General features: G+C 60.2%; 3 protein-coding genes and 1 non-coding gene across 8 annotated transcripts; 2 read left to right on the top strand and 2 right to left on the bottom strand.

Moving 5' to 3' along the window:
- The first annotated feature begins 5,819 nt into the window (after window positions 1–5,819).
- On the top strand, window positions 5,820–6,382 carry BRD3OS (BRD3 opposite strand). The gene has a single exon (XM_036260424.1). The coding sequence runs from the start codon at window positions 5,820–5,822 to the stop codon at window positions 6,072–6,074; it is 255 nt and encodes an 84-aa protein (XP_036116317.1). The 3' UTR covers window positions 6,075–6,382.
- Window positions 6,383–11,012: 4,630 nt separating this feature from the next.
- BRD3 (bromodomain containing 3) lies at window positions 11,013–41,812 on the bottom strand. 3 transcript variants are annotated; one of them, XM_036260402.1, is made up of 12 exons: window positions 41,772–41,812; window positions 29,821–30,144; window positions 28,892–29,029; window positions 27,883–28,030; window positions 26,805–27,019; window positions 24,636–25,007; window positions 22,687–22,815; window positions 21,018–21,209; window positions 19,874–20,097; window positions 14,412–14,704; window positions 13,219–13,344; window positions 11,013–11,846 (listed from the first exon to the last, which is right to left on the bottom strand). In XM_036260402.1, the coding sequence occupies exons 2-12, from the start codon at window positions 30,031–30,033 to the stop codon at window positions 11,731–11,733; spliced, it is 2,166 nt and encodes a 721-aa protein (XP_036116295.1). In that variant the 5' UTR covers window positions 30,034–30,144; window positions 41,772–41,812; the 3' UTR covers window positions 11,013–11,730. The 3 variants fall into 3 exon arrangements, with proteins under 3 accessions (XP_036116295.1, XP_036116296.1, XP_036116297.1); XM_036260403.1 differs by lacking the exon at window positions 41,772–41,812 and having other exon boundaries at window positions 27,883–27,976; XM_036260404.1 differs by lacking the exons at window positions 26,805–27,019; window positions 27,883–28,030; window positions 41,772–41,812.
- A 17,509-nt stretch (window positions 41,813–59,321) lies between these two features.
- WDR5 (WD repeat domain 5) lies at window positions 59,322–77,544 on the top strand. 3 transcript variants are annotated; one of them, XM_036260416.1, is made up of 14 exons: window positions 59,325–59,362; window positions 62,183–62,388; window positions 63,035–63,143; window positions 63,445–63,518; window positions 64,144–64,233; window positions 64,423–64,512; window positions 64,626–64,709; window positions 68,616–68,671; window positions 69,957–70,003; window positions 73,512–73,587; window positions 74,099–74,132; window positions 74,556–74,630; window positions 75,158–75,245; window positions 76,847–77,542. In XM_036260416.1, the coding sequence occupies exons 2-14, from the start codon at window positions 62,308–62,310 to the stop codon at window positions 76,945–76,947; spliced, it is 1,005 nt and encodes a 334-aa protein (XP_036116309.1). In that variant the 5' UTR covers window positions 59,325–59,362; window positions 62,183–62,307; the 3' UTR covers window positions 76,948–77,542. The 3 variants fall into 3 exon arrangements, with proteins under 3 accessions (XP_036116307.1, XP_036116309.1, XP_036116308.1); XM_036260415.1 differs by having other exon boundaries at window positions 59,331–59,362; window positions 63,035–63,147; window positions 76,847–77,541; XM_036260414.1 differs by lacking the exon at window positions 64,626–64,709 and having other exon boundaries at window positions 59,322–59,362; window positions 76,847–77,544.
- Window positions 77,545–81,564: 4,020 nt separating this feature from the next.
- Window positions 81,565–81,690, bottom strand: LOC118630370. Its single transcript, XR_004959608.1, has one exon. It is a non-coding gene; the product is annotated as a U6atac minor spliceosomal RNA (small nuclear RNA).
- Window positions 81,691–121,896: the final 40,206 nt, after the last annotated feature.

The raw sequence follows: 121,896 nt of genomic DNA, 5'->3' as shown, positions 1-121,896 counted from the left end.
TCGTATGCACGTGCCCTGGCACTGTGCCATGGTTCCATACTGCAGTGCCTTGGTGCGCCCGAGGCTCCAGGGAGGCAGACCCTCACACTGATTTTTTTCTTCAAGATCCTCGCTGTTTTAACCCTTCACTTTCCTCCTGGAGTTTGGAGTTGGCTTGCCAGGGTTCGAGCAAACAAATCCATGGTGGTTTGGTAAGTCCATGGTGGTTTGGTTGGGAAGAACTGACATCTTTTTTTTTTTTAATCCTCACCCGAGGACACTTTTCTATTTTTTGTTCAGATAGAGTGGGAGGGAGAGAGAGGAAGAGAGAGAAACATCGACGTGAAAGGGACACATCGAGTGGTCGCCACCCGCACGACCCAACCAGGGCCAGGGACAAACTGCAACCGAGGTACGTGCCCTTAGCGGGAACCGAACCCAGGTCTCTCTGGACTGCAGACCGACGCTCTAACCACTGAGCAAAAACGACCAGGGTAAGAATTGACATCTTTAAATGCTGAGTTGTTCAATCCATGAAATGCCTCCTTTTAAGTTGTTGGTTTTTTTGTTTGTTTGTTTTTGCATAGAAGTCTTGGACATTTTTAACTAGATTTTTAGTATGATATATTTTGATATTATTGTATAAGTTAACTTTACATTTTTTTAATTTATTTTTTCTTGCTGGCATATAGAACTGCAGTTGACTTTGTATATTCATTTTCCATCTAGCAACCTTGCAAATCTCTCTTGCTAATTTTAATGATTTATCTGAGATTCTCCTGGGTTTATACATAACCACAACATTGACCAGTTTTTTTTTTTTCATTTTTTTTTTTTTATCCTCACCCGAGGACATTTTTCCATTTTTTTGTTGTTGTTGTTCAGGTAGAGTGGGAGGGAGAGAGAGGAACAGAGAGAGAGAGAGAGAAACATCGACGTGAAAGGAACACATCGAGTGGCTGCCACCCGCACAACCGACCAGGGCCGGGGACAAACTGCAGCCGAGGTATGTGCCCTTAGCGGGAACCGAACCCGGGTCTCTCAGGACCGCAGGCCGACGCTCTAACCGCTGAGCCAAACCGGCCAGGGCATTGACCAGTTTTATTTCTTCTTTTCCAATCTCTCTTTCACCATATGTGTGTGTGTGTGTGTGTGTGTATGTGTGTGTGTGTGTATATGTTTGTTACATCACTATACTGGGTAGAACTTTCAGTTCATATCAATAAAATTCAATTCTCATTCCTACTTTTCTAAGGATTTTGTGAACCATGAAAGTTACATGGAATCAAATGCAGATGTTGCAATGGTTATGTGCTTTTTTTCTTCTTTAATATGTTACTGTAGTGAGATACATTGAATTCATTTTTAAAATATTAAGTCAACCTAGTACTTCTGGAATGATCCAACCTGGTCATGATGTTGTGTGTGTGTTTACATCTCTGCTACACAGACCCACTGTTTGTTTAGGCTGCTCACATATATGTTTATGATTGAGACTGGCCAACAATGGCCCTTTCCTGTAAAGTCCTAGTGAGTTTTGGTGTCAAGTCAGGCTAGTTCATAAAACAAATTTTATGGAGATTATGAAATTTTATGGAGATTATTTTCTCATTGACTATTTCCAGAAATCGCTGTGTAAGAATGGTTTTATTACTTCCTCACATTTTTTTTAAATCTTCACCTGAGAATATTTTTCTGTTTATCTTCAGATAGTGTGGGACCAGGGCCGGGGGATACGGTGAGGTGACGGGAAATGAACCCGTGACTCATTGGTCCGCAGGCCGACGCTCTAACCGCTGAGCCAAACCGGCCAGGGCACTTCCTTAAATGTTTATAGATTCTCCACTGTCACCTGCCTAACCCTAACCCTACAGGGCCTAGTGCTGCCTTGGGGAAGGCTTTAACTGGCAGACGCCATTTCTTTAATAAGACTACTCGCGCTATTTCTTGTGTCCATATCGATAAACTGTGTTTTTCTAGGGATTTGTCCACTTAGTAAAATTAACAAATTTACGAACATCTAGTTGTTCATGGTATTATTTTATTATCTTTTTAATGTGTACGGCTTCTGTTCTAAGTCCTCTTTAATTTTTTTTTGTTTTTGGTACATGCCCCTAGCGGGAACCGAACCCGGGTCTCTCTGGTCTGCAGGCTGACACTCCAACCGCTGAGCCAAACCGGCCAGGGCAGTCCTCTTTAATTCTTAATATTAGTTTTGTATACTTTCTGTTTTCTTAATAAGAGCTTTAGTACTTTTATTAGTCTGTTCAATAAACCAATGTTGGCTTTGTGATTTTTTTTTTAAACAAATTTCTTCTTTCATCCTTATTCCATGTACTTTATTTAGGTTAATTTTTGCTGGTTTTTTTTTTTTTTTTTACCGCTTGAGATGGATGTTTAGCTCTTTAATTCTTAACCTTCTTACTTTTCTAATATATGCATTTAAGGCGATAAATTTCCCTTTAGGCATGATTTTGGCTGCTTCACACGATTTTGATATGCTGTATTCTTATCATCACTCATTTAAAATATTTTAAAATTTGGGGGGATCCACTTTCAGTTTGGATTCCAATCATGAAGTTGCTCTTCTAAAAGAAGCAAAAACAAACCAAAAAAATCACCCTTTCCATCTGTTGGTCAGAAAACAAAGGGCCTTCATGATTGACCAGTAATTCCTGAGAGACTATGCAACTTGTAGAAGGTATTTCCAGGGAATCTTTAAGTTTAAACCTTTTTTTTTTTTATCCTCACCCGAGGACATTCTTCCATTTTTTGTTCAGGTAGAGTGGTGGGGAGAGAGAGGAACAGAGAGAGAGAGAAACATCAATGTGAAAGGGACACATCGAGTGGCTGCCACCCGCACAACCGACCAGGGCCGGGGACAAACTGCAACCGAGGTACGCGCCCTTAGCGGGAACCGAACCCGGGTCTCTCAGGAACCGCAGGCCGACGCTCCAACCGCTGAGCCAAACCGGCCAGGGCTGAGTTTAAACCTTTTTAAAATATATATGTAAGGGGGGAGGGAAGAGATAAACCACAGAACTCATATGCATGTACGCATAACCAATGGACAGGGTGGGGGAGAGGGGGAGGAGGGTGTCAATGGGGAAAAAAGGAGAAACATCTGTAACAAAAATAAAATAATAAAAAATAAATAAATAAATAAAATATAACATCCAAAAAATATATATATATGTAAATGTTTAAATCCAATACATAAAATCAATTTGGCACAACTGCAGATGGAAACCGAACTTCATGCAAAAAGGAGAAAAAAATTTTCATGAATAAATACATGAAATATTTAAAAATGTGTACTGTGAGCTCCTCTTTGACCCATGAGAAGTTTAGAAATAGATTTCTTGACCAAGGAGATGGGCTTCCTTCTAGTTATGTTGTTACGGATGTTCTATAGACTGTTTTCCCTCTGAGCCTGCTTATGCGGGATTCCCATGCTTTGAAATGTGTTGAAAGCGCTGCGTGGCCTGGCATGTGGTCAGTTTTTGTAAATGTCCTGTGTCCTTGTAAAGAACGCAGTGGACAGTTGTGGGCTCAGTGTTCTGTGCCTGTCCCTACGTCATTTTCCTCACTGGAACTGGGGGGAAGCGTTCAAATAAAACTTGGGTCGGAAACAGGGCAGACCCTAAGGAGAACCTTACTGGAGCATGCCTGGAGGTGGGGTGGGCAGGGTGGGGACCTGAGGCCCGAGTGCATTCGAGACCCCTTTCCGACAGTGGCCCGGGACAGCATTACATCATTTGAAAATCAGCGGCATCGGTTATCAGGAGTGAGAATGATAGGAGCAGCTGTGACGCACCCAGGCAGCCGCGCCAAAGCATCCTCAGGACACGCTGGGACCAGCCAAGGCGGGAGGACAATGAAGCCGCACGGCTCCCCAAGCCACACCCCACGCACGACAGGCCACGCCCACGAAGGCCCCGCCCACGCGGCCCGGGCCCCGCCCCGCCCCCGGGGCGATCGATGGCTCCGGCGCATCACGCGGCCTGCGGGCCTCGGCGCTCAGCTCCGCATGCCTGCGGCGCTGCCATGGAGACGCGGCTCTGCGCCGACTGCGCCCCTGGGTCGCAGGCGCCTCGCCCCGCGGCCCCACCCCGGAGGTGACAGCGGAGGGGGCGAGCGGTGAGAGGAGGGGACCCGGGACGCGGGGAGGCGACGGGGACGTGCCATGGGGGGTGCGGGGCGAGGGGTGACCCGGGATGCGGGGAGGCGACGGGGACGTGCCATGGGGGGTGCGCGGCGAGGGGTGACCCGGGACGCGGGGAGGCGACGGGGATGTGCCATGGGGGGTGCGGGGCGAGGGGTGACCCGGGACGCGGGGAGGCGACGGGGATGTGCCATGGGGGGTGCGCGGCGAGGGGTGACCCGGGACGCGGGGAGGCGACGGGGACGTGCCATGGGGGGTGCGGGGCGAGGGGTGACCCGGGATGCGGGGAGGCGTCGGGGACGTGCCATGGGGGGTGCGCGGCGAGGGGTGACCCGGGATGCGGGGAGGCGTCGGGGACGTGCCATGGGGGGTGCGCGGCGAGGGGTGACCCGGGATGCGGGGAGGCGTCGGGGACGTGCCATGGGGGGTGCGCGGCGAGGGGTGACCCGGGACGCAGGGAGGCGACGGGGATGTGCCATGGGGGGTGCGGGGCGAGGGGTGACCCGCGATGCGGGGAGGCGAAGGGGACGTGCCATGGGGGGGGTCCAGGGCACAGGCGGGGTGAGGGGTGACCCGGGTTGTGGGGAGGCGAAGGGGCCGTGCCATGGAGGGGCCCGGGTGCAGGCAGACGAGGGGACACTCAGCAGCAGCCCACAGTGAGGCCGGACTGGGCGCGGTGGGGTGTAGGGAGCAAGGCCCCACGGAAGGTTAGAGGAGTTTGCATGGGGGGGGGAGCATTTCCGGGGGAGGCCGGCTGTGGATGCTTCCGTTCGGTTTTCACCTGACATCATTTTTCTTTCCAGGAGCAGAAACGGGGCGCTGGTGGCTGGGCAGCCAGGCTGGTCTGGGGGCCCTCCCTGGGCACCTGTGCCTTCCAGGTTCTGGGGCGTGCTTCACCGATGGGGACATGAACGCGCCAAGGAGCCGCTTGCCGGGATGCCCCCCTCCTTAGTTCATAAAAACTAGGACTAGGCTCAGTCTGGTCACCGAGAGGGGCTGGGATAGTGCGATGTGCCGGCCTGACACCCATCCAGAGTGCGACTCTGGGGCACAAAACCTGCCACTGCACCGGAGCCCTCGCTCCCCACACCGGACTGCGTGTTCATCTCCGGTAGTACCACCCCGGGGAAGGGCTGCGGACTAGCCAGACAGAAGGCACGGAGCAGACGCTGCCCCCACCCCCCAGTTCCAGCTCACCCAGCTGCGCGGTGGGCCATCCGGGCACTGCCGCGGACGTCTGTGCCGCTGTACGGACGTCCTTTCAGTCAGGACACCGATACGTCTTGTCAAGTTAAGTGGTCTGAGCTGTGGTGTCAAAATCACAGCAGGCACCTGACAAATCCCCCGAGGTAGGTGCCTGGTCCCAGGCAACTCCACACCTAATAAAGTGCACACAGCTGTCCCCAGAGAAGGCTGTGGCCAGGGACCCACGCTGACCTGCTTGCCGTCTCACAGAGGCTCGTCTTCAGAATGCTCACAGGCTCCTCTTAAGTCTCCCTGCAACACCACCCCCTTAAGGGTGCCGCCTGTGAACCCTGGTCTCTACCATTGTTAAGTAAGGAACCCTCAGACCCAACAGCTGGAAAGCGTGCTCATTGGCGCACTCAGCGCAGAGCCGTGGGGAGGGCTGGCCGAGGCCGCAGGCTCAGGGCCCAGGGCCGGGCTCTGGCCAGGGATGAGCGGCCGCATCCCCCTGGCAGAGAAAGCCCTGTCCGAAGGCTACGCCCGGCGGCGGTACAGGGACACCTCCCTGACCATCTGGCAGCAGCAGCAGCAGCAGCTGGAGTCTGTGCCGCCCGGGACCTACCTGAGCAGGAGCCGAAGCATGTGGTACTCCCAGTACGGAAACGAGGCCATCTTAGTCCGAGACAGAAACAAGCTTGGGGTCCCCCGGGACACAGGCCAGTCCAAGTTTTGCACAATTATGTGATCACGGTGTGAAAACCGGGGCTCAGGCGCCACACTGAGAACAGGCCACGTCTTTGCCGTCTGTGGATCACCGGGCCTCACAGGGAGACTTGAACTGGGGTGTAAGAACCTGAGGACCCTAGAAGCGGCTCTAAGCCCCTGGGCAAGTGTTGGCGTGACTGGTCGGCTGGCCGCTGAGCTGTCCAGGCTCTCCGCTTGGCTTCCCATAAATCAATCAAGAGGGACACCTTGTTTACAACCAACTTTCCCCAGCTAGGCGGGATGTTTTTATTTATTCATTTTTTTCAATTATTAGTTTTTTTGTTTTACGGGAGGGGGTTGGAGGGAGAGAGAGAGAGAGAGAGAAACATCGCCATGAGAGAGAGACATTGACTGGTTGCCTCCTGCACAACTCCAACCAGGGCCAGGGACAAACAGCAACCGAGGTATGTGCCCTTGACTGGAATTGAACCCATGACTCTGGTCCGCGGGCCGACGCTCTAACCACTGAGTCAAACTGGCCAGGACTGTAGATTTTTTCAATGCTCACTTTGCCGGGTGAAGAATGGAAAAAGGGGAAGGAGCAGGCACCTCATGGGGTTGAAAACCAGGTGCAGGACGGGCGATGTTCCCTATCGGCTGGCGCTCGTGCCTGCAAGAACTCTGGTGCACCTGCGTGTGAACTAGTCCCTGAAACGACCGTCAGGTGTGACGCACCTCAGTGGCTTCCACACTGGCTTCCAAATACCTGAGGAATGCGGGCAAATGCATCAAGAAACAGTACAGAAACCAAAAATGACCTTGAAGTTCCACGCCATTCTTACAGGGATTTCCGACTTGACAACAGGGCTGGAAGAGGCAGGGTCTCCAGGTGGCGAAGGCCCACTGTCCGCAGCGCCTGGGACTCGCTGTCTGCTGTAACCACGGTCCGCGCGGAAGTCCCTTCTGTCAAAGCTGATTCTTTTCTAAATAAATATTCTCTAGGGCTCTCCTCACGCTCTTATTTTTGTCAGTTTATAACGTGTTCACTCGGCTTTCGTTTTCCATATTTAACGATTGCTAAAAACCCAACACAGAAATGTAGAAGGCAAAGCAACGGTGCCCTCCCCAGCGCCGCTGGTCGCAGTCTCGCAGTCACGTCCCCAGGCGGTGGCCCGCACCCTGCACTGTTGTGGATCTTCTTCTTGCTCAGTTGCTCAGATGGCATTAACGCTGTGCTCCGACTGGCTGCCGGGCAGCGCTCCTGGGAGCCCGCGGGCCGGCAGGTGCCGGACGGGCTTGTGAGTGAACAGCATCCCAGAAGCAGCACTGTGCGGTCACACTGCGTTCCCAGAGGCTCACCTCCAGCCGGGGCCTGGTCCTTGCGGAGGGGGAGGCTGGAAGTCAGACGGCCTTCACCTCCCGCAGCTAGACGCGAGCCTCTGCAGTCAGTCAGGGCACGCCTGCCCAGAAGTCCCGCCCTAGACTCCCCCGGCAGACGGGTTCTTTGCTTTAAGGCCTGCTTGGGAAGAAAGCCAACCTCAGAGACGCGTCTGGAACGCCTCTGCTCACACCGCAGACTAACCTGAGGCTGGGCCGTGGGTGGGCTGACCCAGAGCACGGAGGCAGCTTCTGGGAGGGGTGCTGGCCTCGGCCGGCGTGTACACGCGTCGGGGTGTGCAGGTGACCACGCCCTGGGACACTCGGAGGACAGGTGCTTAGAGAGAAGGATGCTGCCTGCCCAAGGGAAGCCTGGGACACAGCCCCTGGCCCTCAGGGAGGTGCTGGGGGAGAGGGCGAGGTCTGGACAAGGTGACAGGTGCTGAGGGAACACAGGCAGGGTGCCCACCAGCTGCCTGTACGTGGGATGTCACGAAGCTGGGACTTGAGCCGACAAGAACCTCCTCCCAGGGATGGCAACGTTTGGAAGGTGACGTCAGGACCCTTGTTTGCCGTGTCGCCTCATTTGTTCTCCACCAAAGCCGGGTGGAGCCGTGGCACGCAGACCCGCTTGCCGTGGTTCCGGGGAGAGGTCCACTGAGCCAGCTGGGCAAGTGCGTGATGGCTGAAGCCCGGGAAACCACCTGAGTGCAGACTGCGGCGCCAGAGGGGGGCACGCCGGGGGGGGGGCATGCTGGAGTGGGGGGTACTCTGGAGGGAGGGCACGCCGGAGGGGAGGGCACGTGGGGGGGCACGCCGGAGGGGGGGTACGCTGGAGGGAGGGCACGCCGAGGGGGGGCACGCTGGAGCGGGGGGTACGCTGGAGGGAGGGCACGCGGGGGGGGCACACCGGAGGGGGGGGGGGCACGCCGGAGGGGGGGTACGCTGGAGGGAGGGCACGCGGGGGGGGCACACCGGAGGGGGGGGGGGCACGCCGGCGAGGGCTGGAAGACAGGAATCCGCACTACTGAGGGCAGGCGATCCACAGAGCCAAGTAGCTGGAAAGACGGGATGTGAACTTTCTCAGGCAGCAATGCTGCTCCCTAAATCCTGGTGCCTCCCTGCCCAGGCCGAGGGGCAGAGCCACAGGCCACAGGCCACCAGGGCGGGCAGGCAGGGGCGTCGGCAGGGGAGGGGAGGGGAGGGGAGCACCGGAAGTGCAGGAAAAGGCACACAGGGCACCTTGTTTTTGTTTGCTTTTATTATGAAAACAAAACAAATGCCCCAGGAGAAGGGTCCAGGATTACCAGCAACATCAAAGAGTACTTTCTACCATTTTTATTCTGTTGTGTTGAGGCCAGCATTGCAATAAACAAGCTAAAACTACTTACATTGGACTCATTTTCAGTAACTGACATTTACAGGGATATACTAGAAACGGCACTAAAAAGTTTAAGAAAAGTTACGGTAAACATGCATGAACATCATACAGAAAAGTAACACTTTAAATATAAAAAAGGAAAACTTCCGGGAAGTGTTAAGCGGCATAAAGGAGCAGCCTGCTCTGGACGTGACGAATCCGTGTCGCGGGGGCTGGTTTTCCCAGAACGGCTGTAAAAAGACGTGAATTTGCAAAAGAACCAACCAAAACCAAGAAAACGTATCTTACAGTGCGCAAGCGCGATGGCACCCGGCTGCCCGCCCGGCCGCAGCCGCGGTCACGCTCGCCCAGGGGGTGTCCACAGCCACTGCCCGCGCGTGGCCACCCCCGTCACACACCGTCCCCGCCCCTCGGCCGAGCCCAGGACCGCTGCCCGGCGGTTCTCGTCGCTGGGGCCAGCTTGTCCGGCTGCAGTCTCCCCAGCAGACACGGAAATGACCAACGCCCACGGGTGAGCTCAAGGGCGGAGGCGCCCCCAGACAGAGAGAAATCAGGCGTGAAGTCTGGACAGAAAGCCTTAAAACTGCAGCACCAGTGAGCCACACCTGCTCAGTAGGGACAGCAGCCCCCGGAGCTGTGGAAGCCAGCTGCTTCCGCACGGGCGGGGGGAGCAGAGGAGGTCCGCGAATCCACCATCTCGCGTGGCACCAGTGGCTAAGGAAGTACTCCGAAATATTCCCGTGCTCAACTCTAGGGCCAGATGCTTCTCCCGCTAGCGGCTCACACGGGTGACCCTCCGGTCCCCAGGCTGGACGGGCACTCCACGGGAGCCCCCCAGGCACCACGCTGGGGCACACCTGTTACCCGGTGCACACGGGCCGCGTGCGCCAGGGAGCCCCTGCTGTAAGACATGCCGAGCTGTCGTGTACGGGCTCCTCAGAGCCGTAGCTAAAATATGCCACTAAAGACCTGTTTAGAAAACACCTTTGAAAAAACAAGGGTAACTTTAAAAAATGGCAAGTTTAAAATCCACTTATACTTTTATTATAAACAAAACTTAAAAGTTTAACAAGCTGGCTCAAAACTCACCAAGTGTCAGGGTCACCAGCAGTAAGAAAAATGGTACTCCGTCACTGACTCCTCATGTTTCAGACCCATCGCGGCTACCCACAGCCACGAGGGGTGATGCAATCTGAATCAATGTTATGATTTTTTAAAAATCGCCACCTGTCAGGATACTGCTGACTAGCCCCCCTATCCATACAGATCAGCACCCACAGCCCACCTCCGGCACCACCTCAGTGAGGTGCTTGCTCACGGGGAGATCTGGGAGAAAGCCCTGTCTCGGCCAGTGCTGCTCAACAGAAAACGCTTGAGCAGGGAGCCCTGTGCAGTCCTCGGGGAGGCCCTCCTGGGCCAGAGGCTCCTCCAGCCCCGGCGAGCGGCCAGGCCACTGCTGGAAGACTGCATAGGGCAGTGGGGGCCGCAGCGCCTCGAGGGGAGGGGCCCCGCCCGGGGCCTGGGCCGGCAAGGCTGCCTGTGCATTCTTGGCGGAAGCCACAATGCTCAGAACCCGGGCGGCCGTGGGGGCGCCTCTAAAAAAAACAAAACCAGAACATAACCTTCTGTTAAACTCTGTATATTATTATTATTTTCTTTACAATAGAAAGTTAAAAATCAAGACTTAGATTTACTATACATTTTTTTTTTCCTCTCAGATTACAAAGTTTATATCATATAACTGGGGTTCCCTAGATCAGTTTCTTTAAAACAGTCCTAAAGAGACCAGAGAGCGTACAAAACAACTAAACACACCCGACGGACAGAGCGCGCTGCGGCGGGAAGCGGCCCGTGGCTGGAAGTCTCCAGATGTCACACACACACACAGAGGACACCACCACGGCCCGGAGCAGCGCGAGGGGACTGAGCACCAGCACAGGGACGGGGCAGCACCTGGAGGACCTGGCTCTCCCGCGAACCGAGGGAGACCTGCCTCTCTGCTACTTTTAATGCATTTCGTTTGTTCTGTTTTTCTTTTCTTTTTTTTCTTTTTCTTTTTTTAAAAAACGACCAATGGTGTTAATAAATAAAGTATCATATATACATGAAGTCGGGGAGATGGTTCCGGAGTGTGCGGCCGTGGCAGCGCTGGCGACGAGGTGGGGACACACACGGGGCTGGACTTTCGTAGAAAATTGCTGAACCTTACAAAAAGTCTCCTTTTTTTTTTTTTTTTTTTAATCTTTTCTTTTTTTTTTTTTTTAAGTTGAGGTAAAAGTTTCAGTGTATAGAAACCTGCACACGCAGCCACTAGAACCCCTCCCAGAAGCTCCTGACGTCACCGAGCTCAGAAGAACCCCGCACGCCCCCTTCCACGCACGCCCACACCTGCAGAGCTCTGCTCGGAGCCACGATGACCCCCTCGCCTAGCCCAGGGCAGCTTCTCACAGCAGGCTCGTCCGTCCTCGGCCCCTGCAGGAGGAGGTGGCCCTCGGACCCGAGGGTCAGAGCTCAAGGGACAAAGCCAACAGCTTCCAAACACAGAACCACCTCAGAGAAACTGCCTTTGGAGAAATTCTTTCTGGACCAGGTCGGGCCCAAGGAAAGGGGGTTCGCAGGGACGTTCGGGCGACATCGTCCGTGTCTTTCTGTGGTTACCAGGTTAGCGTCGGAAGTTGTCGTCCCCAAGCGATCGCGTTCAGTGGCGAAGGAAAGACAACGCGGACTCACACCTTCTCCTAAAGTCTAGTGTACACACACAAAAAAGACCTTTGACCTATTAAAGCAAAAACGGGAAGAGACCGTAACACTGGATGAAAAGGAAACCTGCACACCATGAACAGAAGCAGTATATTAACTGTGAGAGGGACACTGCGGAGGTCGGCGTGTGCGGCGGCCGCCGGCGGAGCTGCGTGCTGGCCGAGCCCGACGGGGTTCCTTACTCTGAGTCACTGCTGTCGGAGCTGGATCCGCTGGAGCTGCTGCTCCCAGAGTCCGAGGAGCTGCTGCTGCTGAGCCGGGAAGGCCCTCCAGGGGGCGCCGCGCCCGATTTCTCTGGGGGAGACGCAGCAGGTGAGGGGGGCGCTCCAGCTCACCTGGCCACCCCGCGCACCCGCGCGTGTCCCACCACACCTTCATCTGCAGAACACCCCCCGCTTCGCTACAAGCCACGACCCACCCACGTCTTGACCTGGTCCCTTCAACGCGAGCACGCATGTGTTGGGGTGGACTGATGCACCGCCGAGCGGGAGGCACTGGGAGACACAGTTCGTATCCGTCCCGGTTCCTGGCGCTGGCGTGGGGCATAAGACCCTTGGAATTCCCGGAGGGGTAAGAACGTTGTTCATAAGGAGCTGCTTTGGGTCATGCCAGAGTTTATGCTAGTAAGTGACTCTGGCTGGGGCCCCCAGATAGCCACAGGGTGGGGCTGGTCACCAGGGAGACCAAGCCATTAGGAGGTGGGAACTTTGAGCTCCCAGCCCATCTCCAGCAGGAAGGGGTGCTGAGAGGGGCGCATGGAGGAGAGGGGAGGCAGCACCTCATGGCCACTCCGGCTGCCACTCCTGAGTTAGAACCTTCACGATCAACCCGAACAGGAAGTAACGCGCGCTCCTGAGTTCTGGGAGCCACTGTGGCACGCCCCAGCTGCGGAGGGGTCGTGGGAACCCGAGGTGCAGCCAGTCAGTGGGTCAGCGGTGCGGGAGGCCCAGGACGTGCCCCTGGAGTCTGAGGTGGGAGCGGTCTGGAGGGGCAGAGCCTCTACTCTGCGGGGTCTGCTCCAAGTCTGAGCAGACGGTGTCAGAATTGAACTGAATTTCTGGACAGCCAGCTGGCGTCAGAGACGGACCCACTGGCGTGAGGAAAAGCCCACACGTCTGGTGTCAGAAGTGTGTGAGCAAATACAGCTCAGAGGTCAACACAACCGCTAATACACCAGAGACAGGACAAATGAACGCAGTCAACGAGGAACTGATGGGACCTGGGTGCGGGCTGAGCGTCCCACCTACTGATAGAGAAAGGGACCCACCCATCAGACAGGGGGCGCCAGGCAGTAGCAATGAGCCTCCACTCTGCCCTTCCCAGGGGTGGTCAAGGGGAGCCTCCCAGCCTCTGGTGGAGCAGGCAGGGCTACAAGCGTTTCGGCACTGGGCAAGGGCCTGGCAAGGCTGCAGCCCCGGCTGCTACATGATCCTGGAGGTGAGACCAGACGCTGACCACCACCACCTGGCCCCATTGTCCCCGGGCCGGGGAAAAGTCTTTGTCCTGCTCCTCACTGGCTCCAGGGACAGGAGGCAAGAAGCCAAACCACCTGCTCCCCTAAAATAAGACCTGACAGTCCACAGCCCTGCCGGGACCCTCCCCTCCGGACAGAGCGGCCGTGCGGCCACAGGAGAGGCCGCGCCGGGGCAGCCCGGCCCGCGGGTACCTTTCTTGGAGGGCTTCCTGTTGCTCAGCTGCCCGCTGACGTCCTGCAGCCGCTTCTCCAGCTCCTTCTTCTTTTCCTGAGCTAGCTCCTCCTTCGACTTGGCTGCCTGCTTCTTCCCGCCTGTCGCTGTGGGAGACAACCAGGCTGACACGGCCGGGCGCGGGGGACGGGCCGCCAGCTCCCAGTGCGCCCTCGGCCTCCTGGCTGCCCTCACCCCACCTGGCCCCGGGCCAGCTGACGTCCCGAGCTCCCTCATGGGCAGTCTTCTCTTTAATAAAACCACGTGGGTCCTCCCGATGTGGCTCAGCGGTTGAGCCATGCACTAAGAGGTCACCAGTTCGATTCCCGGTCAGGGCACATGCCCAGGTTGTGGGCCCGATCCCCAGTGGGAGTCACGCAGGAGGCAGCCAGTCGCTGTTCTCTCTCATCGATGTTTCTCTCTCTCTCTAAAATCAATAAAGGGGGGGAGGGCCCCGAGGTGGAAAGACCACGCCCACTCCAGACAAAAACCAACAGGCCGTGTGTGGCTTGGTGACCCCTCTGTGTGAAGGCAGAACCACGACTTCAAGGCCTGACCACCTGACCCTCTCGCTGCGGCCACAGCAATGCCCCAGCCTCAGCAGTGAACCCGACCAGTGCCTCAGGCCACGCGTGACTTCCCAAGGGTCACAGATCACCCCATCCATGAGTAGGCAGCTGCCCCCTCAGAGCAAGTAAGGACCAAGTGCCCCAAGGGGGCCACACTCAGGCTCAGGGGTGCTGGGTGGTCCTCGGCCACCACCCTGTTCTCCTGCCACCTCGGGGCTGCCGCAAACCTGCCCTTTCCTCTCACTCCCCAGGACCCTCATTCCCATCCGGTGAGCCTGAGCCAGTACTGCGTCCATCCTGGGAGGCCTCCGGACCCTTAACTCCAGCCAAGAGCCACCTTCCTGGCAGGGGACCATCGGAAGTCACCGGCAACCCAGGTCCCAAACGCAGACTCGGGAAAACTTGTGAATTGCCCGGGGGCTGAACAGGGTCCTGGCTGCCCACCGGGCTGGGGAGGGTCGCTCTCAGCCAAGCCCATGTCCCCAGCTGAGCACCGACAGGCAGAACAAGGGTCAAGGGGCTGCGCGGCGTCCCCCCCGGATGCAGAGGGCGGGAGGCAGGGAGGGGTGCTGCGGGGGCCAGCTCCGCCCCACCCCCGGACTTACAGAACGGCTTCCTTTGCTTCTTCTGTAAACAAGACTTGACGTATCTCTCAAGCTCCCGCAGCGTGGTGGGTTTCAGAGTCTCAAAGTCGATCTCGATCTCGTCGGGGTTGGAGTCCCGCAGTGAGGGCTCCCGGGACTGGATGATGTGCACCACCCGGCCCAGCTTCTCCCCGGGCAGCCGGTTGATGTCCAGGCTCAGCTGCCGCTTCTCGTCGTAGCTCATGGGCAGGCCCTCCTCCTCCTCCTCCGAGTCATAGGAGGCCGACGCCTGCTTGCCGCCTTTCTTCGGCTGTCTGAGGCGGGAGGCGGGGAGTCAGGGCGTCAGGGCGTAGGGTGCCTGCCCTTGGCCCCGCTCCCTTCCGCCTGGCCCCTGCTCCAGGACCAGTCTGTCCTGCCAAGGGCCCTAAGTGGCGCCCCAGGCAGAGAAGCCAGGCGGCCGCCTGCTGAGGGCTGCAGGGGTGTCTCCAGGGATGTGGAAGCCCTGGCCCCCGAGGTCAGCGCAGAGGCTGCTCCCAGCTGGGCGGTTTCCAGGCCTCACCCAGGACACAACTACCCTCAGTGCCCCAAAGGCATCCCCAACTCAACAGGTCAAACACTGACCTCTGTATTCAATGATCCACAAGGAGGCAGGCAAGGGGACAGAGGAATCAAAACAGACAGAACGTGATGAACTGACTAGGAAACCAAAGCCCAGGTGTACCAAGAATTACACTACATATAAACGGTCTAATCGCACCAATTAAAAGACAGAGATGAGCAGGCTGATGAGAAACAAGACCTGACTTGCTTGCTATCCACATGAAACCCACTTTAAACATAACGACAGAAGTAGGTTAAAAGGAAAAGGGTGGAGGAAAGAATCAAACATGCAAACAAGAATCAAAGGAACTGATTACCCCAGAGCTACGTGAATTTCAGACAAAGCAGACTTCAAAGACAGGAACGTTATCAGGAAAGAGAGACACTGCACCATGATAAAAGGGTCCCTTGACCAAGAGGACGCCACAGTCCTAAACGTGTGTGCATCTAAAGACCAAGCTTTGAGACAGAAGCGGCAAAGACCAACAGAACTAAAGGGAAAAGGAAGAAATCCACAACTCGACTTGGAGAATTCAGTAGTTTTCTCTTGGAAATTGACAGAACCAGCCAGTCAGCAAGAACAGCAAAGACCTCACCAAACGTCAACCAAGGTGGCCTGACCGGCAGGTGTTCGCCTGTGGGTTGCTTTGTCTCTTTGACTCCCCACCCGGTGTTCACACCGGCAGCAGAACACTCTCTTCTCAGGTGCACATGGTCTTCCAACTCTGGCCACACAACACATCTTAAATGCAAAAGTGTTGGTCATGCCCGGCCGGTGCGGCTCAGTGATTGAGCGTCAACCCTACACCAGGAAATCACTGGTTCGATTCCCAGTTGGGGCACATGCCCAGGTTGCGGGCAGATCCCCAGTAGCGGGCATGCAGGAGGCAGCCAATCAATGTTCTCTCTCATCGATGTTTCTCTCTCCCTCCCTTTCCCTTTCTCTTTCTAAAGTCGATAAATAAAAAATTTTTTAAATAAAAGTGTTGCCCTGGCCAGTTTGGCTCAGCGGTTAGAGCATTGGCCTGTGGTCCAGAGAGACCCGGGTTCGGTTCCCACTAAGGGCACATTCCTCCGTTGCAGTTTGTCCCCGGCCATGGTTGGGTCGTGTGGGTGGCAGCCACTCGATGTGTCCCTTTCACGTTGATGTTTCTCTCTCTCTCTCTCTCCCCCTCCCACTCTATCTGAACAAAATATCAAAAAATGTCCTTAGGTGAGAATAAAAAAATAAAATAAAATAAATAAAAGTGTTGGTCATTGCCTGGCCAGTGTAGCTCAGTGGACAGAGCGTTGTCCCATGGACTGAGCGGTCCGGGTTCGATTCCCAGTCAGGCATGTGCCCATGTTGTGGGCTCGATCCCCAGCAGGGGGCGTGCAGGAGGCAGCCGACTGCTATTTCCTTTTCACATTAATGTTGTCTCTCTCTCTCTCTAAGATAAAAAATAAAAAATCAATAAAAATATATATATATATAAAAAAAAGTGTTGATCACTGATCCTAATGGAATTAAACTAGAAACCCGTAACTGAGAAATATCTAGAAAAATCCTCAAATGTTTAGAAAGTAGAGTCACCCTGAAGACCCACAGAGAGGAAGTCTGTAGGGCAAGGGGAAGACACCCTGAACGGAATGAAGTCACCAGCTACCAAATTTGCGGGGTACCATTAAGAGAGTTTCGATGGACATGTATAGCAGTAAATACTCTGTAAGGAAAGGTCTCGCCCTGGCCAGTTTGGCTCAATGGTTAGAGAGTCAGCCCTTGGACCAGAGTCCCGGGTCGGTTCCCGCTAAGGGCACGCACCTCGGTTGTAGTTAGTCCCCGGCCCTGGTTGGGGTTGTGTGGGTGGCAACCACTTGATGTGTCCCTTTCACATCGATGTTTCTCCCTCTCTCTTCCCCCCTCTCCTCCTCCCATTCTATCTGAAGATAAATGCAAACATGTCCTTGAGTGAGAACAGAAAAATTAAAAAATAAATAAAGGTATGTTGTTTAAAAAAAAAAAAAGGTCTGGTGCCTGGCCGGTGTGGCTCAGTGGTTGAGCGTCGACCCTGTACCAAGAGGTCGCCAGTTCAATTCCCGGTCAGGGCACATGCCCAGGTTGTGGGCCAAATCCCCAGAGGGGGGCATGCAGGAGGCAGCCAATCGATGTTCTCTCTCATCCATGTTTCTATCTCTCTTTCTCTCCTTTCCTCTCTCTCTAAAATCAATAAAGAAAAAAAAAAGTGAAAGAAAAAAAAAAGGTTTCAAATCAATCTTCTAAGCTTCTACATAGCGCAGCTGGCTAGAAAGAGGAGAGTAAGTCAAGTCCACAGCAAGCAAAAGGAAATGGTAAAAATAAGACCGGAAGGAAAAAGTGCAAATGGAAAGAAGTCAATGAGCAACCAATAAAGCCAATCAATCTGTCTCCAGGTTCACCAAGAAAACGACCACAAACGACCACAGTCAGAAATGAAAGGCCCTGACCGGTGTGACTTGGTTGGTTGGGCATCGTCCCGCTACCGAAAAGCTACCGGCCCGACGTCTGGCCTGGGATGCAGGCCCCCCAGCAGGAGCGGTGAAAAGGAAGCATAATCACTACAGGCTCTATGGACGTCTTAAGGGGCCCTGGTTGATTTGGTTCAGTGATGTGAGCCAGCGGACCAAAGGGTCTCAGGTTCGATTCCCGCTCAAGGGCTGCTGGTTTGATCCCCGGCCCCAGTTGGAGTCATGTGGAGGCGACCAATGTGTCTCTCTTACACGGTTTCTCTCTCTCTCCCCCTTCCTTCCTCCCTATCTAAAAATCAGTGGAAAAATATCTTCAGGTAAGGATTAACAACCACCAAAAAAAGATATGAGGACACTGCCCACAAATTCTATAACTTAGGTGAAATGGAGCAACATCTTGAAAGGCAGAAACCCCCAAAACTCACTCAAGAACAAACTGCTAACATGACTAGGAATCTATTAAGAGAACTGAATTCACGGTTAAAAACCTCCCAACAATGAACCCTCTAGGCCCAGACCTCTCCACTGGGGAGTTCTACCAACATTTAAGAATCAAAACCAGGGCTACGCCCTGGCCGGTTTGGCTCAGCAGTTAGAGCGTCGGCCTGCGGTCCAGAGAGACCCGGGTTCGGTTCCCGCTAAGGGCACATACCTCGGTTGCAGTTTGTCCCCTGCCCTGGTTGGGTCATGCGGGTGGCAGCCACTCGATGTGTCCCTTTCACGTCGATGTTTCTCTCTCTCCCTCCCTCCCACTCTGAACAAAAAATGGAAAAATGTCCTCGGGTGAGGATAAAAAAAAAAAAGACTCAAAACCAGTTCTATAAATCTACCCCAGAAAACGGAAGAGGAAGAACAGTTCCCAAAGCATTTTTTAGGCCAGCATTATACTAATATCAAAACTGGACAGACAGGCCCCGGCCAGTTTGGCTCAGTGGTGAGCATCAGCCCGAGGACCGATGAGTCGCAGGTTCGATTCCAGCCAAGGGCACACACCTTGGTTGCGGTTTGTCCCGGGCCCTGGTCAGGGTCATGCGAAAGGCAACCAGTCAATGTGTCCCTCCCACTTCCACATCGGTGTTTTTCTGTCTCTCTCTTTCCCTCCCTCACACTCTATCTGAAGATAAACTAAACAATATCCTGGGGCGAGGATGAAAAACAAAGAAGACGGGCAGACAAGTATAAGGAAACCTGACTTCCCTTCCCCCTCCGGCAGGAAGAGGGAGGAACACTGGCCTTTCCCGCCACCTACCTGGCCACCGAGGCCCCTCTCCCCCCACTGCCTGAACCCTAACCCTCCCAGACAGCTCTCCTCGAGGGCACACCGACCTCGCCCACCTGCAGACCAGTCAGTCACCTCCAAAGGGCGACCTTCCTTCACCCTCGCTCCCACTAGGAGGTCAGGGTCTGACCACGTTTTTCTTGTTGTTGTTAACTGTCACCTGAAGATATTTTTCCATTTAAACTTTAGATAGACTGGGAGGGACGGAGAAAGGGAGAGAAACATCGACGTGAAAGAGACACACCGATTGGTTGCCTCCCACACGACCACAAGCAGGGCCGGGGATTGAACCTGCAACCCCAGTATAGGCCCTTGTCCAGGAATCAAACCTGAGGCCCTTTGGTCCTTGGGCCGATGCTCAGACTGCTGAGCCACACCGGCCAGGGCAACCTGACCACTCACGGCCCCCCCTCACACCCTCAGGACAAAAAGCCACCCCCCCCCCCCCCCCCCCCGAGCTAGCCAAGCTCGGCCACCTCACCCCGCCCCTCCCAACCCCGCAGGGCCAACTTGCCCCAGTTCTCAGAGAGAACAAGTGTTGCTGGCCCCACGGCGGACTCGCCACTCCTGATGCTCTGCGGGTGAACTTCCTCCAGGGGTACAGCTTCCTCCAGGGGTGCAGCTGCCACCCTTCCTCCAGGAAGCCTCCCTCCACCCACAGGCAGGCACCCCGGCCCCGAGGGCCCTCCCTGCCGTCCGCGCCCCCGTCATCCCTGCCTGTCTGTGGCACCGTGAGACTCTGCCTACCAGGCTGGGGGAAGTGAAGGGCCAAGAGCCCAAGTCACTGAGCCCAATGTCCCCAAATTAAACTCTTGGGCCCAGACCAGGAAAGCATCCCCTAAGCCTCAAGATGCTGCGGTCTCCACCAGGCGGCTGTCACGGCCGCAATGTCCGCGATGGACAGCAGCCCCGAGACCTGGCAGCAGCCCCCAGGGCAGAGCCCATCACCGGCCCAGCCTCCCCTCCAGAGGGACAAGACAAGGACCACTGGTCCCGACCCTGTTATCTGGGCAAGGACCTGGACTCTGGGTCACCAGGACGTGTAGCCAGGGGCCAGGCCCAGAGCCACACCCAGCACCCCCTGCGTCACAGCCCCAGGGCACGGGCGCCGGGGACCCACCTGCTGGCCGCGGTCGTGCTGTTGGCCTTCTTGGCCGGGGCCTTCTTCTGCGGGGCCTGCTTGGCCGGCGGGGCGGCCTTGGCCTTCTTCTCGTCCTCGGACCTGGCCTTGTGCCGCTCCCTGTCCTTCCTCCGCTTCTCCTTCTCCTTCTTCTCCTTCTTCCTCTTTGGCTTGTTCACGGGGGCCTGAGACAAGGCGGCCAGTTGCTCGTGCACGGCCTTCAGCTGGAAAACAGCAGGCGGCTGAGCGGTCCCGGGCGCAGGTGCCCCTGGAGCGGCCTCGACGGTGTGGACGGCGCCCCGGGAGCCCGCCTCTGCCCGGGCCCACGGGCCCACCGCCGGCCTGGTTTCCTCGGGTAAACTGTGGGCGAGCCGCCCGGTCACAGGTGGCCCAGTCGCAGCGAGATTGGCCCGAGGGGATGACCCTTCGCCGGGGCAGGTGGCACAGTAACTCGGGAAGTGGCAGATGTTTTTCTCATCGGTTTTTATTTTTCACGTGAGGACGACAGAGCCTGATCGGCCCCGTGCACGGAGGCGTCCACACAGCAGGTCTGGGGTCTGGGGTCTGGGGTCTGGGGTCAGAGCGGTCGGTCTGGTGCCCACAGGCTGCGCCAGGCAGGGGAGCAGACCAGCTCCAGCCTCCGGCCGGGTCAGGGCTGAGACAGCAACGTGGGCCACCAGGCACCTCTGGGCCGGCGCCGGCAGGGTCACCTCTCCCGAGGCTCAGGTCTAAGCCCGATGCCCACCCCACTCTGGTGACCGCAGGGCCACTCCAGTCTGCTCTTCTCCCTGCCAGGCCCCAGAACCACACCTGCAGCTGCCCCATGCCCGGGAACAGGGCAACCTTTCCAACTGTCGTCACAACCACCCCAGCAGGAGGAGCATCAGTCCCGCTTTGCAAATGAGAGGAGCAAAGCAGGCATCTGGGGGGTCAGAGACCAGGGCAGGACAGCCTCCCCGCGAGGGAGCCTGCACCCCACCTCCCCACAGCAACAGGCTGCTGGACCACACCAGGGGCTCCGGCCGGCGCCTGCCTCCCAGCCCCTCCGGAGCAGCTCAAGGCACCCGGCCCGCAGGCCCCGCCCAGGGGGCCCTGGGAGCTGACAGCCCCGCCCCCACCCAGGGAAGGACCGGGCGAGGCTCACCTGCTCCTGCAGCTCCGCCAGCCTGGTGGCCCGCTCCTCCTCCGAGTCGGAGCTGCCTGAGTCTGAGGAGCTCTCCTCGCTGCTGCGGCCGCTCTCCGCGCCCTTGCTCACCACCGGGGCCGCCGGGGCCGGCAGCGTGGGCGCTTCGGCCGGCTCGTCCGGCATCTTGGCAAAGCGCATCTCAAACACGTCCTGTGGGAGAGCAGGGACTGCCTGAGGTCCTGGGCGCCCCCGGGGTGGCCCTCTAGCATCCCCGAGACGCCCCTGGAGCTCCACGAGGCTGCTGGGCAGGTCAGCCCAGCTGGCTGCCCCTCCCTCGCTGGGCACTGCCGCAGGGCCAACAGCCGCAAAGGCAGCGGCCCACCAGCTCCCTTCGTAACCACGAGCCCTCTGCGGGCCCGTGAATCCTCCGCGGCAGGTGCGGGACCCTGGGCGGCGGCCACCTGCAGCCACACAGCCGGAGTGTGAGCTTGGCCTGTGTGCGGGATCCGGGTCACATGTTCTCACCTCTACCCTGTGACAGAACCGGATCATCACAGCTCACCCGCAGGTCCAACAGCTCAGGGAGCAAAAGCCTCGTCCTATCAAAACTGGCCTCAGAAAGCCCCCTGCAGCCCCTAGGCAGCAGGACCTGGGCCCTTGGGACACGGTCAGGGGAGGTGCCTCCCCCTGCTCTCCCGGGTGGCCCAGGGTGCCATCAGCCGGGGACGGGCAGCCACAAGGCCGGGAGCGGAGACTTCCCTTTGCTGAGTCCGCGTGCCTGAATCCACCGGGGTTTGCACACACAAGCCGCAACCCCACTGACGAGGCATCACCTGTCGGCGCTGACCCTGGCCTGCGAGGCTCAGCTGCCAGAGGGTTCGCTTCCGGGTCAAGGGCATGTATCCTAGGTGTAGGTTCGATCCCCAGCCCCGGTCGGGCTTGTGCAGGAAGCAACCATCAATGTGTCTCTTACACATCGACGTCTCTCTCTCTCTCTCCCCCCAACCTAACCTGCCACTCTATCTAAAAACCAATGGAAAAGTATCCTCAGAAGAGGATTAACCAAATAAGTAAATAAAGACCAGTGCTGTTGTTACCAAAGCACCAGCCCGCACGATCCAAAGTGAAGAGAAGAAAGAAGAGACTCTGAGCACTGAAATACGTGGGCAGCAGCCAGACTGACGGGAAGGCACCTTCACGGGTGCACACGCATGTCTGTGCGTGAGGCTGGTGTGCCCGGATGCATGGTTCCCTCCCCCACGCTGTCTATCTGAAGTGGTCAGGAGAGCATGAGGCTGCACAGGTCACTGGCACCTGACATAATGCCCACCAGCCTCTCTGACGGGCTCAGGACGCAGTCCCCATCCCAGCGCAGGAACTCGCCGGCACCTTCAGTAGGTGAGGCTGCAGCAGAGTGGACGCCAGCCTCTGTCCCTCCCCGTCTGGCCGGCTGCCTGCCCCGACCCGAGCCTGCAGCTCCTGTTTGTCACCAAGGCCCCGGGAGCAGGCCAGGGCCTGGCTGGCACTCGGCCACCGTCAGGACGAACGTGCTGCATAGACGAGGCTCCTGGCTACCTGCCCACTGGACGTCCGGGAGACGCCTGCGTCCTTCCTAAGATCCGCCCGGAGCTGCCGCTGATCCCGACTGTGCCCAGAAGGACCGTCCCCCGAGCGCGCCTCGGGTTACCTGCAGCTTCCGGGCCATGGCCACCACTTCGTGGTCTGGCGGGTTGTACTTGTAGCAGTTGGAGAACATCAACCGGATGTCAGCGGCAAAGCCCTGTGCGTCTGGGTACTCGCGGCTGTCCATCTTCTTCTGTAACACACAAGCCACAGGGCTGAGAGGCGCCGCCCGCTCCCCGGCCACAGCCGGACCCGCCCGCACAGTCCCAGGACCCTCCGCACGGCACTGCCCGCCGAGACCTGGCACAGGAGACCTCGCACACGGGCAGACGCCCTGCTCGACGGGGAGTCCGGCTCCCGCAGCCGCCACTAACCCCTTCCTCTCCAGAAGCCCACGGCTCGGCACACGGGGTCACCTGTCCTACACTGAGCTCCCTGCCGGCACAGGCTCCTGGGAACAAGGACCTTCCGGGCGGTCTCTCCACCAACGTCGGGGCCCACTTGACCATGAAACGAGACCCTCGGTATTTCTCCATGGACACCCCGGTTGCCAGCCAGCCCGGCCCTCACAGAAGCACCAGCCTGCGCGCTGCGGGGGCATCACCACTCCCCACTACTGCGGACGCCCCTCCGGGGGACCAGAGCCCTGCTGCTGAGCTCACGGCTTGAGGAGCCAAGGCCTGGGTCTCAGCACCGCCTCTGGCGGGGCCCCCACAGCTCCAGACGCGGGGCCCCTGTAACCAGCAGGGGTGGAAGAAGACGCCCCTTTGTGAGAGACCCCGTCCTCCAACCCCCCACTCCCCAGGTCCAGGCCAGGTCTTCTCTGGGGCGGCGTGGGCCTGTGTGGGGACCCAGGACCAGGAGCACCGCCCTGTGTGGCGCTGATGGCCAACCGACAGCTGTTCACCCTGAGCTAAGACCCCACACCCCCACAGGGAGACTGCCTCAGAGGCAGTACCCGTGGAAGCCCCCTTCCCGCTGCCCGTGGTCAACACCGGTCTGGAGAGAGCCGGGTGGAGCTGGGAGCTACTGCAGAAGGGCATGGCCCACGCACTCTCCCGGGAGAGAGAGTCGGTGACAGAGAAGGTGAAGTCCACCCTCCACCTGCCTCTGCTGGGCTTAAACTTACGCGGTGGCCGTCTATGTTTTACTCGCGTGGGCAAAGAACTGCCGGACAATAGCAGCGGATGCCGCTGGGCTCCCCGGAGGAGCAGGGGCCCCAGCACTGACCCCGTCCCTGTCCGAGGGAGCAGGCGCCCTGCCCTCGAGGTCAGGAAAAGGCCGAGAGGCTGCTTGGCCACCCAGCTGGGGAGGCGGAGCTGATGCCCACCCAGGCCTGCCAGACTGGAGTGAGGGCAACCAGCACCGCTGCCCAGGACGGCCAGGTCCGTCCTGCCTCTGAATCCACCACTGCCCCGGGGAAAGTGACAGAAGTAACCCCAGGCTGGTGTCACTGCCCCGTGAGGAGTGACCGGGACCAGCCGTCCAAGGCCCAGGCCTCGTCGATGGAAAAACAACTGCCCCTTTAAACGAGGGCCCCTGCCCAGGCCATGTGGATGGCTCATGGAGGACACGGCATCACATGGCCAACTACCAGGGCTCCTCAGGGCGCCAGTGACCAGCTGGCTCGCGCTCCCCCGGGGGAGGGCCCATGTGCGGGGCTGAGCCAGCCAGGGGCTCAGGGAAGACCCCTCGGGAGGTATCCCAGCCCTCAGGACGCCGCCCACCCAACACTTTCCCCGCCACGCGGGGCACAGCCTGCTCTCTGCTGGTCGGCACCAGCCTGACCGGGAGCAAAACGCACCCCAGCCCGGGAGCAGCGCCCTGGGCAGGCCGACTGCCTGGTGGGGGTGAGTCACCTGGAAGGGCCTCCTTGCCTGACCCCCCGTCACAGAAATCTGCCAAGGCTCCAGGGTGGGCAGCGGAAGCAGAGAGAGAGGAACAGTAAGCCGGGGACTGGGGCCCGAGGGCAGGAAGCTGCAAACTCAGCAGAATACGCCCCGCCGCGCCCACCTTGACGGTGCTGAGGTCCATGGGGTGCTTGATGATGTCGTGGTAGTCGTGCAGCTCCAGGGCCTCGGCGTCCACCGGCTTGTAGAAGGGCCAGGCGTAGGCCGCGTGCTTCTTGGACAGCAGCTCCTTGAGGATGCTGTCGCAGTGCCGCAGGTGCTCCGACAGCTTGCCTTTCTTGCCCGCGTGCTGGGGCACCTCGCCGTCCTCCAGGTCCTTCTTGGGCGGCTTGATGGGCCGGCCCCCGCTCTCCCGCCGCGCCACCACCTTGGCCTGCTTGGGGTCCGACAGCGGCGGGGGCGACTCGCTGCGGCTGGCGGTGATGGCGGACGTCGTGGGCGTGGTCGTGTCGGCTTTCCGCTTCACGCCCTTTTTCTGTGACGGCAAAACCAACGGTGAGCGCCAGGGCCGCAGACCGAGCGCGATCGTCCGGGCACCGGGCTCAGCCACGTGGGCTCAGCCGTGCCCATCCTCCCAGCTGCCCCGCGCGACGGGCGACGGAGGCTCAGAGGGCCACGTGGCCGGCCCACGGTCACAAAGCTGGTAGTGCTGAGGCTGGATGTGGAACCTACCCGGCGCTACCCTCTCCCCTGGCCCCCAGGGCTCACGGTCCCCTGGGCAGTCACCCCGAGCCCTGAGGTGCAGCATGCAGTCCGCCCGCACCTAACCAGCACCCAGGCCGCGCCGCGCCAGGGGCTCCAGGGTCAGGCGTGACCGATGGCACCACGCCGTGGTCGCCACCACGCGGGACTCGGGCTCGGGGACAGAGGGAAAGTCCTCGACAAGGGGCCTCGAAACCGATGCTCCGAGGACAACTGTCTGGAGCAGGAGAGGGAGGCGTGCGGGTGGGGGGGGGGACGCAGGCAGCGGCAGCAGACTTGGGCCGAGTGGGCGGATCTGGACGTACCCTGAAGGCAGTGGGAGCCAGCTAGTGTTCCTCTAGGGGAGGAAGCCTCCACGCACCCACAGAGCCCTTAGCGGGCGTGTCCGGGGCAGACATGTTTAACGCCCGGGCACCCCTGGCCTGCAGGTCTCTCCAGACACTAACGACCGGCCGTGTTCCAAAGCCAGGGCTGTGTGTCCCTAAGGCCATCGCAGCGGCCCCCGCATCTCAGCTCAGGCAGGCAGGGAAGCCCCTCAGAGCCACAAGCACCTGGGGGACGGCCTCGCAGGGGGCTGCTGTCCAGAGCACCACCAGGGCCGCTGCCCCAGCCAAGCCGCCACCCCCAGGCTGCCAGGGGCACGAGCCAGCTCTCCACAAACACTTAACGGGCACCCACGGGGTGCCAAGCGCGGGCCGCAGAGGCCCAGCGGGCTCCTCTGGCAAACAGGACATGCTCCGAAAACAGCCGGGCACTGTGGGCGGCCTGGCCAGGTGCCCCCCGGAACTGCAGGCAGCGAAGGCCAGGGGGAGGGGAAGCCACGGAGGGGGCGTTACCTTCGGGGAGCCATTAACCCCTCTGAGCGCCTGCTTCCTCATCTGTAAGATGGGGGAATACTGCCTGCCCCAGAGGGTCGCTGTGAGGGTCAAATCGGAGAAGATGACAGGTCAGTGCCTGCCCGGGGCCTGCCCAGGGGGCAGTGGGAGAGGGCGGGACTCACCAGCCCCGGACTGGCGGGCGGCCCCCACTCCTGCCCAGACCGTCCAGGACTGTCCCTGAGTGAAAAGATCCCAGGCGAGCGGGGAGGCGGACACACGGGTGTCACAAGAATGAGGGGTACAAGACGCAGGTGGAGGCAATCGACGGGGCCGCCCCTCAGGACGCAGCCAGGCCACCGCCCTCGCCACGCCGACGGCCGGAAATCCACGGGGGAGCCGGGGCACTGTGAGCTGGACACCCCGCCCCGCCCCCTCCCCGCGCACACCTTCCCCACCTGGACCCATCGCTGCGACAGCAGGGTTTCAGGGCCCAGGAAGCTGGCTCCAGCGCAGCCTGCCCTCACCAGCTGTGTGACCGCAGCTCCCCGAGCCTCAGTCTCCTCGTCCGCGTCGGGAGTGGCCGCCTGTCCCCACAGGCACAGCGAGAACCATTCCAAAGCCCCATGCTCCGGGCTCCGGACACCGGACAAGCGGTCGGCGGCCCGGGGAAGGTGGCCGAGCCCCTCCTGCCCGTCCCACGCCTGCCCAAATCCAGGAACCCCGACCGGCGCTCAGACCCCAGGGACGCTCACCTTGATGACGGGAGGCGTGGGAGGGACCACGGGGATGATGGGTGTCGTGGGAGGAGGAGGGGCGGCAGCCGGGGGGACAGGGACCGACGTGACGTTTGCAGTGATAGTTGGCACGGGGGTGGCAGCAATGATGGGCGTCTGGGAGACAGTGGGGGGGACGTTCTGAAAGGGGGTCACTGGGGAGACAGAGGACACGGCTGCCACTTGCTGCGTACCTTGAGGACAAGGAGAGGAGGTTAAAGAGAGCTCGGTCAGGCAGGCAGAACAAACTCCATGCTTCCAGAAGCTTCCTGGATGATCCCACGGAAGGCCCAGATGCCAGAGGAGCCCCTCCTCCCAAGGGGCTCTACCTCTTGGCCGCCTCCACGGAACCCACCCACACCAAAGGCTCCACTCTGGCCAGGACCCAAGTCTGAGGAGGGGCCAGGACAAGTCATGCATCCTGGCAGGTAAGAGCCAGGCCTGCACCCGAAAAATCGGGGTTAAGTCGGACTCCACCAGTAACCACCTCAGTGACCCGGACGGAGCTACTACACCACACACAGGCCCCATCTGCAAATCGGCACAGCCAGCCGTGCTGCTGGGCCACCCCCGGGCAGCCTCTCCATCGGGGACGACCTCCGTGCCAGGTTTCAGGACCAGGTAAGACCCCAGGGCTCCCAGTGCTAACCCTCAGCCCCGCCCTGCTCCCCGACAGGTGACACAGCCCCTCTCCTGTCATAGAAAGGACAAGTGCTACAGAGGCCAAGTCCTAGGAGGGGACGGGACAGCTGTGACTTCTGTCCAGGCTTCCAGAACAGGAGGCCTCAGAGCCAGGGCCGAGGGAGCAGCGTGGTGACCGGCGGCTGGCCCATCTCCTCCCCAGAGTGCTTACAGGCAGACCGTACCACCACAGGCCACCACAACTCGGACAGCCTACGGGCCACACAGCCGGGTCCGGGCCCCTGGAGTTCATGTCATCACTGCCTGGACCTCAGACGGGGAACCGAGCCCAGAGGCGCCAAGGGACACCAGAGAATCTGCCCGGGGCCTCGGGACAGAATGACCACACCTGTCCACACACCTGTCCACCCTTTACCTGCACTCTGGGCTCCCGCAGCCGGTTTCCGGCCTTTGCCCTTCGGAGCAGGGGGTAGTAATTCAACTTCCTCCTGGGGCATCTGGGCCACTTTCTGCAGAAAAATTTTCTCTAAGGCTTGGGCCATTAGCACTATGTCATCTGTGGGCTGAAGACACGAGGAGAGCTGAGGTTACAAGCCGGGGAAGGAGCCGCGCCTGCAGGACTCGGCCGGCGGGGCTCAGACACCTTCCCTTTGAAGTCGCCCAGCGGCCGAGGCTGGGCAGCGCCGCCGGTTAGAGCGCTGCCCCCCACGTGCCACGGTAGCGGGTTCAATCCCGTCGGCACGAATGAGAATCCACCAGCGAATGCACAAGTAAGTGGAACAAAAACCGATGCTTCTCTCTCCCTCCCTCTCTCTAAAACCGGCGAGTACAACGTAAGAGGTTCCGGTGGGCGGGAAGGAGGGGGGCGGAATCAATTGTAACGTGGAAACTCCTGAGGGGGTTCAGAAAACCATGGAGACGAAAGTGCACCCTTCACGAGCCACAGGGACGAAAGGGGAGTCGTCCCCTCGCACGCTGGCCGTCCACCCGCATGTCACCATTAAAACAGAGACCCCGCACAGCTGAGGTCACAGGGGATTTCCCTCCTCTGGACACCCCCCTTGGACGTGCTCCCTGCCAGGTGGTGGCCACCGGGGGACGCGACAATGCGCTCAGCCAGCCCGACTGCTTGCATGCAGGGGGCACCTTCCACCTACGGGCCCACACACTCCTCCCGTGTCTACAGGGGTTTCCAAGGGCTCGGCTGGCACCTCCCTGGGGAAAGGCTCACTTCCTCCAGCCGGGACGCAGCCCACGAGGTAACAGCTCCGGGCACGGCCAGCGCACGGGGAGTGCCCGTAGGGAGCCCAGGCGTGACGGCGTGACACACAGCGCCCCGGCCAGCCCCACGTCACCCCCCGCCAGGTCTCCCGGGGCTGGTGGGCAGCTCACACGTGCCGGGCCCGCCACGAGCATCCTCTTACCTTGTTATAAATATAACAATTTGTAAACATGGTGTTGAAGTCCTGCATACATTCACTTGCGCTCCAATAATAGTTATTCTCTAGTCTCTTCTTGATGGTTCCCATATCCATCGGGTTTTTTATGATTTTATGGTAATCCTAGGAGAGAGATTTTCAGAGGTGTCACTGACAGGTGCAGCATGATGATCCCCACGGGCAATGTGCCCACGGAACAGTCTCCTCAGCTGGGCTGGGTCACGGCTGGGCCACAGGCAGCCTCTGTTCCCCCGAGGGCAGGTGGCGTGCAGCCTGGGGGAGCCCCCTGGGGAGGGCGTGCAGCCTGGGGGGGCACCCGGCCAGCTCGGAACCTCGCACCTCACAAGGGTTCTACGCGGAGGGCAGGTCCCTAGAGACGCACAGAGCGGGGCGCTGGAAGGGGTCTCCACCCTGGAGGTGGGGGCCCAGCCCCTGCCTGGCTTCCACACCTCACTCAAGGGCCTGCAGGAGGCCGGGGCTGAGCGGGGTCCAGAACCCAGCTACCAAGTGCTATCCAGGGGGTCCCCTTAAGCACTCCGGGTATCTGGGTCCAGGGAGGAGAGCCATCGGACGGCAGGTCGGTACTGAGCATCGGCGGGGGTGGCGTGCCCGGGGAAATGGGCCTGGACCTGCTCTGGGGACACAGCCTCACGCGGGGACAGAGCACACACACGGGTGAGCCTGGGCTCCTGCTCCCCTCTCCCCGCCCCCGGGGACAGCCGCCCGCCATTCCCACACCCCGGAGTCGTCCCTCTTGCTCCTTGGGCACTGTGGGCTCTGAGCTGCTCCCCGCTGGAGACACGGGCTGTGCCGGGCTCCCCAGCACCGGCCACAACTCGGGTACCACCTCTGCCGGGGCCGGAGGACACCCCTCCAGCGGGCGGGCGACAGAGGGCGGGGGTGGCAGGACTCACGGGCAGGTTCAGCTTGATGGCGTCCACGGGCTGGTAGAAGGGCCAGGCAAACTGGTGTTTCCACAGCGTCTTCACCACCACGTTCTGCATGTACTGCAGCTGGTTGGTCTTGCGGCCGGGCTTGGCGGGGTTGGCCACCTCCGGCGGGGGCGGGTTCACAGGGCCCGGGGCCAGCGGCACGCCCGCGGGGGCGACCGTGGTGGAGGCGGACATCCTCCGGGGCTCCTCACTGGCCGTCACAGCAGCCACTCAGGGAGGCCCTCGCTCCCTCGGTGCCCCCCGCAGAAGCGCAGCATCCCATTTCCAGGCCCGACCAGGCAGCACCTGTGGGAGAAGGGACAGCGGAGGGAGGCGGTCACCCCGGGCCCCCGGCTCACCCACGGCCCCACGGCAAAGCCAAGTAACTGCCTCAGTCAAGCGAACCCTTTCCTGCCGCAGAACCGCCCTCCACGGGTCTGGAGCAGCGGGACGGAGAGACACTGGGCAGGTGGGCACACGCAAGGGTAGGAAGGCGGCTGGTGTCCAGGTGGGGACCAGGGACCCGGCTCGGCTCGCGACCCGCTCGCCACCTGCCTGCTAGGGCTGACTCGACACTGCTGTTGGCCGTGGCAGTTTTTTAGGGAATGATTCACAGGCACAGAGCTACGTGGACCCCGCAGAGCCGAGCCTGACAGGCAGACCCCGAGCGAGGCCGCCCACCCAGTGAGCGAGGTTCTACGGTAACCGCGAGAACGGCTCTGGGTTTGTGATGGCGGCTGGGCTGTGACCCTGGCGGCCCGCAGCCAATCGGGAGGGTGGGAGAGGGCGCTCGAACCCTGCACGCTCCGGAAACGGGTGGGGGGCAGCTGCGGGCCTCGCCGGGCCCCTGGCTCTCAGGAACGCACAGAGCGAGCACGCGCAGAGCTGGGAAGCACCACCACAGCTTGGGTGGCACCAGGAGACCAACCAGAGCGCGGAGGGACACGCACAGTGAGAGAGGCACAGGGCACCCCGTCATCTCTCAGGAGAGAGCCAGCGCCCCAGGTTTGTCTGCAGGGCAGGCAGACGGGGGGCACACAGGAGCCTGGGCACCAGAGATGCCCCTGTACACTGCCACGCTTCAGCTTTTCTCGAGTGCTCGTCTCCATTTAGACAGGTGGCGACACCCACCACGAGGGGCCAGATGGCCTTTGGGGAGACAGAGCGGCATGTGTACGGCCGCTGGAACCAGCCCTCTGCAACTCACTAAAGAGATCGGTAAACCGTAAGATTTCTGGAGCCGGGGAGCAAGCACCCCATTGGTAGCCTGCAACCTGCCATGGGGTGTGTGTGCCCCCATGACCTGTGATCGCTGGCACAGGCCACGGCCGAGGCTCCCCCTGGGGGGCTGCTGGGGAAACTGACGAGCACCACACTGTCTCCCCACTGCACACCTGTCCTGAACACCCACCAGGCACCGCCTGTCACCTGGGGAGCCCAGCTCCTCCCCTCCACGCCCTCCCAAGGTGAGCTGGTGCCGCTCCCGCCCCTCGATCCACCACCCTGGGCCGTGACCAGGCAGCTCGGTGGCTGGTGCTCATGACAATGAGGCTGCGTCTTCTCACCAGGCAGAAAGCCGCTGAGCCTGGCACAAGCCCGGGTCATCCACACCTCGCTGACCCACGCCCACTGCCCACTGGTCAGCAGTCCACACTCCCTCAGAGCCCGACCACTCCTGGTCCAAGTCCTAGCACCGTGACCTCCTGCTGGGATCGCCCTGAGTCGACCCCCTGGTGGCTCCACAGCTCAGCACTAACGCACCGACCTGCTCTGGCCTGCAGGGCCCAATGGGACCAGTGACTCACCTCCCCGTCCAGGCCCAGCTCTCGCAGCCTCGCCTCCTTCAGGCCTTCCTGCTCCACCACCACCGCCTGCCGGGGTCTGCCGGGGCCTCCCAGGGCCAACCCAGTTCTGTCCCCTGCCGGCCACAGAATCCAGCCCCCCAGTGTCCCCATCAGGCTGGAGAGTAAAAGGCCAGCTGGATAAGCAGCAAGGCCCCCCGGCTCTGCTCTGCCGGCTGCGCGGGGCCCGGGAGCTCTGGCGGGGAGGACAAGGGTCCTCCTACCTGCCCCCCGTGCGGTCAGCCCCCGACGTCAGGAGGGTGCCTGGTGCTGCCACTCAGCCAGGGAGCAGGGATGGGCAGGACGCAGGGCCCACAGGAAGGCCCGAGGCTCCCCTCCAAGCTCAAGGACAGCCGGGGACAGCTCCCTGCAGGGATGAGCATGCCCAGCCCTCAGCCGCCCTCCCTCTGCCAACCACGCCTCACCTGTGGCTGAGCAGGAAACCAGCTCCGGCCACCACCAGGGGCTCACCACACCTGGGGACAGGCCCAGCGGGAGCCAGGCAGACAAGGGACCTCCAGGGTTCTGCCGCACACCAGCCCGGCAGGCGCCCTCGGCACTGCCAGGGGGCTCCCAACCAACAGTCTGAGCTCAGAGCCGGGTGCCCGGCCCCACACACGCTCACAGGACACCAGTGGTCAGTCCTGACAGGCCACAGGGAGCCCTTCCACAGGCCAGAAGGGAACCTGCCTCCATCTCTCCTTCGAGGGGCGGAAACTGGCCCGGCAGGGTCTGTGCGGCTCGGAGGGGCACAAGCGAAAAGGGAAGCTGGGTACCCTAGTCCGCGGGGACTGCACATGCGATGGGGGCTCCCCTCTTCCACAAGGTGGAGACTACCCCCAACACCTCCACTGAAGCGGGGGCGGCACCCTATACCCTCAGACACGTCTGGGTGACAGGGCTGCCTTCTTCACCTCCCACCGTGCCCCCCCAGCTTGTCCTCTGTCCCCAGCACCAGCTCGGCAGGAAGGGCAGCAGAGCATACGCTGGGTCCCCCCAAACCCCTGCCATCCCAGGTACCAGGACCCACCCCCCTGGAATGGCCACACTGGCTAAAGAGGTGACTTGGCAAGGGTGCAGCCGGAGACCTCAGGCAGGACCCGTCCCCAGCAGGAAAATGTCCCCAAGAGGGAGGAAGACGGGCCATAAAACTGTACAAGCCCCCGCCCCCCCGGGGCAGCGGACAGAGCAAAGAGGCCGTGTTCCTGCAGCAGCGCACACAGCTCACCCCTTCAGAGGGGCCCAGGACCGTCCCCTCCAGTCGTCCCTCCCGGAAGCCAAGGCGGACGCAGCGAAAACCTGGCCTAGCCTTTCCCCTGGGGGCTCCTCCAGGCCAAACGGTGACGCCGCAGGTCCAGCCGAGGGCAAGGGAGACCCACAGGCCAGCGGGAATCCCACACAGTGCCCGCCGGCCCCAGGGGCTGCCTACTCTCTGCTTCATTTCCGAAAGGACACGTTTTGTTTTTCGAACACATTAACTTTGAAAAAAAAAAATTGTGAAGGAATCTATTTTGGAAAATGCGCGAAGAGCCTGGCCGGTTTGGCTGAGTGGTCGGAGCGCCGGCGTGGGGACCAAAGGGTGGTGGGCTGGATTCCCAGTCAAGGGCACCTACCTGGGCTGCAGGTTCGGTCGCCAGCCTCGGTCAGGGTCACGCGGGAGGCAACCAGTCGAGTCTTTCTCACATCGAAGTTTCTCTCTTTCCCTCTCCCTCTTAAAAAAAAAAAGAAAAACGGGAAAACATCCATGAGAATTAATAAGAAAAAAAACACTCAAACACAAACCAACCAGTTGAGCACAGGGTTGGGGCCTCCATGACTGCTCCTGGTCAACAGTCCAGCGTCTCGGGGCTCTGTCTCCTCCTCGGAGGTCCGGGGACAGGCCCAGCAGCCCAGTGTGTTCCCGAAAGGGGCACCTTGTCCGAGAGGAGACGCTCAGCCACACCGCCCGTCTGGGCTCAGCCTCAGCAGGGCTGCCAGCCCCCGGGGTCCGGCCGGCCTGACATCCCAGCAGGGCCCACTTGTCAGCGCAAAGCCAGGGCGCGCAGCAGCTGTCCCCTCGGCCGCCGCCGGAGACTGGGTGGGGGTCAGGGCCACACCCCGAGCCCGGGACTGCAAGTGTGCTTCCGGGGAAATGAAAACTCAGGCCAGCAGCTGACCCTCCCTCAGGGTGTGGCCCCGAACTGAGAATCAGGCAGGAATGAACGGGTCTAAAAGCCACCAAGGTGAGACCACTGTGGAGTCACCGCAGGGTGGCTGTCCACCCGCGCGGTCGCGTCTCCGCCCGTCCTCCGGCGTTCTCGGCGACAGCCGCTCTCTGTGACGTCGCCCTGACACCCAGCTAGGCCCCACCCGCACAGCTCACCCCACCACCCTCGGCCCAAACCTCGGCTGGGGGAGGCCAGGGAGCAGCCAGTAACGAAAACATCAAGCAATACACGAGTGGTCGACGCCCCGAGGCCTCCAGCCCTGCTGAGGGGGAGGCCCACGCTGTCCCGAGGGCAGGACCCCGTGCCTCCTGGACCTGGCTCCTACCAGCAGAGGTCTGCAGTTTGCTTTTCGATAATGGGGGGGTGTGAAAAAGAGGGGGGCCTGGGGGGGGCAGTACATCTCCGTAACGACCCACCTCCCTCTGTGTCTACATTTGAAAACTGCTACCCCACCAAAAGGAAGAGGGTGAACCCCCATTTTCCTTGGGTGCTCTGGACCCTGCATCCCTCACCCCCACAGCAACTGCGAGATCTGGGGGGACACGACCTTGCTCCCCGTTGCCCCCCTGCCTGGCAGGGAAGAGGACCTCAGTGTGTGGGGGACGCGGGACAGAGCAGCCGGGCCAGGCGAGGAAGCGAGTGTAGAGACCCTGGCGCCCGCAGACCAGACACGCGTGAAGTGTCGGCTGCAGATGTGCCCTGAGCCCACCTGCCCCAGGTGGACAGGGCGTCCCCCGGCGGGCAACACGCAGGGGCAGCCTGCGGGCATCAGGGCCCGCGAACCCGCCAGGCTGGACGGTGGGCAGGCAGTGTGCAAGTTCGCCGCGGGCCTCCCCACGCACGGGCAGCGGTTCCGGAACCCGCACCCGCTGTCCGCTGTGACGCTCGCCGCACACCCTCTGGCCTCCCCTTCGCCCCAGAAAGCTCCTTACTGCACAGACAGCACGCCCCTCGTGTGACCAGCGGTCACGGTCACGGCGCCGGGACGCTGCAGTGCACAGCCGAGCACCCCCTCTGCACTGGGCACAGCAGGGCAGAGATGGGGCCCAGTTTCTAAGAGGGAAACTGAGGCCCAGTAACCGCCCATTTCCCCAGGCCCCCACCGACGACGGGGGGCAGCACCTGCAAATCTGGGGAAAGACAGACAACCTGCCTCTGACTCGGGAGGATCCGAAACTGCCCAGAGCGGAAACTCACCCGACCACAAAGCCCTCAAACAGCCAGCAGAGCCCAGCTACAGGGTTCCGGCGGGATCCTGCCCCCCCGAGCGCCACACGGAGGTTCCAAAGTGGGCGGCGTGCAGAGAGGGGGCGCATGGACGGGCCACCCCGCCCTTCGGTCACACACACTGCACGCCGGAGGGGCCTTGCGACAGCAGTGGGGAGCAGCCAGCTCTCGGGGAGGCGCCCCACAATACCTGGCCCAACCCCCACGCACAAACGGACTGGGGAGGCCGCGGAAGTCATCTCCCGCCCCTTCCCAAGGTGCCTGGACCTGGCCTCTGGGACCTGCCTCCTCCCTCCTGGAGAACCGGGACCCCACACACAGCGCAAGAATCCAGCCCCTTGTGGCCTCGCTCAGCCCAGAGGGTCGGTCAGTGTCCCGGAGGAGCAGGGCAGCGGGTGGGGACCTCTGGCCAGTGGCCACACCAGCCCTCCTGCCACAACGCCAAGCCTCAGCCCGCCGCGGGCAGAGCTGGTGTCCTCACGCAGCTGACCCCAAGGGGTGGCGGGTGCTGGCCTCCGGGCACCAGACAGAGGGGGCATTTCCAGACTGGCCCAGCCTGGAGCCCGGCGCCCGGCGCCCGGCGCCCGGCACCCTTACTTGGGCCTGGGGTTGGGGGCAGGACATGAAGGGGCCGGGCTCTCTGACACCACAGGAGCCTGGACCACAGGAGGGCGGAGGAGGACGCAAAGCAAAGGGTCCTCGGGAGCCTCCTAGCGTGGGGACATCTGAGGGCCTGAGGGGGAGAATCTGTGAAGGCCAGCGCCAATGGGGGTGGCAGAGGTAGAGAAAGCCGGGGAGTGAGCCACCACCCCAGTAGGATGGTCCAGGGAGGGGACAAGGGCAGGGCCGCACTCGCCTTGGCCTGCCCTGCTCAGATGCCCCGAGCCCACCAGCCAGAGTGGCCTTCAAACACAGGCTCCTGGGGGTGGGGCTCCCTCTCTGCGCCCAAGGAGCTCCCCCCTGGTCCCTCCAGCCCCGTCTCCTTGTGCCCGTCCTGGCCCAGTGCAGCTGGGGGGGTCACGTGAGCTCCATTTTCCAGGTGGGGACTCAGAGGTGAAGGGCACGAGGTCACCAGCTAGAAAAAGGCAGAGCCGGGGCCTGTAAGAGGCAACGCACCCCACACCAGACCCCCTCCCCACCGCCCCTCGACAATCCCGCTGGGACAGAGCTGAGGCCGCAGGAAGGGCCAGTCTGGGCACAGGCATGCCGACCAGCGGCCGCCCCAGCGCCTCGGGAAACAGGATCCGTGAGGACAGGCCGGCGGCTTCAGTGACAGCCGGAGCCAACTGCCTCCTCGGTGGGGCCAGGGGAGGGGGCCCCAGGGCAGCCACGCGAGGGGCCCCAGGGGAGAGCAGGCAGGCAGGCCAGGACCCACCTCCCCTCCATGGAGCACCCCAGCCTGGGCAGAAAACAGTGCCACTGCGCTGTCACCCGGGGGCCTCTGCCCACAGCAACGGGGCCCTGACCAGGGCCCCAAGCTCACCCTGGGCCTAGATCACACCTGCTCTCCATCAGCAAGGCCCCGACCCCAGCGAGCCCAGGCCTGTCCAAGGTGAAAGCCACTACGAAACACCCAGAAAACCCGGCGGCAGCCACGCCGGCTCTCCCGCCACGCCGCCAGGCAGAGCTGGAGTTCTCGCCCAGCCGACCCGAGGGTGGCGGGGTGCTGGCCTCCAGGCACCGGACGGAGGGGCTTCCAGCCACGGAGGGTGGGCAGGGGCCGGAACAAGGGGGCATCTCCTCCAGGCCTGGAGGGCTGTCCTTAGGTCCCGGGCCAGGCCGCAGATGGACTGGCAGGGGAGTGTCCCTTCCCAACACGGCCCGCGTCCCCTCGGTTCTGCACCCACAGCTCCTGCAGGACCCGGCACCTGGCACTGCCGCCTCAGAAGGCTTCCTTCCTCTCTTGCCAGAATGTCGACCTCACAGGGACACCTGCTACAACGGCGTCTCCAGGCGCCGAGCAGGGCTCACTGCTCCCCTGTGGGGGCCCGGGCTGGCACTCAACGCACCTCTGCAACCTGGTGCTGCTCCTCTGGGGAGCCCTGGCAGCCCCACACGCACCCCTGCGGGGCACCTCCTCGAGGCTAGGCCACCGCCGCACCCAAGGACCCCTCCACAGGCCTGGGAGGGGGCAACAGGCCCACAGCTCGAAGGGTAACGCCTTCAGGGCACGACCAGTGCCCCAACCATGTCCTGGAGGAGGGAGAGGACCGTCCTCCCTGGGCCACGCAGTCCCAGAGGACCCTACAGGTCAGGCGGTCCTGCTTTGGGGGGCCTGGCCCTGTAGGCACCACGGCTCAGCGTGTCTGAGGCTCCACCAACCCCTGCACTTGCTAGAACAAAGCCTCGGCCAGGCCCGCCTGGTACCCGGCCTGTTCGGTCACAGGAAGGGATCCGGGAGCTCCAGGCCCCTCTCCTCCAGGCCCAGAAGCAGACCCGTGTCCTCAAGGTGTACCGCTTTATAAACCGTCAGCACCCTGGCCTGCGCACAAAACCGGAGCCCGGGAAAGTCACTGCTGCACGCACCGGGGCCCTGAACCCGCTGGCCCCACCAAGCCTAGATGCCCCCACTCCAAACCGGTCCCCCAGATCGCGAGGGTGAGGGGCAGGAACTTCCAGAGCGTCTGGCCGCACCACAGAGAACAGGGACCCAAGGCATCCAGACACCCTCCACCTGCTCAGGGGCGGGGTGCAGACTTGCACCCAGGCTCAGCCCTCGCCCATCCAAACGCCTGCCACTCACCGCCCGATGCAGGGGTCAGCAAACCTGAACTGGGGAAAACCCCCAGGTGTCCCGAACTGCTTGAGGAAATGGTTGTCCCTCTGCCCGGAGTCATCCTCGGACCCCTGGCAGCGACCCCCCGAGAAAGACCTCTTAACCTTATCATCCCACCTACGAGATGGCACATGAGGCCAAGAGCCGGGTCCCAGGTCTGGGAGGCCTCGGAGCCAAGATGCACGGTGACAGGAATGGGGGCCGGGAGGCCAGGGCCACTGTCCCATCCTGTCATCCAGGAAGGTGGCCCTGCCCGCCCCTCATTCAGCCACCTCTCAGCACAATGGGCAGCCAGCTGGTGGGCCCAGAGCAGGACCTGGGATGGCGCAGCCCTCGGTAAAGCAGGGTCTTTGGTAGTCTGCCATGCCCCCCCCCCACACACAGCCAGGCTCCCCAGGTGTCCCCATCTTTCCAGAAAATCCCCTCGTGCCCACAGAGAAGGCTGTCCAGAACCTGGTGCCCTGGAGAGGGGACAGCACAGCCCGAACACACCACGAGCCCATGTGCCGCCCACACCAGGGCTGCAGACTTCACTCATGCCCGGGGCTCCCTCATCCCAGGCTACAGTGCCAGCCTGTGCCTCCCCACCCCAGACCGACAAACGGCCTGGCCGAGACGACAGCACAGAGGGGGTGTGCGTCTTATCTGGAGTCCACAGCCAGCCGAGCCCCAGCATGTCACCCAGCACCTGGCTCTGGGCTGGCACCAGAAGGTGCCCAGTCAACGTTCTCAGAACAGACGCTGCCAAGCCCAGCTGCTCACAACAGTTTAGCGCCTGTGACACAGGCACCCCGAGGCTGGCCCGGCCATCCCCCGCCACCAAACGTCACTTCTAGAAATGCTGCCACACGGGTCACCAAGCCCGGCTTCCCATCACCTGGACATACCAGACTAGGGGACGCCAAGACATCGCTGCCCCAAGGGACAGTCCCCGAACACCTCACTGACTCCTGACGGCCGGCCCAACACTTCAGGGGCCTGCGGTAAGGAGAGGGTCCCCAACAAGACATCTTTCAGCCGGCTCCCACTCGAGGTTAGAAAGACCCTCGAGGAGAGGTAGCTGGAGAGCTGGTTCCCTCAGGGAATCGTTAAGAAACGGCGGAAGAGGAATACCCATCCCACAGCCCTACAACAGCACACCCCAAGCCTGTTCCGTTGTCCCTGCTCTAAACCACCCACTGGTGACCCAAACGTGACCCTTTGCCTTTAAGAGCCCCAAGCCTCTCTGCCGGCGAGAGCACAGGTATCCAGGTGTCCGAGGGCTTCGTGACCATAGGAACACTGAGAAAGTGTGAGGCGCCAGTCCCCACCTGGGCAGTGACCAGAAGCCCTGACCCAAACACCTGTTGATCTCCTGGAGCAGGGGGCGGAGCCTTGAGTGGGTGGGATGGAGGGTCCCCAACCCCAAGTTCCCAGAAGGCAGTACGCCCCACGCAAGGTGCTGCTTTCTGCCACAATTCACTCAAGTTACCTTTCGAAGCAAGGAGCGCGTCAACCAGACACCTGCCTCCGGACGCAAGGTATCCGGGCCTGCGGGTGTGTGGGATGCAGCCTGATTGGTCGGGGAGACAAAAGAGAGACCAGGCCACTCACCACCCAAACACTTGAGCTCAACACCAAAACTGCCCCCCAAACCAAGACACGTGCAGAACGGCCTGAGCCCAGTTCCCAGCAGAAGCTGTGCTGGGGCGGAGTGGGCTTTGGGTCTGGGGGGCCCCACCAGGCCTCCCCGTGAACCCCCGGAGGAATGCTGCTTTCTCAGAGCGAACAGGGCCCACCAGCAGTGGACAGAAAGCCAGCCAGGACGCTGGGCACCGAGGTGGAGACCTGGCACTCCAATCCACTCTGGGGGTCTCCAACCAGCGTTCCAACGCTCTGCCACCAAGAACCAGGAAGTGGCCAGGCACCTCGCCACTGTCGGCTGGCACCTGGCCAACCTGAAGGACGGGCGCAGGAAGGAGGTGAGCGGGGCGGTTCACTGTTTCACCCACCCCCACTTTCACTTTCTGCCCAAGGCTGCTGGCTCCCCAAGTCAAAGGCAGGAGCAGTGTTTACAAACTGCTTTATGCAAAGCTCACTTTCCAAGCTGCCAGAGCTGTTGTCGAAGAAAAGCAATGACTCCATTTCCCAAAAACAAAACAAACATCACCTCCGCGCCCCCCCCAAAGCACTTTAAATCCCTCCTCCCTGGACCCCCGTAGTGCGGCTGGGGCTGCACCTAAGCCACTGAGGACGTGCTTGGGTCGGGTTCCCAGGGCCCAGGCACCGGGCCCCCAGGTTATCAGAAAGGTCAGAGAGAAATGCCCCCACCTCCTGGCGTGGCCTCCCGTCCAGTCACCCTGCGTGCCCAATCTTTCCTGATCTGTAACCACCAGCACACATCAAGGCCTCCAGACAGAAAAGGGCAAACACAGACCTTTATTTGCAAATGAAAGGCCCGCATTCAGAGCTCCGGGGGAGGGGCGGGGAAGGAGTCCCTAACTCCGGAGGGCTCACCCGTGCAGGGATTCAGACCTTTTCTTGACCCCCCCCCCCAGAAAGCCGACAGTGCTCCCCCGGGGAGAAGGCCACAGCAGGCAACTCTGCAGAGGTTTCAGGCTCTCCACGGGCCCGGGCACAGCCCGTTTTACAGGAAAGAACAAGGGAGAAAAAACTTTCCTCCTGGTCCTCCCTGCGGGGCGGGGGGAGGGGCAGGGACTGAAGAAGAGGGGCCTCTCCGGCCGGGTACTTAGCCCACGGACACACACCACCCCTAACTCTGCGGTCAATGACCCAGTTAACACGGGGGACGAGGCTGGGGCCACCAGTTAGGAACTTCTGGGCAGAATGCTTTCGGCCACAAATAAGGGTCTGGGACGCTCAGGGGTTGGGCCCAAGGAAGAGACCTCAAGATGAACCACGGGGCCGCCCAGGGGGGTCTCGTGGCGGACCCTGCTCAGTGCCCCCACTTTCATCTTTCCAAAACACCCCCTGCCCCAGGGAAAGGAAGCCTAGAAAGGCCTCCCCCCTCCCCCCAAGCCCCCAGCTTTATTCACGGGGATCCCACTAGAACATGTAGACACTCGAGGTTTGGGGTGAGCACTTCTCCCCGATGGGTCTGTAACATGTGCACCCCGAGTGGGAAACTGAGGAAGCACCCCCGCTCCTCCCGCTCCAACTCGACCTCGCCCGGGTTAAGCGCTTTTCGAGCTGATTTCAAAATGGGAACCGCGTCTCCGCCTGGCCTGGCTGCAACGACCCGCGCAGGGGCGCCAAGTCTGCGCTGGGCCCCCAACTCGGGGAGGGCGCTGCCCGGGCCACGCCGCGGCTCCCGGGCGGCCGCGCGGAGCGGGCACTCGGCCCGCTCGCCCCCCGCCCGGCCGCCGCCGGCCCAGCGCGAGCCTCGGCGGCGGCAGGGAGCCGCGGAGGGCGGGGCGGGCGCACGGAAAGTGGCGCCGGAACGCGCGGCGGCCCGGGACGCGCCGCGCACCTTCCCCGCCGCGTCCTCCCCGATCTCCCCTCCAAAAGATGGCGGGCAGAGGAAAGGGGGGAAAATCCCTTCCGTGAGGCCGGCGCACGGGAGGCCGGAGGGGCGCGCGGGCCGTGCCAACTCCAGGCTGCGCGCCCCGGCCGCGGCGACGCCCCCGAGCCCGGGACGCCGGCGGCCGGGAGGGAGCGGGCGGAGGGCGGAGGAGAGGGGCCCGGGCGGTCGCCGCGCTTTGTTGCATCGTGGCCGCGCACAAAGGCGGCGGCGGCGGCGGCGGCCCGGGCGCCCGGCTCCCCGGACGCGCCGGCGGCCTACGCCGGGAGCTCGGGGCCGCGCTGCCCGGCCCGCCCGGCCCGCCGCCGCCGCCCGCGCCGCCCGCCGCCCCGCGCGCGCAAGGAAGCAAGAGAAAGGCGTACTTGGCCTCGGCGGCTCCGGCGGCCGTCCCCTCCCGGCCCGCGCGGCCGGCTCCTCTTTGGCTCGCCGGCCCCGGCAGCATAATAGACGCGCCGGAGCCGAGCAGGGCTCATGCGCTGCGCCGCGGCGCCTGGCGGGAGTCGTAGTCCGTGGCCCGGCCCGCGCCCAGGCTGCCCAAGGGAGGCCCCGGCGCGCGGACTACATGTCCCGGCCCCGCCGGCGCCGCGCCCCACCCCGCGCGCCCCCGCCCGCCCCCCGCCCCGCGGACCCGGCCCGGGGGGCGCGCTGGGGCGGGGCGCCCGCCCACCCGTCCGACCCCGGCGACGAGGCGGAGACCCCGGGCGGCCCTCCTTCTGGCGCGGGGGACGTGCGCCTCGAGCGAATTTCCTGGTGTCCCCGGGAGGCGTGGAAAAAGGTGGGAGCACGGCCATAGCCCGCCAGCCCGCCGCCCCACGCACCCGGGGTCTCCAGGCCAGGGCTGGGGGCCCCCTGGAACTGGGCCGCGCACGGCTGGGGCGGCGCGCACCTGCCGAGCGCCCTTGTTTGTAAACAAACCGCGCTGCTAATTAGCCTGGCGGGGGCGCGCGGGGGGGCGGGGCGTCGGGGCACGCGCAGGGGCGGCCCTGCCGGGGAGGAGCTGCGCTCGGCCGCACCCCCGTCTACCCACCTCCCGCCACCCATCCACCCCACCCATCTTTCGAATCCACAACGCCTGGGGGGCGGGGAGCCCAAGTACCCGGACTCTGGAGGTGTAGGGGGTGTTCCCTCCTCTGCCTGGAGAGCCCGCCCCCAGCCTCAGTTTCCCCATCTGCCCAGCGAGGGCAGGCATGAAATCAAAGGTCCCTAGCCTGAGATTCCAGTAGTGGGGTACAAAGGTAAAAAGCAAGAACCCCGGGCCCTTTTCCCTTCCTTTGAAAGGCTCAGCCCGTGGACGTGTTTAGGATCTTGTTTTAGGTGGCAATTACTCAGCTGTATACATAAGTACATTTTTATCCAGCTATAAATTAGGGTAGCTGCACACTGTGTATATTAGATCCTCCCATAAAAATGTCAGAAACAACAAATTTTCCTCGGTGCTCACTGAACCTGCCAACTGCAAGGTGGAGTTTCCTCCTGTGGGCTGGACCCATCCCAAGCCCCGGGGGGTCACCGGGAGTGTTTGAGGTTGAGCAAGAGCCCCACTGCCCAGAATGCACACGTCTTTATGATGGGTGCCAAAAAAATGAGTGCAGACGCCATGGAACCTCGGTGGCCCGCACCCACCCAGGACAGATGGTCTGCCCCAGGCTTACAGGACAGAAAACCGGGCTCTGGGAGGTGAAGCGACTTGCTCTGGGTCACAGAACCAATATGGAGGAGAGGAGACACCCAAGCCCAGAGTCCTGGGAAACAGTTTGCTGGAGAGGCCGGAACTTCTCCAGCCTCCCCACGGTCCCCTGCAGGGTGTCCTGGACATCTTACAGCCCCTGGCATGGCTCCAGAGTAGGGCTCTGGCTGGGGAAGACCTATGTCTTCTTAAATTACAAGGGGGAGAGGTCAGGGAAGATGAGGGTCTGCAGAGTGGTTCCTTAGACCATTGTCCTGGCTTTAACTCTCTCCATGCCTCGGTTTGGTACCTCCGCTTACAGACTTGTTTCACCTCCAAGGCCTTGTGCCCGTCCTGCCATCTGGGTCTCATTCTCTTGGACACCTGGGCACGCTGGCCATCAGGATGGTCCACTTAATTACTATAAAAGATCCCACCTCACTTCCCCCCGCCCCCGGCCAAAACAAAGAGCCTCTCCACCTGGTCTTGACCTTGCAGAAGCTGCCCCCGACCAGCCAGGCTGTCAAGGCTGCAGACCGAATGCCCTGGATGCTGATGACCCTCCTTGGGCCTCCCATTGACCGCAGGAGTCCCCCCTGGGAACATAGGAACCTGGGTCCTCCCTGGGGAACTGGCTCTGAAGGAAGGACCCAGGCCCCACTCTCCCTGCCCCGTGCCCACCAGCCTGGTTTGCCCACTTGTGTGTTCCAGCGGACTTAGCAGAGTGAACTTCCCTGCGGCTGGAGAGGTCTGGAGAGCAGAATCGGGAAGAGCGATGTGACAGACACTTGAACTTGGGCATCTTGGCTCTGGGGCTCAGCCCCCCAGGCCCAGTGTAGGTGCCCCTCTATGGAACCTCTTGGGAAGCCGGGCTGCCTTAGGAAGAGACTTGGGTGACCCTGACTGTCCCTACCAGCCACTGCACTGTCCCTTCCCAGGCTCTTGGGCCACCAGCAAATGCTGAGTGCCTGACCGCAGCCACTTAATCTTCCCAACCCTGTTTCCTCATCCGTCAAGGGGGACAAAAATAGGACCTGATCCTCCCCTGGGGGAGGGGAGGGGCTGGTGCAAAAGGTGGGGCTGGGGCCTCCCTGGGTCGTGGCTCCCTGCTGGCCTGCTCTCCTACTTCGGGCCTCTTTCCTGGCTCCCCCTCCATGGTGGCAGCCCCGTGAGGGTGGAGCTCTGTATCTGCAGGGCCTACAACAGGTCTGGTACCTCGTGGATGCTCGAGAAACATTTGCTGCCCTGGACGGTTAGGCTCAGCGGTTAGAATACCGGTCCACGGACCAAAGGGTCTCAGGTTCAATTCCAGTCAAGGGCGCATACCTGGCTTGTAGGTTCAATCCCTGGCAAGGAGGCAACCAATCAATGTGTGTGTGTGTGTGTGTCTCTCTCTCTCTCCCTCCCTTCTATTGTATTAATTAAAAAAAAAAAAAATCAATGGGAAAAATATCCCTGTGTGAAGAAAAAGAAAGATTTGCTGAATGAATAAATTTTCTCTTCACGCATCTGTCTCACCCTCCAGCCTTCATCTGCAAACCTCACTATAGCCAGACCTCCACCAGCGAAGGCAGCTGCCCTCCTTACCCCTCAACACCCTGCAGGAGGCCTTACAGCCATGGGCTTAACTTGCATTTGGCTTTAAAGCCATGCTTGGGCCAAGACAGGGCGTGGGGCCTCAGGTGCCTCCTCATCCTTCATGCAGCCTTCATCCACTAGGCCCCAGAAGGCACAGAGCAGTTATTGTATCATCAGTCTCTTAAAAGTTTAGTTATTGTGAATCTTTTTCCAGGACACTGATCTGCTCTCAGAACTAAAGAAAAAAAGGAGTTTCTGTTTTCAAGCAAAGACTAAGCTACAGAGAGTTCTGGAAAGTAGGGTGCAGAGGTTTGTAATTGTGCAATCAGTTACTGACCACTTGCAGGGGTAGGGAAACTTTTTTCTGCCAAGGGCCATTTGGATAGTTATAATATCATTCGAGGACCAAACAAAATTATCAATTTAAAAATCAAGCCTGCTGCCCTGGCTGGTTTGGCTTAGCGGTTAGAGCGTTGGCCTGTGGTCCAGAGAGACCCGAGTTCGGCTCCCACTAAGGGCGCGTGCCTCGGTTGCGGTTTGTCCCCGGCCCTGGTTGGTCGTGCGGGTGGCAGCCACTAGATGTGTCCCTTTCACATCAATGTTTCTCTCTCTCTTCCTCTCACTTTATCTGAACAAAAAATGAAAAAATGTCCTCGGGTGAGAATAAAAAAAAAAAAAATTAAGCCTGCTGACTGACAAACCTCAGAGGAGGGGGTCAGGGGGAGGGACGAGATAAACCAAAGAACTTATATGCATGTATGCGTAACCAATGGACATAGACAATAATGCTGGGGGGGGAATGGGGAGGAGGGTGTCTAGGAGAAGAAAAGGAGAAACATCTGTAACAAAAATAAATTAATAAAAATTGAAAAAAAAAATTAGTCTGCTCTATTTGGTCAGGCTAATTTGGTGATGTGTGTGACGTTAGTTGGTACTGATTTTGCAGGCCTTATACGGCCGGACATCCCCCACCCCTGAACTGGGCGCAGGCACCGTGCCAAGAGCTTTACATACATAATTTCACTGAATTTCCAAACAATTCTATGAGGTAGGGATTATTAGACCTACTTTCCGACAGAAAGGGAGGCGCAGCGAGGTTCAGTTGCTAGCCTGAGCCATGTTTTGGACCCAGATAGGGGCTTACATTTTACCTGCAAAATACATTCCAGGAGCCTGCGTCTGGTAGGGGAGAAGGGGCGTATCTGAGGGAGCAAATGACCGAGTCTGAGTTCATCAGCTGGTTCCCTTAGAAAGGCGTGGGGAGCCCGAGTGAGGGGATGGAACTTGGAGCTAAGCCTTCTCACTTCCCCCTTTCCTACTCCAAAAGTAGGTCATTTGCACAAAAGTAATAGTAAGATCCTTGAAAGCACAGAGTGGAAAGGTCTTGGGTATGAACCGAAAACGCTGGCTGTGCTACATTGGCCGCAGAGGCAAGAAGACGGGGGGTAGCCCGCCAGAGCCTCAGCCTACTCACCTGTAAAACAGGGGTAATGCGTACCTGCCTCTTAGGGTTGTTCCAGGGACAAATGAGGTGTGAGTTCTCATTCATAGGCGAGTGCGAGGATTCGCTCCTTCATCCACTCCAGAGGTGCCGATGAAGGGTGTGGTGCCCTACACTCCTGCTGGCACAGCAGGTACAACAGGGAGCAAGACAAAAGCACCAGCTGCCGTGGGGGTGGACATGCTGGAGGGACACACAGACCATCATCAAATATGCAGCGTGCCCGACAGTACCCAGTGCTATGGAGAAAAATCAAACAGGGAGCTGAGCTTTGTGGTCATGGCAGCTAAGTCTAGGACCTAAGATTGTTGCCCTGGCCAGTTTGGCTCAGCGGTTAGAGCGTTGGCCTGTGGTCCTGAGAGACCCGGGTTCGGTTCCCGCTAAGGGCATGTACCTCGGTTGCAGTTTGTCCCCGGCCCTGGTTGGTCGTGCGGGTGGCAGCCACTCGATGTGTCCCTTTCACATCGATGTTTCTCTCTCTCTTCCTCTCTCTCCCTCCCACTTTATCTGTACAAAAAATGGAAAAATGTCCTCAGGTGAGGATAAAAAAAATAAAATTAAAAAAAAAAAAAAAAAAAAGATTGTGGGTGATTTTAGTCTCTTTTTCTTCTTGATCATTTGTTGTTGTTTTTTTCCCCATGGCAAACAGGTAAATATTATGCAACAAAGTTGAGCGTTGGTTGAAGAAGCAATCAGTCGTTGTGGTATAGTAGAGAGGGCTGGCCTGGGGGGTGCTTCAGTCTGAGTCTCCTGGGGTCCCTGCTCAAATGTTAGGTGCTCCTGGCATTCCTGGGGCGCTGATGGTTCAAAGGATGATGGTGGCAGTCCCTCTTGGCTTTGCCACCCCCGGGAAAGCTTTCTGCATTGATGGTCTGTGTTCCCTCCCCATATCACCTGCTTCTGAGAAGGAGCCCTGAAGGAACTCCAAACTACATAATAATGTGTTTTAAATGATTGAAAACACAAAAGAAATAGATTTTTTTAAAAAGACTTAAAAATGGATTTTTTTTTTAATCTTAGGCTCTGGCAGGTATGGCTCAGTTGGGTGTCAAAATCAAATGTCGCCAGTTCAATTCCCAATCAGGGCACGTACCCAAGTTGTGGGCTTGATCCCTGGTAGGGGGTGTGCAGGAGGCAGCTGATCAATGTTTCTCTCTCGCTCCTCCCTTTCTCTCTTTCTAAAAATCAATAAAAAAATTTTTTTAACTTTTTTTCTTTCTCCATTTTTTGTTCAGATAGAGCGGGAGGGAGAGAAAGAGAGAAACATCGACATGAAAGGGACACATCGAATGGTTGCCACCTGCACAACCCAGCCAGGGCCGGGGACAAATTGCAACCGAGGTACGTGCCCTTAGCGGGAACCGAACCCGGGTCTCTCTGGACCACGGGCTGACGCTCTAACCGCTGAGCCAAACCGGCCAGGGCAAAAATATATATATATATATATTTTTTAATCTTTGAACTTATAGAAATAAAATATATAGGCCATCCGGGGGTTTCAAATTCAGAGGAAGGGATAAACAGCAGTTTAGACAAAGCCAAAGAGAGAATTCGTTCCTCAAAAGCTAGATTTTAGGAAATCAACTGGAACGCAGCTTAGAGAAACAGAGATGAAAAAAAAATTGGAAAATTCAGTTAAGAAACGGAAGAGGTGTTACATAATCTTTTAAAAAATCTTATTTGGGCCCTGGCCAGTTTGGCACATAATCTTTTAAAAAATCTTATTTGGGCCCTGGCCAGTTTGGCTCAGCGGTTGGAGTGTTGGCCTGCGGACCAGAGAGTCCCGGGTTCGGTTCCCTCTAGGGGCAGGTACCAAAAAAAAAATTTTATTTGGTTATTATTTTGTTGTTGTTGTTGTTAATCCTCGCCTGAGGATATTTTCCCATTGATTTTTAGATAGAGTAGAAAGGGAGGGAGGGAGAAAGAGACATAATCCTTATAATAGGAAGCTCAGACAGAGAGAATTAGGTAAAGGGGGAGAAGAAATATTTGAATGGATAACAGGTAACACTTTAACAGAAAGATGGAAGAAATGAATCGATAAGCACAAGTCACAAGTGTAAACAAAAGGCAATCCCCACCTAAAGGTATCAGAGAAACTGGAAAATGTACCAGAGACAGAGATCTGCAGAGCGGTGGGCTGAGGTGACGTCAGCAAAATGAGCAGAGTAGAGAAGCCCAAGAGGTGGCCTGTGACACCACAGAAATAACAGATACACTGGGGAAAACTCTCGGAATAAACTTCATCTGAACTCTAGACGCTAGTCAAAGGTTTACAGAAAACAGTCAAGAAGAACATGACACTCCGCGCGATTTGGCTCAGCAGTTAGTGTGTCAGCCCTAGGAACAAAGGGTCCTGGGTTTGATTCCCAGTCCAGGGCACATGGCTGGGTTGTAGGTTCCATCCCCAGCTCTGGTCATGCAGGGGGCAATTGATCGATGTGACTCTCACATCAATGTCTCTCTCTCTCTCTCTCTCTTTTCCTCCCTTCCACTCTATCTAAAAATTAATGGAAAAATATCCTCATCTGAGGATTAAAAGAAAGAAGAAGAAAAGAAATAAAGGCCCAAAACTTCTCAAATTTGATTAAAGATATGAATCTGTATGTCCAAGAAGCCCCCAAAGTTTATTCAAGGTATGATAAACTCAAAGAGATCCTACCCACATTATAATCAAAATGTTGAAAAACAAAGACAAAAGAGAATCAAAAGTAGAGAGAAGCGAGTCATCATGCACAGGGATCCCTGACAAGATCATTATGTATCACCAGAGACCAGGAGGCCAGAAAGCACTTGGGTGACAGAGCCAAGGTACTAAAAGAAAAAAAAATCCTGTCAACCAAGAATTTTCTAGCCAGCAAAACTATCTCTCAATAAAAAAGGAGAATCAGATCTACAACCATGTCTCTTAAGTTTTGTCATTTATAAACAGTTATTGTTTTACTCTGATACATTTACAAGTATGTTACATCTTTGGGGAAAAAATCATGAAAAGAACTCAACTTACTCTAAATTACAGGTTTCTAAGTAGGTCATCTCTTTGAAGTAGATAAAAATGTATAGAACTCTAAGGAATAACTGAATTCATGGGAACACTGATGAATAATCAGGACAAACAAAAACTAGTTATATGGAACTGAATGAACTGATAATATTATTCTTATGACTTTGTTCAAAATATTACTGATTTTTAAATAATCTTTTTGTCTTCCCGTTATACAGAAGCTTGTATTTTCCCCTTGAACAATTTGGTAAATATCTTTTTTTTTTTTTAAAGCAGAATTTCAGTACAGAGAAGAACCTCTTTAATATTGATTTTTAGAGAGAGAGGAAGGGAAAGGGAGAAAGACAGAAACATCTATGAAAGACAACATCAATTGGCCACCTCCTGCATGCCCCAATTGGGGGATTGGGCCCACATCCTGGACATATGTCCCGACTGGGAATCAAACCAGCGACTTCTTGGTGCATGGGTTGATGCTCAACCACTGAGCCACACCGGCTGGGCAGTAAATTATATCTTCATAAAAAATATTAAAGCATTTATATTTTTCTCCCTACCTAATCCTTCCAGAATTTGGCAACTCTCAATAAGTGAATATTATTTTCATTACAATATATTTATTTGCATAAACACAATAAATCTGTTCTCTTTACAATAAGACACTTAAGCCCTGGTCAGTTTGGCTCAGCTGTTTTTGGCCTGCGGTCCAGAGAGACCTGGGTTTGGTTCCCACTAAGGGCATGTACCTTGGTTGCAGTATGTTCTCAACCCTGGTTGGGTTGTGCGGGTGGCAGCCACTCATTGTGTCCCTTGCACAACGATGTTTCTCTCTCTCTCTCTCTCTCTCCCTCCCTCCCTCCCTCCCACTCTATCTGAACAAAAAATGGAAAAATGTCCTCGGGTGAGGATTTTAAAAAAAACAAAACAGTAAGACGCTTAAAACCAGGTTGCAGCCCTCCTGGCCGGTGTGACTCAGTTGGTTGGGCATCACCCTGTGTACCAAAAGACTGCTGGCACAATTCCTGGTCAGGGCACGTGCCCGGGTTGCAGGCTCAATCCCCAGTAGGGGGCATGCAGGAAGCATTCTATCTACGTTATACTCTCACATCGATGTTTCTCTATTCTTCCTTTCTCTCTCTCTCAAAATCAATAAACGATTCTTTAGAAAACAAAACAAAACAGCCTGGCCGGTGTGGCTCACTGGTTGAGCATCGACCCACGCACCAAGAGGTTCCTGGTCAGGGCACATGCCCAGGTCGTGGGCCAAATCCCCAGTGGGGGAATGAGGAGGTGACCAATCAATGTTCTCTCTCATCAAGATTTTTATCTCTCTCTTCCACTCCCTTCCTCTCTCATTAAAATCAATAAAGAAAAAATATTTTTTAAAAAAAACACAGAAAACAAAAAACAAAACAGGTTCCAATTGTGGTTTTATTAATCAAGTCTTTGACTGAAATGTCATGATCTAGCGCAGTGTTTCTCAACCTTCCTCATGCCGCGACCCTTCAATACAGCTCCTCATGTTGTGGTGACCCCCAGCCATTATTTTTGTTGCTACTTCATAACTGTAATTTTGCTACTGTTATGTCTTAGACGAGCCCTGTGAAAGGGTCCTTCAACCCCCAGAGGGGTCGCGACCCACAGGTTGAGAACCCCTGATCTAGAGAGACATGCCTAGACTCCAGATGTCACAAGAAAGTTTTAAGAAAAAAAAATGGACTTTGAAGCCGATTTGGAAAACCCCTTGGGAAAAGGGCCTGGTACCTGCCTTATACACATGGTTCACGGAGTCTTTCCAAGTAAGGGACAAAGGTGGTTTTCCTGAGCAAGGGCAAAGAAAGAACCTCGAGACATTTTGGGGACATCAAGAACTTGAGGAATACACCCAAACCTGTAAGTTTTTTTTTTTGTTTTTTTTGGGTACGTGCCCCTAGTGGGAACCGAACCTGGGATTCTCTGTTCTGCAGGCCAACGCTGTAACCGCTGAGCCAAACGGCCAGGGCCAAACCTGTAAGTATTGCAGGTGAAGCCAGATGGCAACTGTTTGGCTTATCTTCTGTGCCCTGAGGGCCTCAATAAAACTCAATCTAAAGATTCCCTGTGGCCTGGCTGGTGTGGCTCAGTGGTTGAGTGTCAACTCATGCACCAAGTGGTCGCCGGTTCGATTCCCGGTCCAGGGCACATGCCCAGGTTGTAGGGAGCATGCAGGAGGCGGTTAATTAATGTTCTCTCTCATCGATATTTATATCCCTTTCATTCTTTCTTCCTCTCTCTCTGAAAATATCAATAGAGGGGAAAAAAAGATTCCATGTGAATGAAATTCCAGCAAAACAGATTTTAAAGAACCAATATGATCAATTGTTATTCTTCTTGTATTTGTGCAAATAATTAGGCCCAATTAAAACTGGACCTCATGCCCTGGCCGGTTTGGCTCAGAGGATAGAATGTCGGCTGGTAGATTAGAAAGACCCGGGTTCAGTTCCCGATAAGGGCACGTACCTCAGTTGTAGTTCGTCCCCGTCCCTGTTTGGGGTTGTGTGGGTGGCAACCAGTCGATGTGTCTCTCTGAAACGTCGATGTTTTTCTCTCTCTCTTCTTCCCTTTCTCCAGCTCTATCTGAAGATAAGTGCAGAAATGTCCTCGGGTGAGGATAAAAAAAAAAAAAGAGAGAGAGAGACATTAATTGGTTATCTCCTGTACTACCCCAACCGGGGCCAAGGATCAAACCTGCAACCGGCCCTGGCCAGTTTGGCTCAGCGGTTAGAGCATCCCCCTGCGGTCCTGAGAGACCCGGGTTCGGTTCCCGCTAAGGGCACATACCTCGGTTGCAGTTTGTCCCCGGCCCTGGTCGGTCGTGCGGGTGGCAGCCACTCGATGTGTCCCTTTCACGTCGATGTTTCTCTCTCTCTCTCTGTTCCTCTCTCCCTCCCACTCTACCTGAACAAAAAAATGGAAAAATGTCCTCGGGTGAGGATAAAAAAAAAAAAAAAATCAATAATGAATAAGCCTATGATAAGAGGTTGAATGGTGAATTCTATCAAAAATAAACACCAATCCTTCTCAATCTCTTCCCAAAATGGAGCGGTGGGGAAGCACGTCCTTATCACCCAAGAGGCCAGAGAGAGATCACAAGGAAGACGTCCCGAGAACCTTGCGATTTGCCCTCCCCGGTGCCCGGTGCCCAGGGCAGGTCTGCGCCCTCCGTGGGCTGCCGTCCAGGCTCATTTCCGCTCGTTCCCCACCTGGAGCTTTGCAGAATGGCCTCCTCCTGCGCAGTTCTCCGCGGCGTGCGTGTCCCCTCGCAGTACGCCACGAGTGACCCTCACTCATCAGGTGGCTGCGGAACGTCCCGCACCTGAAGTGCCACTGGGGCTTCACATGGGCCCTGGGCACGAACCGTCGGCCGCCTCCGATGACTTCACAGTACACCTCAGGCCGCCGCGACGTCCCGGGCAGCCCCGGAGCCCTGGGCAGCCGGTTGAAGGGAAAGCGTCCCTCCCGGAGGGGTCTGCTGTGTGTGGGGGTGAAGGGGGGTGCCAAATGGGCACTGAGGTCTGGCTTTCCTTCGCTTTCGGGAACCACGTTTCGGTTATTCACAGGACGCCCGGGCTTTCTAGCCCCTCCCGCCTTGGTCCCCAGACAGTTTGAACGCGACCCTGAGATTGACGGGCAGTACGTGTCTGGAATTGGAACTATCCAGGACCCTCCGCACCCCACCCCTCTGCCCCACTTTCCAGCCTGCCACCTCTTCCCAAAGCAGCCCCGCGGTGGGCAGCGCCAGCCCCTCTGCCCGCGGGCTCCGGGCTCCGGGCTCCGGGCTGTCCCCCAGGGTCGGGCTCCCACGGGCAGACAGCTGCGAGCAAGCCCAGCCGCCCCCCGGCCTTGGAGAAGCCTGGATCCGCTTCCTTGCAGCCCTCAGCCCTCAGCTGCTTGCAGGGGGGTTCAAAGACCCCGGAGGAGGCAGGGTGCTGGCCTGCAGCTGGCCTCCTGCATGCCCGCCGGGGCACAGGCCTTGGACTTTGGCCCCCGCTCGGCTGCTGCTGCGTCAGCTGTTCTATTTCAGGCCGGCGGCTCCTCTGTTGGGGGATTCTCAGCCAGCCTGGGAACCCAGAGGGCTGGCGTGGTGGCCTCCGGGCTCCTCTCCAGGGCCAGGTGAGGGGTGCCCCCCAGGCCGGCATGCTGGCCTGTATCCCCGTGTACAATGTTCCTGCCTCCTGAGCCAGTCCGGGTGCTCTTGGATCTTATCCCACAAAAACACTTCATAGTCCTGAGCGCCTGGAAAAGCCCCCACCCACACCCAGGCGCGGAAGGCCACGGGCAGACGTGGGAGGGCCGGAGCGGGCTGCGGGGGGATCGTGGGAACCTGCGAGTGGAGGGCCTGCCGCAGGGCGGCTGTGACCAGTCGCTGCGTGTGGAAGCGGTGTCTGCGGACTGACAGGCCGCGTGGCTCCGGGGAGACGCTGGAGGCCCCAGCCGGGCTCCGGCCCCAGCCCTTCCCCTTCCTGCTGCGTGGCCTTGGGCAAGTCACTGGGGCCCTCTGAGCCCCCATTTTCCTCGTGCGTAGAGATCGGAGTGTCTCCCAAGCACGTTGGGACTTAGGGAGCCTGTCTTCCCAGCTCTCGGCCAGTCAAAGGCTCGCAGCGGGCGCAGGGAGGAGCAGCTGCCGGGCTTTAACAGCAAGGACACATGGAACCCGTCTGATGTGACAGGAAACAGCTGGAACACTAGCAGTGACATTTATCTTCCTTAAAAACGACCCCCGAACCACCGCTGTACCCCCACCCCTAACCTAAAGGCTTTGAAAAACTATCCCCTGGCTTTGGGCGCCTCTGATTTCCACCTGCCTGCCCCAGGAGCGGGGTCTTTCTCACCGGTGGGGACCTCTCTCTAACCAGAGGGATTAAGCCCGGGGGCGGCGGGCGGGGAGGGGATTTGCAGACCGGAACAGGTGGGGCCTGGCTGGGGAGCAGGGAGCCGCATTCCAGGGATTCCAGCCGGAGAGCCACCCGCTGGCCTCGGGCGCGAGGGGTCCGCCGCACACAGCCTGGCGGGGGCGTCCTGAGAGCCCCAGGCCTGGAGTTGGGGCGGGGCTGACAGCAGACACAGTTAGCTGCCGGGACTTTGAAGCAAATTAGCAGAGGTTTAAATCTAACAGGAAGGCAAAGCAAACATTCCAGAGTTTCTTCGTTGGGAGGGTCTTTATTAAGCACCTACCGTGTGGCCCGCCCAGCAGGCACTGTGGCCTGGCCTGGCTGGTCCTGCTCCCAGGAGCCCACAGTAGTGAGGGAGGTGGACAAGTAAGGGCCAGGGTGCCAGCAGGGACAGGAAGGGGCAGAGAAACATGGCCGGGGGGAGGGGGGCAGCCTAGGGCTGAGCTGAGGACCCCGAGGGAGGGACAATTCCAGTCCCCACTTCCCTGGGGCCGAGGGACAGGATCTTTAGGTTTTAAAATGAGACAGTGCCACCCCGGCTGGTTTTGCTCAGTGGCTGGAGCATTGGTCGTGGAGGGACGGTTCGATTTCCAGTCAAGGGCACGTACCTGGGTTGCAGGTTCGATCCCCAGCCCTAGTCTGGATGGTCAGGGAGACAACCAATCAATGTCTTTCTCTCTCTCTCTCTCCTTCTTCCCTCCCTTCCCTCTATCTAAAATCAATGGAAAAATATTCTGAGGTGAGGGTTAATCACTAAAAATAAAAATAAAAAGATAAGTAAGTAAATAAGTAAGTAAATAAAATGAGACAGTGCCAAGCAAACTGAACCCTAGGGTAGGGCAACCTCAGTGGTCACCTTAGAGAGGGTGGCATCAGGAGGGGAGGAATTGAGGCTAGGGGTGCTCACCGGGGGTCAGAAGCAGAAGGGAGTGAAGGGACGGGTCCACGGGGGAGGGGCACACACTGGGCAAAGGCCGTGGAAGGAGAGACTTCGGAGGAAACCCACCATGGATGTGGAGGTGATGCCTCTTCCCATCTAACCTGCCCTTTCTGTCCCTGGGAAACTGAGGCCAGGGAAGACAGCGACGGGTGGTGGTACCGGTAGGACCAGAAGTTGCTTTCTGGATGCCAGGGTTAGAGTGGCCAACTGACTCAGGTTAGCTGCAGGCCCACCGGGACCAGTGATGATGGGCAAAGGTTCCGAAAGCCTGTGCCGCTGGGCCGTGAGGAGGCGCGGAGGACGGGTTAGCAGAGCCCAAGGAGGGGGATGTGGGGACATGAGTCTCCCAAACCAGTTGCCCTGTAGTTGCCAGGGAAAGGAACTTAACACGGCACCCACTGACCTGGGCTGGCGGGAGCCTTGGGCCCTCTAGCCAGTGGCCGCAGCTCCCCGGGATGGTGGACGCAGTGGGGCAGGCTGTCCAGCCTGGAAATCTGGGGAGCAGCTCCTGGAAGCCCTGGGTCCTGGGGCATCCCCTGTGTGCCTGGGAGCCAAGACCCTCCCTCATCAACTGCCTCCGGAATCCAAAGCTATGGGCTCGGCCATTAAAGGGCCAGTGCTCCCCACCCAGCTTGCTGCCTGCTGCCTGCCCGCTGCGGGGGTGTGCGTCCTAGAGTCTCTGCCACCTGGTCTGTTCCTCTGCCACCTGATGGAAGCTCTCCACTGTCCCTGACAGAATATTGGTGATTAACTATGGCTTCTCAAAAGCTTTTATTGGGGGTGGGGGGAAGAAACATCAGTTTGTTGCTCCATCCATCCATCCATGCACCCATTGGTTGCTTTTTTTTTTTCTTTTAATGTTTGTATTGATTTTTAAAGAGAGAGGAAGGGAGATGGAGAGAGAGACAGAAACATCAATGAGAGAGAAACATCAGTCTGCTTCACGACCCCTGCTGGGGATTTGGCTCACAACCTCACAACGGGGACATGTGCCTTGACCAGGTGACCTCTTGGTGCCTGGGTCAACGTTCAACCACTGAGCCACCCCGGCTGGGCAACCCATTGGTTGCTTTGTGTAGGTGCCCTGACCAGGGATTGAACCCGGAAGCTTGGCACATCAGGACGACACTCTAAGCAACTGAGCTACCTGGCCAGGGCTGAGCCCCCACGTCTTCACTGTGAAAAGGGATGAAGGCAGCATTTCACCGGCCTGCTGTGACAATTCAGAGATACTGAGCACACACGCGCTCCTCCTTCTCCTCTTCCTCCTCATCCAGTGCCACCTGCCAAGAATACTGTGACAGGAACCCTACCCGGGTCAGCCAGGAGACGTGAACCACACTGCAGTGGAGGATGGGTGTCCCCACGGGAGGGGAGGGAGGCAGGGAAAATCCAGCCAGAAAGATTCAGGGTGGGAGCCCAGGTGGACCTCGGCTGGGGCAGGGGAGGGGGCCTTGAGGAGGAGAGCGTGGAGGAGGTGCCTGGTTGGATGGGGAGGGTGCCCACAGAGGCTCATGTTGTCTGCTGGACGGGACTGCCCTGAGAAAGGATGCATTCACATTGTTCGTGGAGACAGGTCCATTCCCCAGTTAGCTCTCTTTGGCCAAAGCAGTTGACGTTCTGAAAAAACACATCTCCAAAATGTGTCCCTCTTCTCTGTAGTGTTTATTCTCTCTTCTATTTCCATCTGCGATTTTTCTCATCCTCACGGCATTTTGGGAAGGATACAGAAAGGACTTAAGCCCCGGCCTGTTTGGCTCAGCGGTTGGAGCATCGGCCTGAGGACCAGAGAGTCCTGGGTTCGGTTTCCGCTAGGGGCACATACCAAAAAACCAAAAAACCAGAAAGGATTTAAGACTTAGACATGTTTTTATTTATTTTCTTATTTTCTTTATTCATTTTAGAGAGAGAGGAAGGGAGAGGGAGAGATAGAAACATCAATGAGAGAGACACATCGATTGGCTGCCTCCTGCATGCCCTCCACTGGGGATCAGGCCCACAACCTGGGCATGTGCCCTGACCGGGAATCGAACCGCCAACCTCCTGGTGCATGGGTCGATGCTCCACCACTGAGGCACACCAGCCGGGGCCGACTTAGACATGTTTTTAAAGTTTTTGTTATATTGCTTCACCTACTGTGTTATTTGGTTTCAGGATTTTAGCAAGGACTGCAGGGATGAATTATAAAAACACTCAACAAGCCCTGGCCGGTTTGGCTCAGCGGTTAGAGCGTTGACCTGCGGTCCTGAGAGACCCGGGTTCGGTTCCCGCTAAGGGCGCGTACCTCGGTTGCAGTTTGTCCCCGGCCCTGGTCGGTTGTGCGGGTGGCAGCCACTTGATGTGTTCCTTTCACATCGATGTTTCTCTCTCTCTGTTCCTCTCTCTCCCTCCCGCTCTACCTGAACAAGGGATGGAAAAATGTCCTCAGGTGAGGATAAAAAAACAAAGAAACAAACAAAAAACATTCAACAAAATTAAAAGATTTTCCAATTTTGCCCTGGCCGGTTTGGCTCAGTGATTAGAGTGTCGGTCCGCGGACCAGAGAGTCCTGGGTTCGGTTCCCGCACGTACCTCGGTTGCAGTTTATCCCCGGCCCTGTTTGGGGTCGTGTGGATGGCAACCACTCCATGTGTCTCTCTCATGTTGATGTTTCTCTCTCCTTCCCTCTCTCCCTCCTGCTCTATCTGAAGATAAATGCAAAAATATCCTCGGTGAGGATAAAAAAAAAAAAAAGATTTTCCAATTTTTACTGGAAGTTTCTATGTCCTGGAGGAGGGAGGTGAGACCAAATTCTCTGGGAACCTGGTTTGAGTTCTGAGTGTTGGGGTCAGGGCCCTTATCCTGCTCCACCAGGAGCGTTGGAGGCCTGGAAGCACTTTCGATTAGGCGCTGGGACCTTGGGTGCACAGTCTGGGGGTGGCACTAGGTTAGAGGAGGAGGCAAGTCTGGTAACCTACCTCGGTAGAGTTTGGATTTGGATTCGGGGGCAATGGGAAGCCAGTTCTGTCTTAAACTAGGGTGAGACAGGTTAGAGGTGGGGTTTCAGAGACTGTGCTTCAGAGAGGTTTGAAAAAGGCCAGCTGGGCAGGGGAACCTGGGCAGGCAGGTGGATAGAGATGCCTTTCCTCATCCGGAACTGGTTTGGTTACCCTCTTTAGTCCCTGTCGCTCCAGGTGAGCAGACCAGTGAGTCGGCCCCCAGGGCCCAGAGAGAGCCACAAGGAGCCACACTGGGGCCAGATTGGGACTTTGCTGTCTCTGCATTCTCCTTGGGGGGTGGGGGGCTCCAGACCAGCTGCCCTTATTCCTGATCTGTGTCCATGGCAACCACACAGCTCACTACCCTGGGCATTTCCATTTCCAATGCTATGTTCTTTTGTTTGCACAGTATCCTGTATCATATTCGGTGTTCCCATTTTTAATTGGGAAATACGAGACTGCATGCTATTCTGTCCAGGGGCCAGGGTTGGAGTGGGGAGCGGGGTGACCATGACCACCTCCAAGACTCACGTGGGTAGCAGAAGAGGCGCTACAGTCGGGGGAGAAGGCACGGGGCTCAGGGCCAGAACAGCCGCTCCGGGTTCTCCGCCCTCCCCTGCCCATGTGTAACTGCAGGTGATGATACCTGAGACGTCACCTTGCAGACGGCAGAGCGGCCTGCATGCTCCTCTGGGCTCTCCTGGCTGGGGGCCTCGGGGGAGAAGCAGGTGCGCCCTGCGGGAGCGGTGGGCGCGGAGCCGGCGTTCGGCACCTTCTGCAGCTCGGGGTCTTCGCTTCGAAGTGGGAAGGTAAGGGTCCCTGGTACTGGGGTGTCCCGAGCATTCCCGGAGACGCTGGGCGGAGAGCCCGCCAGGGCCCGGCTGGACGCCTCCGCGCGCGACGACCAAGGGACGTGAGCTCGGAAGAGACGTTAGGGCCCCGCCAGCCCTCGGTTCTCGGAGGAGAGCTTAGCTCAGGATGTGAGCCTTCGAGGGCGACAGTAGCACTTGGTGGTGGTGCCTTTACACTTTAGTTTCTGCAAAGGGCAGGAGAAAAACGGCCTGCAACCCGCCACCTTCGAGGTTAAGGCTTGCAAGCAGGAATCGCGCCCGGCATACTGTCCCTTTAAGGCGTTGGGCCTGCCCGAGGCATTCTGCTCCTCGCCGCTCTCCGTAGCGCTCCAGCGAGAGGCCGGCTTTGTGCGTCCGCCCCGCCCCGACGCCGCTTCGGCCCTACGCGCACGCGTACTGCCGGCTCCGCGCCGCCTCGTCGAGCTCGGCCCGGCTCCCGCCCAGGCGGCGGCCGACGCGACTCCCGGAGCGCTCCGTCCGCTCCCGCCCGCAGCAGCCCGGCAGGTAAAAGGGGTCGTCTGTCCCGCGGGCACGCGCGGCGAGCCGACGCCGTTGCACCCCTAAACCGCCGCCGCCGCACGTGTTCTGGTGGGCCCGGCCTCGGCCTCGGTCCCGGCCCGCCGGGGCCCCTCGGTGCAGACGCCCGGGCGCCCGCGCCGCCTCGCCTTCCGGGTGCTCGAGGTCCCGTTCCCCTCCCCCCACGGGCCCCACGGCGTCCCGGGACCCCGGCGCTCAGCGGGGCGGCCGCTCCCCGGGGGCCTGGTGACAGGCCCTCGGCCCGCGGGCTGCGCGGTCTCTGCAGCCAGCCTGAGCTCCCCTCCGTCCCCGGCGCCTTCAGGAAAGAGCGCAGACCGCCACCCCGCCGGCGCGCACGCCCCTCTGCGCTCTGCCGGGAAGCGCCCGCACCGGCCTGCCGCCCGCCCTCGGCCCCGCGCTCAGGACGGGTCTCCGTCCGCGGCCCGCCGGCAGGAAGGGGGAGGCAGCGGGGGCCGGCCTGGCGCCTCGTCCCCTGCCGTCTGGTCTGCGAGGTCCACGTTGGGCGGCGTGAAAGGTCAAGCTGTGCTGCCCCCCGCCCCCCGCCCCAGGTCCGTGTACCGCCACTGAGACAGGCCCTGTGCTAGACACTGCCCCCCAGGGCGGCCTGGCCCGGTGGAAGGGTCCGTGAGCCAGGACAGACCGAGGGCCCCGGTGGGGAGCGCGGGGTTGCGCGCGGGGCTGGCCACTTCGCGGTCACCGGGTCCCCTCCTCCTCCCCGCAGCGGTGCGCCCCGGCTCTGCGGTGGAGCTCGGGAATCTGCATCTTGCAGCAGGCAGACAGCACTGCGAGGTTTGGGAGGCTTGGCCTTAGGGGGTGAGGACCCCCCCTTCCCCCCCGGGTGAGAAGCTTGTAGGACAGGTCACCAGTGCGCTGGAGGCCAACTGCGAACTGTCGTCTGCGCCCCCTTCCCAGACCTCTTCTGCAAGGAGCCAGCCCCCAACCGGCTTCCCAGCTGCCTTGAGAAGCGGTTCTTTCCCAGAACCACCTGCGTGTTTACGAAAAATGCCAAGCTTCCCACCCCACCTGCCCTTGGGTTGAAACTTGGGGCATTGAGTCTAGAAATCCTATCCTTACAAGTCCATCCAGCTGATTTTTTTTTTTAGCCTGTTAATGTTTTGCTAGCCCCAGGTGTGGGCAGGTTGGGCCGGAGCGGGGAGGGGTTGGGCATCTTGTCCTCACCTGAGGGCTGCCAGTTTGCTGTGATCACGCCTCACCTCCTGGTGGGTCTCAAAGTGTATGCTAAAGTGAGCTGTCCGGGCCTCCTGAAGTGCTGTTTTCACTCTGGTGTTCCCACTCCTGCTTGGCTTGGGTGCGGGCGGCTGGCCACAGTGTGGTCTGGCTTCCTCAGACGTTAGGTTCTGTGAAACCGGCTTTCTAGCCCGATCCTTAGCTCCTCCCTCCTCCGACTAGCCCAGCCCACCGAGGGGAAGATGATCACCAAGTAGCCCTGAGGGGAGCTGTGTGCCAGCACTTCCCCCTGGGTGTTCCCCGACCTGCCTCTCCTCCCCACTGCAGCAGGGCTCTGGGTGCAGTGGGTCCGTCCTTGTGCAGGTAACCAGGGTGGCCGCCCCGTGCTCTGCGGCGGTGTTGCATTGCCATTCCATTCCCTTCTTGGGTGAAGACTCGGAGTTGTGCCGTTTTTTGATGGCTTCCATTTTGCTTTGGTGTGACAAGGAGCATGTGCAGACTTTAGTTTTAAGCTCCAAGCAAGAATTGACTGTGTAAACTCACTAAGGGTGCTAACAGCTCCTGGGAGCTGAACGGCTAGTGGTATTTGTAAGAACATCTTGGTGGCTCCCTTCTGAATAATGCTTTACCCAGTTTCAGGATCGCCGGGTGTGCTCCTATGAGGTGTGTCCAGGTAATGGAGCGTCGCTGACCCGACAGCTTTCGGGCAGTTGGCATCGTCGCAGTGAAACCTAACTGAGCTGCAGTCTCCCTGCCTGCAGTGTAAGCCTTGCTTGCAGACTAGCGGAGCGTCCGCGGCCTCCTGCACAGGCGGGCTGGCTCTGCTCTGGGCTTCCCAGTGTCTCGGAGCCTTGTGGAAGCAGCTGTGTCTGCATCCCGCATGGCGACAGCCACGCGGGGTGTGGGAGCTCCTGTGTTTTGAGACGTGGCTGTTAGCACTGTTGTGTCACTTGGGATGCATTTGAGGATTTGGATAAGTTCCCAAGCTTGTACACCTCGAAGCTCCGGCTTCTGTAATTCGGCTTGTTAGTTTCCTGACAAGAAGCCTCTGTTTTTTGTTTTTTTTTTATCCTCACCTGAGGACATTTTTCCATTTTTTACTCAGATAGAGCGGGAAGGAGAGAGAGGAAGAGAGAGAAACATCGATGTGAAAGGGACACATCGAGTGGCCGCCACCCACACGACCCAACCAGGGCCGGGGACAAACCGCAGCCAAGGTACATGCCCTTAGCGGGAACCGAACTCGGGTCTCTGTGGACCACAGGCTGACGCTCTAACCGCTGAGCCAAACCGGCCAGGGCTAGAAGCCTCTCTTTGAAGAAAATGGGGTGTTGTTTTCCTGGACTCTGCCGCATTCCTGCAGACATGTGGGGAACAGAGTAGGAAGCATCCCTGAGGAGGGGTCTTTGATTACAGTTACAAAAGGGGCCTGAGCAGGGTGTCTTAGCATAGCATCTGAAAAGCATTAGCAAGGAATTAGACTAATAGTTAGGGTCCTCAATTTTGAGCCGTATACCTAGGCTCAGTAATGAGGTCAAATGGTTTTTATCGTTTTTCCTGGAAATTCATATTTAAAACGTGGTTTGCTTATTGGCCTAGGTCCCCACTGTAGGTTTGGATTAGCAGACACCTCTTCTCACTGTGATTCTTCCGTGTGGAGCTGTGAGCCTCTGCCTGCGTCTCCCTCCCTGCGTCTCCCTCCCTGCCCAGTGGGCCTCAGAGCCATGGCAACGGAGGAGAAGAAGCCTGAGACTGAGGCTGCCCGAGCACAGCCCACCCCTTCGTCGTCGGCCACGCAGAGCAAGGCGAGTCCCTGAGGGCTCCTGAGGAACTGCAGGGGCACCTAGGCTGCAAGATTCTTGGAAATACCATTTCCCGCTCATCAGTTTATTCTCCCCCGTCGGTTGAACATTGCCAATTTTATCCTTCGACTGTGTGGCTTCTGGACCTGTCCCCTGGGGAGGGGGCTTTAGCAGCAACGGAGCTTGAGTCCTGATTGTACGGGTCTCTGTAGGACCCAGACAGCATCTGTTACCAGCACCCCTGCACCGGTCCACAGTTCTGGTGCTCAGGCAGGTTTGCAGACCTGTCTACACAGCAGGTCGCAAAAACAACCTGTCACCAGGGAGCAAGCCTTCAGCTTTGCTTGGGGTTGCACCAGGGGCCAGGAAGGGGTGCTGACCCAGGGCTAGCACAGGTGGTCTCCGTGGGGGGGATTCGGATGGTGGAGCCGAGGCACGGAGGTGGGCTGCAGGAGAAAGGAGAGCTCAGATTAGACTGTTCAGGCCGGGAGGTGGTGTGCACACGGCTCTGGCAGGCCCTGGTGCTGATGGGGAGTTCACAAGGCAGGCCTGAGCTTGAGGTTCAGTTCTGGGAGTCAGTTCCAGGCGCAGTCAGTTGACTTGGACAGCGGTGGGTACTTTTTGCTGACGGGGACTGTCTTTTCAACAGCCTACACCTGTTAAACCCAACTACGCTCTAAAATTCACCCTGGCCGGCCACACGAAAGCTGTGTCCTCTGTGAAATTCAGCCCGAATGGGGAGTGGCTGGCAAGCTCGTGTAGGTATCAGTGGGACCTCAGCTGCTGGGAGAGACCTGGTGAAGGGGGCCTGCTTTCTACACCCCCTGGGTCTGCGCGGCAGGGCTGTGTCTGGTAGCTAATGTGTTTGACTCTGAAGCAGTTGACATTGTGCCCGTTGCCAGTCTGAGTGGTGGCCGGGGGGAGAGGAAGGGCGCTGGTCGTCCGTGTGGGTGGCGTGTGTTCAGGGTTCCTCAGTTCCCAGGGGCTCCCGTGGGGAAGCCCAGATTCTAGACTCTGGATGACGGGCAGCCTCAGTTCTTTGTTACTCCTTTTTTGCAGCTGCAGATAAACTCATTAAAATTTGGGGTGCCTATGATGGAAAATTTGAGAAAACCATATCTGGTCACAAGCTGGTAGGTATTGGCCCAGTGATCAGGTGGGTGAGGCCCCTCTCCCGGGCTTGTCGGACTGAGATATTGAGTTTCCCCCAAAATTGTTTTTGGTAGTTATTTGCATGTTGTTGATTTTCAAATACAAGTGAAAGTTTATTTAGAAAGTCACACAGGGCCCTGGCTGGTTTGGCTCAGCGGTTGGAGCGTTGGCCTGTGGACCAGAGAGTCCTGGGTTCGGTTCCCGCTAGGGGCATGTACCAAAAAAAAAAAAAGAAAGTCACACAGGTAGAAAAAGTGAGCCAACTGGGCAGTGTGGGCTCAGGAAACAAGTTACAGAGGCAAAAGAAGGGCCCTTGGAGCGGAGGGGAGAGAACACACCCTTGAGGGTGGAGGGGGAGGTGCCGGTGCTCCAGGGAGAGCGGACCCGGCGCTCTCCGGGACGAGTTCTGCCCCACTTGGGGAAAAGGAACATGCTTCTCCTGGGGCGTGCGGTATGCGTGTGCATGAAACTGTGCTCAACACTGGCTAGAGGGTTTCGAGTGCAATGACTGTCTATTTGTCTCTGGTTGGATGTTGGGGGTTTGATTTTTGCAGGTTAATTGTATTTTGTCCCATTAAGATGGTGACTCTGTTTTTTTCTCCCCAGGGAATATCAGATGTGGCCTGGTCGTCTGACTCTAACCTCCTTGTTTCTGCCTCAGATGATAAAACCCTAAAGATATGGGATGTGAGCTCGGTAAGCCAAACTCTGGGGCTCCTTCCTAGAGAGGAGTGTGCAGGTGAAGAGGGCGTGGGAGCACCCTGTCCCTGGCCAGCCTTGCTGTCACAGGTGTCTTTACAGGTGTATGTTAGGTGTCAGTGGATGGGCCTGACCCTGCTCTTAGTCACTGGGAGGGAGTAAGAGTATGACAATATTTTATTTTAGGGAAAGTGTCTGAAGACCCTGAAGGGACACAGCAATTATGTCTTTTGCTGTAACTTCAACCCTCAGTCCAACCTCATCGTCTCAGGCTCTGTAAGTGTGCTGGCCTCTCCTGGGGGTGGCGGCGCGGTGGTGTCAGTGGTGGCTCCGGAGGGTCTCCCAGCCCCTTGCACCTGGGGAATGGCTCGACTCTCCCTTGTCTTCAGTTTGACGAGAGCGTGAGGATATGGGATGTGAAGACAGGCAAGTGCCTCAAGACCCTGCCTGCACATTCGGACCCCGTCTCTGCTGTAAGTCCTTCTGACCTGCAGATGGCCAGGCGTGGGGCACTGGGGACCCTGGGGAAATCTCACATCCTGCGGAAGGACAGGTGGTTGTAGTGCATGGGGCAGGGAGGGGGTCCCCAGACCAAACCTTCTGGGGTGGGAGCAGTTGGCCCTGGAAGAGGGGCCATGCGCGGGGACCTGTGACCCGTGTGCAGTGTGAGTTTAGAGGGAGTAACTGATTGGTGGGGTGGCACTGGAGGTGGACCGGGACGGCGTTGAGAATGCTCCAGAGTGCCCGGCAGGTGGGGGCAGGTGGGGCTCGTGCAAGAGCGCCCGCTCCGCGGGGTCCAAGTCCTGCCGTTTGGCAGTGTGCAGGGTGAGTGTGTAAGAGTCACACCACACGGGTCTCCAGGTGCTCCCTTTACACAGTGGCTGAAGTATAGCCACAGCCCAAGGCGGTTCGTAGACACCTTCCTCTTGAAAAGTTGAGGGAACTGCGTGCACCGGTTTGTTCCGTGTTACTGCGCAGAGGGTCCTCACTCTCCCTAGCCGGGAGGGGGTGACTGCAAGCATGTTCAGCCTTGGAAGGCCATTCTGCGCGGCTGAGACTGCAGCAAGCCTGGTCCGTACGGGCCACGGCGGTGTGTGTGCTGGTGAGGCACGGCCCTCGCTGGCCCAGAGTCAGTGCCCCTGGGATGGGGTGCCTGCAGGCATACGGGCCTCGCGGGAAGTGACCCACACATGAATTGACAGCGTTCTGTTCTGACAGTGGCCGAAGTGGGGTCTTACCTTAAGGATGATTTTTCCCCCTTAAGCCTTTGTTTCTTACAACATGAACGTGCTCATTGAAACAAGGCCGTGATGGACGTGGAAGGTCCCCTGAGCTCCCAGCCTGCGGGGGAGTTGCCCGTGGCTGGGGTCTGCGCTTGGGCTTGGTGTTTAAACCTGTGTTCTCCGCACGCCGCCTCTTTAAGGAGCAATGCTGGGTCTCTGCCACCTCTGCCCCTGCTCTGTCCGTGCACGTGGCCTGCAACCCCGACCTCTGGCACCGTCAGGAGGTTGGCACTGAGCCACTCACCCCCATGGGTGCCGCTCTGTAACTTATGCTTTACCAGAAGGTGCAGTGGACACATCTGTTTGAGCGTCGTGAACTTGAAAAGAGAAACACTGCCCTGGTGCACACGCTGAGCTCTCTGCCATCGTGTTGGAGCTGGACCCTCAGGGTGCTGGTGTCCTGCTGGCTTCTTCCCCATGCCTGCCCTCCCTCCCTCAGCCCAGCCAGTCTTCTGCCTGGACTGCTCCCGTGTCAGCTCCCCCGCCATGGCAGTTGACATTCCGCGTTATTTGAGTTAGTGTGAGGAGTACATACAATGGTTCGACAGTCATAACGCTTTGCAAAGTGTCTTCCCGATATGCCCTGGCCCCATACGTAGTGCCCACAGGATTATTGACGGTGTTCCCTGTGCTGCACTTGACACCCCCATGACATATCAGCTCATCCTACACCCCTCGCTCCCTGGTCGCAGCCAGGCACCTGTGCTTCCTCACTCTGCGCACGTTGGCGGCCTTGGTGCCTTTGCATGGCCTGCTGTGTCCAGGCGGGCCCTCCGTGCAGAGCTCCGCGTGACTGTCCATCTGGGTGCAGACGTGGCATCGCCAGCAGCTTGTCCTGCTGCCATCTCCGTTTCTGTAGCGCCAGCGGCTTTGGCATTCCTCCAGGAGGCGCCCCCGGGCACGAGCAGTGGTTGAGGGAGAGCGCGCTTGCTGGGGTGTTGTCGACGTGGTTGGGAACAGCGCGCGTCGGCATTGCCGGTGTGGGCACCTTGTCAGCCCATTGTCCAGCGTGCGGGCCTCAGCAAAAGAATATTTTGTGTCCGGCCAGCGTAGCTCAGTGGTTGAGCGTCGACCCTGCACCAAGAGCTCGCCAGTTCTATTCCCGGTCAGGGCACAAGACTAGGTTGTGGGCCTGATCCCCAGTGGAGGGCATGCAGGAAGCGGCTCTGAAATCAATAAAGACAAAATATTATTTTGCAAATTCAAAGAAAGGGGTGAACGTGGTTTGATTGACTGCTGGGGGTTACAGAGAGTACCCTGGGGTGCCGCACAGGTGGGGACAGTTACGAGCAGCCTACAGGAGCATCGGCCCATGCGGCTGGTGGGGGGAGGTGACAGTCAGGAAACTGCACGTCTGCTGGGGGGGCGCCTCCCTGAGCTGCGCTGTCCAGCACCCAGGCCACCAGCCCTTGGGATGACAGGAAGGAATGTAAGGTACCCCTTAGTAAGTTAGTACCGAGTACACGTGGACGTAGTACATCAGGTATGTCGGTTAACGCAAACCTACCCGTGCGTTGTCCCTGCTACTTCTCCACTGCAGCCCTGGGACGCTTCACACTGTCCTTGAGGCTCGCAGCGCTCCGGAGGGCCTGCCCGGCGGGCGTCCGGGTGCCGCTTCCTGGCCCCCAGCCCTCAGGTACGGCTGGTGCCGTGGCTTTGCCCTGGGCTGTCGCAGTGTGTGGAGACCTTCCGGCTGTCAGCCGGGCGCTGCTGCACGGCTCATGGCAGAGCAGGTGGCCGAGGGCCGTCCTGCCGAGGCTGAGACCCTGGTCTGGACGGGCAGGCAGCCTGAGCCGGCCCTGAGGCTGCCTCCGGGCCTCTCTGCGCCTCGATCTCATAGGAGTGTAGCCCACGTGGCAGGAAGCAAGGCAGTTTGCTAAGGTGCTGCGTCTGAAGAGGCTCTCCCAGGTGAGATCTGCCCAGACTCAGTGGGAATGATGGGATGTGTGAGCTCTGGCGCCTGACGTTGTGGCCCTGTCATTTGTACTCGGGTTTAATTGGGAAAAAAGGAAAACCCCAAAGATAAGTCATTTACAGGAGAGGGGCTGGTCAGATTGGAACTCTTTGTGGGCGGGTGTCTCACCGCCCCTGTAGCCCTGAAAGCAGTTAGGCTTTCAGATCAAGTGAACAGTATGCAGTGCTGTCGGCCAGCCCTGGACCAGCCGCACACAGACTGGACAGCTCCAGGGGCCGTGCTCCCAGAGCTGGTGCCCGGGGTTGTTTCTGCCCCCCTACAAGACTGGACAGCTCCAGGGGCCGTGCTCCCAGAGCTGGTGCCCGGGGCTTGTTTCTGCCCCCCTGCAAGACTGGACAGCTCCAGGGACCCGTGCTCCCAGTGCTGGTGCCCGGGGTTGTTTCTGCCCCCCTGCAAGACTGGACAGCTCCAGGGGCCGTGCTCCCAGAGCTGGTGCCCGGGGCTTGTTTCTGCCCCCCTGCAAGACTGGACAGCTCCAGGGGCCGTGCTCCCAGAGCTGGTGCCCGGGGCTTGTTTCTGCCCCCCTGCAAGACTGGACAGCTGCAGGGGCCGTGCTCCCAGAGCTGGTGCTCGGGGCTTGTTTCTGCCCCCCTGCAAGACTGGACAGCTCCAGGAGCCGTGCTCCCAGTGCTGGTGCCTGGGGCTTGGAGCAGTGAGGCGGGTCAGGGCCTTGGCCGTCGGCGGGCAGGGTCCCTGGGTGAGAAGGCCCTGGAGCCTGTCTTAGGATGGCTGCTGAATTCGTGGGTTTGTCTCTTGATTTTTGTGGCTTTGGTAACACAAGGCCAGGGGAAGGCATCTTCACTGCCAGAGCAGGCCCATGGCCAGGCCCTTGGGAATGTGGCCTCCTGAGGCCATGGGTCCCGGCTGGTTGTGTTATTTCAACAACACGTCTCGCGGTAAGTGATGTGCTACTCAGGGTGCTTCCGGGCTGCTTCCTTTTCTCGGCCAGTCATCCACTGCGGCTGGGGGCGCAGGTGCAAGGGGCCCGGAGGCCACAGGAAGGCAATCCAAGTGAGCGCAGGCTCGTCCTCGCCTGCTCGCGCGGCCGGGGGTTCGGGGAGAAGCCATCTGTGTGGGCGGGTTGGAAGTAAGTTTTCTTTTCTCCCACGCCTCATGCTCAGGTTCATTTCAATCGTGATGGATCCCTGATCGTGTCGAGCAGCTACGACGGGCTCTGGTAAGTGAGGAACGCCCTCCCTTTAGTGACAAGTATTTGTGAGCGCTTTTCCGGCACTGGCTGGCGGCCGCAGCAGTGGGCGAAGACAGGCTCGGGCCCCGAGGCTGCGGCAGGGGCTGCAGACCGCTGGGCGCGCACTCCGGTGGGGATGCTGCTGAAGCAGACGGTGTGGGGCAGGAGCGGCCTCCTCGTGAGGCTGGACCGGACCAGACCAGACCGAGTGCCCTGTAGACACTGACTCGCACTTAAAAGGCACCTGGCCTCAGTAGGCGGGGAAGGAAGTGGGCTCACAGCTGAGGAGTCACCACACTGCCTGCTGTCCACGGAGGGACTGTCCAGAGCAGCGGGGCAGGGGCCCGGCAGACTGCCTAGCTCACTCCCAGGGGCGGGTGTGCAGGGCATAGGGATGGGGAAACGGGCACGTGTGTGTTTACGTTAAGTCGGCGGAGTCCGTGGCGGGCCATGTGGTGCTGGGCGTTCGGTGGGTGTGGTGGGCAGCGTTGTCGTGTTCCGTTCCTGGGGGGAGGTGGCGTCGGCTGCCGCCGGCTGGGTTGATGACTCGAGTAGAACTTCTCGTAGGAAGTGTGAGTAGAGACTTGTTCACATTCAGGGAAAACGAAATGAGAAGCAGCAGGGAAAGGGAGTAGTCCACGCAGGAGCCCCAGGGAGGGGCCCGTGTGCTCGGTTACAGCGGGGCTGAGTGACCCCAGAGCCCCTTCCAAGGCTGTCAGCTTAGGGTTCAAGGTCCTTCTGACCTCTTCGTTGTCTTCGGGAAACACCTAACAGGAGGAGCGACAGGTTTGAACAGGACGGGCAGACGGTGTCAAGCAGCTAGGAAGCAAAGAGCCGCATTGACTCGAGTGGGGTTTAAGGTGGAGCATTACGCAGGGAGAGAGGCCCGGGGTGGACCGGGCGGTGGGGCAGCCAGTGGGCGCGTGCCGTGATCAGGGACGCGGAGGGCCCAGGTGCGCGCGCTGCCCTTAGACTGGTGGGGACGGGGACCGGGCCGCCGGGGCCGCCCCGCGGCGAGGAGCTGCAGCACTGCCCTTGGCGGCTTCCCTGCTGCGAGCCGGCTGCCCGGGGAGACAGCGCCGCGTGGTCCCTGTGTGTGCGGCGCCAGCCTCTCCCGGACCGTCCAGAGGGCGTTCGGTGGGCGAGAGGCCTGGCCGGGAACCTGCGAAGCGGGGGGAGTGTCCGTCCCAGAGCTGAGTCTGGCGGAGAACTGGGACGCAGGCTGCGGGCTGCGGGCTGCTCTCCTACAGTGCTGGTGGGTCTTGCTTTGCAGTCGGATCTGGGACACCGCCTCTGGCCAGTGCCTGAAGACGCTGATTGGTGAGTGCGGCCTTGCTCTGGCTGGGCCTTTCCTGCGGGGGCTGTGCTTCGGGCGTGGGGCCCACCGGTGGGGCCACCGTGGGGCTGTCCGCCGTGGGGCTGTCCGCCTCACCCTTGCCCCTGGTGCTTTCCTGGGGGCCTCTCTTCTTCACTGTCCTGGGTCTGCTCCCTCTGGAGATGCTCCTCTGCAGATGCTCCCACCTCCCCGGCTTCTCCCTCACTGACCGGGGTGGCCCTCGCCTGGCCCTAAAGGGCCCTCAGCCACTCCCACTCTGCCTGTGCGCGGCCGACCCTTGGAGTCTGCAGCCTGTGGACTGTTCTCGGCCTTCCTCTGAGCAGCTGTGGTTGAGCCCACCGGCCAGGGTGCCGGGAGGTGGGCAGGGAGGAGCTGGGGCGAAGGCCCTGAGGTCACTGCAGGCATTGGAGCGGTGCCTGGGGACGGGGAGGGCGGTTCGAGGCCAGGGTGGGCTTGGTGGGGGGGCAGAGGGCGGGATGGGGAGGGGTCAGTTCTGGAAAAGTTTTGTTCTTTTTTTTAAAAAATTTGTTGCCCTGGCCAGTATGGCTCAGCTATGGCTCAGCGGTAAGAGCGTCATCCGCCGACCAGAGAGCCCTGGGTTTGATTCCGGCCAAGGGCACGTACCTTGGTCGCAGTTCATCCCCGGCCCCAGTTGGGGTGTGTGGGTGGCAACCAATCGATGTGTCTCTCTCACATCAATGTTTCTCTCTCTCTCTTTCTTCCTCCCTCCCTCCAGCTCTATCTGAAGATTAATGTAAAAATATCCTTGCCCTGGCTGGTTTGCTTAGTGGTTAGAGCAGCAGTTCTCAATCTGTGGGTCGCGACCCCTTTGGGGATCGAACGACCCTTTCACAGGGGTCGCCTAAGACCATCGGAAAACACATTGCTGATGGCGATTCATAACAGTAGCAAAATTAACAGTTATAAAGTAGCAAGGAAAATAATTTTATGGTTGGGGTCACCACAAAGTGGGGAGCTGTATTAAAGGGTCGCGGCATTAGGTTGAGAACCACTGGGTTAAAGCGTCGGCGGGCGAATCAGAGAGGCCGGGTTTGGTTCCCGCTAAGGGCACGTACCTTGGTTGCCATTTGTCCCTGGCCTCAGTTGGGGTTGTGTGGGTGGCAGCCAGTCGATGCGTCTCTCTTGCATGGATGTTTCTTTCTCTCCCTCCCTCCCTCTCTCCTACTTTATCTGAAGGTAAATGTAAAAATGTCCTCAGGTGAGGAGGGAAAAATAAAAATATCCTCGGGTGAGGATTTAAAAAAAAACAAAATGTGTTTGTATTGATTTTTTAGAGAGAGAGAGGGAGAGAAAGATAAAAACATCTACGTGAGAGAGACTTCCACCGGCTGCCCCCTGCACACCCCCTACTGCGGATGGAGCCCGCTGGGCACGTGCCCTGACCGGGAATCAAATGGACCTCTCGGTCCAGGAGGTGACACTCAGTCCACTGAGCCACACCAGCCCGGTGTTTTTGTTTGTTTGTTTGTTTTTTGAGGAGTTTATGTTTATGTTTATTTGTTTATTTATTCATTTATTTTGTGGTACGTGCCCCTAGCGGAAACCGAAACCGGGACTCTCTGGTCCACAGGCCGACGCTCAGCCCCTGAGCCAAACTGGCCAGGGCAGTTTTTTGTGTTTTGTTTTGTTTTTCTTTATTTTTATGATAATCCTCTCTCGATATATTTGTTTTTAATTTTATTTTTTATAGAGAGTGGAAGGGTGGGGGAGAGAAACAGACAGACATTGATGTGGGAGGGACACATCGATTGACTGCCTCCTGTGGGCCAGGATCAAACCTGCAACCCTTGACCTTGAATAGAACCCTCGACCCTTCAGTGTGCGGGCCGATGCCCTAACCACTGCACCACCAGCCTGGGCTGGAAAGGTGGTAATTGGGGGTGTTGCTGTTTAGAAGGCTGATCACCTGGGTCAGCCTGGAAGGTCGTCAGTTTTAGGTTAAAGGTGGAGTCGGCAGGTGGTGGTCACGTGGATGGGGTGGCCCAGCGGGGGCCGTGCGTCCCTGAGCTGCCTTCCTGCGGCTGTCACGTAAGGTCTGCTGGGGCCGAAGCGGCAAACCTGTCCTCCCAGACGAGCTCACGTCTGCAGGGCTGGTTCCGCTGAGGTCTCTCCTTGTTCTCGGTCGCCCTCCCACGGTGATGGTTTTGTGTGTGCCTTGGCGTAAAATCTCTCCTGAGGACCCCAGGCGGGTGGGGTCAGGCCTCACTGAATTTAACCATCCTTTCGAGGCGCCGTCTCCAGGTACAAGTGTGGCCTGAGGTGCTGGCGTTAGGCTCTCAGGATGGAGTTTGGGGAGGGACACACTCGGCCTTCACAGTGGCCTGTGCGGTTTTCTTCTTTGTGGGGCCAGCCCTTTGATGAACGTCCTTAATCTCCCGCAGCGACACCCACGGTGTCCGTCCAGCGGCTCCAGGGCCTGGTGCAGCTGCCTCTGCTCGGAGCGCACTTGGTGTCGGGTGCTGTCGCGTTAGCAGGTGCTCTTGCAGCCACGGCGGCCGAGCAGGCCCCAGGCGCAGGGCAGTCAGCTAGCCCCGCCCGCAGCGAGCTGGAGTCTCGGGAGGGCAGGCGGTGGGCACAGGCCGCGGTTCCCTCCCGCTTTTCATTTCGGGTCTAGGTAGAACTTTCTGGTCTTGAGCACACAAGTCCCGCTGATGGTGTGCTAAGGGGCTGGGTAGGATTGCCGGCCTCCTGCCTGGCCAGGCTGCTCTGCCCACCCTCCCGTGCCTTCCTGGGACGGGCCGTGGCCTCACGCCTTCTCCTGTGCCTTTCCAGCGTCTGGGAGCTGGCAGCAGCGCCGGCCCGCGGTGCGCGGCGGCCAGGCTCGGGCTCTCCAAGGTGGTAAAGCTGCTCCCCCGGTGCTCGGGACACCAGCCCACGGGCTCCCACACCGGATGCACGCCCCCAGCCCTCACCCAGGCGGGGACACTGCTCACGGGAGGACCGCGGCAGTGGCACACAGCTGGAGGGCCTCCTTTCCGGTGTCTCTGGGAGCGCCGGCGGGCTCTGTGGCTCCTGCCTGCGTGCCCAGGGCCGCCAGAACGAGGGTGTCTTCTAGGGGAAAGTACCACTCGTTTGCTCCAGGAAGTCGTCTGAGAGCACTCACCCGAGTTGTTGGCTCAGTCCTCGTAGCCCAGCCTCACTGGGTTTGCACACGCTTCACGTCAGGAGCTGAGGCTGACCGCCCGCCGTGCCTGTGCTGGCCGGGCCGCAGCTGGCGTGCTCCCGAAGCCCTCGTGTCGACGGGGTGGTTGGCCCCCACAGGGCTCCCGCGGGCTGGAGGAGCACGGAGGAGCGGCTCTCGGGCGGGCACGAGGGCCGGGTGAGGGAGGTGCAGAGCCCCCGGGGGACTCCCTCAGGGTGGCGGTGTCGGCACGGTGGCATGGCCTCACGGGCTCCTGGGCAGGCTGTTTTCCTTCCCTGTCCCGGCTGAGGCCCCGGCGCCCGTGCGTCAGCCCCTCTGTTTCTGTGCAGATGACGACAACCCCCCCGTGTCCTTCGTGAAGTTCTCCCCGAATGGCAAGTACATCCTGGCTGCTACCTTGGACAAGTAAGCTCTGCTCCCTGCCCGGCGGAGCCCTGGGTCGGGCTGCGGGTGGAGAGGCCCTGGAGGGGTGGGGCGGGGCTGTGCTCTGAGCTGCTCTGGTTCTGCCCGAGCACTCGGCTGCCCCGGCGTGGTTGGGGCACATTCCCCGTCGTGCCCGTCCGGCGGTCACCCTCTTGCGGGAGCTGTGCTGCGCTCACGTTGGGCGAGGCCTTGCCTGGGCCCAGCTTGTTCTCTGCCTCAGCGCCCCTGTGTGGGGTGCCTTTCCCCCAGAGGAGGGTGAGGGTTGCGCTGAAGTGTTCTGGACTTTCCTGGAACCAGGGCTCCCCATGTTCCTTTCTGTCAGGAACGAGGTGCCCACTTAGTGGTTTAGGGAACACCCGGCAGCGTCCTTTACGGGTCTGTCTGAGCTGTAGGTACGGGGCTCTCGCACTGTGCTCTGGGGGGTCCTCAGATCCCTGCACCCTGCACTTGGGGGGCCCCGGGAATGTGTCTGACCCCGCGCTCTGCCTTCCAGCACGCTGAAGCTCTGGGACTACAGCAAAGGGAAGGTGAGCCACCGGGCGCCTTGCTCGGGCTGCGGGGGCAGAGGGCCGGGCGCGGGCTGGGGGGGGGGGGCAGAGGCCCGGGTGCGGGCTGGGGGGGCAGAGGCCCGGGCGCGGGCTGGGGGGGCAGAGGCCTGGGGGGGGGGGGGCAGAGGCCCGGGTGCGGGCTGGGGGGGCAGAGGCCCGGGCGCAAGTTGGGATGACAGCAGAGCTGGGGCCTCAGAGCCGTGTCCGCGGGTGGGTTTGGTGCAGGTTTCTCAGAGATGTGTCTGGGGTGCAGTGTGCAGTCAGGCTGGGCACAGCGTTTTGCGCTGCAGGGGTTTGGGCTGCTTTCCGAGTGACTTGCGTCGGCCTGACCACGCCCACACTCAACTCGGCCTGTCCTGGCGGGCGGCGGGCGCCGTGCCCACTGGTCTGTCTGCCTTCCAGTGCCTGAAGACCTACACCGGCCACAAGAACGAGAAGTACTGCATCTTCGCCAACTTCTCCGTCACTGGGGGGAAGGTACGTCTGCCCGGGTCCTGCCCGTCCGCCCTCCCGAGGGGCCGCGGCAGGCTGCTGCCTTCTGTGCCCACGAGCCGTAGCTTCCTGCTCTTTTTTACCAAAACGAAGTCACATGATGCAGAAGGCATTGGTGACACTCAGAGAGGACGTCTTCACCTGGTTGCCTGGGCCTGCCCCGTCTATTAACTCGGGTCCTCGGGCGGGTCCTCAGGCTGGCCCCCGGGTGTCGCCGTAGCAGGCCGAGCCGCCCTCAGTCAGTGGAGTGGGACGCAGAGGAGGTGGCGACAGTCAGAATGTGTGCGACACAGACCTAGGACGTGGCCATTTAAGAAAACATTTCACACCCCAACGCCCTCCGCGCGGTTCCTTCCGTCCGTCTGAGAGCGAGCAGGAGGGCGGGGCGGGCCTGGGGGTGCGTGGCGAGGAGGGGACCGGCTCAGCCTGGAGTCCACACCGCAGTCGGGAGGGTGGGCGGGAGTTCCTCGCGGCTCCGGCTGGCTCACCTCCCCGCCCGTCGCCGCCCCCAGTGGATCGTGTCGGGCTCAGAGGACAACCTGGTGTACATCTGGAACCTGCAGACCAAGGAGATCGTGCAGAAGCTGCAGGGCCACACAGGTGAGCGCGCGTGGGGCCACCGCCGCTCACCGCCGCGGGGGTCAGGGCTGGAGCCTGATCCAGCCTCTCTCCTCGGCCCTCTGGAGGCCTGGGGCACACTGCCCGTTTGGGGGCGTCAACCTCCACCCGGGCTTGTGGCTTCTCCATGCACAGCCCGTGCGCCAGCCCCACGTCCAGAACGGTGCAGGGAGCGAGGCCGCTTGCTGTCCACTGCAGGGCTGCCTGCTGCTGCCTCAGCTCCGGGGGTCCCCCCACCCCCCGCACTGCTTCCTCAGCTCTGGGGTCCCCCCACCCCCGCACTGCTTCCTCAGCTCCGGGGGTCCCCTTTATTCCCCTCACTGCTTCCTCAGCTCCTGGGGTCCCCCCATCCCCCACACTGCTTCCTCAGCATGTGGGGTCCTCCCATTCCCCTCACTGCTTCCTCAGCACGTGGGGTCCCCTTTATTCCCCTCACTGCTTCCTCAGCACGTGGGGTCCCCTTTATTCCCCTCACTGCTTCCTCAGCTCTGGGGCCCCCCACCCCCCGCACTGCTTCCTCAGCACCTGGGGTCCCCTTTATTCCCCGCACTGCTTCCTTAGCACGTGGGGTCCCCTTTATTCCCCTCACTGCTTCCTCAGCTCCTGGGGTCCCCCCATCCCCCACACTGCTTCCTCAGCTCCTGGGGTCCCCTTTATTCCCCTCACTGCTTCCTTAGCACGTGGGGTCCCCTTTATTCCCCTCACTGCTTCCTCAGCTCCTGGGGTTCCCCCATCCCCCGCACTGCTTCCTCAGCATGTGGGGTCCCCCCGTCCCCCGCACTGCTTCCTCAGCACGTGGGGTCCCCCATCCCCCGCACTGCTTCCTCAGCACGTGGGGTCCCCTTTAATCCCCTCACTGCTTCCTCAGCTCCTGGGGTCCCCTTTATTCCCCTCACTGCTTCCTCAGCATTCAAGGGCACCCCCTATTCCCCTCCCTGGTTCCTCAGCATTCGGAATACCCCTTCCTGCCTGCTCCTCAGCTGTGTAGTCCGTGAGCGTGTTCCCTGAGCAGCAGCAAGCCCGCCCCACGGGGCCTCACCCCGGAGCGGAGGGGCACCGGGTCAGCTGGGCAGGTGTCAGTGCTGTTGGAAGGCTTGTGGGGAAGAGGTCAAGTTCGGGGTCCAGCTTTTGTAAAATGTTAAGTGCATTACGCTGGTCGACCCCAGATGCCAGCTCATGAGATGTGGTGTCCTGCTTGGGGTGTGGACGGGCCTCGTGGTGACAGCAGCCCCCGGAGAGTCTCAGGCCAGGCAGGCGTGGGGGTGGGTTCTGGGCTCAGGTGAAAGGGTGTGTTGTCCACATAGAGACCGCCTGCCACCCAGCCCCGGGGCCACCTCTGGCCCCTTGGGGACAGTCTGGCACTCGGAGGCCAGCACCCCACACAGCGTGCCAGCCCAGAGCCGGCTGCGCCACGTCGGCTGCGCCGCTCCCTGCCCCCAGGCTCCGGGTGTCACTCGACGGCCCTGAAGTGGTTGCAGGGAAAGGCTGTGCGAGTCGGCGGTCAGCGCTGGGGGTGCCACCCCGGGACGAGCGGGTGGGTCTGCGCCCAGGAAGGAGCCGTGCTGACTGCCTCTCGTTTCCAGATGTCGTGATCTCGACAGCGTGCCACCCGACGGAGAACATCATCGCCTCGGCCGCCCTGGAGAACGACAAGACCATCAAGCTCTGGAAGAGTGACTGCTAGGCCCTGGTGCCGCGGGCTGTCGGCGTGGACCCGGACTGGCACGGGCGAGGTGTCTCGGGTCCCCTGGCCCGGGCCTGGGGGTCTGGGCGGGGCCTGGACTCCAGTCGCCTCTGAAGACCATTTGGCTGAGGGGGGAGTGTTACCACCAGAAAGTTCTAGAAGGTGACATTTCTTGCCAATTTCTCTCACTGTCTGGGGAAGAGTTCCTAGTCTGTATTGTGTTCAGTCAAGAAAAAACTTAATTTTTATTACAAAAGGGTGAGGTGAAGTTCAGTTTATCCAGGTTGTGTTTTTCCCAGTAAACGTTCTGTACTGTTCTCGATGTTCCATTGCCTGTGCAAGCGCTGCGGCCAGGTCGCCGCCCGGCCTCTGCGGGCGCCCTGGTCTGGCCAGCAGATGCCATCGCGACGCAGTCCCACCGCCGCCGTTCCTGCAGTAGTGCCCGTGTTACGTCTGGGGCGCAGGGCCTGCGAGCCGGTTCGTGTGCAACCCTTTGTGTTCAGAGCCCGCGTGGCGGGCACTCAGCGCTCCCTGTCTGTGCCCGCTGTTCACACCACGCGCAGCACTGCAGGCTGTGAGCGGGGTGGGCCGTGCGTGGGGTGGGCTGTGCGTGGGGTGGTGGCTGGCTTCCGTGGGAGCTCGGCGCGCTGCAGGCTGTGAGCGGGGTGGGCCGTGCGTGGGGTGGGCTGTGCGTGGTGTGGTGGCTGGCTTCCGGGGGAGCTCGGCGCTGCAGGCTGTGAGCGGGGTGGGCCATGCGCGGCGTGGCGGTTGGCTTCCCTGGGGAGCTCGGTGCGCTGCTTCTGTAGGAAGCCTGGTGGTTGGCAGGGGGGCGTGGTCAAGGACAGGTGCCCGGCGGCGCCCCGAGCTGTCCTTGCCCTCTGGAGAGCCCGGCCCTGCTCGTGAGTGCTGTGCAAACGGGGCGCACGCTGTCGGGAGGGAGACGTCCTGTTGAGCGCTGCAGGCTGTGAGCAGGGTGGGCCGTGCGCGGGGTGGCGGCTGGCTCCCCTGGGACAGCTGGGGTGCAGGAGGCCTCCGTACCTCAGTTCCAGGCTGAAACTCTGCGCTGAGGGCAGGCTGTTGACCGTCCTCTGTGGCTGGCCTGAGGGCTGGCGGGCTTCTTGGAGTCCTCGGTGGCGGGGAGGTGGGCGTCATCCGCCTGCCTGGTCTCCCGGCTGGCCGGTGGGCGTGGCTGGAACTGCAGAGCCAGTTGTGTGGCTGCTGCCGGTCAGCAAGGCCCACCCTGGGGTTCGAGCCCAGTCTGCCAGCCCTGAGGCCTTCAGTGCAGCCAGGGGGAGGCGTGTTCCCACCTGGGGCTGGGGTGCAGGTGCCGACATCGACAGTCTGGGTCTCAGCCCCCCTGTCTTTCCTAAGTCCCGAGTCCCAGTCCTGGGGTTCTGGATGGCCAAGTGTGGATGGAGCCTGTCGGGCCTTCAGTTGGATGCGGTGGGGGGGCTGCCTGCAGACAGGCCTCCTGGGAACCCTGGGCACGGGGCAAGCGGGCGGTTCTAAGGGCATCGGGGGGTCGGCTGCCTGCAGGAGGTGGATGTGCTTGGGGTGGTCTGTCCTCATGAACTGCTGCAGGAGAGGGTGGCACTCGGGCTGGGACCGCACCCGCAGGGTTTGGATAGGAGAAGCTAAGGCCCCGGCGGTGTCCAGCGGTTCTGTCTGGGGTTTCCCGGACGGCGAGCCTCCTTCGTTCTGTTGGTTCTGGTGTCAGTTCGCCCTGGAGGGGGGTGTGCAGAGCACTGGGTCCTTGAATATAGTGTATTTTTTCTACATTGGAACTCTGTTGTAGATTTATGTAAAAATACATTCTCTTTTTGGAAATAAAGATTTTCATGTCTTGTATTTTTGTCCCCTAGACTTTTTTACCTTAAAGTGTAGCTGTTACGGGTGTGGAGGTGACGGGGGCCTCCCACTCGGGGGCCTGCATTACTATAGAAGTTATGTACTTGTGTTAGCAGCAACACGAAACAGGCAGAGGCCAGAAATCACCCAGATTCCCACGACTGTCCGGGGGGAATACCTGGTGTACTCACTGAAGTCAGAAGTTTCTAAAAATTATTTCTCACCCGAGGATATTTTCCTATTTATCATTAGATAGAGTGGGAGGGAGAGACGGAGAGTAACATCGATGTAACAGAGCCTCATCGACTGGTTGCCTCCTGCACGACCCCACCAGGGCTGGGGACCAAACGCAACCGAGGTCCGTGCCCTTGTCTGGAATCGAACCCTCTACTCATTGGTCCGCAGGCTGACGCTCTAAATGCTGAGCCAAACCGGCCACGGCTGAAATTAGAACTTTTTATTCTGGAAAATCTTGCAGGCGAATGCGAGTTGAGAAGACCTGGTGTCCCAGCCCTCCAGCCCCAGAGACAGCGCCTCTTGGCGTGTGTGCCCTCGCCCATCAGTGTGCCCTCGCCCCAGGCATTTCATCATCTAGGCAGTGAATACATCAAACCTCTGAAAGAAACTTCTTCCAAAAGTCACCGCATGCCACAGTCACACCTAAAATAGTCTTCAGTCAAGTACTCGATACCCAGATTCCCCCAGTTGTCTCCCGTTACTTTTGGAAACATGTACGACCTTGGCTGGGTAGCTCAGTTGGTTAGAGGGTGGTCCCCATGCACCGAGGTCGCAAGTTCGATCCTGGTCAGGGCACAGACCAGAAGCGACCAGTGAATGTATGGATAAGTGGGATAACCCATCAGTGTCTCTCAGATCAATAAAAATTAAACAGTGCATGTGCCTGCATTCATAAAAGAAAAGCAAACAAAACAGTATGTGTACACCTGTCCACACACACACACACAGGTACACAAACAGGATTTGAATTGGTTCCTGCAGGCCCAGGCTGCATCTGGACTCCCTGGTCCTGGTTGGTGCAGAAGCTCAGTGGATGGTGCTTTATTTTTATTAAACAATTTTTTTTTAATATCTTTTCTTTATTGACTTTAGAGAGAGAGAAAGGGAGAGGAGAAACATTAATGAGAGAACATCAACTGGCTGCCTCCTGCGTGCCCCCCACTGGGGATCAGGCCCACAACCTGGTCATGTGCCCTGACCGGGAATCGAACCACCAGCAACCTTTTGGTTCAGGGTTGATGCTCAACCACTGAGCCACAGTGGCCAGGCGGATGGTGCTTTTTAATTTTTATTTATTTTTTTATCCTCGACATTTTTGCATTTATCTTTAGATAGAGCAGGAGAAAGAGAGAAACATTGATGTGAGAGAGACACTGAATGGTTGCCACCCACACGATCCCAACTGGGGCCGGGGACAAACTGCAACCGAGGTACACGCCCTTAGCGGAACTGAACCCGAGTCTCTGGACCACAGGCCGACACTCTAACTGCTGAGTCAAACCGGCCAGGGCCAGATGGTGCTTTTTTAAACAGTCGTCCTTCAGGTTGGTTTTATTTAGTTTGATAAAGTGTTTTAGGTCCTCAAATTAATGCTACATTTAAACCTTACAGCAGTTTGTGTTCTGGACATAAAGGCGAGGGTTCCCTTTCTGGGGATTGCATGTGTAGGGATTTAAGTACATCATTTCCTGCTCAGCCTGTGAGGAAAGCACTTGGAAGCATGGTGCTGGCCTGGGGATCTCCACCCCACCCCCACCCCACCCCCACCCCGGGTCTCCACCCCGGGTCTCCCCCCCACCCCGCCTTGTGCACAGCTGCCCCTCAGCAGGATGCCTGGGGGAAGCAGGATAGGACAGTGGGTGCTGAAGGCCCAACAGGGATGTCCTGTGCCAGGGCTGGGGCCCCTCGGATGAGATCCTGGGCTCACCACCCACTGGACCTGGGGTAGGGGCAGGAGGGGAGAGGGGAAGGCAGAAACTGTGTGAAGGTAAAACAAAAGGCACACTTGCCAAAGGTCTCCGAACCCTGAAATTGTCACCACCGGTTCCAAGGAGAATTCAAACACCACCTGACACAGGAACAGCGATGCTGAAGTCGGTTTGCAGATGAATTCAGAGCTGGCAGGAACGGTGAAAACCCCAGGGCAACAGGCCTTCCTCTGGGCACAGTTTTGGCGTTTCCGTGGATGGCCACCATGCCACCAGCACCCTGCCCTTTAACTTGTGCCGTGGCTGAGACACCGGAGGCGGAAGGGCCTGCACGGAGGGCGCCAGGCAGTAGACGTCTTACTTTTGGGGCCTATGTCCAAGTTGCTGTTTTTCCTGACACTACCCCATCAAAAGGTTGGTGTGCAGGGAGGAGGGAGGTAGAGGCACACCTGGCCCAGGTGCACGAATGTCAACCCTGGAGAACGCAGATAAACTCAAGATAATGCCCAGCAGCCCAAGGAGCAAAGAGCAAGTCACACTGGTGTCTCTGCGCACCGCACACGGGTGGGCCACACGTCTGTGCGCACATCTCACTCCCACGGAAGGAGGGAGGTAGAGGTACACCTGGCCCAGGTGTGCGAATGTCAACCCTGGAGAACGCAGATCAACTCAAGATAATGCCCAGCAGCACAAGGAGCAAAGAGCAAGTCACACTGGTGTCTCCGCGGGCTGCACACGTATGGGCCACACGTCTGTGCGCACATCTCACTCCCACGTGCGTGGACACCCTGCTGAGACCCCAGCCCACTGCACGCCGGTTGATGAAAAACAGTGGTTAGATGCCACGAAGTAGGTGGCAATGCCTTAACCGTATGTGTGTTGTTAGGCCCGAGGGCCTCTTCCATCCTTGTCAAGGGGAGTGCTAACCTTCTCTCCTTTCATACAACACAGCTGTGTTCCTGCATCGTTCGCTATTTAAAGGCTTGTCTTCGCGCCACCTTTCAGTTATGGTGACTTTGGGCGGGTGTCGCGGACACACGAGTGCGAGCACCCGAGTGCGAGCCGCACGAGTGTGAGCACTAGGGCACTCACAATATCCACCCTAAAGCGCTATATTAGTTTTATCGTGTGGGAAAAACCTATTTGTCCCGTGCTCTAATATATTCATAAATCCAGCCAATCAAAGGCTGAGAGGGACACCCGGAAGTCCTCGGCGTCCTTCGGCAAAGGGCTTCCCCCGGAAACAAAACAGCAGCACGCCCCGCGGACGCGCTGGCGCTGGCGCTGGCTCGGCACTTTCTGCGGAAATAGAAGGGTTCGTAGCGAATCAGAGGACGAGGCAGGGAGATCGGCTGCACGGACTTCCGGACACAGCCCTGCGCTTGGAACTGTGGGTGCTCGGGCCCTGGGCGCGTGGGACGTCGGCCGCACAGCCTCCGCGCCCGCCCCCTCTCGGCTTCTGCGCATGCCCGGCGCTGTCGTAGGGCCGTGGGTTCGAGCCCCAGCGCCGGCCCAGTCTGCGCGGAGCTGGCCTCCGCTTCTCCCGTCCCCCTTTTCTCGGGGTTTGAAGGTGTCAGTCCGATGCTTCGGGCGCTGGCCTCCCCGCCTCTTCCGCACGCGCCGCAGCCTTCCGGGCGGTAACGCGGGGCCTTCCGACGGCTGCGGGCGCCCCTCGGATAACCGCGCGGGCCGCGGGAGACGCGTGTGTGCGCGATGCGTGCAGGTGTGCGTGCGCGTGTGTACGCGTGTGTGCGCGGTGCGTGCAGGTGTGCGTGCGCGTGCGTACGCGTGTGTGCGCGGTGCGTGCAGGTGTGCGTGCACGTGTGTACGCGTGTGTGCGCGGTGCGTGCAGGTGTGCGTGCACGTGTGTTCGCGTGTGTGCGCGATGCGTGCAGGTGGGCGTGCACGTGTGTACGCGATGCGTGCAGGTGTGCGTGCGCGTGTGTTCGCGTGTGTGCGCGATGCGTGCAGGTGTGCGTGCACGTGTGTGCGCGATGCGTGCAGGTGTGCGTGCACGTGTGTGCATGGACGCGTGCACACGTGCGGACACGCTCATGGCGCAGAACCCGCCGTGTCCGTGCACGCCTGTGTGCACACGGACAGCACAGAAGACTAGTGGGCCGTAGGGGTGGCGGAGCGGGCTGGGTGGACACTGCCCAGGAGGCCAGCTTCGCCAGCGTCTGGTCCTCTGTTGAGGTTTCAGGTAAGCCCCGTGGGGGCAGGTAGAGAGCTTCTGGGGCTGTACGAACTCCCCACCTTTGCAGAGCCTGTGTGGAGGGCGAGGAGGCCGTGGCCAGGGCACTGGCCAGCCAGGAGGGGACTCTCAAGGCTTGGGGGTGGCGAAGGCAGCGGCGTCCGCTGCAAGTGGGTGTACTGTGCAGCCTGGACAAGTCGCTTTCCTGCCCTGCACCCCCATTTCCTGCGTGCCACTAGAAGGGAGGCCCATCCCAACCCGGCGATGCACCCCGGACTTCTTTTTTGTTTTGTTTTGTTTTTTTCAATCCTCACCCGAGGGCATTTTTCCATTTTTTATTCAGATGGGGGGGGGGGGAGTGAGAGAGGGAGAAACATCCTCGTGAGATGGACACATCGAGTGGCTGCCACCCGCACAACCCAACCAGGGGAGCAAAGTGATCACCTGCAGGGAATTCACCAGGAACACTCATGGACCGAGGTCTCCTTCTTGGGGACAAACCGCAACCAAAGTACGTTCCCTTAGCGGGAACCCAACCTGGGTCTCTCTGGACCGCAGGACGATGCTCTGACCGCTGAGCCAAACTGGAGCCAAACTGGCCAAGGCCACCCTGGACTTCTCACTGAGCACCTTTCATGTGCCAAGGCCTGGGTAGCCCTGCGCAGGTGTCTCATTTCACTCCCACATCCCATGAGGAAGGTGCCGCCAGCACCCCCATTTTATAGCCGAAGACACAGAAAGGCCAAGGAGGTTGATGAACTTGTGTGAAATTACACTTCCAATCGGGCAACGGTGAGGGCCAGGCTGTGGGTGACGTGAGGGGAGTCTGCTCTCGTCCACTTGCGCCCTACTCTGCCCCTTGCCTCCAGCCTACCGGGCTCCTCGGGTCCGGACCCACGGGGATCCCATGAGAGGTGGCTGGGTCCCAGGAGCCCCAGACCTGGCCTCTCAAGCTTTAGGAGGAAAAGAACCTACCTGAGGTTAAAATGCTGAGTCTGAACCTGAGTCTGAACCCGGCCTAGGTATATGCATTCACGAACCCTTTGCCCCGTTCCCCTCTTGGCAGCCTGTCTGTGCTCTGGGGACTTAGCAGTGATGGCACAAGATGGGGTAGCATTTGTAGAATGAAGCGAGGCTGCATCAGGAGGGAAGGTGGCCAGAGGGTCTGCACAGGGGCAGAGGACCAGGCTTAGGGACCCAGGGGTGGTGGCTCCCTCTGGGGATGGGACCCACATTGACCTGGGTTCCTTGGCTGCATTTACTGAGGCTGCTTCCCGCCCCCCCCTCCCCCCGCATCTGCTGTGACCTCTAGACACAAGCGTCCGCAGACACCTGCCCCTTCACCGTCATCCCTGACGACTGAGCCAGGTGTCTGCAGCGGGGCTCCCAGGTGTCTGCTGAGGATGCTTGGTCGGTATTGCTGTCATTACCAGGAGACCCTCGCCTCCAGCCCTGGCCCTGGTGTTCTCCCCTCCACCTCGGGCAGCTCCAGCCACAGGAAGCATCTGCCGTGTCTAGGCCTCCGCAGGAGGCTGATGGGCGAGCAAGTGATCACCTGCAGGGAATTCACGGGAACCACTCTCAGCCTGGCCAGAAGTCTCCTTCCCGGGGGCTGTCCCTAGAGGCCCCGGCATGAATTCAGGGGCTACATCCAGAGAAAGCGCCTACAGTAAGGGAGCCCAAAAGTAAGAGGGGGTAGTTTTGCACAGGCAGAAACCGGGGAGAGCCTGCCCAAGGGCTGGGATAGTGTTTGGAGTGCAGACCCAGCCCCCAACTCCCAAACGGTGGAAATGGGGCGCAGGGCGTTCTGTCCAGCCTTGGTGAAGCTCCAGGCCTTTCCTGTCAAATGTCATTGTTGAGTCGCCCGATAAAATATGGGACACCCCATGAAACTGAAATCTCACATCCACAACCAATAGGGTATGTCCCCCATATTTTACTGGACGTAACTTCTAAAACTTATTCACTGTTTATTTGAAATTCACAGTTTACTGGCTGTCTTGGATTCTTTTATTATGTATTTATATTGTTGAGAGTATTACAGATGTCCCCATTTTCCCCCCAACCCCCCGCCCCCCACCTCCCTCCACCCAGCCTTCTTCACACTGCGTCTGTGTGTCTGTGTTGGGGGGGGCATGCATATATGCATATAGTTCTGTGGCTCATCTCTTCCCACAACCCCGTCCCCTGAGGTCTGCAGTCCGGTCCTGCATCCACGCCTCGGACCACTTTGTCCGTCAGTGTAGTTTGTTCATTAGACTCCACACATAGTGTCCTGGACTCTTGGCTAAGTTGGGTGCCGGGAGGGGCAGCTTCTGTGAACCACCCACCTGGCAGTGTTTCCGACTGCCCTCCACCAGACTCGATGCCCCGTGGAGGAAGGAAAGACACTTGTTTGGGAAAGTCTGTGTTTAGCAACATTGCAGACTCCTCCCATACCCCCTTTTATCATTATTTTTTGTCCTCCACCTGAAGATAGATGGTTTTTCAATTTTTATTGATTTTTAGAGAGAGGAGACGGGAAAGAGAAACATCGATCAGTTGCTCCCGCAACGTGCCCTGACCGGGGAGTGAACCCAGCGGAGCCAGGCCGGGCTCCCCGACCCACTTTGGAAAGGAAGAGCCTATTGGTGGGCTGCGGAGGGAAATGAGGTCGGAGGGCAAGTGGCATTTAGTCCTCTGTTTTGGCTAATGGGCTGGCGGGATGGACGTCCCCTTCTGGACAGGAAGAAAGTGTGGGAGGGGAAGCAAGAGGGCCCCCTGGGAAGAGAGGACAAGGGAGGGAGAGGAGAAGGCAGAAGGCCCGCAGTCCTAGCAAACCCGGACCAGCCAGCCCTCTTGCAGGGCGCCCCCTGGCGGCGGCCTCTGCATGTGCAGGGCAGAGCTTTGAGCTAGCACCCTGCCAGCGTGGGACAGGGCTGTGTGTTGAGTGTGACCACGTGCTGGGAACCAGGCCGGTCAGAGCGGAAAGCCTGTGTCGTCCTGACCCCGGTCTCCTCTCCGCACAGGTGGCTTTGGAGGCTCTCCAGACCCTGGTGAAGTCGGCTGTGCCGGGAGGGAGGCAGGGTCAGGTCTCGGGCAGCGGCCCGGACGTCGGAGGCCGGTCTGGGCCCCCAGGGTGGGCATTGCCCTCCCCAGCCGTGTGGACTCTCAGGGCGGCCTCCTCCCCGCAGCCTGGAGTTCTCGAGAAGAGCCGGGCAGGGGGCAGCAGGTCCCAGAGCCCTGGGGACTTGGTGTTGGGACTGGAGCTCAATTCCGGTGCAGGGCTTCTCCAGGAGACCTCTTGCTGGCGGTGCCCATGGCTGCGCGGGGTGTGGGTGAGGCAGCCGTTGGGGAGCCTGGCCCCCTCCCTGCTCACCTCCAGTTCACAGACCTGCCTGCTGACCAGCTGGCCCCAAGGGCCTGTGCAGGCTCTGGGAGGGGAGAGAAGGGACATTCCCAGGAACAGTGACAGGCCCCGAGGACTCATTGCCTTTTGGAACGGAAATCCTCAATGACCCAGGACCCTCCTGGGGCTGTCACAAGCCTTTCATAGTGACAGCTGGGACCCAGAGGGTCAGCCTCAAGTCCACTGCCAAAGGCCGTCACGCAGACCGGGGTCTGGAGCCCAGCAGCCTGGACCTGGAGGTGCCGCTGTCCGCCAGCCCCTGTCCTGCCGGCCTCGGAGTGGCTGGGGGTTCCTGCGCCTCGTCTGCAGTTTGCTCTCTGCGGGAAGGAGTGCCCTACGGTGGGGGTGCCCACCCCAGGCAGTGGCTCCTCTTCGGGTGCTGCGCCGGGTAGGTGGGGAACACAGGCCCTCTCCCCGGGCACCATGCTGGGCAATTCCAGAAGCGTCCACCAGGGGGCGGGATCGCACCTCTCAGGGCCCCTGCGCGCAATGGAGGAAGGTGTGGGCCGCAGGTCCAGGTCAGGAGCATCTCCCTTTCCCCCAGCCTCAGCCCTGGAGCAAAGCCAGCTGTCTGGCTCCCAGCCTGGCTCCCCGGTGGCCTTGGGCAAGCTGCCTAACGGCTCGGGCACTCCGCTCGGTGGAGGTTGGCTACTACTGTCCCATTTCCCAGATGGAGACGCCGAGCCCAGGACCTTGGCAGGATGTGTGAAGGTGACACCCCAGATGCGGGAGGCCCTGGGGTCTGGAGCCTGGGCTCTTGGGTCCCCAGAGGCACTGGGAGACGCTGGGAGGTGCCAGGCAGGCGGCGTGGGGGCGGGGAGGGTATTGGGTGGGCTCCCAGGATGCCCAGGTGTAGGCGGGTACTTCCCACCTTTGTTCTCTCGAAAGCTCGTGTTTTCTGTGTTGTACGTGGAACACCTGGTCATTGTGTGAAGGTCACATCAGGAGCTAAACAGCCCTCGTCTTACAAGCACTCACTTGGTGGCACGGGCCCTGGCGTGTCCGCCCATGGGAACCACTGCCTTGTCATCGGGTCCCCGTTTCCTGTGAATTACAGGGTGCCCGCGCCCCTCTGAGGTGCCCCGCGAGTGCCCCAGCCGCACGGCCCGAGCCTTGGCCTGTCCCCGGCCTCCCAGTGTTTCCTGCTCGGAGCTCTGCGGTGCAGGAGGGAGGGAGGGTCCAGGGGAGACCTTTCCAGTGACAAATACTCCAGTTCTTCTGTTTCCCTGGGCTCAGAGGGTCCGGAACGGGACACTCCTTGTGACGCCGACCCCTCCCCCCTTGGCCTAGCTTTTCTGAGCAGGGACGTTGCCCCCGGTAGAGGCAGACGCTGTGTCGGTGGTGGAGGGAGGACACCGGGCATTTGACACCTGCTTTTTTGGCCCCTCTGCTTGTCCTGCGGGTTGGGTGGTGATGTCCCCAGCTGTCACCCCCAGGGGCCCCTCTGAAGGATGTCCCCAGGTCACTTGGCCCAGCCTGTAGGGAGGGCAGTGACCGTCCAAGGGGAGAGGTGTCTCTACAGGGGCCGCTATTAATAAAGTGACCGCTGACCCCCGGACGTGCGGAGGGAGGAGGGACGGAGTGTTCCCAGGGCTGGCGTTTGGCCCGAGGCCTCTCTTGCGTGACCAGGCAGCCTCCAGGGCTGCGGTTGTGCCCTGGCCTTGTGGCCCCATGGGCCCCGAGGGCCGGAAGCTCTGGTGGACGCGCACGGGGCTGCCCTTCCTTCAGGATGTAACCGTCCAGGCCGGCTCCCCTGCAGCGGCCCAGGCCTGAGGGAGGGAGGGACGGAGGGGGGAGGGGGGAGGGGGAGGGGGGAGGGGGAGGGGCTCTGCTCCGGAGCTGGTGAAGCCAGCTCTCCCGGGCTGCCCTGCTGTGTTTAGGCCCCGGAGGCAGCAAGCAGTCTCTGCTCACTCAGCTTGGGGCTGTGGGCCCCGACAGAGGAGGGGTGGCGACAGAGGAGGGGTGCCGACAGGAGGGGTGTGACAGAGGAGGGGTGCTGTCTGTCCGCCTTCCAGGAGCCCTGGCTGTGGGTACAGAGACGGGCGGCCTGACCAGGGGGCAGGGGGCCTGCGTGTGTGTGGTTCTGTGGGCAGCCCTCTCGGGGTTTCAGGAGAGGGGGACGAAGATTAAACAAGTCGCCACAGGGACAAGTTGACCAGTGAGGGGACGCGGGGCACAGCTCACACTTGGTCCTGGCCCGAAGCTATGCCACACGCAGGGCTGCTGCTCACACCCCACGGGGAGACACAGGCCCCCTGCAGGCCACAGGACAGCGAGGAGGGGTGAGGGTCCCCTGGCTGGGCATTGGGGCTGTTCCCATCCGGCTGCGGGGACGGGACACAGGGGTGGGGCTCTGGTCCCCAGATGGGGAACCCCCTGCAGGAGGGAGGTCCAAGGTCCCCAGCCTATTAAAAGGACGCAGATTATCTGTTGTGAGTAGTTATCATCCTGATCATTGTCCTTGTGTCCCGGTGCCCCAGAAGCATGCCCCCCGAGCCCCCCGAGGCACAGCCTTGGAGGGAACATAGCCTCCCCCTCGCCTGGTTTGGCCCTGGGGGCTCGGGGAGGGGGTGGCGGGGACCCAACATGGCGAAGCACTCACAGGTGTGCTGTGGGGCCCCACATTCACCCTCCACAGGAACCTGGGAAGAACCTCATTTAGAAAGTGCCAGAGCGCAGCTGAGGCAGGAGGAAGGGGAGGCGCGGGCCTCTGCCCCTTTCCGGGCTGGCTGGTCACGGCCACACACCCTCGGGGGGCCTCCTGTGCGCAGGCTGGGAGCTGGGGAACCCCAGCCTTGCTCTGTCACGGGACGGGGGAACCCGAGGTTCAGAGAGCACCCCCAGCCAGACGGGCGCGGAGGGATTGGAAGGCTCTGGCCCAGGCTAGCCCCTGCTCTAACAGGGAACCCAGGCTTCCGTCCAGAGCCACCCCCTCCCACCACGGGGTCCGGGGCCACCATGGCCACATGCTCTGGGGCCGCACTCCCAGCTCCCCGAGCGCTGGTGTCCAGGTGCCGAAGGCTCAGACCCCGCGTGGAGAGCTCTCCTCTCCTCTCCTCGGCAGCACCGACTCCCTGTGGGACAAGGGCTCTGGACACGCCGTGGAGACGCGAGCCCCTGCAGGCTGCGTGGGCTCCTCGCTCTGGCTGCCGTCCGTGCCCGGGTGCCCTGGGTCGCCAGGCCCCGCTCTGGGGCCGTAGGGCCCTGTCCCCTCTGCACCCTCCCCTGACATGGGGCTAGAGACAGAGCCCCCCTGCGGGGCTGCTGGGGGACACAGGAGCCCTCGACAGCATCCTAACCATCGTCCAGGCCCGTGTGTGTTGAAGCCCTACTGTGTGCTTTGTCCTGTGCCCACCCCTTCGAGTCCATCCCCGAGCGGCCCAGGGTCCTACCCGCTACCTTCCGGGAGCTTCGGGCTGGGGAGCCGGCGGTGAGCACGGGGTTCCTGGGTTAGGTTTGGGAGAGCCCTCGGCTTGGAAGGGGTGGCTGCAGGCCCTTCTTTTTAGCAAGTGGACCAGCAGCCCCGCCAGCCGCACCCGCCCGCCCCAGGTGCTGCCCGCTCCCTGCGGGCCGACGCACGGCCTGGCCCAGGAAAGCGCACCCTCCTCTCTTCCTGCTCACTCCTGTTCCTTTGGCCTGGAGTGACCCCTGCTGTAGCCTCTGCTCAGTGGGGAGCCAGCAGCCTCCACACTTGGCCCCTTGACCTTGGGTTCTGGTGCGTGAGCTCCTCGTCCCTTCCGGCTGCTGTCCAGGGTGGGCCGAGGGGCCGGCGTCCCGGCTCTGCGCTGACGGCACCAGGCCGGGAGCCTGGCCTGAGCGTGGTGGGCACTGCAGCCCCCACCCCCTGTCCACACAGGAAGCCGTCCCCAGATGTCCCGTGACCTCTGCATGGTGGCAGCCAGGGTGCGAGCCACGTCCCCCTCTGACTGGAGCACTGGGTCGCCCCCTGCTTCTCACCCCTCCTTCCTCCACGGGCCCCCGGGACCTCTCCGTCATGGGACTGCCACTCCTCCCCTGGTGCCCAGGTGCCCGCAGACCCCACGCCTCTCTCCAGCACCCGCCCCTGGGTGTCTGCGTCCCCTCCAGCCCCGAACCAGTCCCCCCGCCCCGCCTCGGAGGAGTCGGGAGGGAGAGCGCTGGTCCCCCACCTCCCTGGCCCAGGGAAGGGGGAGGGTGGGTTTGCTGGCAGGCACTCTTCCGTGACGTCTTGTCACTTTGGGGTCACAGGGTGGTCGCATGGCCTTCCCCGGCAGCGCTGGGCAGAACTCTGGGAAGTGTCTCCCTGAAGGTGCAGCCGAGGCTGGTTCACCTCCATTCCAGCTGTGCCCTGGGGGCATCGCGCCCCTGGGGTCCATTTCACCTCCTGGGGGGGCGGGGAGTGGGATCCCCGTTCATCCGGCGAGAAGGTGGTCACCCCTGTCTGTCACTGAGCTGGAGGGCCAGGTCGCAGTCACCCTCCAATTTCACCCTCAGCGACCACGGGGCGGGTGAGCCAGGTGTCACCACCCCTGCCCAGGTAACAGGTTCGCAGGTAGGAGGCCTGCAGAGAAGCGGGGGGCCTGTCTGCCCCTTCCGGGGCCCCTGGGGAGCTCTGGGAATGCGCCACCTTCAATATTCAGTTTCCGTGAAAAAGAAAATCAGATGTTCATTATACAAGCCAGGGAGCATGGAAAAGGGAAGAGGAAGTCAGTTGTGCCACCCAGACCACAGGTGTGGGTGCCACTTCCCTGTGTGTGTATTTATTCAGTTACGTATTTTTGTTAATCCTCACCTGAGGATATTTTTTCATTGATGTTTAGGTAGAGTGAAAGGGAGAGAGAAACATCCATGTGAGAGACACATCGATTGGTTGCCTCCTGCATGACCCCAACTGGGGCCAGGGATCGAACCCGCAACCCAGATACGTGCCCTGGACGAGGAATCAAACCCGAGACCCTTTGGTCCTCAGGCCGGCACTCTAACTGCTGAGCCACACCGGTTGGGCCCTGTGTGTGTATTTAAACGTCACCAGGATCATACCTTCTTCCTGTCACTATCTTAATTCATGATAGCTGTCCCAAGATCTGCCACGTGACCAAAGACCACGTGGTATCACATTGTATAAAAGTTCCAGTTTATTCTCCTCATGAACTGTTTTGACTGTTTTTTTCCATAACAAACACCAACACTCAGACACGTGTCTGTGGCCACATCCCCCATGGCGCAGGATGTGACGTTTCCGTGGTACAGGAGGCCCACGTGTGGCCTGTGTGTGTGGCAGTGGCCACGTTTCCTTCCAGAAGGATGGACGGGAACCTGAGTGCCTCCCTCCATCTGGTCACATTTCAGTCTTGATGAAAGGCCGGCCCGTCCGGCCGGGGTCAGAGCTGTCTTTGTTGACGGTTAAGTCTGAGAACCTACCAGCACACTGACCCCCACAGGATAGCCATGCTTTCCACGCATTTGTAGGGACCCTTGAAATGTCAATCATATTAAATCTTTTTCAAAATATGCATTGCACCTGGCCGGTGTGGCTCAGTGGTTGAGCATTGACCCATGCACCAAGAGGTCACCGGTTCGATTCCCAGTCAGGGCACATGCCCAGGTAGTGGGCTGATCCCCAGTGGGAGGCACGCAGGAGGCGGCCAGTCCATGTTCTCTCTCATTGATGTTTCTATCTCTCTCTTTCTCTCCCTTCCTCTCTCTAGAATCAATAAAGAAAAAAAATTTTAAATATGCATTGCACATTCCCAAGTTTGTTTATGTCCCTTCGCTTTATCTTTAACTTGTGTGTTTGCATTTGAACCTGAACCTTTTCCTGGATCGGCCAGTTGCTGTTTCCTTGGGGGTGGTCTCGGGGGGTGTTGGGGGCTGCTGGCTGAGCGGAGCTCCGAGATCCTGGGAGCTTGCAAGGGGGGCTCCAACTTCGTGCCATCAAACTTTTCCTGGAAATGCAGTGTGCGGTCGACAGTCCGGGGTCATGCCTCTGGCACTCGTCAGCCTAAACAGGACGTTCCTGGCGGTGACAGAGATTACGCTTTGTTTGTTTGTTGGAAAATCAAAGACATGGGAGCATGAGTGTGTGCGTGCGAGTGTGTGTAGGGAAATGGGGCAAGACTCACCCAGCTAGCAGTTTTAAAACAGCCTTTTGACGTCCCGGTCGGGTGGCGGCTAGGTAAGCGCGGCCCTGGCCCTCCCCACAGCCACATCAGACATACGGCTCCACTCCACCACTACCATTCAGAACCACCTGAAACCCGGCCGAACAGAAGTCCTACGACTAGGAAGTTAAGAAGCCACACGGAGACCGGTGGGAACTGGGCACTGCCTGGCTAACAGCTTGCCCCAAGGAACACACCGTTTCAGCTCCAGACCCAGAAAAGCGACGAAACCAGAGGAAGCAGCGTCGTGGCTGACGTCAGGGTCGGACGCCCTGATCGGCCACACTGGTGCTGACCAATCAGTAGAGACCTTGACCCTGACCAGCTGCTAACTCCCTCAGTCACCACGATTAGTGACTCCCCTGTACAACCAGCCCTTCCCCTGCACGCCACCTGCAGGCCGGTCTTTGCGCATGAGCTCACCTGTGTCTCCAGGCATGGGCTGCTTCCTAAACATAAACACCCCCTTTTTTAATCCTCACCTGAGGATATTTTTACATTACTCTTCAGATACAGTTGCAGGGAGAGAGGGAGGAAGAGAGAGAGAGAAATATTGATGTGAGAGAGACACATCGAGTGGTTGCCACCCACACGACCCCAACCGGGGCTGGAGATGAACTGCAACCGAGGTACGTGCTCTTGGCCAGAATTGAACCTGGGACTCTCCGGTCCTCGGGCGATGCTCTTACTGCTGAGCCATACCAGCCAGGGAAAACCCTTACTTTCTCAAAAAAAAGAAAAAAAAGAAAAAGCCTTTATTTTTTTATTTTTTTTATCCTCATCCGAGGACATTTTTCCAATTTTTGTACAGATAGAGTGGAAGGGAGAGAGAGAGAGAGAGAGAAACATCGACGTGAAAGGGACACATCGAGTGGCTGCCACCCGCACGACCAACCAGGGCCGGGGACTAACTGCAACCGAAGTACGTGCCCTTAGCGGGAACCGAACCCGGGTCTCTCCGGACCGCAGGCCAACGCTCTAACCGCTGAGCCAAACCAGCCAGGGCGAAAAAGCCTTTTGATTGAAAATTCTACTTCCTTTCCCGTCAGCTGGGCCAGGGCCTGGCCTCTTCCCCCAGCTCTTCACTCTCTGGTGTCTTGGGGAACTCCTCTCGGAGGGGATACAAGAAATACAGAGAGAGCAGATGGGACCTTCCGCCAGGGCACCCCCCATCTGACCTAGGGTGTCCCCAAAGGCAGGCAAGGATGAGGGTCCTTGAGTGGTCCTAGTGCATCCCGACCGGGTGGACAGAGGCCCTGTTTACTCCCGACGAGGCTTGCTTGACCACTGGACGAGGCTTGGTGCTGATGTCCTTACAGACGGGGACGCTGAAGCCTGGTCATGGGGCCAAGGTGCCCAAAGTCACAGAGCGAGTGGAAGGCCTGAGTAGGACTGGGACCCTCCTGCTCCGGCCTGGGGTGGTCTCTGCCCACCATCCAGCGGGAGCCTCAGTGTTTGGTCTGTAAAGTGGGTCTGCCTGTCCACCCCGTTGGTGAGAACCATAGGCTGGGCTCGTTTCTGGGCCCGACCACTAAGCAGTCTATGAACGCAGAGTATTTTGGCTCCGAGCGCTTTCTCCGTACTTCTGGCCTTTTCCTGGTTCTCCTGGGGGGGCGGGGCTCCCACGCCCTGGAGCTCCCAACCCAGGCTGCAGTCTGGGCCCTGGATACGGAACCGAGGTGGCGCGCCCTCTGGACCCACCGCCAGCCTCCTTGGCTAGTGCTGGTGCCGGCCTCATTCCTGCTGGCCAGGGCCCAGGGACTTCCCATCGCTGGGACCCTGGTTGGAGGCCAGAGGAAGCCCTTCTCGGGGCTCCGGTCCTCCTCCCAGCACACGGCCAGCCACGGCCCACAGCGCCCTCCCAGAGGCACTGGACCCACCACATGGGCCCGGGGAGGGGGCAGTGGTGTCCCTGGTCCAGCCTTCTCAACGAGAGAGAGGTGACCCCCAAAGTCCCACGGGAAGTCAGACAGAGCGGACCCTGAGCGACGAGGACCCCGGGGCCCCTCGCACCTCAGGCTGGGCAGGGTGGGGACAGAACTCTGGCCCAGCTCCAAAGCTTTCAGGCACTTAGAGTGTTTGATTTTCTCCCGGTCTCTCCCTGCTCAGTCCAATTCATCAACAGAAGAAACCTCTCGTGTGGCACCTCTCTGGGCCCGTGGGCGCCCGAGAGATTGATTAACACAAACATCAATTTGTCGGGCTGCGCGCCTCTGAAAACACGACGCTTTTTCAGATTGAATTGCGGCTGTGCGCCCGCCGTAAATAAGGGCTTGGGAGTAATGCGGGAGATTTGTTACCGTGCAGGGGCGGGCCGGGCTCCCGGCACTGTGCTCCTGGGGGGCGGGGCGGGGCTCCCGGCACTGTGCTCCTGGGGGGCGGGGCTCGGCCCCCGGCACTGTGCTCCTGGGGGGCGGGGCTGGGCTCCCGGCTCTGTGCTCCTGGGGGGCGGGGCTGGGCTCCCGGCTCTGTGCTCCTGGGGGGCGGGCCGGGCTCCCGGCACTGTGCTCCTGGGGGGCGGGGCGGGGCTCCCGGCACTGTGCTCCTGGGGGGCGGGCCGGGCTCCCGGCACTGTGCTCCTGGGGGGCGGGGCGGGGCTCCCGGCACTGTGCTCCTGGGGGGGCGGGGCTGGGCTCCCGGCACTGTGCTCCTGGGGGGCGGGGCTGGGCTCCCAGCTCTGTGCTCCTGGGGGGCGGGCTGGGCTCCCGACACTGTGCTCCTGGGGGGGCGGGGCTGGGCTCCCGGCACTGTGCTCCTGGGGGGCGGGCTGGGCTCCCGGCACTGTGCTCCTGGGGGGGGCGGGGGCTGGGCTCCCCGGCACTGTGCCTCCTGGGGGGCGGGGCTGGGCTCCCGGCACTGTGCTCCTGGGTGGGGCGGGGCCTGGGCTCCCGGCACTGGCTCCTGGGGGGCGGGGCTGGGCTCCCGTGACACTGTGCTCCTGGAGGGGCGGGGCTGGGGCTCACGACACTGTGCTCCCCTGGGGGGCGGGGCTCGGCTCCCGGCACTGTGCTCCTGGGGGGCGGGGCTGGGCTCCCGGCACTGTGCTCCTGGGGGGCGGGCTGGGCTCCCGGCACTGTGCTCCTGGGGGGCGGGGCTGGGCTCCCGGCACTGTGCTCCTGGGGGGCGGGGCTGGGCTCCCGGCACTGTGCTCCTGGAGGGGCGGGGCTGGGCTCCCGACACTGTGCTCCTGGAGGGGCGGGGCTGGGCTCCCGACACTGTGCTCCTGGAGGGGGCGGGGCCACTGTGCACCTGGAGGGGCGGAGCTCGGCTTCCACCACTGTGCTCCGGGAGGGGCGGGGCCACTGTGCTCCTGGAGGGGCGGGGCTCGGCTTCCACCACTGTGCTCCGGGAGGGGCGGGGCTCGGCTTCCACCACTGTGCTCCGGGAGGGGCGGGGCCACTGTGCTCCGGGAGGGGCGGGGCTCGGCTTCCACCACTGTGCTCCGGGAGGGGCGGGGCTCGGCTTCCACCACTGTGCTCCGGGAGGGGGCGGGGCCACTGTGCTCCGGGAGGGGCGGGGCTCGGCTTCCACCACTGTGCTCCGGGAGGGGCGGGGCCACTGTGCTCCGGGAGGGGCGGGGCTCGGCTTCCACCACTGTGCTCCGGGAGGGGCGGGGCCACTGTGCTCCGGGAGGGGCGGGGCTCGGATTCCACCACTGTGCTCCGGGAGGGGCGGGGCACCGGAGAGCAGAGGGAGGGAGGGCGGGAAGGAAGGAGAGGCGGACAGCAGACAAGAGGAAAAGGCGAAATCAGCAATGGAGATTGTGGGGAGTGTTATGTATTTTCTGGCACCTGGGGAAGGGTGCTGTTGGTTTCCTAGCTGAGCGGCTGGTGGGCTGGCCTGGACCCTGGGGCCAGGCTCCCCCGGCCCCTCCCTCTTTTTGTCCGGTGCAGAGATGCGGGAGGGAGCCAGCTCAGTCTGGGCCTCAATGGGCACAGGACCTGAAGGCCTTGCCAGGTTGGCTGGGCCGTGGGAGCCAGAAGGGCCAGAGCCCAGAGTAGGGAGACTAGGTCCAGGCATAGGGACCAGGGCTTCTCCGAGCCTCTGTGCTCCTTGGTCCCCTGCAGCAGAGGGGCCAGGAGACCCAGAATGTAGGTGAAACATGAACATAATTCTTTTTTTCTTTATTGATTTCTTTTTTTTTTAGAGAGGTAGGAAGGGGGAAGGGAGAGGGAGAGAGAGAAACATCCATGAGAGAGAACGTGGATTGGCTGCCTCCTGCATGCCCCCCGCCTGGGGATCGGCATGTGCCCTGACCGGGAATGGAACCAGTGACCTCTTGGTGCATGGTTGACGCTCAGCCACTGAGCCACACCAGCACACAAACGCAATTTTAAATTTCCCAGTAGTCACATTAAAAAAAAGAAAAGGAACCAGAAACCAGTAAAATTAATTTCAATGTTGTATTTTCTGTGACCTAAGACGCAGTGAGTGTAAAACAATGATTCGCACATTTATTTTTTCCTGCAAAGTCTTTGACACCCCCTCTGATCCTGGCTGTCTGCGCCGCTTCTTCCTGCAGCAGTATCCCTCCGCTCTCGGGAGACCCCCGTGACCCAACGGGCCAGACCCCTGCCCTGCAGCTTCCCCCGTGACACAGGACCCTGCTGGCCCGCCGAGCGTGGGGGATATGGAAAGGCAACCAGCATGCTGCCTAGTTTGACAGGAATGCTGTGGACTCAGGTGACACCAATCAGGATGTGCTGGTCCACGGTCCCTGATGGTAGGACGAGCTTCTTGACTGACGTCGTTATATTTGCATTGGCGGTGGTGGACAGAGCCACAGGGGTGAGAAGCCCCTCATCTTGGAGCATGGGTAAAGTGGCCTTTGGGGGCCAGCCGCTGCCAGGAGATCGGGAAAGCGGAGGCCCTAGTACCCTGCCCTGCAGGACAGACTGAGAAGGGCTGAGCTGGGCTGGTCATCTCCCCTGGGCTGGCCTGAGGTGCTTCCCAATCCATCTGCCCCGTCTGCCCAGGGCCACACGGCTAGTTTAGGGGAGAGGTTACAAGCAAGGGAAATGACAACATATTTTGAATTAAACGAAAATGAAAACACACCATAACTGTGTGATGCAGCTAAAACCATGTTTAAGAGAAAATTTACATTTATTTATTTATTTATTTATCCTCATCCGAGGACATTTTTCGATATTTTGTTCAGATACAGTGGAAGGGGGAGAGAGAGAGAGAGAAACATTGACGTGAAAGGGACACATTGAGTGGTTGCCACCCGCACGACCCAACCAGGGCCGGGGACAAACTGCAACCGAGGAGCATGCCCTTCGCGGCAACTGAACCCGGGTCTCTCTGGACCACAGGCTGACGCTCTAACCGCTGAGCCAAACCGGCCAGGGCTAAGGGAAAATTTATAGCTCAAATTTATTGAAGGAAAAAAAAATACAAAGGAACATTTATAGTTAAGTGCGTATATTACAAAAAGAAAGTCAGTGATCTAAGCTTCTCCCTTGAGAAAATAGAAAAAGAAGCAAGTTAAATTCAAAGCCAGTAGAAGGCAACAGTAACAAGCAGAAATCAATGAAATAGAAAAACAGAAAGGCATTGGGAGAAAATAGTCAATAAAACCTAAGTTTCCTCTATAAAAAGATTGTATATAATCGACAAATCTCTAATTGGACTAAACAAGAAAAGAAAAAAAGACACAAATGATCCCATCTCAGAATGAGAAAAGGAACATCACTACAGAGCCTATAGCTATTAAAAGAATACTAAACAATATTACAAATAATTTCTACCCATACATTCTATAAGCTACCAAAGCTCACACACACAAAAAAGGTCCATGTATATTAAAGATAAAGATTTGGACACATCATCAAAAGAAGCTATATGGGTACCAAATAAGCACATAAAAAGATGCTCATATAATTAGTCATATGTCAATGCTGAATGAGATACCACCATAACCTATGATAATGGTTTGTTTATTTTATTTTTTGCTGTTTCCATTTGGCATGGGAGGGGGCTCTAGGGAGGTTAAAAGGCTGCTTAGTGGTTGCCAGACACCAGGGGACGCACAGGGGCCCCTCAAAGACCTCTGGGCTCCACAGGCCCCTGGTTGTACTCCAGGGTGAGCCTTTCAGACACACAAGCCCAGCCCTGCCTGGGGGCTGGTCAGCCTGTGGAGGTGCGTCAGGTCCATTCTCTTAATGAGTTTCCCCTGCTCACCCAGGAAGTGGCTCCCAGGAACCTGAGACGAGGGTCCATTCGGGCAGAACCCAGGGCCTGCTGACCCACAAGGGCCTGGTTCAGGTTCTTCTCCAGGACCGTGGCGGCTTCCCTGGCGTCCTGACTTTCACCCCACTTACCGGGGGACGGCTTCTGCAGGTCTGGAGTGGGGCATGCCTGCCGCATTGGTTTTCATCTTCAAGAGCCGCTGGGAGCCCGGGCACTTCTCCGTGGCGAACTCGCTGAAGAAGCGGCCCACGCCCTCCAGAGCCACAGTGTCACCGCAGAAATAGAAGCCCAGGGAGAGGTAGGTGTAGGAGGCGGGAAGATGCAGGCTGGCCAGGTGGTTGACGGGGCCTCCACCTGGGTGGAATAATTCTGACGAATGTGGGTGTGCGTGGTTGCTTGGCAATAGGAGTTAAGGTGAAGAAATCAATAAAAGGAGTTAGCTGGTCTCTGAGGCTGAGGATGGCGGAGGGGGTTCTGAAGGTGGTGACTGAAGAGGTGGGGGGATGGTCGGCGGCTGGTAGAAGGGGTGTCCCTGTGTCTGTTCCATCCAAACTGCTGAAGCAAGAGACAGAGCTGAGGGACTGCCAAGGGTACTTCGATGATGGCTTTTTAAAAACTGACAGTACCACCCTGGCCGGTTTGGCTCAGTGGTTAGAGCGTCGGCCCTTGGACCAAAGAGCCGCAATTCCAGTCAAGGGCATGGACCTCGGTTGCGGTTTGTCCATGGCCCTGGTTGGGGTTGAGCGGGAGATAACCAATCTATGTGTCTCTCTCACATCGATGTTTCTCCCACTCTCTCTTCCTCCCTCTCTCCCTCCTGCTCTATCTGAAGATAAATGGAAAAATATCCTTGGGTGAGAATTGAAAAAAAAACAAAAAACAAAAAAACTGACAATACCAAGTGTTGACGAGGGTGCAGAGCAACGGGAACACTCAGATGTTCCTGGAGGGAGGGGCACAAAATTTCCCAGCAACTCTGCGAACAGTTTGGCAGTTTCTTTTCTTTTAAATCCTCACCCAAGGATACTTTTCCACTTATCTTCAGATAGAGTGGGAGGGAGGGAGAGGGAGAGAGAGAGAGAAATAACGACGTGAGAGAGAACATTGATTGGCCGCCTCCAACATGACCCTGACCGGGGATCAGACCCACAACTGAGGTACGTGTTCTTGACCAGGAATTGAACCGGCGACCTCTTGGTGCAGGGTCGACGCTCAACCACTGAGCCACACCAGCCGGGCTGTCCTTGTTTCTAAAACATCAGTTTGCAGGCTCGTTGTGAGCGGGAGGGCTGGTGTTTGCTCCCTCTGGTTTTCTATGCTGTTCACACTCTGAGGGGCCCTGACTGGTTTTTGCCTCCCTGGTCCCTGGGCCCCTAATCCAGAACCTGTTCTGAGGTGGGGTCTCCACAGGGCTGTGACACTGGACAGAGCGGTCCAGTCCTGGTGGCAGAGACGGCTGGGCTGGGCTTCTCACTTCGGGCCGGGGAATCCGCCTTCCCCTGCCCCCAAACCCCCACCTCCACAGGCTGGGGCACCCCTAAACCACCAGCTGGGTGCCCAGGCCACCTGCCCTTTGCTTGTGTCCTTTTACAAATGTGTTCTGGCTGCACCTGGACTCAGGTGGCCACTCCTCAGAGGGAGTGCCCAAGTCCAGGCCCTCCCCACTCCTCTGCCGGGGCCACTGTGCCCTGCCCCCTCTGCCTTCCATCTGCCGCGTCTGGAGACACCGATCAGGTTTTTAGCCCACCGCAGGCTGCTCACCCCTCTGTGGCCTTTACCACCTCGCCCTGGACCGTGGGACGTGAGAACGTGTGCCCACAAGCGATATTGGCCGGAAATCCACCGTGCCCCTCTTGGCCTGTCCAATCCCGAGTGGACATGCGGCCACACCCTGACACCCAGCGCCTCTGAGAGTGTTTCTGAGACAGCAGCTGTGCCGGCGGGAGCGGTGCCCTCCGCCGTGGAGCATGGCCGGGCGGCGGGTGGTGGGTCAGTCTCCCTCTGTCCACCCCCTTGTGTGTATCTACGCTGCAGGGCCAGATGGTGGTGAGATCGCCTCCTCTGGTCTCCGGCCAGGGCCTCCCTGGTGCTCCCAGCCCTCCTCCTGCCCAGCTCCCTGACCCTGCAGGCTCAGCCGGAACAGAGTCCCTGAGCCAGGTCAGCACCCTTGAGGCTCCCTGGCATCTGTCCTCTGCCCCTGTGGCTTTGGTGCCCTTGCGGGCCTCATGCCAGCCCTGGACGGTGCGCCCCAGGCCATCGTCCCGAAGCCTGGGTCTGGTGCCTGGCCTGCCCGGGGAGCCACCCTGCACCCCAAAGGAGTGGCTGTTTCACGCCCAAACTCCCGAGAATAAGACCCGTTCCGGCCCCTGTTGTCCACGCTGGGCCTCTGGTCACACAGCCCCCCCCCTCCTCCCCGCCCCTCTGCCTCTCCGAAAGGCAGCCGCGGAATGTGCCCCCCGAGAGGTCTCTTCGCGCGGTCCAGTGTGACTTCCTGTTTGAAGATCGAAGTTTATGGAATTTGAGAAACGCTCTGTTCATAAAGGCAGGAGTAACCTTTGACCCCCTCCCCCTCACATCCTGTGGCAGGAAGCAGGCCATTCTGCCCCACCTGCCAGAGGGGCAGGGCAACCTCCCTGGAAGGGGGGCCGCTACCTTCTCACCCCGGCCTCCGTCTGGAGGTTCTGTGCCCTCTTCCCTTGGAGGGGAGGCAGGCCTTGGGGTGTTGCATCAGGGCCGAACGCTGGGGAGGCACGTGGACGGGCCCCCTCTCACAGGGTGCCCTTACAGAGCTGGGAGGCTGGTGGCACCCCAAAATACCTGTCGGCCGAGGCCCAGTCCTCCACCCAGGGCCGGTGTGGGCGAGGCCGTCCATTTGAGATTTTTATTTACCTTGAACTGCTCAGCCAAGCAGACACATTATTTAGGGACGAGAATAAAAAGCCATTCACTTTACTTCAATCGACCATTTAGTTCAATTTGTGTGTTACTGCAGGTAATTACTCCGGTAATAACGTGCCGTCATCTGCGCGGACGGGAGCCGGCGCTTGGCACTGATACCGCGGGCCGGCCGCACTAATTACCCACGCGTTGCCATGGTTACCGGCATGGACGCCGTGTGAAGGACACCCTGGAAACAGAAAGCAGTAGCGGGCTTTGAATTAAATCTTTGTGTTCTCCTAGAGCTAAAAGTGCATTTCACATAAAATAATCATGAATAAAATGAGATCACCGTGGCGGCGTTGCCAGGAAGCTGATTAACAGAACTGCAGACATGTGACTTTACCCTGCTGGAGAGTCAGAGCCTCCCAAACGTTGTTGGGGTTGCTAGGCAACCCCCCAAGATGACATCACTCACACAACCGCGCTGCCCTCGATGTCATCGCTACATATTTATAGCGCCTCTATGGACAGGGTGCGCTTATAGAAACGACATTATTTTTCTCCTGGATGATGGGTCTGAATGGCGGCGGGCCTCTGGGGGCAGTGGAGAGAGAATTTGGAAACACCTGTGTGACTCTTTCTCGGGGTGATCTATGTTTTATTTCTACCAGGTTACGCTAACGGGTCCAAAGGGAGAGGCCCGTGTCCCCGCGGTGTCTGAGAGCTTGGGCAGTGGAGGCGGCTTCTTCTACAGCCTCGGGAGGCAATGGTGTGGCCAAGTCCGCCGGCTGACACAGGCTCTGCTCCCTGCGCTAGCCTACAGCCCGCACGGGAGGGCATAACCAGAGCAGGGACGTGGCTGTCTGAAGTGGTGCTGAGCACCCCGTCCCAGGAGGCATACAAGGGGAAGCGAGACAAGAGCAGAGGGGAAGGGAGAGGTGGGTTGAAGGTTGTGTGGTGGCCTGGCTGACCCATGCAGTCTCTCTGTGGTTTTGGGGTTGTCTCTCTGCCCAGGCCCAGCCAGGCCTCTGGGGGGCAGCGGTGAGCAACCCCAGTAGGGAGTGAGCCTCACCACGGAGCACACAGAGGAGGCCTACCCCAGCGCAGGGGACTGAGGGCGGGCTTCCTGGAGGGGGCCGTGAGGAGGTCTGGCTTTCACCCTGGGGGTCTTCCTGAAAGTCGGGGCCCTCTGGCTGCAGCAGGAAGATGACCGGGGCAGGGAGAGGAAGTAACGTACACCTGGTCTCTAGATTTGGGACCAGGACAGCTCCGTGGTCCCCTTCGGCCCCCCTGCCTCTCTCCCACCTGGAGTGCCAGGGCTCGGCCCCAGCTCGGCCCCTGCCCGGTGACCTCGCAGACCCAGCACTTTAAATGCCGTCCGTGCAGTGAGGGCTCATGCGTTTGTCCAGCGACAACCTCCACCCTGAGGTCCAGACTCTGGACATTCCACCACCCACCGGACACTCAACATGTCAACACCTAACGCTGAGATTGCCTGAGAGCTCAAAGTGGGCCCGTCGGAACCGGACACCCGATCTTCCGTGTCCGCCGCCCCTTCAAGGGCGTCATCCTTCTCCGAATGCCTGGCTGGCCCCGTGACCCCCTCCCGGACACCCTGAGACTCTGTCTTCTGCGCCCCCTCCCTCCAGCCCTGTCACCCTGGAACGCCTCCCGGTGTTCTCATGGGTCCCTCCGCTTCTCCAGCTCTCAACTCCGGGGCCCCCCAGGGCCTGCCCTGAACCCCGCCCCTGAGCCCCTTCCCTGCCCGTTTGCTGTCATGCCCACCCCCCGGGACCAGCCTTCTCTGCTCTCCCTCCCGGGACGGAGGTTCCGGTAAACGGCGGGTTCTCTGCCTTGTCCGCCTCTCGGCCCACGTGGAGGGCTGAGGCAGCGACGGGCACTGCAGCTCCGGTGCGGTGCCGGCCGAGACGCCAGGATGCCTTCGGGCAGCACGGGGCATGGGTGTCACAGGCCACAGAGCTGCCGCTGGGTCTCTGTCCTCCCCAGTCTGAGGCTGATGACAGTGTCTCCCCTGGAAGTTGCTCACTTGTCCAGGGAGGGTGCACTTGTGGCCCAGGGGTCCCGGAGCCAGGAGCCAGGGGACGCCTCTATGCCCAGGGGCCTTGGGCTGTCTGCAGAGATGGGGTGCTGGGGATGCTGGGGTGCGAGGGCACACAGTGGGGGTTGGTGTTGGGGCACTGCTAGCCGGGTGGAAGGTGGGCCTCAGGGTGCCCGGGGCTCAGGCTGGGGGGCACCCTCCAGGGGAAACATCAGTGTCCCCGCCTTGAGGGCTGAGAGGCTCGGGGTCACAGAGCTCCAGGTGACGGACCTGACTGGGCCACGCTTCCTGTGGGGGGAGCTGCTGGGGCCTACCCCGAGGTCGGGGCTCTGTCCAAGGACAGCACAGGACACGTCCCCGGAAAGGGGGACCCTCCAGGACTGGGTGTTCAGAAGTGCTCTGGCTGGGGCATTGCAGATGACGGAAGGGTCGGCTGGAGGTCACAGGCCAGTTTGGCTGCCCCGAGGCTCAGGCCCAAGGCTCAGGGCTGAGGAGCATGGTGTGTGGGGGGCCCACCCCGATACCCCCTGTGTGGGGTGGGGACTCTGAGTCCCAGCACCCTCATCTGGGGAAGGCGGATCATAAAACTTACCTCATAGGGCCCCACTTCACATCGGCGAGAGCCTGCTGAGACCAGGTGCCTTGGCTGGTTAGGGGGCGGGGGCCAAGCGTCGGGGAAGCCCCCAGACCAGCATGGATGCGGGGAGCCGGCCCATGGAGGAGTCTGACCGAGCTCCCGAGGACACTGGTGTCTGTCTCGTGGGCACCCCCAGGCATCGGCGGAGGGAAAGCCCCGCCACTTACGACTTTTTCCTTAAGATATTTTCCAAGTCTGTTCTTTCCTCAAGCAAGTTCAAGTGCAATTCAGCGCCCTCTCCTCCCTCGAACGGAAAGTCCATTAAACAGTGGGTTTTCTGCCTCGTTCACGTCCAGGTCCCACGTGGCGTGGCTGCGTTCGGAACAAACGGAGGAGCCGCATTGGGGTGACGGGCGAGACACCGGGCCGGCCCCCACGTCCTGCCGGCTGGGGCTCGGGTCCCCGCCGCCCGGACCCGACCATGTTTGGGGAGCCGTCTGGGTCCGGCACCGTCACCACTGGACGCTGTTACTGAGCAGTCTCAGACGGAGCCAGCCGCCGTCACCGTGGCTGTGACTTACTAACCCGGGCTGAGCAGACACCGGAGTGGGGCCACCCGGCTCTGAGCCACACCGCCCGGGCGTGCGTGTCACCAGGGCAGGAGTCCTCGTCACCACCGGAGCTCCGTCTGGGACGGGGTCTCTGGAGGCCCTGGCACTTCCTTGGCGTCCGAATGGTCCCAGGAAGTGGGGCTGACGGCAGAGTCCCTGCTGTCATGACTGTGGCCCTGCCGGTGGCTGTTGCTGTGCCCGCCACGGTCCCCATGTCCCCACAGCTGTGCACCAGTCACACGGCCTTTGGCAGCTAGAATGAGGGTCCCTGGGGGATTTGGAAACCGCGCTGCGGCGCCCTCCGGGTGTCATCATCACGGTGCCCACGGGCGCGTTGCGATGGGCATTCCTGGGCCCCACACGCTCTCCGGGGCGAACGAGAACGGGGTGCGCGCCGACCCGCCCGTCCCTTCGTCTTCCTGAGACGGGCTGCACACTCCAAGCCCTCCTGAACGCCGTGCGGTGACTGTCTGGCAGGAAGGGCTTTGGCCCATGTCTGCTCACACTCAGGGCAAGGACCTCGGCAGCTGCTCCACGGGCGGCCGGCCGGCCGGGTGCTCCTGAGCCCCGGCCTCTGCCTCGCACGGCGCGGCCTCGGGTGTGGCGGACCCGTCCTGCCGGGCGCCACAGTCTCTTCAGTGTCCAAACCAAGTTGTCCCGCTCATGGGGATGTCTGGTCCCTCCCTGGGCTCTGGCCTGTTTTCCTTCCCACCACAAACCACCCCAGCCACGTGGGCAACCGTGTGGCCAACTGGGCCGCAGCTCCATGGGGGCCTCCCTCTCGGGAGCTGCCTGGGCTGGACGGGGCAAGGTAACGGGGTCCCTGGGGACCAGTGGCGGCCAGTTCTCGTGGGCCTGGGGCTGGGGGAGGGGAGGCCGGTGTGGTGGGCAGGGGTCTCGGCAGTGTGGGGGCAGAGGAGCCAGGTGAGCACCAGGCTGCCACAGGAAGGAACTCGTGTGGCTTCTCCGGGATGTGGGGGGCCAGGGCCCCCGCGTGAGGGACGAGGCCTCAGTGGGGATGCTGATGGTCACAGCTCCGGTCATGGGCGTGTCTGGTCAGCCTCTGTTCTTACTGTTCTACGTTTCTCACATATCTGTACAGGGGCACCCATTTCACAGATGAGAAAACGGAGGCTCAGAGGCTGACTCTACGCAGGAGCTGGCCTAGAGGCCGGGCTCCGGGGTCTGACTCAGGAAGTGGACCGGAGGGGAGAGGCCCTAGAGTAAAGGCACCAGAGGTGACCGTCAAGGTGCCCTGGGGGACAAGGGAGCCTAGAAGGGGTGCAGGTGACCGCGCTGGGGGATGACCCATCACGGCAGGGCCCAGGTGTGGGAACAAGGCCCTGGCGAGAACTCCTTTCACCACCAGGGGCTCCTCTCTGAGAGCCCCCCCCCCCGCCCTCCTGGCTCGGACCCGGTCCACCTGGCCAGGTGCGGGAGGAGAGCCGGCCGCTGGTGTGAGACAGGCAGGGCCCCTGCCAACGAAGGCGGCAGCAGCGTCCCCTTGGTGCCCGCCCTCCTGATCCTCAGCCGGCCAGGTTGGCCAGGTGACAGCGTGTGCCCTGGCGAAGGGGACGTCCCGGCTCCAGCAGTTGCTGCTGGCTGGGGCGGGGATCGGCCAGGGAGCGTAACTCTGCTCCAAACACGGAGCCTGGTGGGCGCCGCCAGAGCCCGTGCTGGTCTGCTGAGTGGAGGCGGCTGTGGCCAGACCCGCCTCCTCCATCACGTCTGCGCTGCACGTGGCGGACGATGGGACACTCCACGGGGCTTTGAACTGCACGCGGAGGACGAGTGGCTGGCGCTCTGGCCGGCTGGCCTTGGACTCGCCCTCTGGGGCAGGTGCGGGCCGCATGAACACCGGGGCAGTCTGCCGTGGGCTTTCTGTCCCGGGGCAGATGACACCCTGCCTGCAGGGACCTGAGCTCATGCACGTGACAGGGAAGCGGGTTCCAACACCAGCGCTGCCTCCTGCAGGCCGCTGACCTTGGCCTGACTCCACCTGCCAGGGCCTTGTTCCCCGATCCACAGTGGGGAGGCCTCCGGCTCTGAGGTGCCTCGTTCCCCGATCCACAGTGGGGAGGCCTCCGGCTCCGAGGTGCCTCATTCCCCGATCCACAGTGGGGAGGCCTCCGGCTCCGAGGTGCCTCATTCCCCGATCCACAGTGGGGAGGCCTCCGGCTCCGAGGTGCCTCATTCCCCGATCCACAGTGGGGAGGCCTCCGGCTCCGAGGTGCCACAGGCTCCCGGAGCACCGGTTCTCAACCTGTGGGTTGAGACCCCTTTGGGGGTCGAACGACCCTTTCACATCAGAAAACATATTTCCAATGGTCTTAGGAACCGAGACACCGCTCCTCTGTCCGTCTCCAGGCGGGTCCCCCCACACGCAGATGCGCCCACAGACAACATGAGGACCTGTGTTAAAGGGTCGCGGCATTAGGGAGGTTGAGAACCTTCAGGACCTAAAGGATGTGTGGGGGTGACCATGGGAGCACTGCCCCTCCCCACCTTCCCTGGGCCCGGGTTCTGTGTAGGGCACAGCCTCTCTGTGACTCCTGAAGTCATGTAGTAGGTCAACATTTAAAAATAAATTTTTTTCTTATTGATTTTAGAGAGAGAGGAAGGGAGAGGGAGACAGAGAAACATCGATGAGAGAGACCATCGATTGGCCGCCTCCTGCACGCCCCCCACTGGGGATCGGGCCCACAACCTGGGCATGTGCCCTGACCGGAAGTTGAACCAGCGACCTCTTGAGCGTCAGCTCAGCCACTGAGCCACACCGGCCGGGCCTAGGTCGGTATGTTTGAGGACTTACTGCATGCAGTTTGCTGTACAGTGTGCCCACAGCGAGGAGGAGGCGACTATGGGACAGGGGTCCCGAGGGTGCACCACCTTGGGGCAGGGGGTTGAACCCTCCAAGCTTCCCTGTAGAGGGGAGAGCACGCTGGGTGAGAGGCCTGCAGGGGCTGGAGGGACGTGGACGGAGCAGTGGTAAAGCCAGGGAGGCTCCCTGGAGGTGGCAGGGTGCCAACTGCATGCTTCCTGCCTCAGTGTTGCCATCAGGGAAATGGGACCTTGCTGTGACTTTCTCAGAGGGCGCGGAAGGGACAGAGAACAAGGAGGCCGACGGTGGGAAGGGCGGGACCTCCGTCAGTGTGGTGACGGAGGGTGTGGATTCTGGAACTTGTCAGCTGGGTCTGCCTCCCGGACCCCCACTTGGGAGCTGTGTTACCTCGGGAGGTTCACTGTCTCTCTGCGCCTCTGCGCCCCGGTTGGAGAGTGGGGCTGACCCCCTGGGGCGGCTGTGGGATGAGTGTGAGCAGGAGTACGGCCCGTGGCTGGCTCCTGGGGACACCGGGCCTGCTGGCCGCTGGCTCTGGCGTTTCGTTTCTCCTTCCCTGACCCCCGCGTGGGGCTGACTGTGCCCAGGAAGTGCTCAGGGGTAGCCCCGCTCAGAGTGTGGGGGTCGACCTGGGGTTCCTAGGGGGTCCTGAGCCGCAGGAGAGGGGCCCCCCTGAGCCGTGCTTGGAGCTGGTGAGGCTGAGAGGAGTCCTGGGGGGACCAAGGCAGGGAGGTCAGAAGACAAAGAGGCAACGAGGGGCCCGGTCACAGTCTCCAGTGACTCCTGCGGTAGCTGGTCAGGCTGCCGGGGCCTGTGTGCCGCTGGACTGCGGTGTGAGGGAGGAGCCCAGCCCAGGGCAGCCAGACTCCTGTGTCTGCACCCATCTAAGCACCCCCTTCCCCCACCCCTCCCCCGACTGGAGCCCAGGACCTTACTTCCCAGCTCTCTGAACTTCCAGGGAGGAGTAGGAGGTGCAGGAGGGCCCCCCAGCTCAGCCCACTCACCACAGACACTCTCCCAGGGCCCACGCCTCGGCTCCCTGGGGCAGAGCTGGCCCGTGGTGCGGGGGTGCTGCCTGGTTCAGGGCTGGGCTGGGATCCCCTACTTGGCCAAGCCAGTGTCAGCCTGGGGTGCTGCACCTTTGTGTGGGGCAGGAGGGCGGGGAGCCTCCCCGCAGACACCGCGGCCCTGCCCGGTTTTGCCTTTTGAATTCTGTGTGGGCCCAGAGGTGGCGGGAAAAGCCTGGAGCTGGGGCTCCGCTAGGTGGTGCCCGCTGGCCCGAGGGACCTGACAGCTCAGGGCAGCAGCAAGTTTAGGGGAGGTGAGGGGGCAGGGCCCGGCCGGAAGCTGAGCCCTGCGTCTGGAGAAGCAGCCCTGGGGTGACCGGGCCGCTGGGTCTCCCCGTGACTGGCCCCTCCTGGGTGGTCACTTCAGCTTCCTCATCTGAACGTGGGGTGAGGGACAGCCCGGGGTCTCGGGGGGCTGTGGGAACACATCGTCGGTGCTCCCAGGAGCCGGAGGAGGGCTCACTGTTCGAGTGGAGGAAACAGGCTGGTGCGTGGGTGGTGAAGCTGGACTCTCAGCCCAGCTGGACGTGAGCGTCCCTTTGTCCCGGAGTGGGGATGGCAAACCCACGGGCCTTGGTCACTGTTTCTCCTGCCCGCCTCCCACTGAGGCCCCGCATGCCCCCCAGCTAGCTGCTCCTCCCAGGTGGGACCCAGGCCTCCTGAGGGGTGGGTCTCTCTGTCGCTTCAAGGGTCCTGCGTGGGAATGGCGGGGGAGGGGCAGGGCGCCTGCAGCCAGTGTAGACCGATGGACGCAGGGCGGTGCACAGAGCCCTCCCTGCACTGTCCCCTCCAGCCACAGCCAACCCCTCACTCCTGATTTTTCATTAAAACGGCAACTGGCTCGCGCTGCCCAAGGTCACGGCGGGGCTGCAGGGGAGCTGAATGTGGGCCATTACGCTGGCCTCTAATGTCCCTGCGGCCGCGGCTGGCGCGGGCACATCAAGCACCGGGACACTCCAATTTCCGCCTGTCCCGTGGCGATCGTATTAGGGCCTGAGTGATCTCCTCTGGCGGCCGCAGAGCGCGAGGGGGCAGCCAGCCGCCCGGCGGCCCCGAGGCCGTCGCTCTCTCAGGAACAAAGGGGCGTGCGGAGGCTGAGCAAGGGCTGCAGGGCCCGCCGCCGCGTCCCTCCCTCCGGAGTTCGGGTTCAGTTCATCGCAGTGGGGAACACCGTTCACCCTCTTCCAGCTGGGCAGGCGGGGCGAGGGCAGGTGCCGCCCCCCGTGACCCCGAACGGGAAGGGGTGGGGCAGGGAGGTGCAGAGGGGTCTCCTGCCGCCCACCCACAGGCCCCCTGGGCCCCAGGTCCTGCCACCCTGTGACTCCAGGTGTGGCTGCAGCCATCCTGACCTGTGCATGCGAGCACAAGGGGCGTGAGTGTGGGGGGCAGGGCATGCGCAGGCCCCGCGAGGGCGGCCCGATGGCCCTGTCCCTGAGGCTCGCTGCTTCCCAGCCACTCTCATGACTACACGACGTTCGCACACAGCGGCCCCTTTGGGACCGGCTCTGCTTGGAGCTGGGGCCCATGAAGCCGTTTCTGGGTGAGAAACCATGTTTTAGAACTTGGCTGAGCAGAACCTAGAAACAGCCCAGTGTCCTTCTGCTGTGAGCAGCTGAGCAGCTGCAGGCCCGCACCTGCGTGGAATACTACTCGGCAATGAACAAGCCCAGCGCTGTGGGAATACTACTCAGGAATGAACAGGCCCAGTGCCGTGGGAAATACTACTCGGCAATGAACGGGCCCAGCGCTGTGGGAATACTAGTCAGGAATGAACAGGCCCAGTGCCGTGGGAAATACTACTCAGCAATGAACAGGCCCAGTGCCCTGGAGGACACTCCTTGGGGATGAACAGGCCCAGTGCCCTGGGGAATACTACTCGGGGATGAACAGGCCCAGTACTGCGGAGGAGCCGTCTGTGCCTGGTCCCCTTGACAGCAGGGCTGACCGCGAAGGGGCACGTGAGCATGGGGGGTACACAATGATGGCAGTGATTACTTGACTCTTGGAATCGTACAGGAGAAATGGTAAATTGTACTGCATGTGACTTCACAGTAAAACTGAGCACTGTGCAGAAACCAGAGCCCGCCCTGACAGCCAGACCAGGACCTCGTGCGTCTGACCCTCTGTCCCTCTCATTAGGAAGCTAGGAAGGGCTCTTGGGTGGGGTTCTCCTCCCCCAGGCCTGGCTCCCGGGGGATGGGGCAGGAGCGGGGCCCTCAGGGAGTGGGCTCTGGGGACAGAAGGCGGCTCTGCTGGGGACGTGCCTCCTCCCACATAAACAGCAGACACCCGAACGCACAGCTCCGGAGAGATTCCACGGTGGGGATGGGGGTGGGGGTGGGGGTGGCGCCCGGCTGGAGCTCAGAGCTGCCCGCTCCTTGGCTTTCCTTCCTGACAGCCCGACGGCCTCTTCCAAGGGGCCCTGCTGCCCCTCCACAGCAGCCACAGGTGAAGGGGTCTCTCTGGGGGCTCCGTCCCTTGTTTCCGCAGGCCAGCCACCCCCGTCCTGCCTCCCCAGCTCCCGCCTCCTGCAGGGCCCGGCAGCTCCTCCGTCTCTCCCCGCCCCCTGACAGCCCCCCTGGGAATTCCGTGCTGCTGGGGAGACCCACTGGGGACGGCCCCCTACTCTCCCAAGGAACCACTGCCCACACAACACACAGCTACCTACACGGGGGCCTGTGTCCTCGGCGTGGTGTGGTCCCATGGCCACTTTAGAGCCGCATGACTCCCCACCCCTCTTTTTTTTAATTTTTTATCCTCACCGGAGGACATCCCTCCATTTTTTGTTCAGGTAGAGTGGGAGGGAGAGAGAGGAACAGAAAGAGAGAGAGAAACATCGATGTGAAAGGGACACATCGACTGGTTGCCACCCTCACGACCAACCAGAGCCGGGGACAAATTGCAACCGAGGTACGTGCCCTTAGCGGGAACCGAACCCGGGTCTCTCAGGACCGTAGGCCGACGCTCTAACCGCTGAGCCAAACTGGCCAGGGCTCCCCACCCCTCTTGAGGAGCAGGAGTCTCCCATCCTTTGGGCTCCCAGGATCTCCTTTCGTGGGGAGGGCCCGGGCCATGGAAGCAGAGAGGCTGGCAGCCAGGTGCGCCCTGGGGCGGCCAGGGGAACGGAGGCGGAATGAAAACAGCCACGTTCCCGAATCCGTGTGCCCAGCTGTGGGCGCGTCCGGAATGGACTCATTTCACAGACGGGAAAACGGAGGCCCAGGCTGGGGCTGGAACACTGGTCTGTGCAGCCCAGAGGTTCCCCACTGGCCAGGCAGGAGATTCTCCCCTCTGCCCCTGCCCAGACCAGGTGTGCCAGCCTCGGGACAGGGGTCTGGGCACCTGCGCTTTGTAAGGCCCCAGGCGATTTGGGGGTTCTGGGGTCTGGGTTGGCCACAGTGCTCCCGTCACTGTCTAAAGTGCAAGTCACAGGGGATAGAACTCATCTCACACAGAATTTAAAAAAACCGATCTGGCCCTGGCCGGTTTGGCTCAGCGGTTGGAGTGTCGGCCTGCGGTCCAGAGAGACCCGGGTTCAGGTCCTGCTAAGGGCACGTACCTTGGTTGCAGTTTGTCCCCGGCCCTGGTTGGGTCATGTGGGTGGCAGCCACTTGATGTGTCCCTTTCACGTCGATGTCTCTCTCTCTCTGTCTTTGTTCCTCTCTCTTCCTCCCACTCTATCTGAACAAAAAATGGAAAAATGTCCTCGGGTGAGGATAAACCCCTCCCCCCCAAAAACACGGGTGTGATATCCTGACTGTACTGTGAGGGGGACATGAGGAAAGTCACTGGTGATGAAATGACATGACTTGGGCACGCGGGTGCCGGCCACCCCCCCGGAAGCCGGAGGCAGTCGTGCCCAGGTTCACAGAGTCACTGTGCTGCCCACAGCGGGCGTGCGGGCGGCTCTGGAGGTGGGTCTCCCGCACCTGCCCGTGTGTCTGTCTGTGACATGACAGCGCCGTGCCCTCGGCTTAGAGGTAGACACTTCCCCAGGAAGCGCAATGGTTATTAAACACGCACCGAAAGCACTCGGGTACCAGGAAACAGTGTTCACCCACCTGAACGTCTGTGGGACACGTAGCAGTTGGGTGGGACTCGGGGCATTGTCGCCGGTGGGCTGGTCTGCTTCCTGCTTGTCCAGGGCGCCACCCCTGCCACGGTCACCGTGACACCCCCAAGTAGCCCTTCCTGGATTTCCGAAATGCTCTTTGGGAGGTGAGGCTGCCTGGCTTCCAACCATCGTGACCCCAGGAACAATCAATGCTCTGGGGGCAAAAGGAGGGCATCATCACTTGCTGGGGGGCCTGGCAGGGCACCAGAGTGGCAGGAGAGTGCCCAGCGGCCCAGTATGACAGGACACTGGGAGGCCGGGGCCGGGGCTGGGGCTGGAGCCAGGAGAGTGAGACCTCGTCCCAGGCTCCAGGAAGCTTCGTCATGGAGAGAAATAACGCTTTAATGGGATACTCTTAAAGATCAAAGTCAATGCAAAAAGTCTAGGAGACGGAAATACCCAGTTCTCACACACACAGGTCCCAAGGACGGACGCCCTCCTGTCTCAGGCTCTGACGTGGCTGGGCAGGGGCACTCAGCTGCAATGGGCTCTCTCCTGGGCACAGGGAGCGTGGGCTCGGCCTGGCCCTCCGGAGCTGCCCAGGCCCTTCGTGGCCACGCTGCCAAGTCTGGTCCAGGCCAGGGCCTCGCTGCACTGCACTGTCGGGTCCACGTCTGACCGACCAGACGGAGGTGAGGTCAGGGGTGGCTGGTTGGGTCCCATGATCTCTGAGACTTACCGGCCTCGTGAGCTCTGCCCAGGTCGGCTGGGGGCTTAGTAACTCCACCCTCGAGGCCTCGGGCTCTGATGTTGTTACATCTGATGATGTCACAGAACTCGGCTGTGCCAGCCCATTTGGGGGGTTTCAGCCTCCTGGCCCCTCAGGAGGGCACAGAGGCAGGAGGCCCGGCTGACGGGTGCCCTTTGGGCAGAGAGTCGGGCAGTCTGGGTTGCTGGCTGGCCACACCCAGGGCAGTAAAATCCAAGTCTCTGTGGGTGGGCCTGGGTGTGCGTGTTGAAAACCTCCACCAGTGACTGCAATATCCACCCAGGACAGGGGGCAGGCAGCTTACCCGGCAGCGGACCTCTGTGTCTGGGGGGTACATTGTTTTAGGGTGGGCATCGTGACCAGTTACAGTCATATCCATTCCTCTCAATACACCATCCCCACGTGTCCTTCTCTTCCAGTATCAGCAGGCTCACGCCCGCCTCGCAGGCAGGGTGGGCACCAGAGCTCCGTCCTCACCTCGTGCGTGATTCCAGGTGTGTGTTCTCAGTGTCCCAGGGCAGCCCCGGGGGCCCACCTTACCAGCCGGGAAGCCGAGGGGCAGAGGAGCAGAGTCACCAGGACGAGGAGTCAGAGCTGGGACCCAGGCCCCTGGCGGCTGCAGCACTGCCCCCACCCCTGCCCGGGCCGTGGCCTCCGTCCCTCAGGGTGAGACCTTGCGGTGCCCTCGCAACGTCACCGGGGGCCTCGCAGGGCAGCTTCCCGGCGGCGTGTCCGCTTAATCTGTCTGGCGGCCCCTCCGCCCGGTCCTCACCGGGGTTATTGCATTTCACGCCGCGTTGCTCCATTTGCTGGGGCAGCGGCTCATTTTTCATCTTGCATCTGTAGTGACCAGACTCGGAATGAAACGTAGCGCGACGCCTCCCCGTGAAGGAGGGGGGCTGAGTCTGCCCACCTGCCGACCTGCAGGGCTGTGCCCGGGCCCAGGCGGAGGGAGGCCGGCGCGCACCTGGCCGGCCGGGGTGCAGAGGCCACGTGGCCTCCAGCGTGGTTTCCCAGCTGCAGAGTGGGAACGTCAGACCCACCTTGAGAGTTTTACGGCGCGTAGTAGGTATTCAATCAGCAAAGTTATGATTATAGCTACAGTATGTTATAACCATAACGGGCACATTACGAGTCATAAACCAGGAGAACAGCTCTGTGTTGGGGAGCTCTCAGAAAACATAAATACGGGAGAGAACCGCGAAATGGCTGGCTGGAGAGAAGCTTCCTCTCCGATATTCAATTATCCTCCCCTCCCTCCCTCCCTCCCTCTGCAATTGGATTATTTCGGGCCCACAATGCACTTGTGTTCGTAGTAGGGGCCTCTCCTGGGAGCGGCCAGGAACCACACAGGCAGCGTCTCTGCTTGTGGGCGGGGTGGTGTCGGGACCTCCCAACAAACCCTTCTGTTCTCAAGGCTCTCGGGCAGGCCGAGCGGGGGTCCGTGGCTCCCCGCGTTCTCCTTTCCATTCTCTGGACCGGAGAGGGGAAGTGGGGCTGCAGGTCACAGTCCGGCCCAGGGCGGCGCTGGGCCTCTCACTCCGGTCCTCCGGTGACTGAGCGTTTTCCGTTTCAACATCCAGTCATCGTCCAGCCTCCCCCCGCCCCCGCTCGGGAGATGCAGCCGTACTGCTCAGGCCCCTAAAGGCCGCAGCAGGCGGATCAGGTCATAGAGCAGATGGGCTTGGACACTGCTCAGGGCCTGGAGAAAGGCCTCAGCGGCTGGGGGCGGCCGGGAGGAGGTGACCAGGAGACATGCCTGCAGCCTGCTCCGGACAGAGGGTGCGGGAAGGGCCGGTGGGGCCGGGCAAGCAGAGCCTGTGTGGCTCCCACCCAGGCTTGTGAGGCGGGTCTTGCCCTCGGCTTGAGCTCCGGATGGCAACTGGGTGCCGGGCCCAGCGTGTGGCTCCCGTGACGTGCCTGGGCCAGGCTCCCATCGGGGATTGGGCATCGGTGCTGATGGACGCTGCCCCTTGGAGAGGCCGCAGGCCCCCCCCGGCTCTGACAAGCCCTGTCCGAGCAGGAAGGGATCACACGCCCCTGCCCGCGCTCAGGGCCCCTAGACCGGCAGAGCATTTGTGAGTGTGAAGATGAGCAGATTCCTAGACAGGCATGTTCCTTGCCAGTCAGGTGCGGTTTCAGATACTGCGTGTCTCCCCCCGGCTGGTCCGAGGCTGACCTGGAGCCCCCCCGGCGGCGCAGCCTCCCAAGCCTGGCACCCCAGCGGGCAGTGGGCGTCCATCTGCCCAGCCCAACCTGCTGAGCGCCCACCTGGGTCCCTGAGGTCTTGCCTCCCAGGATGGGTGCTTCCCGGTGCGGGAGGCCTGCCTGTGGCCTCCTGGGTTCTCTCCTGTTCCCTGGTAGGCAAGAGCCCAGGAGGCCGGCCAGGGAGGAGCGGGTCAGCGGGGAAGCCTGCGATCCACCGCACTGGTGGCCATGAGTGTCCAGGGCTGCCGGGAGCGGCAGGGCCCCTCTCTGGGTAGGCAGCCGTACACCCTGGGCCGGGCTGCCTTAGCAAGGGCACAGCACAGAGGCCCCCGCCCTGGGTTCCCTCTGGGGGTGCCGAATTAGGAATGGGACATCTGGGAGGAGCCAGGGGCTCTGCCCCGACCCCGTGGGCTCCCCAGCTGAGCACTTGGGACAGGAGTTCCATGCCAGGCGCAGCCAGAGGGCCTGAGAACTTCATAATTCACCCTCCGCAAATGATCTCGTTTAATTTATCCCTTCCAGCCGCCAGCCTGGGCCCTGGCTCTTGTCCGCCGTGTCCGGGCTCCAAGCTTCCAGGGCGGAACGAGGGACAGCCTGCCGCTCACCAATCACAGGCTGAGGGCGAAAGGGGGCACAGGACCTGGGATCTGGCCCCAGTCAGTGTCCAAGCACCATGTCTGTCAATATGAATGTCCTTCTATTAAAAACATTTTTTTTTATGGAGGTGAAATCACGTACCATAAACCCAGCCATTGAAAGTGTGCAATTCAGAGGCGTTTAGCACATCCACAGTGTTGTGCAACCCCCACGGCTGTCCAGTCCAGAACATTTTCATCACCCCCAAGGAAACCCTATTCCGCCTTCCGCCCAGCCCCTGGCGGCCGCAGTGCCCCTGTCCCCGAGGGCTCCCTATTCTGCTTAGTCCGTGCAAACGGATCAGACCTGGCGTGGCCTTCACGTCTGGCTTCTTCCGCTTCCACGACAGCCGTCTCTGTTGAGCGCGGGTCAATGCTTTGTTCCTTTTCATGGCTGAGTAATATTCCACGGTGTGGACAGACCCCTCGCTGTTCATCCACTGTCGGCCGATGGGCAGGGGGGCTGGTCCCTCCTTGTGGCCGCTGTGAATGGTGCTGCTGTGAACGCGGGCGAGCGCGGGTGAACGTGGGTGAACGTGGGCTCGTTGGTGCCCTGTCCACACTTCTTCTGCGCATACACAGAGGGGTAGGACTGCTGGGTCTCGGGGCGAACCCCCAAACTGTTTTCCTGGATGTCCCTTTTTTGGGGTACCGGGTCTCGAGCACAGCTACTGGCCGGTGTTCCACGGACCTCATTCCTTTCACCCTCCCGAAGAAGTAGGCACCGATGTGATTCTCACTCGGAAGACAAGGGCCATGCGGCCCCCGGAGGTCAGGGGCCATGCTACGCAAGCAGCCGGGGTTCTGCCATGTGGACTCAGATTCCGAACTGCCGGTCCCTGGAGTCCCAGCTGGTCACCACCTCTTGCCAGAAGCCCTCGGAGCGGCTGCGCCTGCCCTCTGGCCCGTCTGCCCGGGGGCTGCACGGTCCCAGTGTGAGGTCCCGAGGACGAGCCCCCTGTAGGCCGTGACCTAGTGTCCTCGTGCTTTGTGGCCCCGCCTGGACCGCGCACAGTGGGTGCTTTATAAATCACCGGTTGTGACTCTAATGGGCTCCACCGGTTTCGGGCTGATCCCAGGACGCGGCCCTGGCCTGGATAGACTCGAATCTTCGCGGTCGCCGGAAGGGTATTGATGCCTGCTGGGCACAGCGCGGGCCCGGGTCAGCCGGCTTATTGCCCCTCCTCCCGACTTAAAGGAAAATCGTGCGTTTGGAAAAGAGGGTGCTGCCCGGAGAGCCCGGATCTCTCACCTCTCTTCTGGAAAAATAGATCCTTCCTTCCTTCCCTCCCAGAGCAGAGCAGATGTTAACTTTCCAATAAACGGGGGGGAAAATAGATGAGAGACATTTAGCAAACTATAGCTGTGCAGGCCAGAGTTATCACTCTGATTTCAACTGGGACTATAAAATTTTATGAGCTATTAAATTGTCCTAAAGCTCCTTTAACACACAAACTCGAGTGTCTGAGATTACCCATTAAGAAAAAGTGGGTTACATCAGGGGAACTCTTACGACTGACGCTCAATTGTGTTCAATCAATAAAACTTTTAACTAGCTGTGTTGCCTGGGCAGGTTCCACCGTCCCCCTGTGGACTGGCCTGTCGGGGGTCCTGGACATGTCCTTGAGCATGGCTGCAGCTGGACAGCAGGGCTCTCAGCCAGGGCGGGTCACCTCTGAGCCTTCCAGAAGGTTCCGTGTCCTGCCTGGGGTTCCGTGATCATGAGCTGAGAGGTGGGGCCCAGAGACCAGCATGTCACAGGGGTGCCCACCAAGGACTGGGTAGGGGAGTGAGTGTGGAACTGGGGGACGCTGAGGAGTAGAGGTGCCCACCTCGGGGTCACCTGCTGCCGGAGGACTGTGGGAAGGAGCCTCTGCTCTGTAGACGGCTCTCCTGAGTCCCCGCCAAACTGAGTCTCCTGCCTGCCCCTCAGGCTGCCCCGTGGGGCCGAGTGCCCTGGTCAAGACCGGAGGTGGCGCCTGCTGGACAGAGGGGAGATGGACAGGGGCCAGCTTGGACTGAGCAGGACGGTGCTAAAGGGGTGAAGTCCGGGGCTCTGGGGTGTCATCCTGGCTCATCCCTTCACCCCCTCGGGCCTGTGTGCTCAGCTGTGAAAATGGGGTGACAGCTTCTGCTTCATGGTGGGGTCCAGGGGTACGATCGCCTCACCCTCCTGGTACTTTTTTTTTAATCCTCACCTGAGTGTATTTTTCTATTTATCTTCAGATAGAGTAGGAGAGAGAGAGAGAGAGAAACATCGATGTGAGAGGGACACATCGACTGGCCGCCTTCTGCACAACCCTGACCAGGGCCGGGGACAAACCATAACTGAGGTACGTGCCCTTGACGGGAATAGAACCCGCGACTCTTCGGTCGGAGGGCCAACACTCTAACCGCTGAGCAAAACTGTCCAGAGTGGTACTTTTTTTTTTTTTGAATCCTCACCAGAAGATATTTTCCCATTGATTTTCAGATAGAATGGGAGGGGGGAGGGGGAGAGGGAGAGAGACATCGACGTGAGAGAGACACATCGACGGTCGCCCCCCCCACGACCCAACCGGGCCGGGGATCGAACCTGCCACCGAGGTACATGTCCTGGACTGGAAATCGAACCCACCGCTCTTCAGACAGCAGGCTGATGCTCTAATCACTGACCCACACCGCCAGGGCCCACCTGCTCCTTTAAAGTGCTCGTCAATGGTGGCTTGAGCAGAAAGAGAAAATTAGATTTTTGTAGAAAAAGCGGGGACATGGACAATGACAGCGAAAGGCACGGGGTCGACTGGGCCTTTTCCCAGGGCGGAGAGCGAGGACCGCTGGCCGGCGGCCTGGCCCTGGGGTGACAGGGAGGGCGAGGCCGCTGCCCAGGCCGCCGGGGAGCATGGGCTTGGGGGCCCTGCTGAGCTGGGGGACTTCCGTGCCTGCAGCTGCATTTGGGGGGCAGGTTTCAGGTGCCATCCTGGGGGTCGCTTCTGCTCCCCCAGGGCTGGTGAGGATATGAAAAGGTAGGAAGGCCCCCCGGGGCAAGCTGGTGACATGCCAGGCACGTCCTGGGGGGGGGTCCCTTAGCCACGGCTGCACCTGAGGCCCCCTCCTGCTCCTCACATCCTGCCCACGGGCGGCGGGGCGTGGAGCCCAGGCCACCTGGCCTTCCCACCGGACTTGCAGCCCTGTCCTCAACGCTCAGGTGCCGGGCGGCGGGAGGCTGGGCGGCCGTCAGGACGCTGGCGCCGCTGTCTGCCTGCCTTGCGCCAGGCCGGTTAGGCAATGCCCGCGGCCGCCCCGCAGGGAGCTCGTCCGCCAGCATCTGGAGCAGCGTGTCTCCTATCGCTGTTTATGTGGCCGCGCTGGTCCCCGGCCGAGCTCTGTCTGTCTCGGGCTGGGCTCCCTGCCATGCTCAGGCTCCAAGGTCAGGGAGACAGCCTCCCGGCCTGCAGCCCCAGCCTCCGTGGTGCCTCCCGGCTGCGAGAGGCCCCGTCAGCGGCTTCCGGGGGCGCCCCGGCCGAAGGGGCTGCTGCGGATTGGACTTGGGGGAGGTGTCAGCACGCAGAACGGGGCAGGAAAGCCAGACCGACTTCTCGGGAGTGTGCTTGCCAGACCCCAATTAGCCTGGTATTTGGAGGTCCGTGGCCTTCCTGCCTGCCTGGCCATCGGGCCGAGCATCCACTCCCCCCAGACCCCTCCCGTGGGACCCGGCTCTGAAACCTCGAGTCCCACGGCCCGGGGCGCTGCCGGGGTCAGAGGGCTCACAGCCTCCTTCTCTGCGGAGTCTGGAAAGAGATGGGGTCTGGCCTGCAGTCCAGACCCCTGGACCCTGAGTCAGCTCTGCTGTCTGTGTGGGGGCTGGTCGCTGTCACGTCCCGCGGTGGGTCCCCAGCGGGCGGGCAGCAGGGAAATTTCGAGGTCTCTCGGTGAGCTAGGCAGCGGGTCCCGCCTTGAAGTCGGGGTCCTTCTCTGTCCTAAAACTCTGAACCTCCGGCTAAACAGTGCCTTGTGGGAGCCCCGTGTAAAAGTGGTGCATTTCCGGGAAAGCCTCCCCAGCCACCCATTCCCAGCCAGTGCCACCCTCGTATGAATCTGCCCCTAGCCCAGCTGGGACAGAGCCCGGAGGGGAAGGGCGGGCGAGGACCACTGTGACCAGGAGGGCGGGCCGACTGGGAGGGCCTCTCTGTGAAGTTAGACACCTGAGGGTCCCTAGGAAGAGGGCCTGGGGGGGTGACGTCCACGTTGGGAGTTGAGCAGGAAGAGGGAAGAAGGCACTGGGAGCCCGTGACTGACGCGAACTTCCATTCTGGGGTGATGGGGTGATGGGGAGCGGGGAGGGTTGTTCAGCAAGGGACTGGGGGGCTAGCGCCCATGTTTTGGGAATGAATGCTGGTAGAGATGGGTGACAGACTGGAGGGGCGTGGATGGAGGTGGGGCCCGAGCTCCTAAGTGCCCACTGAACCCCATGAGAAATGCCCAGAAGTGGAGGATGGGGACTCGGGTTGTCTCTGCCTGTTGAAGAGCTGACTTGACGCTCTGCCCTGGAGCCTCACCAAACCTCTGCTCCCTCCGAGGGGGTAGGTGGAGAAGGGGAGGCAGTTGGCGGGCCCGGGGTTCCAGAAGCTGCTGGAGCACAGCTCTGTGGGGTCTTCACGGGGTCCCTGGAGACACGAGGTCTGGCGCCGGATTCCTGTCGAACGGCGTCTTTCTTGCAGGAGGTCAGCAGCCTCACTGGCACCCACCACGCCGAACTTGCCGGTTCCGCAGGCTCCCGCCCCCTGGGACTCCAGTCTGGCAGGGCCCCAGGAGACCCCTCGGGCAAGGCTGGAGATGCCACCCAGCACTCACGGGGGTAGCAGGAAGGGAAGGTCCTGGAGCTGCTGTGGTGGGGCGTTCATGTCACCTGGGGTCCTGGAGGTTGGAAGGGCACCGGGCCCATTGTGGTGACTGGGTGTGCCGGCACCTTGTGTACACGCACCTTGTGTACACGCACCTTGTGTACACGCACCTGCTCCAGTCCAGCCCAGGGGGTCGGGTGGGACACTGAGGCATCCAGTCCCCGCCCCTCCCCCTTCACCTCTCCCTTCCTGCCCCGCCCCCCGTCAGCTCTCTTTGGGCATCTTCCCTCTGGGGCCTGGGTGCCCTCCCGTCACCTGCTTCTTCGTCTTTGGGACGCCGCTGGGTCCTCAGAGAGCGTCCTGAGCCCTTCCCTACCCCTTCCCCACTCAGCTCCCCATTCCCCCCCTCCTCCAGCAGCCCTCTGGGGTCTCGGCTTGGAGGAGTTTCCTAGGCACCCGTCCCCCAGTGTTGACCTTCTCAGGCCCGGGCATCGGAGCCACGCCCGGCCCCACCACTCCAAGCCCATAAGGCAAGGATTGCAAGGCGGGCCGGGGTGCAGGAGTCCCGTGCGTGGGTGCGGTCCTGGCCTAGGGCATGCTCAGTGTGGTCCTCTCCCGGGGGGACCCTTGCCCACCCATGTGCTCTGTGTCTCTCCATCTGGGGTGGTAGGCCGGGGTCACCAGCTGCAAGAGAAGGTCTTCCCGAGTCCAGTGTG

Source organism: Molossus molossus, unplaced genomic scaffold (assembly GCF_014108415.1).
Source record: "Molossus molossus isolate mMolMol1 unplaced genomic scaffold, mMolMol1.p scaffold_m16_p_14, whole genome shotgun sequence".
Classification (NCBI taxonomy): Eukaryota; Metazoa; Chordata; class Mammalia; order Chiroptera; family Molossidae; genus Molossus; species Molossus molossus.
The sequence above is the reverse complement of the archived record's forward strand: the minus strand, read 5'-3'. Positions and strand labels throughout refer to the sequence as shown.

Coding starts and splice junctions, on each gene's coding strand:
- BRD3OS (XM_036260424.1), top strand. CDS start 5,820: ATGAGCGGCCGCATCCCCCTGGCAGAGAAAGCCCTGTCCGAAGGCTAC.
- BRD3 (XM_036260402.1), bottom strand. CDS start 30,033: ATGTCCGCCTCCACCACGGTCGCCCCCGCGGGCGTGCCGCTGGCCCCG. Junction 27,020..27,882: donor TGCGGGAGCCCAGAGTGCAG/GTAAAGGGTGGA, acceptor CTTGTCCTCAAG/GTACGCAGCAAGTGGCAGCC. Junction 14,705..19,873: donor AGCACGACCGCGGCCAGCAG/GTGGGTCCCCGG, acceptor CTCCCGCCTCAG/ACAGCCGAAGAAAGGCGGCA.
- WDR5 (XM_036260416.1), top strand. CDS start 62,308: ATGGCAACGGAGGAGAAGAAGCCTGAGACTGAGGCTGCCCGAGCACAG. Junction 63,144..63,444: donor GGAGTGGCTGGCAAGCTCGT/GTAGGTATCAGT, acceptor CCTTTTTTGCAG/CTGCAGATAAACTCATTAAA. Junction 74,133..74,555: donor GGGACTACAGCAAAGGGAAG/GTGAGCCACCGG, acceptor TCTGCCTTCCAG/TGCCTGAAGACCTACACCGG.